Here is a 144,179-nt window from a genome sequence, read left to right as displayed (position 1 = left end):
TGGAATTAATCAAGATGTAGTAAACAGGTCAGCTTCCAAGAATGTCTTCGTTGCAGAGGGAGACAGTGTGCAGGACAAGGAATGGCAGGATACTGAACTAGCCTACAAGGAAAAAAAGATACCTCTCTCCGAGCAGGTGTAATAAACACCTGGAGGACATGTACCTGAAGCTGGAGAGATGGTCCTGCCCTTAAGAGAGCAGCAGACTGATTTTACAAAAAAACAGAATTCAGCACCAGCACCCAAGTCAGGTGGCTCACAACTGGTTGTAACTCTTGTTCCGGGAGATCCGATGCCCTCTTCAGGCCTCCATGAGCATTGCACTCATGTGCACAAACCTACACTCAGACACATAAATATACACATAATTAAAAGTAAAAAAAAAATCTTTTAAAAATGATGTACACCTGAATTAAAGGGAGGAACTGTTATCATTTATAAACATGGGGGACACCAATGATATCGTTTATAAACAGATGGTGGAGGACTGGTCCCACGAGGGTCAGGAGACCACAGTGGGTGAGAGACAGACAGATACATCATGCAGAGAGAGAAAGTTTGGGTATAGAGTTTATTTAGTGGGTTATGGAGGGAAAAGGGAAGGGGAGAAGGAAAAGAGGCAGAAGCTGCCTCTCCAGAAGAAGGAGAGAGAGAGGGGGAGAGAGAGAGAAGGGGGGAGGTTGGGAGTAAGCGGGGCTTGTCTCTTAAAGGGACAGGGTACCCAGGTGGCAGACCAGGCCAGAAGATTATAACAATAACTGTGCAGGAAAATGAAATCCTTATATTTATTTTTCCAGAAAAAAAAATAAGCACCAGAGAAAAGGTTTCATGAAGTATGGACAAAGAACATGAGATTCTACCTGTGCGAAGTGGAAAAGGGTGGTAATGACAGAACTTGAGATACAAACTGACAACAGCGAGCCAAAGAGGTGATTAGAGATCCATCCTGGTTGGTCATCCAGATCACTCCTTCCTTGGGTACTTGATGACTCAGAAGTTACATCAACATTTGTGAATGACTCTCTTGGAATCTCTCTTTCTTTTACTTTGTTTATTTTATATCCAACCAGTTTCCCTTTCCTCCTCTCCTCCCATTCCCTCCTTCCACCTCCCCTCTGCCCCACCTCCCTCAAAAAAACTCCTCCTCCGTTTCTGTTCAGAAGGGGGCAGGCCTTCCATGGGTATCGGCAAAGCATGGCCTATCAAGTCGCAGTAAGACTGAACACATTGCCTTGTATTAAGGTTGGGCAAGGCAATCCACTATTAGGAATAGGTTCTCAAGAGCCAACCAAAGTGTTAGGAACAGCCCTTGCTCCCATGTTAGAAGTCCCACAAATAGACTATACTATACAACTGTCATATATATGTAGAGGGCTTAGGTCAGTCCCATGCAGGTTCCTGGATGAAGGCTCACTGATTGCATTTGGAGTAGTCACCATTCCGATCAAAGGAGATGGCCAGTTCAGGCTATGTATCCACTTGTAATAAGAGTCTTAGCTGGGGGGTCATCCTTGGTATCACCATCCCTGATCTCAAGCTCTATTATATAGCTATAGTTATAAAGACAGCTTGGTATTTGCATAAAAACAGACAAGTGAATCAATGGAGTTGAATCAAAGACCCAGACATAAATCTGCACACCTGTGGAAACCTGATTTTTGACAAAGAAATCCAAATTATACAATGGAAAAAAGAAAGCACCTTCAACAAATGAAGCTGGCATAAATGGATATCAGCATGTAGAAGAATACAAACAGATTCAAGACCTCATCATAAATCTAAATTGCATTGACTCTGATAGAAGAAAAACTAGGAAATAGTCTCAAATTCACTGACACAGGAGACAGCTTCCTGAATAGAACCCCAGTAGCATAGACACTAAGATTGACAATTAATAAATGGGATTTCATGAAACTGAAATGCTTCTGTAAAGCAAGGAACAATGTGAATAGGACAAAGCAGCAGCCTGCAAAATGGGAAAAGATCTTCACCAGCCTCATAACTGACAGAGTGCTGATCTCCAAAATATATTAAGAACTCAAGAAACTGGACGTCAAAAAAAAAAAAAAAAAAAAAAACAAATAATCAATTAAGAAATGGAGGTGCAGACCTAAAAAGAAAATTCTCAACAGAGGAATATCAAGTGGCAGAGAAACACTTAAAGAAATGTTCGACATTCTTAGCCATCAGGGAAATGTAAATCAAAACAACTCTGAGATTCCGTCTTATACCTGTCAGAATAGCTAAGATCAAAAGCACAAATGACAGCTTGTGCTGGAGAGGATGTGGAGCAAGGGGAACACTCCTCCATTGCTGGTGAGAGTGCAAACTCGTCCAGCCACTTTGGAATCTGTTTTTAAAAGTTATAGGTGAGAAGAAAAGCAGCCACTGCCTCCCGTGGGCATCAGTCCACATCAGTACACAGCTGTGTCAGGCCATGCTGCAAACCCGAGTCCAAACTGCTTTTCTTGTTAGTCTTTTCCTCGAGACCTACTCAGCAAAAATATCCCAAGAGCTGTACTTAAATTATAGTTAAGTATTTTCACAGATGTCATTTGATGTGAATCACTGGCAGGAAAAGAATTTGTCCTAAAGAATTCCTTCAACCCCCAGTACTCAATGTGAGGTTGCTTTTGCAGGCATAAAAGGTTCTGGCCACGTTTGATGGCAGAAGGTAAGAAGGAAGGGAGGATGAAAAGACAAAGGTACATGAGCCAAGGCAGAAGCCAGGAAAACACAAAGTCTGCTCTGAAAAGAGCGGTCTGCTGAGAACAGGTATGGGTCACTGAGAAGGACAGGTGAGGAACATGTCTGTAGTGTGGCGGAGGACTTTGAGTGCCGGGAATAGAAGTGTTGGGATGCAATGGGAAGTCAGCGAACACATCTCTGCAAGACAATTGCCCATGGGCAGGAGAGATGGCCCAACAGTTAAGAACACTTACTACTCTTGCAGAGGACCCAGGCTCAGCTCCCAGAAGCACACACATCAAGTGACTCATAACCACCCAACTCCAGTTTCAAGGGGATCTGATGGTCTCTCCTGGCCTCTATGGGTACCTGCCTGCATGAGATACCTATGAAACCTGTGCAGGTACAGACACATACACATAAATGAATAATTTTAAGATAATTACAGACCTTCAGAACTGGCTTTATGATTCATGGAAACTAGTGTGATTGCAGTGTCTACAGTCTATCTGAAAATGGAGAAGGTCGTCTAAGGATGATGCTTTGGGGGAAAGTTTATGAAGTGATAAATTCCATATTCTGTGTGTGTGTGTCTGTCTGTCTGTCTGTCTCCCTCTCTACCCCCCTCTCTCTCACACACACACACATCATCTCTATATCCAAAGCTATTTTTGAAAACTACGTGTCCTCCCCTTCTGGATTTGAATCATGTCAGCCTCTGCCCTGCATGGCTGCCTATGCAAAACCTGACTATTTGAGCAAACCATGTACAGAACACTTAAGGGACCCACGTCCTTCTACAGCAGCTGCCCAGTATCCCCACAAAACAAATAAGTGTGGCTGTTGACAGAAAGCAATAACCCTCCCTACAGCTGTTGAATAAATTGCCCATTAGCAGTTCCCAAACCATAATTCATGTCAGATCGTGTCGATTCAACCCTTATGAGTAACGAGGGAAAAAATCTTATCATTAAATGCAGTTCTACACCATTTTCTTGTTATTTTCTAAAGCTGTTCCTCCCGCAAGCCTCTTCAGGAACTTTGTGAGAGCTGGCAGAATCAAAGATAAGCAGAAAGTTCCTCCTCTCTGTGCACCGCTCCTCTGAGGCAGGGCCCTCTGGGCCCTTCAGATCTATATTTTAGCATCACAATTTCAGTGCAGATTCTTAACTCCCATGTTGAGCAGTCAGGAGGGAGTTTCTGACTTGATTAAAATACTGATACACACATTTTGTACTTAACATTTCTCTTCGATAGCATGGAGCCAGTTGAGTGAGAAGGGAGAGAAGAGATGTTTTTAATGAACTTTCAAGCCATGCATGAAGTCTCAACTTTTATTTTATAGAATAAGTGTTGAAATCTTAAAAGAACTGAGTCTTGTCACTTTTATGTAGCATTTAAACTGCGTTACTGATGTAGACCTCCAGGCTGATGGGACATATGACTGCTTGTTCTTACACGGTGAAAAAGGCGGAGCAGTGGGGAGGCAGGAAATGAAATGTGGGTTTTACAATCCAGCCACTGGCTGTCCTGAACTCAGGGCTGTGGGAAGATCCTAAACATTTTGAGCCTTTATCTCATGGTCTCAAACAGTGAGACTGAGCGCCATGATGAAATGAACCATAACTGTATGATCTGAAACACAGACAGAGCAGGCCCTAGGGCCTTACCCTCGCCCAGTCATGTGGAAGTGAGACCGGCTTCATAGAATCCAGATTAAATCATCTCATCCAGGACCCTTCTTGCCTTCAAAACAAATCATCCCTGGTCCCTTCTCCATGAGCCACTCCTAATAACCACGGTGAGTTCAGACACTATCCGTGCTGGCAGACAGCCACAGCAATGGATAGCTAAGTACAGAAGCGGTCTGAGAGGTTAAATACAATGCTCAGAGCAGGGAGGAGACAAGCAGAAGTGGGCATTCCTTCTAGTTGTACATAGACTCCGATTTAAGGGGAAAAAACAATAAGACACAATTGGGAGCAGATGGATATAGAGAGTAGGGAAGGTCAGTGGGGAATTAAAGCAGGATTTGCCCTATATGCAGCTTAAACACTCTCTAAGCTTTGGCATTGCATAAAACAACATACCCAAAGCACCATGTTAAAGCATCATCCTCCTATTAGCCACCTACAAAGGGCAACATCTTTTCCTCCCTTTCTCAATTCAAGCTCTCATAGACATGAATGCATCCTTTGGGTCTGAGCATAAGCAACTGAACACACACAGACTAAACTCCATTTGAGTTGGTTCACTATGACGAGGCCATCTTAAGTGGCAAAGAGGGTGGATGACATCTGGCCCCATCAGAGGCCAGGAGGAGATCTGAAAGGACTTGAAACTGGTGAAGACCACCCACTCCGACTCCTAGGCAAGTCGGAGGCCAGTCCTTGAGTCTTAGAAGTTCAACAAGAGGGAACATTAACCACAGGTAGCAGCCAGCAAGGCCCAAGGCGAGTGGTGTTCTAGAAAGTTCACCAAAGAGATTCTGAGAAATTCTAAGTTTTCACATCAGTGTTTGGGATTCAAATGACAAGACAGATTCCTGAATTTTTTCACTTCTCCAATTAGACTTTTGGGCTTAAGAGTTTCTTTTATTTACAGTTTATATATACTATGCATTGGTCATTTGCAAAGTGATGAATTGCCAATAAAATCTAATTTGTAGGAAAAAATATATTCTTGGCATGTTATCACTGTTACAGGCTGGGAGAAAATGAATGTGTGAGTTATATTATGAAATGAGGTAAGACAGTCAGAGCACATTCTCGACACACTTCAACTTTTTCCTGGTTGGCTTTAAAACAAGTAACTTTTTCTTCCAGTGATTGCTTGAAGTGTGTTGAGATTGTGCTCTGATGTTTTAAGTCACAAAGATACATGATTTGGTTCTTAAAATTGTCCCTAAAACATGTATTTCTAATGATGTCATAGATATACATATAATGTCTCCTTCTTAGAGCTTTGGGCAACTTACCAAACGCCACACTCTCGGAGAAGAATGATTCTTCCTCCCCAGGCAGCTACAGACTGCTAACAGCTCTTCACTAAGGGGTGAGATGAGGCCTTCCTCCATCCATGCCAGAATTCAGGGTGGCTTGACCTTGTGAGGTTCTTGTTCAGGCAACCACAGCAGCTATGAGTTCACAGATACAATATTCATGTTATGTTCAGAAAACATTATACGGTATTCCTCACAATTCTCTATTAAAAAAAAAAACTCTGTAGGTTCAAATACTGAGTAATGAGTTTTATCACAGCATCTTCATACGCATAGGTCATTATATATTGTTCCCATTCATTCTCCTCTTCCACCCCGCTTCCTCCTCAGGCTGATTCCCTCTCTTTAGCGACTCTCCTCTCCAGCTTTCCAATTATGTCCACTCCATCTCCTTCTCTCACCTCCCTGGAGGTCCGTTCATTTCCTCTCATTAGCCTTTTTCAAGTTCACGACCTACAAGCACACATACACATAAATACAATTTAAGCCTGGACTCAACTTATGAGAAAAAAATCCGTCGTCACTTTTCTGGATCTTTCTATTTCACTGGGCATAACAACCTCTAGTTGCATCCATTTTCTTGCAAATGCTGTGAGTCTGTGCCACACTTTCTTTGCCCAGTCCTCTGCTAATGGACATCTAGGCTTGCTCCATTTCCTGGTTATTGTGATGGTGACGGCAATAATTGTGGTTGTGCACGTATCTCTGTAGTAATGTCTCCTTAGAACCCTTCAGAGACATAACCAGTTCTGCTATTGCTGAATCACATGGTAGCTCCATTTCCAGTATTTCCAGAATGTCCCTGCTGGGCTCCATAGCAGTTGCACACGCTTACATTCCACTTCCCTATATGCAACTATATGTCACTGCACTTTCCTAATGGCTTTGTCAACAGCTGTGCACTGTTCTAATTTCATGTATCATATGTTTGTAGTCTATGGGTTCTGTTTCATTTGTCTGTGTTTAGATTTAAATTCTCTATAGTGAAACTCAAACTTGCAGCCCTGCCCACCATGATAGACTGAACCCTCTGGAACTGTGAGTCAAAAGAAACCCTTCCTTCCTTAAATTGCTTTGATCAGCTATTTTTAATATCAACAAGACAAGATCAATAACTAATACAAACTATAAGTGTTTTTGAACAATTGCTTAGCCAGGCAATGGTGGCACACACCTTTAATCCAAGCACTCATGACATGGAAGCAGAGAGAACTTTTTGAGTTCAAGCCTAGCCTGGTCTATGGAATTCCAGTGCAGCCAAGGCTACACCGAAAGAGTCTTGAAAAAGCAATAACAACAACAACAACAATGCATCTCTTGGAGGCTTTAAAAAAAATTTCTTAAAGTGTAAGAATTCTGAGGGTGGGTCTATGGCTCAGCAATAGGCTTTTACCAAGTGCATGTGAGGTCCTGGGTAAGACCAACAACACAATGAAAGGAAGGGAGGAAGAAAAGAGGGGAGAGAGAAAGATGGAGATAAGGAGGGGGAAAGGGAGAAAAAAGGAAAGAAAGGGGAAAGGAGGAAAGGGGAAGAAGAGGATGGGAGGGGAAGAAACCAGAGCAGAGATCCTACATCAAAAAGCCTGAGAACTGCTGCCAAGATGGCTTAAAATCCAGGTCTACAGTCTCAAAAGATTTTCTGATCTCCATCTGCCTCAGTTTCCTTTATAAATATACCATCTCTGTGACAAGCTAATAATCTACACTGCTTAACTAAGTCCTCATCTCTCTCTCTCTCTCTCTCTCTCTCTCTCTCTCTCTCTCTCTCTCTCTCTCTCTCTCTCTCTCTCTGCCTCTGACTGTCTTTGTCTGTCTTTCTCTGTGTGTCTGTCTGTCTCTCTCTCTGCCTCTTTCTTTCTCTCTGTGTATGTTGTGTCTGTCTGTCTCTCTCTGCCTCTGTCTTTCTCTCTTTGGCTGTCTCTCCCCTCTCCTTCTCCTCTCCCCTGATCACTAAGAGTTCATTAGATGACATGGTGAAGCCACTTCATCAGAAGTGCTTTTTTAACATCATTTTTACAAGTTTTTTTTTAACATCATTTCTATTTTAATTTATTTTAGACCATTTCTGTCCTGTTTGTGAGAACAAAATTAAATTTAGAAATAATTAAAGCTCAATATTTTATGCCTTTGTTCAATTTAAGTTATTATAATTTGCACAGACAATTTTGTATGAATGTTTTTTTAATTTAAGATGCTATTAACTTTGTCAAGCAATCAAAGCAAGCATAATAGCCTAGAAATTAATGTGATACTTTTAAAAGAAAGACAGTTTTAAACCGTTTGTGTTTTGTTTCAGTTGTTAGAATGAATTTTGTCTTCTCTTATAAGAAAAACAAATGACCAATTAAGAAACAATTTAAAAGCATAGAAAAACTAAATTTTGAAATATATGTATAATAAAATAATCCTATTGTACTTATAGTTATAAAATATATATAGCACATGTAATAAAATGATTTCAAGAATAATCTTTTACTAATTTTTTAGTATCTCCCTTTAATAGGCTCTAAGTGCACAAATGTACGACTTCTATATCATAGCATGCAAACCTTTTTAAAACATCTTATTATAGGTGATTTGCATGTGGATGTGTGTCAGGGCATGTGGATGTGTGTCAGGGCATGTGGATGTGTGTCAGGGCATGTGGATATGTGTCAGGACTCTTTTACTGCCATGCTCCATCTTACTTAAGACAGAGTCTCTCACTGACCTGGAGACCACTGATCCAACTAAACGATCTGACCAGTGAGTCCCCGGGATCCTCCTGTCTCTACCTTCCCTGTGCTGAGATTAGACTGTGCACCACCGTGACCAGCTGCTCTTACATGGATGCTAGGAACCCAAACTCAAGTCTTGATTCTTGAGCACTGAGCACTTTACCCACTGAGCCATCTGCCCAGCACCCTGAATGCCTCTACAACATAATCTCATTCTGTTAATGTATTACCTAGAGTCCAACCATGCTTTTGTGTTTACTCTGGGTCCAGTTTTTCTGTTTTGGAACCTTTACAATCATTTGTTACTGCTGTCAGGATAAACCTTCCTCAGCTTTTTCATGTAACTGGTCCTTTTCATCCTGTGGTTCTTGACCAAAAGACAATTTTCCCAGAGATCCCTTCCCTGACCACCCACTACTCAATCTAAAATAATGCTTCCCCTAGCCCTCTCCTAAAAACTCATCACCTTCCACTCATTCTTTTTTCTTTTGTTATTTATTTCCTATTTCTTCGTTTCTTTATCTACCTATTTGCCTATCTACCACCATTGGTAACATAATAAGAAGGTTCTTGTTTACTGCTGTTTCTAGATCCACAGTTGTGTCTGGTCCTCACCAAATGTTTGTAGGTAAGTAGTAGATGGACAGGTGGGTGGATTCATTATTTCATATTAATCCTTTCAATAAAAACCATTTTATTGTTCCATCACAAAGGTATAATATGACTGTCTGAAATCCCATATTAACAGATCAGAAAAGAAACGGGGTTCATATAAAACTATAAAACATAGAAATTGTGCCACTGTGGAACTCCAAGAGGCTTAAATTATTCTGGGGTTTGTAAAGTCCCCAAGTGTATATTTTTGAGGTTATACTCACTGATCAAACCCACCTTGATACCCTGTGGATTCCCCAAACCCACCCATAAACACAGTCAGGTAAGCACATGGGCTTGAATCTGCAGGCTACAGGAATCATGATCTTAGATAGGGCTGGAAACTCCACCACAAGGTTGGTGGTTCTCAGCATGCAGCCAGCTGAGCAGTACTTCCCTTAGAATACTATCTGTAAAACTCATACTTAATAAACAATATTAAACTGCTCACCAGTCCTGCCCCAGGGGTTCCAAGTCCTTAAATGTGCCCTAAACAGCCCTTGCCAGCTCCTACTTTATCTCCTGGAACATTTTAATTAACCTTTCTCTTAAGTGCCACTGAAGCAGAACTCTAAAGCATGACCAAGCACCTCCAAAATGCAGCTTCATACCTGCACATACCACTGCCCCCAGAACCTTCTCCTACAGAGGATGTGTGCTTGCCTTCAACCCAGAGTTCTGTCTTTGTTTGGATTTCAAATAAGCTTCTCCAGAAGGGCTGAAAAGACCTCTTGCCTCTCTATTAATAATTTCTTTTTTTTTTAAATATTTTATTTATTTATTATGTATACAATATTCTGTCTGTGTGTCTACCTGCAGGCCAGAAGAGGGCATCAGATCTCATTTCAGATGGTTGTGAGCCACCATGTGGTTGCTGGGAATTGAACTCAGGACCTTTGGAAGAGCAGTCAATGCTCTTAACCACTGAGCCATCTCTCCAGCCCTATTAATAATTTCTTGAAACTAGTATTTTTTCCATTTTACTCTTGCTGCTAAACTAAAGCATAAAAACAACATCATTTTTTATTCATTTTTTTACCTCGTTTGACCTGCAATTAAGGTGTCTCCTGGCTAGTTCCACTTTTCTCAGTAACGCACGACCAGCCAATGCTGTTCTGATAGGAACTGAGAGAGGACTGTGGTGGGCTTTGACATTTTTTATTAATTTTCTTCTTTGACAATTTCAAGCATGGATATGGTGCGTTCTGGTTCTCACTCTCTCATATCTCCCTTCTACCTCCTCAACACCCCCTTCCAATCCTATTTTTCACATTTATGTCATTTTGTTTTGTCTAGTTAACCACAGAAAATTGTGTGAACATGAGTTGTGAACTATGCATTGGATCCTGGTGAGGAAAAGATGTTGACTCCATTTCCCCTAGAATTCACCAGTACCCAGTGTCTCATCAGGATGGGGTACGGCCCTGTGAGCAGCTCCCTGAGCTGTAACTAACTAATGCCAAGCCCAGTCTTGCACAGTCCAGTGCAGGTAACTATAGCTGCTATGAGATCATGATGGCATCATGATAGCATTTCACAGCCCTTCTGCCTATCCTATGGTTCTTACATTCTTTCTACATTCTCTTCCTCAATGTTCTCTGATCCTCAGAGGAGGAGATATAAGTGTCCTTTTAGGACTGAGCACTCGACTGCCAATTCTTCTCACACCTAGAGTAGCCACGAGTCTCTGTGTTTACTGCAGTTCATTGCAAAGAGAAACTTCTCTGGATGGGACTAAGTGTAGCATTCATCTATAGGTATAAATATAAATATTTAGAAGGCAGTTTGGTGCCATGTGTGTTTAACTAAATAAATATAGTAAGTTCCCCTCTAGGGACAAAGACATTCAAAGACATTCTCAGCTATGGAGCTTTTTTTATTGGGTTTACAGTACCAAGCACTGAATTCCCAAAACAGGTTTCAAAGACAATCAGAGAATGACTGGTTACGAGAATAACAGTCGTGCCACTATTGTACAAGTGGTAACATCTTTCTAATCAGGTCATTATTGTGGTTCAGAGGCTTCACTACTGGGTAAAATTGGTGATGTCTTTTCTTACCTAGTAGCCTGCATAGTATCTTTGTGTATACAAAAAAAAAAAAAAAAAAAAAAAAAAAAAAAGCCCACATAACCACATAAAGAAAGTTTCCAGCTCAGCGTGTGATGTCTTCAGCAAAAGGGTTTTAACTAGTTCTGGTGGGCAAACATGAGGAGTAGCAAGTGCCTGTATCAGTTAGGGGTTTGGGGGAATCCTTGACCGACAACTATGCTTTGATAGTATCGCCATCCTTCCCCTGGGCCAAGTTTGAATGATAGGCAACTCCATGTGCGTCACAGAATCCCAGAAGAGACTCTCCCTGGAGGAGTTCTCACCCACACACTACATTCCTGCTGCTTTTAAATCTTTCTAGTTTTTAACTTGCAGACTCATTTAAATTTCTAGGGAAACGGGTAACGATATTTAATTTTAATTCTATGGCTACAACGGATTCTGCTGATTAGAAACAGGGGCTTCTTGATGCAGTGCCTTAATCCTCTTTAAAAACAGCTCCTAGGGCTCTCTGCAGCTGTAAATTTGAAAAACTAAAGCAGGATTAAAAAATACACATGTGCTGTGCATAATTATTTGAGTTTTTAGACAGGAATACGAATGCATCCTTGGGATAACTGAGGCAGCTTTAGCGTAAGTCTTGATTGTTGTTTACTCTGTGTTGATTGTATCACGTGCTAACAATACAAATCACTCCGTGGAGAAAAAACAAATGCCCCTACCTCTCTCTTCTTGAACCTAGAGATAGACAAATAATAAACACCATGGCTGCCCCTCCCCCCCCTCCCCGCTCTCCTGTTACTTGTCAAAGAAACTTCTTTTTCCTTTCGTATTTACTTACACTTGTATCACCCAGGCAACGAATTGCTACTACCTGGGGCTTCCAACCTCTTGACACAGAAATATGATGGTGTTTTCTACAAATGTGTTGAATCTCATTCCTAGCTTTGTTGAGACACAACCTGCCCATGGGCTTCGGATTGCACACAACTTTTTGACCAACCCATAAGTTCTATAAGGAAAAGCCCATGTTTACTTTTATTGCAGTCCAACTCACAGCACAGGGCAGCAAATGGCCTCACTTGCTTGAGAATGCCTTGGTTTAGACATGTCAAATGTCTGCATCCATATAAAACTCTCCAGGCACAGGGAAACTGAGATGATTATCCTCCCCCCACCCAAGGTCCTAGTTCCGTGAAGAAAACTTTTTGAATGAAAAGGCAGCCAAAGGAGTAGCACACGTAGAATTATATTGTGAAGATAGAAGGGCACAATGAGTAAGCACAGAAGCAGCCCAAGTTGGAATCTGAGCCCTTCACTTACCAGTCATGTGACCTTGGATTACTTAACCTAAGTCTGTCACTTGATCTATAAGATGGGAAGAACAGCCTACCACCTATAAAGGTTTTGTGGCAGTTTGAATGTGAATGGTTCTATAAGCTCACATGATTGAAAACTTGGTTCCAAATTGGTGAACCATTTAGAAAGGATTGGAGATGTGGTCTTTTTTTTTTTTAACAAAAACAAAATGCTTTTTATTTGAATACAATTTTTTAAACTGGTCATAAATTTTAATGGTATATTAAACAGTATATATCTAAGACAAAAGCAACTGCCTTTGCTGATTAATCAATCCGACTTCCTCCATTTATCCTTCCCACCAACCCCCAGCTTCTTTAATCTCCATTCTACCCTCAGTTTCTATGAAACAAATATTTTCATAATCCATGTCTAAGTGAAATCATACAGTAGTTGTACTTCTTTGTTAAACATTACATCCTCCAGGTTCATGAATATTATTAATGATATTGGAGGAAGTATCACTGGGGGTGGGCTTTGAGGTTTCAAAACCTCACTCTGTCTCTCTCTGTCTCTGTCTCTCTTTGTCTCTCTGTCTCTCTGTCTGTCTCTCTCTTTCTATCTCTCTCTGTCTCCTGCTTGTGAATCAGATGTAAGCTTTTAGCTACTGCCCCAGTGCCACTGACGCCTGCCTTCTCCCATGATGGTCATGGACTCATCCTCTGAAACTATAAGCAAGCTCCCAATTAAATGTTTTTTTTTTTTTGAGTCACCCTGGTCCTAGTTCTCTTCATATCAATAAAACAATAGCTAAGATAGGAAAATGTTTAAAAATCAAGTCAATTAATATTTGTAAAATATTGTACAAGTGCCCAATAAACAGAAGCTTTAAAAATCATGACATGTGACATACTACCTGGCACGTAGTAGATGTCAACTTTTATTTAAATTATTATGAATAGGACCAGCTCTATTCCAAATCCTAAAGTGTAGGAAATTGTTCTCCAATTTCTCTTACCTCCTTTTTTCCACGTTCACAAGCCAGACCATGTTCTTCCTCCTCCTGCACCAACTCTCACTAATTCAGCCACTATGGTTTTGTATTCTGTATGTCCTCCCTAAAAACCAACCTTCATCTTCAACCATCTCTCTTGACATCTTGTCCTCTTACACAAAGTTACCCTATTGAATAGGTGGTGGTACAATAGCAACCATTCTTTCCAAAGTAACCTTTTGAACTTGCTTTCCTTGCACGTCTACCCAAGGATGCGAAACAAGTTCTTTGGATGCCTCCCATTCTTGCTCATTAATAGTCACTTTGCATCCACAACTGACTTTGTCCTGTTCGGAACTAAGTTGTTGATACAGATAGATTCATTTGTGCTGGAATGTCTCCCCCTCTTCGTATTTCACTTCCCATGCCCCGGGATTTAATTTTCAAAGGGAACCCTCTGAAACTTTGTGTCTTTTAATCTAGGGAAACTAATCTTTAATGATTGGGACTTAAGGCTATGTGGGAGGGAGCGGAGAATTTGGGAGCAGGGTCGTTTCAATGGCATCTCACAAATTATTAGGCAGATGCCTTTCCAGTATATCGAAAGTTCATTTTGCTGAATGTTCTGTTCACAAATGCTTGCTTTGAGATACAAATTCATCAGTGATTATTTTATGTGTTCTGATGCCGATTGTATTGGAAAGCTGCTAACAAATGGAGACTTACTTCTCATCCTCGAGTGAAGTGCAAGGGAAGCAAGTTCAAGAAGACACTTTGGAAAGAATGGATGCCATTCCTCATCATGGCATGATGAGAAATTTCTCATGGGGAAACGTTATATAAGAGGACAACGTCTCCAGAGAAATGATTGAAAGTGAAATTTCCGATTGAAGGAAGATATTTCTATTCCTTGAACTTCACCTTTACCTGAAAGAGAATGAAATGCTCAGCCAAGTGGAAAATGCAAAATGACCAGAGATTAATTCATCTTTTGCCTTTTATGGCTAATCTTCCTCAGACCACAGCAGTCTGGACTTGGGCACTCAATTCTAACTAAGCCCACTTTCATGACCTTTTTAAAAATGTATTTATTTTATATGTATGTGCCTGTGTTTGTGTGTGTATGTGTGTGTGTATGTGTGTGTACACATGTATGTACCACATGCAGGCAGATACCTGAAGAGGACAGAAGAGAGTAACAGCTTCCCTTAAAACTGCAGTACCATGAGGTTGTCAGCTTCCTGACATGGGTGCTAGGAACCAAACCTACAAGAACAGCAGGTGTTCTTAGCCATTGAGCTATATCTCCAGGCCTTCTCATATCTTCTTAAGTCTGCCTTTCTATATAACAGCCCATATTTTCAACTCTCCCCTCTCATTAAAACTTACATGTCCAGTGTCTGACTCCTTCAGAACCTTATTTTAAGGTAAAACTAATACAAAAAAAAAAAAAACCCTAGTAAGTTGTGATAACAGGTGATGGACATTAGATAGCATGTGCCCATCTCATTTGCTTTGTTAGAACCTTAACCCAAAGGCAGATTTTGAGCCCAGTAAGAACATAGAGAGGGAATTTTTAACAAAGAGTGCATATGTTATACCACATCCCCAGAAAAAAATTCTAGAGCTTCCCACTGGTAATCAAACAAGGTAGAAATTAATGCTAACAGTTACTCAACCTTTCCACGGCAAGATCTTTATAAAATACTATTTTATTTTTCACTTGATTACTTCTTAAGGATTAACTATATTTAGTTTGGGATTTTAATTTTATTATAAAAGAAGAATAATTTTTAAGATCAAGGCTGGTCAGGTGTTGTAACACAGCCTCTAATGTCATCCCTCAGGAGGTAAAGGCAAGTTTGAGGCTAGCCTAGTCTATGAGTGATTTCCAGCCTACTATACTGAGGACCAGCCTAATCTGGTTATGTAATGAGACTCTCTTTCTTTCAATTAAAAGAATAAACAAACAAAACATCTCAAGGTTACAGTTGCATCAGCCCTTGCTTCAAAACCCAAACAATAATGGACCCATAAGACCACCCTCTCCTCTTAATAAATTTGAACAAACTTTCACCCACAGCCTTGACTACAGACAACTCTAGAAAGTTCAAGCTCCAAAGCTCAACGTTAGTACTATGAACCTCAACAATACTATTGGTAAGAACCAATCAATAATCTATGAACTTTATTTATAGTATGTCTCTGGTATACAACCCAGCTCCTTGGATCAAAAGGCAAGTCGTTTTTATTCACCTTTTAGAGACATGGAAAACCAAGATGGTACTCAGACCATGCAGGCAATTCTTCCCAGAAGAAGTCATCTGGGAGCTTTGAATTATTCCTTCAGCAAAGCATCTTCTGTCCCCAACCATCAGAGAAGCTGACAGGCCTACCTGGTCATCTCAGTTGAGGCTGGCATTCTCCCTGAAAGGCTAGAATTCATTAGAAGTTTCTCAGAAACAAAACATTAACCCAATACCTGTCATTAACACTGTTTTTCACTCTAGAGGATGGAAAAGAGAGAGCATAGTACACACACACATGGAGTATCTTTTACATAAATACATACGTGGAATAGTATGTTCTCAAACAGATATATGTCATTCTTTCAAAGTAGAATATATATAACATTTATGAGGGAATTGTGCCCCCAAATCCTTATATTCTGAATTGCTGATAACACAATAAAGTTATATTTAGAATCTTACTGTGTATTCTCAGGTGCCCCAGAACCTGAGAAGTAGACCAGGCTGACCTAAAATTCATAGAGATGTACATGTCTCTGCCTTTCAAGAGCTGGGACTAAAGACATACACAACCACACCTGTCTTAAGGATTATTAAATTTAGCTGATGCTAATGAGGTAGAGAGGACACAAATCCATTATAACTGGTGTTCCTCTGGAGACAGCAGTGATGTGCAGACATAGAAGAAAGTTTTTGCAAAAATAAAGCCAAAAAGAGAGACTCCAAAGAAGTCAAACATACCAATTCCTCAGGCTTGGACTTCTTGCATCTGAGATTCTGAAAGACTAAGTTTCTGTTGTTTAAACCATCTAAGTAATAGGATTTTATTATGTGAGCCCTAGCAAACCAACACTTACATTCAGAGATGACAATTGAATTTACTTTACTTCTAAATAATCCTAACCCTATGGATATCAGGATAATGTTTCGATACCCAGAAGTACCTGTTATGGGATATTTGCACACCATGTGACAATGTATTGCTGTGATTAGTGCAATAAAAAGATGAATGGTCAGTAGCTAGGCAGAAGGTATAGGTGAGATTTCTAGGGAGAGAAAGGAAGAAGAGGAGGAATCTAGGTGCCCAGAAGATGCCAGCCAGGGGCAGAACAAGTAGGGCACACAGAATGGGATAGAGGTAAAAGCCATGTGGCAGAATGCAGATTAATAAAAAATATGGGCTAATTTAAGTCATTATTTGGAGCTGGCTAGTGGAATAAAGAAAGATTCACTGTAAGTACCCTCTCCAAATGCTTGTAAGCCTAAGTGAAATGGTGGAGAGACAACTAAGAAGATGAACTAATGACATTAAGTATATTTCAAACATTGCCAGACTGAAAGATAAGTAGTAGAAAACAGGAAGTGCAAGCCCTTTTTCTGATTGGTTGTTACTCTCATTATTAAAATTGCAATGGGTAGCAAGCTTATCCTTATTTTCTTTGTCTCTTCTGGGGTTGGGGATTTGTGTACCATCTTACTCTTTTTCTCCGTTTCTCCTGCCCCCTTCTCTTTCCCCTCCTCTCCTCCTTCACCATCATCATCATTGTTACCATTATTATTATCACTATTACTATTAATCTTCCCTCTCCCAATGGATCCTCCTTCCCTTTCTGTGTTTATATTAATAGCAGAATAATTACACAGCAATGAAGGCATAGTAACAAACAATAAAAACAAAATCTCATGATCATGAGGCCGAGATAAGATGCTCAAATTGACCCGTTCATAAGCTTTGAATCAACCACTTTAACAAACTTGAAGAAAATCAGCTATCAACCGCTCACAGATCAAATGATATTTTATTACTTGAGAAACTACAGAGGGCTGGATAATTAATCCCACATCACCATCCTCAAGCTGTCTCCAACCAATAGCCAGCAGAAGCTGTATAAACACCCCATTTCCCTGGCCCTTAGATGAAACAACTTTACAAAGCAGATTATAGACCAAGTAGCTTGCTGAATGTGTTCTGTTTCCTTCTGTCTCAGTATCTCCATCTCATCTCAACTAAATTACTTTCAATGAGTTCTTGTCTTAACTGAGGTCTTATTCCAGGAAAAGCCAAATTCAACAGGATGAGGCAGGTCTGGCTTAGAATCCTAGTTCTAGATAACTTAGTTCCATCGAACACAAGTTCTCATTATTAAATGGAAATAGTTAACACGTCTGTGGATTAAACAAAATAACATATCTGAAGCATTGAGTACCATATCTGGCCAAGCACATACCTGTCAAGTTGGGAGCATAGGCCCCAGCCCCTCGCATTTCTCCCAGCCCCCAGGCCTGGCCTGGACTCCAAATCCCAGCAGGCCAGGTCCTAACCCCTCCCTGGGGGTGGGGTCAGGACCACGCCCCCCCCGGTATTTAAATATGTTCCCAAAAGAGGAACACATGGTCTCCCTTTCTTCCTCCTGGTGGTCACTTTTGCAGGGCTTCCTGGTTCCCCCTCGGGGCTATCCTATAGCGAGCAAAACTCCCATTAAACCTGGATATTTCTTAATTCTACTTGTTTTGATTTGGCTTGATTGGGAATTTCGTGTTGGCAGGGAGCTCGCATTAGAAAATATTCCTAACAATACCTAACCTCTGTCAATTAGATGATCTTTATAACAAACCACTCCCAACATAGTAGCCCACAACAGCAATGTTTAACTCTCCATTCTAAGAGTCAACAGGTAAAGCTGGATTAATTTGGATGGCCTTTTTGCTGGCCTGAGTGGACTCACCTGTGTAGAAAACAGCATCCCAGGGATGGTACACACCTTGGAAGTTAAATACTTGCTGGGATGGCCAGGAGCATTGATCTGTACGTCTCTATAAGCTAACATAGGCTCCACATGGCAGCTCAGGGTCCCAAGAGCAATGTGAGGACACTGATGTTTGAGGATTTGCTTATGTCATTTCCGTTATTCTCTCTATGGCCAAAGCAAATTCTATGGCCAGGCTTAGTCACAAAAAAACAGTAAAATACTGTAGTTTCTTTTTGGAAAAAATAATACAAAGGTGTTCTCAGATGAAGAGCCGAAACTTGTGGCCATGTTTGTAATATACCACAGAGAGTATGAGAGAGAGAGAGAAAGACTAAAATGATACGGGGCTTCCATGTGGTGTGTAGGGACCACCCAGTATTAATAGTGTCATCTCCCAGTGCTTTGCATGTTGTTAAATATTTGAAAGACAGGTTGGCTCTCATTGGCAAAAAAAAAGTGATCCTTAAATTGCATTTTCTAAGTTTAGGAAGCAAAATGTAAGAGTCATATTTTGTCTTTGGTCAGAATTTTTTATTGGAAAATGATAAAGAGTTTTTAGATACAAAAATCAAGTTGTTATGTAAAACTTGTCCAGCCATCTTGCCATTGCTTCTGATTTTTTATTTTGCTGAAGCATGCATGATACAGAGATTCTGCTGAACTTTTTCCATATTGGGTTTCATGGTCTAAGTTTATGAGGATGACTGACCAGGTCTCTTCCTCAAAAGGGTACCAGATCTCATTACAGATGGTTGTGAGCTGCCACATGGTTGCTGGGAATTGAACTCAGGACATTTGGAAGAGCTGATACTTGAAAAGTTTTTGCATCCCAACAAACCTAGGCCAACGGAATCAGCCCAAATCAAACCAAATTAGAAAAAGCCCATGTTTAATGAATGCTAGTGCACCCCGGTGGCCTTCCAGGCCCTCATAGAAGAAATGGGGAAGGAAGACTAGAAAACCACACATTTGTTCTCTGGTGGTCAGTTTCAATACCCTGTGGGAGTGGTCTTGAGCATCTCTGAGGAGGGATCACCATTTGGCAGGTTTGGAGTCCAGGTGGAGTCTGGACTCAGGCAACTCCCAGGAGAGGAGACTTGGGATGGAACTTTCTGCTCAAACATTCTAGACTCTTTGGGTACATGGATGTCAGCGGCTGGGGTGAGACTTCCAACCAAACAATACTGTTGTGATAATCTCTGAAGCTGAGGGCTGTGCCTCCAAGGCAGAGATTGAATACATCCTCTAAGAGTCCGTCTCAGGATGGAACCAGCACCATCAAGATGTAAATGTTAAATATCTTAGACTAGACAGCCCTTCCTTTCACCAAAGACCAATTACTTCTAAGCCCAAAGGCTACACGAGGAAACCAGTAAGAACCCAAGCTTCCTCATGAAAGCAAATCACTTTTCTAAGTTAATTCAGGGCCGGAATTGCTCATCTTAATTTCAGCAATAATTATCTTTCTAAAATGTTTCATAAGACCTCTGTACAAAACTCTTCTTTATGGAAACTTTTCTAATAGAAGATGAAAATATTATAAGTAACCCCGGGGGGGGGGAGCACAATGGATTTGGTGAATTGCAAACAGCATTCCTGGATGCTGAACAAAACCTGGTCTGTTCAATAAAGCCCAGAGAGACTTGAGGCATAGCCATGAGTTTGAACGAAACATCATGTTGCCGTAATTGCATTATTCCTATTAGACGGCTACCTATGCCTGATACTGTATTGGACACTGTGTATAATCAGGATAAAAGAATTAAGGCTGGGATTGTGCCTCCTAGGAAGTCACTATCCAGAGGTTACTTATAATATTTTCTTCTTCTATTAGAAAAGGGCTGGAGTGGTGGGAACAACTCGCGCTCTTTCCTAGCCTTCATCTAGGAATATACGCTGAAAACATAAACAAAACTCATAAAGCATTTCCTAAAATAATGTAAAAGGACCAGACTCAGAGTAATGGGCAAGCTATTCTAACTCTCAAGCACGTATACAAAGAGCAAGCCAGTCGACTACCAGGAACACCCCAGCTCGTTTGGAGAGGACCTAAGGGATCCTTGGGTCCAGCTATCCCACATCTAGAGACAACCGACTGCATCATGAGATGAAACAGTCCTAAAAGACAAGACCCTAGGATTTATCATCCAAACCAGGACACTCTTAACAACACTAGGACAATCAGCACGAATCAGAGCTGTCCCCAGTTCAGGTGACCTCTGTATGGGAGATTGAGTTATTAACTGATTATTTAAGAAAGGGCTTTTGTTTTTGTTTTTTTCTGATGTTATAATCAGACCAAGCTACGACAGAGCAGCAGGCGTCTCTAACATAGTACAGAGCTGGCTTAGCATCCAGCAGGATCTCAAAAGCTACATACTCTCCTATGACTTGTCACATGGAATGTATGAGTGTGGCTCAGGGTCACTCAAGCACAGCTCCTCAAATCTGGAAAACCATTGGTAGCTGTTTCACTTGCAGCCTTGTCCCCCCCTCTCGGCTTCACACGAGTGAAAGAGAAGAATTTGCATTGACATCTAACATGGTCACTCAGTGAGCCACCATTCACGGTTTGGTGGAGGCACCAAACATTCAAACATCCTCCAAGACCTCCATAACTCTGCCCCCTGACCGGTCTACGCAGGTGTTGTGTAGCAAGGAATGCGTTCTGAGAAATGCAGCCATCTTGTCATTGAGCAAACATGAACTAGCACAGCTATGACATCACTTGGTGATCCAATTTGATGGTGGTGTGAAGCAACCGTCCTAATACAGAACGTGACTGCCTTATTCCGCTGTGCCCCTCAACTCATTTCACCGTCCTTTAAAAGGATCTAACAGCACTCATTTGCATCTTCTAGGGCTCAGAGCTTAACAGCACAGGCATATAAATAGCTCCATCAATTATTCCCGGAGCCTACCTTCCACCCTGGAGCACTGACCCTGGGAGGCGCTGTTTTATGCTTCCTTCACTTAACAGACAAGGGAAGGATTAGAATTTTAGTTTGCCTTTGATTATTAGAGAATTTCTTTTCATCTAGACACTTGGTGAAAAAGAAAAAACACCCTCTCCTGCCCTGTGTGAATGCTTATACCGCAGATGACAGTCGGAAGATCTTACTGGGTAAGTATCAAAGTATTAGAGTTTATCTTGTTTGAAAGAGCTGACTCACACCGTCAGCCTGATGAGTTTCTTTTATATTACGAACTGGTCAGACATGATTGTAAAAAGCCAGGTCTTCTACGTGATGCAAATTGCTATGAAATCTTTACAGCTTACACTCTTTTCAGCACTGCCAAGCACCGACTCTTCTGGTCACACCACTGATATTAACGGCAATCACGGGGGACAGTGCTTTCTGTAGTCTTTTTCTCCTTCTTACCTTAAAGTCCTAGTGATCAGCCCTACTCCTCCTCTGTTTACCACCCTTGGTCCTGTACCAGAACTATAGCCACAGGCTTCTCTCTGGGCCCCCAGTCTCCAGCCTCACTGGACTCCAGCCAGTCCCAACTATACATCACATTTATCCTTGAGCAAGCTCCATAGAATGTGTCATCACCCCGGGGTAAATTGTTAGTGGGGGGTCTCTGGCCTTTCAGAGAATGCCCAAGTTGTTCAGCTCTACCAAAACTTGCTGTCAGTCCAGCTTCGCCACTGTTGTCTCTTGTTCCCAGGCTAGACCCCTTGGCTGCCCCATTTTGCCACTCCACTTCACCATGGAGCTAAATACTCGCGTTCAGGGCTCAGACCAGCCACTTCCCACTAGAGATGCTACCCAACCTTCCTTCTACACCCCTTCCATTGCCAAGGTCAGAGGCCAAACTCATGGCTGTGTAGATGAAGGGGGAGCCAGCCAAGGAATGCAGGTAACCTCAGGAAGCTGGGAAGCACCAGGAAACAGAATCTTTCATACAACCTCAAGGAAAACCACAGCCTTTCGAGCACTGGTTTCAGACCAGGGCCATTCACTTCCTGTGTCTGACCTTCGGGGCTACGAGGCAATGCTGTGTTCTTCCTTCCAAATCAAATTGAAGTCCAACATGCCTCTCTCACGCTGTGCTCCCTAACAGCTCACCTATCCCGTAGGGAACGCGTTTTCTCTCCTGGAGCAGCATTTGTCACATCTCCTGATGGTCTGTCACGTGCATGCTCTCTCCAGAGTCATTACCACTGCTTTAGTGCGGGCGTTCTACCCCTCACCAGGACTGAAAGCCTCTGAACCGAGGCTGTGTGTACACCTTACGGCACTTTCCCATCACAGCACCTGTCAAGCGACTCCCAATAGTTTTCTGCCCAGAAGCTTTAATGGCTTTCTTTCACATGCTGTCAAATGAAGTGGAGACATTCCAGGAGCACGGCCTGGGCCTTCCGTGGTTTGCCCCAAACCTTTAGCTTTCTTTCTCACCTCTTCCTGCCATGTCCCCAAACCCATCCTGAGCTTGCCATCCTCCTCTTCTACCAATGATGCTTTCTGTTTTCTTCTGTTTTGCTCAGCACAGCACAGCTAGCCCCATGCCACCACTCAGCTCCTGAAACGTGGCCAGTTCCCACTGAGACGCGCTGTGCTGTGCGCTCAAAGTCAAAGGATTTTGAAGACTTAATTTGAATGGGGGAAGTGTAAAGTAATTCAACCGTCTTGTTATATTGTAATATTTTGATTATCTGGGTTAAATAAAATAGATTGTTAGAATTAATTTTATCTATGCCTCTTTTGTTTTCTTGATAGGGCTACTGAAAAACTGAATTATACTTGGCTAATGTTAATATTTCTACTGAATATGACATCGGGAGCTTCTCTCTCCATCATCTCTCTTGGGCCCAACCTGCTCTCCTCTCCAGTTCTGATCTAACCCACAAAAGCCTAACTACCATCCTAATTGCATTGAAGCTTTCCTGACTCATGAGCCTCGTGACCAAGTGTGAGTCTCCCTTGTGAGCCACTCCCACATCACTTATGTCATCCATCAAGCCCTGTGCTGCCTAGTGTCAACAGACATCAGTGTATTTTTTTTTCCTCGGATCATTTTCATCAGCTAGGAACAAGCTCAGTCACAGCTGTCTGTATTAAACTCCATGGAGGGCAGTTTAATGGTTCCCCAAGATGCCTACATCACAATCCCCAGACCTGTGCTCCGTCTCCTTCCAGACAAGGAAGGATTAAAGTTGCCAATCAACAGGCCTTTGAATAAAAAGATTATCCTGGATCATCCAGGTGGGACCAAAGTAATCCAAAGGGAATTTCCTGTTTTGAATGTCCGTTCCCTTTACAATTCGTGTGAAACTTTATCTTCAAGGTGATTGTAGTTAGAGGCAGGAAGGTGATTCAGCTTTGGGCCCCTCCCCTTATGGAGGGGATCCATAACTTATAAAAGGTCTGGAGAGACACTTCCTTCTACCGGAGGATACAGTGTTAGTCCCTTCTAGAGGTGAAGCAACGGCTGCCTTTTTGGCAGTGACAGAGTCATCCTTGATAGACACAAAACTTAACTAGTGTCCTGACTGTGGGCTTCTCAGCCTCCAGAAATATATGACACCACGTTCGATGGTTGCTTAATTCTCCAATCGTTGTACATAGTAGAAGGTTCTTGTTGTGGAGGAGAAAGGCAGAAAAATGAGACAAGAAGATATGCGGCAGAAGGAGAAGCCAGAGTGGCACTGTTGCTGGCTTTGAAAATGAAAGGACCACCACACGATGAATGAGGTGGTCTCCAGAAGCTGCAAGGGGCAGGACATGCCTCTTAGCACTTCCAGAGGCAGCCTCAGCCCTGCTGCCAGCTCGACCCTATAGACCAGTGGAACCTTTTGGAGTTTTCTGACCTTCAAAAGTGTACAGTAACAATTCAGTGTTGTGCTGAGCTGCAGAACTTCCCACATTTTGTTCTAGCACAACGTCCCACAATAGCTTAGCATCCATCAGTTGACGTGGTCCACAAACAGCCGTACAGGGCAGTTACGACTTTTGCTCTATTTCATGGGTGAGCAAATTGAGCCTCGGGGAAGTGACTCGAGGTCCCACCACACACAATGGGTAACTGGTAAAGCCAAACATCAGACTGGAGATGCTCTGATGCCAGCGCCTACAGGAGTAATCATTTTAAACCTGCCTCAGTGTGAGTGAAGAAAGGCTCACGAGAGATTAGAGCTAAAGAAGTGAAAGAAACAGCATCGGTTATCTCTTGGTTAGTCAACTCATGGGGGAAAAAGATGGGTTTTTTTAGCTGAACTTGTAAAGTACAGAAAGTACAGGGCTGTGTTCTGCCATCCCAATCTAGAGCAAATGAACTTGGCAGCATGTGGGAGCCTCAGAGTTGTCTCTCTGGTGCCCACATGGTTTTTTTTTTTTTTTTTTTTTATCTCTTTGTAGGTCATGAGAACTAGGAAAGGAGGGGAGGAGTGAGGCTTCTCTCTGCACACACCAACTCTTTCTTTTGCTTAGGGAGCTTCCCTGAATAAGACAGCAGATCAACTGAAGGAAACAGGGCATCAGCTGCTCCTGCACATCACTTTAGCTAAAACAAGCCTGCCCTTATGCCCTTCAGCCAGGCAGTCTCGTGCAGCCGTGCAAATCTTCCCCTTGAAATACCACTGCGATACAATATATTCCCAGTTTATTTGTGGGTGTTGTTTAATTAAAATTTGTTTCCCTGATCCCTATGATAATGTTGGTTCACCTTTGTCCCCAGTGAATCATCATTGATTATTTTCTCTCTGAAATACCCCATCCTACACACATGCAGTAATGAGGAGGGGAGAGGGAAGGAAAAATTGGAGAGAAGAGAATGAATGAGTGGTGAATGTGAATATATGAATATCTTACTGCCAAACCAATCAGCTCTGCCTGCAAGTTTGTGTTCTGAGTTGAGTCCTGCTCTTCCTTCTTGCTGTCACCAGTGTCCTTTCACTGGGGTTACACGTGTGGCGTCCTGCTCCTTTCTGTTATCTGTAAATTTGTCTAATACGTGGAGAGAATATGTGCAGGGTCTGTGAGTAAAGCTGAGTGCAGAAACACATGCTTGGCATTCGGGAGTCCCTGGGTTGGATATCCATCCATTACTACTAAAAGAATAAAATATATATGCAAATTCTTCCCATGTCATTTACTCCTCCCTCTACTTCAGGGGGAAACTGAATTATGTAAATTGAATTTGGGCTAAGTAGAATCTCTTTGTCCTGGTCTCTGCCACCCTCTTCTGTTTATTCTTCCTGTACAATGTCACTGCATGTCTAAAGGAGCCCATCTTAGCTGTGACTACTCTATCTCCTGTTCCTCATGAGAAATAAAGGCTGATCCACGCAGATATGAGATAGACGAGGAAAGCAACCTTTGGGAGGGTTCACCTTCCAAAATCTAAAGGCTATTCCTTGTATTTTCCCTAGCTGTGGAAGTTAATCAGAATACGTAATGTTCTGGCACCCAGTGAAGCAATAAACAATATGTTGTCTATAAGAAGATTTTTAATAAGAAATAAAATTTCCATTCCATCCTGTAAAGCATGATTTTAAAAAAAAAAAAACAGCTTTGTAAAGCTTACATACGAAAAAATGTAACCCTAAAAAAAAAACCGGTTCCATTTATTATTATTATCAATGAGATCATTTATGAGTTCCGCGTGTGTGTGATACGCATGAGTGTGCATGTGTGTGCACCAGTATGCACACATGTCGACACCAGAACAGGACTTCACATGTCTTCTTCTGTTGCTCTCCACTATTGCTTTGAGTTGGGGTCTGAAACTGAACTGTAAGCTCACCAGCTAGGAAAACTGGTCAGCAAGCTCTTGGGACCATCCTGTCTCCCCACACCCCAATACTGGAGTTATAGGTCCGTGCAGCCATGCCCGGTTTTTATGTGACTACTTGGGATTCAGATTTGGGTCCTCTCGTTTGCAGAGTCAATGCTTTTAGTCACTGAGTCATCTCCCCAGACCTTGAATTCTAAAAGTGGATTGAGAATAACAGTACATTTGGAAACAAAGTAGATTGCAGCTCTCAATGCAAAAACTGAAATGGTATTTTACTTGACTTTCATTTTTTAACGCATCATAGCTGAAACCACATCTCCCTAGTGGTGGCGATCACTGACATTATTTTGCTGTTTAAAATATGAAGGGTCTCCAAGCAGCGTATGTCACTGACACAAGTACATCTATTTTTAGCCTGCGGGCATCCTTGGACACCTCCTAATTCCTACCCCGCCATTTTACAAACTAATGCCGTGCATACAGGGGAAAACACTATCCAAAGAAAGAAATGCAACCTGTCTCATGGAAGATTTAAGGAGAAAAGCAACAAGCCTGGTAAGAACCAAGGCATGCAGATGACAATGAGCAGAATCTGCAGAGCACACTCGTCCTCTTCCTCTCAGATCCTAAGAAATGATCTTGAAAGAAATTATCTAGTAGAATTTGAGAGTGGAATGATGGTTACCAGTCTGGGAAGCGCAAGCACAGAGATGGATGAACAGAGGTTTGCTTGGCTGTAAAAATACAGCCAAGAAAGATAAGTTCTAGTGTTCTATAGCAAAGTAGGGAGGTTGCAGTTAATAATTCATTATGTATCTCAGGGTAGCTAGCTACATTTCATTTGAACATGCCCAGCACAAAGAAATGTTAACTGTTTGCGCTGATGGATATGGTGATTGCTCCCTCTGGATCAGTGCACTGCGCATTGTGTGCACGCGCTGATGTTTCACAGGGCACCCCACCAATACATATCGTTACTATGTGCCAATTAAAGGTAAAAAGAAATTGTATAAAAGAGGTGAGTAGACAGCAGAATGAGCCTTAGAGATGGGGTTCACCAAAGGGTCACTCCTCTCGGTTCTCTCTTTTTATTGTGTAAGCAAGAAAGTGATCTTGCAAACAGGAGCAAAGAAACTCAGAGACCAAGCAATTTGAGTCCTGTTAGCTGCCAGGCATTCAGGGCAAGAGCTGAGAGAAACAGAGCCTGGGACACTGCAGGTCCTGCTTGGAGAGGGAAAAGACATTGCCTCGTGAAAAGTTGGGTTCAGGAACTTTCTCTGTTTACCTCTGTCTTCCATTGCCATAGAACGCCCTCTCCGTTTCACTCCCAGAAACAAACTGGGATGGCCATTTGGACTGGGTATTTTAGAGAGAAATTTTCAAAGATCAGGGGATCACACACATCCCTCAGAGAACAAACTCAAGAACAGATTCAACTGAAGGCTACCTATCACAACCAGCGCAGCTTGAGTATAGAAACCCACCTGGAGCGGAGAAAAGAATTAAGAAAGAACAGACACATGTACAGAAAAGCTGGGGTTGGGCCAACTGTGCACACTCTGATGGAGTGGCACTAATGACCACAAGAACCAGGGACCTGTACAGCACAGGGCAGAGGAGTTAGTCTTAGTAGGAGGTGTCTATGGGCAAAGAGTCCCCGGATGTAAGCATCCAGGAGGAGGACGCAGCAATTGCTAGGTTTTATGTACACTGGTCACTTGTACTTGGACCAGAGGAGGACTTTGCCTTTCCTAACTGACCTGGAATAAAGACTTTACCAACTTCCAATGGGTCCAAGACCTTGGTCTTTGACAAGGCTGTGCCCAAGTCAAAAACATCCATTCTTTCCCTTAAGATCTCATTCACTCAAAACTGCCTCAGCTCCCACAGCAACCCAAGCCCAAAAATTCAAAACCTGACATGCTCTAAAATGTAAAATGTTCTGAATTGTGAAACAATGGCATAGCACACTCAATTGTAGATTTCAGTATTAAGTATGACCAACTGGTAAAGACCATACAAATGTCTAAAATCCAAAACCCTCCCAAATCTGAAACACTTCTGGTCTCGAGCACTCTGGGTGATGCCCGATCTGTATTTATACTTGCCTTAAATTTTAGGCAATGCAAACATAGGGAATATCTTTTAGATGTTTCTGCAACTGCTATACCTACCTGCATGTCAACCATAAGATAGATTTTTAATACACACTTATTGGTCAAGTGATTTAGTAAAAAGGCTTCTTTGCGTGTTTCCTAAAACATGCGTATGTGATTCTGTCAAGTCCAACAGCCTCCCAAGAGGTAAAAAGAAATAGAGACCAAAACCAAGGAAATGTTAGCTTTCATATTAGATTCCATCACCTGATACTGCTTCTTTTGTTCTAAATTGCAAATTAGTATACTGTTGGAGAGGAATGGAGACAGAACATTATCTGTCTTTTGCTTCTCAAGCTGAATCTCTTTGTCCTCAAGGACAGTTCGTGTCTCAATTAATCACATTTTTGCTCCGTGCATGAGGCACGCTCTGTGTTCCATGACTGGTTGGAATGAGAAGAGACTTTGAACGAATGTTCAAGTTTGTGCACTGAAATAAGCAGAACAAATGTTCAAGTTCATTTCCTGAAACAAACAGAACTTCACTGCAGGTTCTTTTGGCTGAGTCCTACATTCTCATGTTTTTGGTCAGACCTATCTTGTTAGGTTTTTTTTTATTTGTGCAGTATGCAGAACTTTAAAATTACTTTCAACACCGCTGAATCCATCTGCTTTGTTCTTTTTCAAATAACTGTTAAACAGTTTCCAGCTCATTTGGTTCCTTCAGCAACAAATCACATTCCTCTTTCAGACAGGGTTATGAATTGCATGTTGAGAAGTTTGCTACTATTCCTTGAAATGTTTGCATAACCTTCCCTTATGAACCCATAACTACACAGAATAAGACTTGGCACCTTCTGAGTGTTTATTCCCACCACTGGGGAAGATCCTGTTGTCTCCCTTGCTCTTCTCCAGTAGCACATGCCAGTCCCTTCTGCAGTGTTGCCAGGCCTTTGGTCGCCTGCCTTTTCTCTCTCAATAGGAAGTGTTCAGTCAGTCTCTTGCTCTGAATTTGCAGAGTTTGTCTGTATGGGAAGTCCTTCAGCATTATTGGTTAAATAGTCTTAATTGAACTCTCCCAATTGACTAGTTCCCAATTTTTAAGGCAAATATTTTTTGGTTATCAAAAACATTCTGGCCATTTCTGGACTTTGATTTACTTTAGGATATTCTAGAGTTGGACAAACTCCAATCTGATATCATATTCACTTCCTTCTTTTTGTTTTTCAGTTTGTGATAAAACTTTTCAAAGTTCAGAAAATTTCAAAGGAACAATACAATGAGCTTCACGTACTCTCTTCCCAGACTCAGTGTTTATCGACATGTTACTACATCTTGGCTATTTTTTCTGCATGTACACCTATACACACAAAACCGGGGCTAGAGATATAGCTTGAGTAGATCACTTGCCTACTATACACAAGGACCTGAGTTCAAAAGACAAAGTTATTTTTTTAATTAGACTCATGTATTTATCGGCAGAACACATGCCATGGCATAGTTGTAGTAGCTAGAGGGCGACTTGTGAGATTTGGTTCTCTCCTTCCACCGTGAGGATCAAACTCAAGTTCTCAGGTCTGGTGGTTTGGTGACAATCACCTTTATCTGCAGAGTCATCTCACTAACCCCATAAAAAATTAAAAACCTTGTAAAGGAAGGTAAAGGAGTAATGAATGATATTTTATCCAAAAATATTTCAGCATGCATCTCCTAAAAGATATTCTCTAGTCTCCTAATCACACTCAAGAAAGTAGCAAAATTCTACTATAATAATTTAACTTCCAGTCTGCCTTCAATTTCCCATACCTGCTTAGTCATTACAGACTTAACAATTTCCTTAATGTCTACAAGCTTCAACTTCAACTCCCTTACTGATAAAATGGGATCAATAAACCTACCATGACAAGTAGTTGTTAAATTATAAAATGTCATTCATTCATTCAACCAATATAGAGTACCTGCTGTTCAAGCCAGATGCTGATGTAGGTATGGAGAATCAAGTGAAAAAAAAAATAGGTGTTGTATACCTACTCTGCTCAGGGGGATGGATGACAAGCTTAGGATAACAGCATAAACCTTGTGACTCTCATAATTCAGGCCAGCAGCTGGATGGTAAGACAGAAAAGTCTGTCGGAAGATATATGAATTCCCCATACATTTAACCCAAAACATGTGTGTACATGTGTGTGTGTGTGTGTATGTGTGTGTGTGTGTTTCAGAACAAAGCCTCCTTTTGAGCATGAATCTGCAGAATGGATACTTAGCATACCCGCAGGACGGATCATCTCGGACTTCTGGTTTCCACCTAGAAATAATGTAAAGATTCTTGTAGTAATATTTACAGTGGCAGCATGATTACAAAAATGACACCAAGCTTGGGGTAGCACCATCTTCCACCCCAGCACACAAGAGGCTAAAACAGGAGGATTGTACATTCAATGCCAGCCTGAAATATTTCTATATCTGTATCTATAATTTATATGTATGTGTGTGTATGTCATACATATATTTAGACATCAAGATCAAACATATACGTATCGATATCAAATGAAAATTTTGTATTTCTTTTTTATATTTTAAAACAGCTCAAATTATAGTATTAGTATTAGTATTATTATTATTTAGAACTATTCCAGTAGAAATTTTGAAGAAGAGTGGAAGGAGTGGTGGTGAACCTCCTGTCAGTCACATTTGATCAGAGGTTACAAGCTGATACCAGCACAGAGGAGAGACTGGCAAGAATTGACATACTTATCTCCGCAACTGTGGGACTCCAAACATGGCAGTACTGGCTTGCCTGAAGAGTGAGCTCCAGCACAAAACGGGCTGCAGAGAGGAGCTACGCTGAACACAAGATAAAGCCAGAAAAAAAATTCACTAGACTGGTGAAACCAGCAGCAGCAGCATTCCTTACACCCCAAAGGAGGCTTCCTCAACCACCTTCGCCTCCCTTGGGGCAGAAGACTAACCCTTAGGGGAAAACCCATTTGAGAATCTACAGACCCCAGAAAAGCAATTAGTGCGCTCACTTGGAGAAGCTGCCTCTTGATAACGAGATCCAGGGTCAGCTGAGCAGTGTAGTGGACAGTCTTCCCTCTGCCAGCCCTCAGCCCTCAATCCAGAGCCTCACCTGAGTACTACAATTGGCGACTTTGTGTAATGTATGTCTGAAAAGAAAGACTTCAACATTAAAGGGTAACTTTTCGAAGCCTATAGCTCCTTCCCCTCAAAGCGTTTTTAGGAGAAACGTAGACGGTTGGATAACATTCAAAAAGAGAGAGAAAGCTTCCATGCCATATCTATAACGAAGGACACGGAGGTGTTTTAAAGAAGCAACAAGCAGGAGCCGGTAGAAACTAAAGTAGAATAATCTGGGCCAAAATTCAGAAAAGGAGGGGAAAATAAGGTCAGGGAAACCTCCTTACTAATAGGAAATAGAAGAGAAAAGAGAAAGATTGAAAAAAAAAAAAAAAAAACACAAAAACAGACAGACCAAAAAAGGGTTCTGAAACGGAAGCGAGACCCAGGTGACGGGAAGCTGTGCTCGACATAATATTAAAAGGTTTTTCCAGTTAAGTCTCAATGCCAATCAAAACCCAGTACGGTTTAGTAAATCCTCCAAAGCACATAATCTTGGAGTTGAGGGACAGCAGGTGTGAAGAGATGAACGAGATCTCACTTGTCAGAATAGCCTGAGACTTTACCCCAGTGCAGCCTCTGGACACAGAAGAGCACAGCAAAACCCTAGCTCTCCCAGGGTTGTTGGGGGTCTGTCTAAGTTGTTTGGTTGGCTGTTTTGTTGTTTTGTTGGTTGCTTGTTTGCTTAATTTGGTGGGTTGATTGGTTTATTGGTTTTGCACTGCTGGGGCTCAAACCCAGGACCGTTTATGTGTTAAACCAGTGCTCTACTTGTATGTTTACATCCAAGCCCCAGAAAACTATTTTCTACCTGAAATTCTCCCATACACTCAAAAATAATTTTGCATACTCAAATAAAAGATGATGATAACTCATATAACTATGTACAGAGTAAAAATTATTTCCTATAATAAATTTCTAAGGAAACTCCTAGACTTTGTAGGTTAATAAATTAAGGAAGAAGATCAAATGAAGGCTTTGAATCCAAAATGTACACATTATTATAAAATGTGCCTTTCTTCTCAAACCATCAGTAGGAAGAAGTCTCTGGACCACAGCAGTGAACCTGGTCTCCAGGACAGATAACCCATAGCAACTCAACACACAGTAACTATGGGAAGAGGGCATGGGGATGACAAAGAGTGACAAGATTTCTAAAACACGCCCCATGCTTTTCTGGATGGCTGACGGATACATTGACTCATTAGGGGGGAAAAAAAGCACATATATACAAATTCATACATAGAAAACTACAAAACCAAAAACTAACTCCCTATTGGTAATGAGGAAAATCAAAATTATGCAATTAAAATGCCTAATCTGAGAGCAGCATTTATAATAGGTTTAATTATAAATAAGGTTGATAAAGTCGTCATAATATCAACTGTAACTCTTGGTTTAGCCAAGTACTGTAAGGTAATCATAAAGAGGAAGAGTGGGGAGTGTGGTACGGGGTGGGGGATTCTCAGTCGCTGTAACAGGAAGTCAGTGACTGCTCACTAAAATCAGTCACAAAACCACAGCTGAGGCGTGTTGCTCAGATACACAGAGAAAAAAATATCAATAGCATCGAGGAAACCTTATTAAAAGTGGCTGTCTCTAGGAACCACGGACAACAGCGCGCAGCACACTGTGTATTAATCAGAATTAGTTCAGGTGCAAGTGACAGAAACTCAAAGGAGCGCAAGCAGAGAAATGAACGCTTTTGTTTATACGGGTTAACAAAACATGAATCACACTGGGTCGGACCCAGATTTTCAAACAGCGTCCAGCCAATGTCTACAAGAAACTGGCTCTGACTCTCCCACCTTCAGCCCCGCATTCTTTCCCTGGGACTTGGCTGCATTTTCAAAACACCTTTCCCATGTAGGGACAGATATGGCACTCGACAGCTCCAGGTTTATGGTGGGCCCTTGGCATCCAGGCTCTAAGCGGGAGACAAACCTTCAGCCCTGGCAGTTCCAGCCCCAGCGCCAGGCGAAGCTGATATTCATCTGCGCTTGGTCGCTGTACTAGCTACTTTTCCCATTGCTTTGGTAAATTAATAAAATACCTTACAAACGCAACGTGAAGGATGGGAAACTTAATTTTGCATTGGGGTTTCCAGAAGCAGTAGCGTCCATCCTGGCGGGAAGGCAGAGTCACAGGTCTAGCTCTGACCAAAGGGGAAGGAGTAGATATGGGCAGACAGAGAGGCAGAGAAATCAGGCCAAAACCAGAAGCAAACACAGCCTTCAAAGGCCTTCCCCTAGCCATCTACTTTCTCAAGATAAGCTCCACATCCAAAATAGCGCCGCCTGCTGGACAGACAGTGTATGAACACACCAGCCCATCTGGGACTCGGCACATTCAAACCTTAACAGTCATGTTTCTGTCCATAAAGCAGTCTCCTTGGCTAGGAGAATTTGAGGCTATGACTAGTTGGGGCTGGCTCACAAAAATCTGTAACTCCATTTTCAGGGGATCCAATGCTCTCTTCTGGCCTCCACTACAACCAACTATGCACAGGCATACATGCAGACAAAACACCCAGACACATAAAAGTAAAACAAAATATATATATAACTTTAAAATTTTTTATTAAATGAGACAGAAATTTAAAATCAGTAGATTTTGAATAAAATCTAGTATTCCCTGTAATGTAGGTAATTCTCATCAAATCATATAAAAACCACCTTGTCTCCAAGAAACAAGGATTTGGGTAGATAAAGGCACTTGCCATCAAGCCTTATGATCTGAGTTCGATACTGAAATCCACATGGAAAGAATCAAGTCTCTAAAGCTGTTCTCTGACCTCCACAAGGACACCTGAAACATGCACATGTGTGGATACGCATAAATACATATATACATGAATACACATATACATATCTGTAAAAAGAAAAAGAGGGAATGGGATTCATGGGCAGTTACTTGATATGGCGGCATGGGCCAACTGCTTCTGAGAGTTGGAGTGGTAAATGGACCTCTGTCAGGTTGGCAAGCCAAGCAGGGTAGAACCCACAGCCAAAATGGTCGCTCTGGTCCTAGTCATGCCTGCTTAACAGTTTATAACAGTGATCGAAAAAAATTCAGATATATAATAACACAAATTCAGACAGAAATAAACCTCTGAATGGGTCACAGTGTGTTTTTAAAAATATACACAGGCTTAAGAAAAGAAGAAAATGGGTCTAGGCATTTGTAGAAGATATAGTTTTAAAAAATAAAACAAAGTCTTTAAAGAGACAGTAAAAGTAATATAAAATACATAAAGATGGGAAATACACAGAGTCTAGATTATGTATATTACTGTGTTTTCTTTGAATGTTTTGACTGTGAATGAGCTAACTACAGACATTACATTGTTCAGGCTGCTAAGTTAAACCAACATATATCTTTTAAAGGTATCTTGTTTTTGAAATTTGAATCTAAGAATATATTACTTTGGAAAAGAAGTCCTGTTTTTGTTTCCACAGAAGATGAGAACCTGTGGATTCCACCCAGGCTAATGTGATTTGATGGAACAAGACCCACTGAAAGGTCTCCATGAACCCTAAAAGTATTTCATCCAACAAACAGCAGGAAGCATTTTGAAGAAAACAATGCCCAAATTCCTAAAATGATTGCTTGTAAATGTTTGCTTTCATTTAAAGGGTGTTGATTATAAAAGAGTAATGGTCATAGTCAATTTCTAAAAAAAATAATAAGGGGGATATGATATATATATGAATACTTTACATTGGTAAAGACTTTGGTTTATTGATACAAATTTAAGGTCAACTTTGTTATATATTTCTACTCTTGTTTAAGGTGTTATGTTTATACAGCTCATTTAAAAATGTAATGCATAACTAAAAATTACAGATTAATAGATAGTGATTTATAATAGTCAAACTTGTAGTCATGTTATGTTTTCTAGATATATTTCAGCTAGATAAATAGTCATCAATATTTCAAAGACCTATAGAATATGGAATTTTAAAGGTTTTAAGAACTTAGACATTTCTCAACAGTGAGACATGTCTGCTTCTGGCAGCACCAGCTATTTCAGAGAGGTTGATGGGCATTGAAAAAATTTGTTATGGAATTTGCCTTCCGTGTGACAAGCCTAGCCATTTGGGCAACAAATTGCTCTTGCCTGGACTACTTGATAGTATGCTGTATAAACTGGGCATGCAGGATCCGCCAAAAAAATGCCTAAAGAAGGTGAGAAAGTCCTTCAGGTTTCCTGCTTTATGAGTCTGCCAGACATTCTACAGTACACACACACACACACACACACACACACACACACAAAGGTGACTGACAAACTGCCAATATAGGCGAAACAATCTCTCAAATTTCCTGCTTCAAGATATTATGGGCCTATAGGCTGAAGAAGGATGTTGATGTGGGAGTGTCATATATCAATCTGTTTTTTTTTTTCTTTTTCAATCTGTTGATTTAATTGGTTAATCAATAAAGAAACTGCTTGGCCTGATAGGTTAGAACATAGGTGTGTGGAGTAAACAGAACAGAATACTGGGAAGAAGGGAAGTAAGCCCCTCTCCAGGGCAGATGCAATGAAGGAAGCCGCCAGATCAGACATGCTGAATCTTTCCCGGTAAGACTAGTGCTACACAGATTACTAAAGATGTGAGAATTAGCCATTAAGAGGCTAGAACTAATGGGCCAGGCAGTGTTTAAAAGAATACAATTTGTGTGTTGTTATTTCGGGGCATAAGCTAGCCAGGCGGCCCGGAGCCAGGTGGCAGGAACTCAGTCCGCAGCTTCCTTCTACAGGATGGCCCAGCAGAAGAACTTTGGGTGAGTGTCCAGGCAGTGAGATGTCTCTGTCAATTCTAGAGTTTTGAAAGTTGCTTACAATGCACTTTCTGTTTACTTAGGTAATATTGTATCCTTCTGGGGTCTTTGATGGAGTTGAAGACAGTTGTGGTTATAATTTTCCTTAGTTATGATAAAAGATAAATTAGATATAAAATTTTAGACTCACAAAGAAATACTATAACTGAATTTTGCTTGATACCAATTTTGTTATATGTAATTTTACTATGTTAAAGTTAAAACCTTCCTTTTTATTTAGACAGCAAAGAAGAGATGATGTGGGGTTCCCCTCTGTATGCTATGAATATGTTTTATTACCATTGGTTAATAAAGAAGCTTTTTTGCCCTATGGCAGGGCAGAATATGGGTAGGTGGAAAAACTAAACTGAATGCAGGGAGAAAGAAAGCAGAGTCAGGAAGATGCCTTGTAGCTGCCAAAGGAGAAAGATGCCAGAACCTTATCAGTGAGCCACAGCCTCGTGACAGATACACAGATTAGAAATGGTTAATTTTAGATATAAAAGCTAGCTAGAAATATACCTGAGCAATTGGTATATAATTGTTGTAATTAATATAGTTTTGTGTGATTATTTGGGTCTGGGTGGCTGGAAAATGAAAGAACAGTCTCCACTTCCAGGGGCCATGTTATGGGGTTTCTGGGGGTATGGAAGAGGGGAGTTGGGTTTATTATGCTCAAGATGTGTCACATATATACATAAAATTCTCCAAAAATGAATAAAAGATTTTTACCAGCTGATCTTCATTACCTTAAGGGGACACAGAAGCTCAGAAATTCTCAGCAACAAATGCCTATTGGAAGGGTAAAGGCATGAATCATTCAAAGTGACTAAACAAGCATTTATCCGTGAAATGTAATCTTTTTCTCCAAACACAGATGATAAAGTCTGTTTACAGACTTCAGAAAGTGGACAGAAGTGAAGTAAAAGATGACTCACAATGACCAAAGGACTATAAATAGCAGGCAACAGCTGGCATTTTATAAAAGCTGATGTCACTGATGGGGTTCCCAGCCATGGCTGAGCACTAAATGGTGTTTCCTGAGAACACTCGCCTTCATTTCAGGAGTCTCACTCAGTGAACAATGACATTGTCTTCGGCAAATTTTCACCTGTTCTCATTTTCCGATGACCTAAAACATAGTCACTGTCGGGACTTCCTTTGCTTAGAAAAGAAGATTCTTTCAGTAAACCTTGCTCAGCATCCCTGCAAGTGAAACAGGTATCAGTGTTTTGGGTACCACAGAGATAGACTTTTTTTTTCAGGCCCTTCAGCAGTACCTAGTCTAGTCTAAGTAAAATCCTTAAAACTTAACTCAGGATATGAGAGTTGGCTCAGTAACGAGCACTTATTGCTCTTGCAGAGGACTGGGGTTTGATGTGAGCTACCGTGTGTGCAGCCAAGAAGACAGTCAACCTTCCTTATTGCCCATAGATACCAGTAATAATTTAATACTATACACAGACTGCTTTTTAATATAGCAAAGAGTTTTCAGTAAGAAGGGTTATTTCTGAGATTTTACACTATTGGCTCACAGGTCACATCCCTCCGTAACCCCAGACTATATTGAAAAGTGTTGACAGACCAGTGACATGCCACCATCACCTCAACAGAGCGAATTTATCACAAAGCTTTCTGAGGGAAGCAGACAGTGAACAGTGTGGATTTCAAACAACCCTGAAGTGAAATCTGTTTCTTACTAAGAAAGTACAAGTCAGAAGTTGAGACAACTGTAAAGTATATCCCAAAAACAAGTGCAGTCAAACCATTGGAACCAAAAGTCATTTTCCTATGCTAAACAAGACTGCAAACGCTTCACTCTAAATTCAATTTTATTGCTTACAAAACATCACAACTATGAAATGACCAAATCAGATACAAAAAAAATTATATATATATATATATATATATATATATATATCTTAAAAAGTAAACAGAATGATTCTGTGGTATAAAATGAAACATGATTAAATGGAACATAAACAAAGGATAAGTTAGGAATCTCAAAAAATGATGAAAATAGATAATATTAAGTGAAAGAATATTATAAGGGAATAGCATGAAAATAAGGCCTTATGAAATATGATAAATCCAAGTGTGAAAAAAATGAGGCAGTTCTGTAGTTAAAAAAAATAAAAGTCAAATTATAAGAATACAGGGAAGAAAAAATACAGTTAGAAGTAGTTTGAGAAATTCAAAAGCCCTGTGATTCATATCCCATTAAAATGTAAATAAAGTCCTTGAAGCACAATGACTAATGATTGTTCCCTCCAAACTGAGAGTTCCCGTTGCAATTTTATTGGGCTTATTATCCCTGACAATTATCCCTCTTTATTGACATTTCCCTTTCTATAACCTAAATTGCCTGCAGTCAAACATGGTATAACTTAAACGATAATGGTTCCGATAGGCCCAAACTTAGTCCCAGTTGGTGGAACTGCTTTGGAAGGATTTGGAATTGTTGCCTTCCTGGAGAAGGTGTGTAACTGTAGACAGGCTTTAAGGTTTCAAAAGCCCACACCAGGCCCAGTCTCTCTACCTTCTGGCTACTTGTGGACCAGATATAAACTTTCAGGTACTGCTCCAGTGCCATGCCTGCCTGCCTGCTCCTCAACATGATGGTTGTAGACTCTACTCTTTTGAAATAGTGAGCCCCAATAAACTCTTTCTTCCATAGTTGCCTTGGTCATGATGTCTCACCATAGCAACAGAAAGGTAGCTAAGATACATTGTCAGAAAATATTAAGCGGAAAAATCCCAGGAACAAACAATTCATGAGTTCGAACAGCATGTCAGACTGAATGGCATGAGGTGATGCCACTACTTGGCCTCTGGGATGGAAGTTATCCTTCTTCCCAGTATGTACATTGTGCATACACTGCCTGACTGTTACTGACCTGGGAGCTGTCTCAGTGATCGGATTGCAATGCTTATGCTTGCTTCTCCTTAAGAATGACCTGCAAAGCTTTAGTGTAGAGACACTGACTGGCAATTGGGGTGTGCCAAAGAGAAAGCTCCGGGAGTTTAAGTGCACAGGTGGAAGTTGTTGGCTCTCTAAGGAAAGGAGAAAAAAAATGCCAAGATGTCTGGGATCTCTGGACAAAATGCACTTATGCACAACTTCAACATCATTCTCAATTTCTATCATCTTCCTACCTCCCCCAGGTCTTGAGGCATGGTTCTTGAGAATAACTGGGGCTCAACATTACCACATCAATAAACATTTGAAGATGGCTCTCAGCATGACTTAGAGTAAGGTTTTTCACACTATACTCATAACTACTGATCAGTAAATACCCAAAGATTCACATTGTTAACAGTACATAACACTAAGCCACTCAGCTTCTTGGTAGACTGAAGCTTCCAGAGCAAGCTGCCTAAAACTCCCCTCTCCTTGAGGTCTGGTTCCCAGCATGAGACACAGAGCCTGCGAGTAATTAGCCACTGAACAAGAGAGAAATCTCCGGTCTTACGGAAAGTGCATGCTAACAGTGTCATTGGGCTGTCCCTTTCATCTCAAAACACTCTGCCAATTTAATCATTTCTCGACGCACATCCCAGGATATGCCTTATCTTGGGCTATAGACTGCATGGTGCTTCAAGCTTTCAAGACCCACAAGAGAGTGATGGGGACAGAATGGAAATGGGTCAAAGTCAAACACTGCAGTAACCATAAGCCAGGCATCGTAGCAACACAGTTGTCAGTGTTTTTCACAGCAGGGTCCATGAACTTCTCTTCTCACTCTCTGGGAGTTCTAGGTCAATCAGATCTCTGGACCAGCTCTCAAGCCTAATAAGGCAGAAGACTGAGGTGTGACCCCAGAGTCTGCAAAACTCCTTACCCTCACCCCCCCCAATTTGTTGGTATGCTCACTAACAGTGGAGATGCAGTAACATAGAAGCAAAGGAAATGGGGGAAAGTTGAGCTTAACCAGCCAAAAAGGTCTAGTCCAAGCAGGTGCCAAGAATGTAAAGTAAAGACAAAGGGCAAATCCAGCAGTCGTGGTGGGTGCATGAGGCTGTAGGCATGAACATATTTCCTGAACTCAGAGCTTCCTGGAAGAGCTAGTCCCCTCTCTTCTACAGGCATTTCTCTGTGGCTGTTAAAGGCATGGTAGTCTAACAGGCCATGGATTCTTGCTAATTAAACTGTAAATCTTCTTTCAATTGTTAAAAAAAAATCAAGGACATTAAATTGCAGGCATCTTAAAGACTAGATTAACACTGTTAATCTTGAAAACACACAGTAACGCAACAGATTCTGCATCAGAGGGAAGTAGAGATGGGAGTCACCAGCCTCACAGAGTACAGTTGTGCGTTACCACAACAGTGTGTGCTGAGTGGGCTTAAAGCTTCAACAACAACGAGAACCTTCTTCTCTCACAGAGAGCCCACTTAAAAGATCACAGGGCCACCCATGCCTCGGAACCATTCCCCCATGTCTGTGCCTGCTTATGGAGAACTCTGGTTGGTCTCTGGAGGGAAGTTAAGGGCGACCAGGCCAAGAGAAGGCAGCCAGGAGTCTACAAGGTTCTGTCCGAGGTCCTGATTGTGCCTAGCCAGGGAGGGGCTGCCTAGCCAGGGAGGGGCGACCTCGCAATGTCAGTGGATGGGAATGGCTCAGTGCTGGGAGGGTAGATAAGGTTTCCCCTCTGCTAGATAAAGGAATCTGCTGTATCCCTTTCACTGGACTCCCGGCTCTGTGTCTGTTGATGGTGTGCCTTCTCACCCCCTCCCCCGAGGAAAATGCAATGGCCCAGCTATAAGTCTCCATCTCATCAGGGAAGTGGAGAGGCCATTGTTTTTCTCACCCTGTCTATAACAAGATAGGTAAGAACTCTAATTGTGGGGAAGGAGCCAGGAAGTTCATACTGCCAGGTGCATGACCTAAGCAGCATTCTCACAGCCATTATTGTTGTTGTTGTTGTTGATGATGATGATGATGATGATGATGATGATGATGATGATGATGTTGTGAGAAGATACTTGGGATTTGGCCAGTCTTATTCTTCATCACTGCTTAACTTACATGGTCCAGAGCTATGGAGAGGAAATTGGAGCATCACAGTCTCTGCTGAAATGACACCATTTCGTTTCCATGTCCAGTTTAAGAAAAAGACAGCAAGAATCTCTCTGGTCATAGAGATCAGGAGCTCTTCATAACCCCTGATTAAGACAGAGAGAGAGAGAAGAACTTCCCATCAGGGCTGTCTCGGTCCATTTCAGAGTGGCTGCTGCTAGGAAACCACAAGCCAAACAAAAAGGTATACCAACCAACTTTGTGGGCCTCTGTAGGTCACTGGTCACAACACTGGTCCTCCCACTTTCGGTGCTTGGATGTCCCGACCTTCAGAGCTTTGCACAAACCCCTGCCAGGGGTCCCTCTCTGTTCATCTAAACGAAACTTTCATGATTTGAATCTGTTTCAGCATCCTGATCTTTTCGGACACAGATAAATACTCACTTCTCTTTCGTAAGTGTTTTTAAATTTTTTAAATTACGTTGTGTGGTGTTAAGTGCATAGCCGCAGGAGTGCAGTGCTCATGGAGGCCGGGAGAAAGTGCAGGATTCCCTGGAGCTGAAGTTCCAGGAGGCTGTAAGCCTCTTGACAGAGCTGCTGGGCACCAAACTCCAGTCCTCTTAGAAGAACAGCACATGTTCTAATGAACCTTGCAAGAGCTCCAGCCCCAACAGTTAAATACTTCTTTAGGCAGCCTGAGCTCATAACTGTTTTCTTCCCTCAATTCCTATGCTTGCTTTCCCCCATGTCTTTTACTTTCTCTCCCGCCCTCCCCCATTGGACTAGAAACTCTGGACAATGTACGGAACGACTTCATCATCTTCGTAACCCCCATCCCTTAGCTCAGTGCCAGACATACAGTGATGCATAAAATGTGGGGAGACTGGCAGATGGAGGAACAAAACAGACAGAATGGTACAGAGACATGGATACAGACAGCCAGATATGAGGCAGAAAGAGAAACACTAGACAAAAACATACAAAGGCAGACCAGGGAAGAAAAGAGGCCTGGAGGACCAAGGAAAACAAGAAAATGAAAGTGTTGGGGATCTCCAGCTCCGGGGCCCACACCGGGGGAATTTTCTACTTATCAAAAAGGACAGACCAGTTAAGGTGTTACTGAATCCCAATCTTTAGTATTTCTAGACGGCAAGCAATGGCAGGACAAAGGACAGCACAATCAGGGACAAGGGCAAACGGAAACGATAGAGAAGCGCAAGTGCTGGCTCTGGAAAACTCTGGAATTATCCAGAACCTGCATTCTCAGACTACAGCAGGGAGAGAGAGGCAAGCCTCCCCTGAGCCCTTCCCTTTGTGGAAGCCTTCAGCCTCAACTGTGTCGTGAGCAAACGGCTTACCCATTATTAATAGCGTTTCCCAATCCTTCTTGTCTTGGTGTTTAAATAAAGGAGAGATGAGTTTAAACAGATTCATTTTTAATTGTGATCTCTAAATCACGCTGTTTACTTGCCTGTTGTGGGGCTTTTAGGAGATAATTTAAGCCTTAAAGCTTGCATCAGGAGGCGCTTTTTCTGTAGGCATGCCATAAATCTGCGAGATGAGCTGTGATTCATTCCTGTAGGTGTTAGTATGTGATTATGTAAGCACTGCCAATAATGAAGAAATTTACTAGAAATGTGGCAAAGAATAAATAAAAGCAGAAATAGCTGTGGAAGTGGTGCTTCTCTGGTGTTGTAATAAAAGACGGGTTGTGTGTGGAGAATTTATACCAGTAATTTATAGCATTTTTCAAACGATCATCATCTAATAATTGTGGACCAAATAGGAAAGCAATAAAACAAAAACACAGCCTTCTAAACAAAAATAACTCATCAGGGGTTCTCCTTTTCACACTGTTTCCTCACGACGAGTTGGGTTATGCCCCCACAAAGACACAACTCCGTGAGGACGGAGGCGCACGCCCCACGCAGGCATCTCAGCGGCTGCCAGCACTTCCCCCTATTATGCAGGAAAGTCGCCGTGGCGGTGGTGTAAGTGATCCTTTGTTCGGCTTTTAGCAGGGCAGCACATGCAAATGGGCTTCGGACGCCTTTGCAGGTCTTTGCTGAAATTCTCTGCGAGGCCCGGTAGAGTTCCCGGCACTCAGCAACTGCTCCAGCCATGGTGAATTTTATGTAACTGAGGAAGAATTAATCTCAAAATGAAAGGAGACCGATTTTTACTTTGAGAGTCGGAGGGATTGAGCCTCCTCCTCGCTGATGCTAACCGTGTCCTAGGCGCTGGAAACTCTTGTTTGTTCGTTAGTTACTTTTGCCATATCTGACATGAAGCAGCTTAGATGAGAAGGGTTTCTCTTGGTTCGTGGTTCGCCCGGAGAGTCTGGCCCAACTGAAGCCGAGTTCCTGGGGGAGGGAGGGCGTAGCTGTGACATCAGAGTCCCAAGAAACCAGAGGACTAGGGCTGAAAGCAAAGCGAGCTGTAACTCTCAGGACACACCTCTCTACCCTTACAGCCCTACTTCCTCTTGCTAGACCCCGCCTCCTAAAGATTTCACAGTCACCCCAAACAATGTCACTAGCTATGGGCCAAGTTTTCAAGTAGATGAGCCTGAGAGGGACATTTTACACAAAAGGCTTAACGCTGGATAGAATTAATGAGAAAAGAAAGCCCAGAGGGTCTTTTTCTCAGCTTAGCATTAAGAAGCCTAAACACGTGTGCAGGCATGTTTGTATCTTACAGATAGAAATTTTAATACTTGGACTTGATATTCAAATCTGTGGCCCCACCCAAATGAAACTAGGAAACCCCTGCTATAGAACAACCTTAGCCCAAGTGATACTTTTCCCTAAAATATCACAGAAGAAATGTTTCTTATATGACTAAAGTATGTAGGAAGAGTTTTGCACCTGAGGCAAGTATCGTCTTTCATAAAAACCCAAGAACTAATTATAAAAATTAAAAAACAGAACTGAGGGGGGGGGGTAGAGACTTTATACCCAGAGGTACAAGGCAACAATGTGCCCAACGAGACAGACAAGTTCTGATGATTAAAATACAGCACACGCTTGCCATACCACCTGTGCTGAAAATATATTAGAAATAAATGTCATTGCAATTAATAACCTCCTCCCTCTTGCCTGTATTCATCGGGAGGAAAATAGCAGAAATTCAGCAGTAACTACAGAACTCAGAGGGCAGAGCGAGGCTAGTTCTGCAATCAATTCCACGCTGTTAATGAAACTACCAGCGGCCAAAAGATAACATAAAGGAATTTTTGTGACAGCACCTCCGGAAGTCTGACTTCAGCCATCTGGTGTCAGGGGCTGGTAAGAAAGCATGGCCCCAGAGCCACCCAGCCAGCTCCACTCACAGCTCCCCACCACTTCCTCTGCTTGCTAAATCATTTAACAAGTCCTAATACAGAAAAGGAAAGATTGCTGATGTTATAGGAACTAGCTCCTTCAAATGCCTTATTTATTCCTAAGGCAAATTAAGCCGGGTACCAAAATAGAAGGCAGAAGCAGAAAAGCACTGCCATAGATGTTCTTTCTGGCATCGGCAAACAAAGAGAGGTCTGTGTGAGGGAGGGAGTCAGGTAGGTCAAAGAGCTGACGTCATTGCTTATCATCGTGGGGTTTTCTGCTTTGTTTTGCGCTGTGTTGTTCTATGGCGATCCCATACCTGTACATAACACATCAGAGGCATTTTTACCCTCCTTTCACTTCTCTTATCAGCCTCCCATTTCTTTCTCCCAGGACCCACTCCTATTCTTATGTCTTTTGTTGTTTGCTTGTTTTAGTTTTCTGTCTTTTGTGACTCACAGAGTTTAATTAGGGCTGCACGCTCGAGTGTGGTTGTGGAGCTATTAGCTGGAGTGTGCACAAATGCACTGGCTACACCACTGAAGAAAGAGACTCCCCGTCTCCAGGCTATTGGCTCCCATAGCTCCTGGGGGCAGCTAGGTCCTATGAACCCTTCCCCCATCCATGATAGAATGTTGATTACACATTATGTTTAATACATTATAAAAAGAACAAGCCAGAAGTTCAAGTTTAAAATGACAGAAGCCCTTATGGTAGATAGTCAAAAATAGATCTTGAAGAAATATCACTAGAACTACTACTTTTGTGGGGGGGGAGGGGAGGTAATGGTTTTGATTTTTGTTTTTTAAAGAGCAATGATTGTACGTAGAATGAAAAAAAATTCGTAATTGAGAAAAGAGCATGCTCAAAGACTGTTAAGTTGTGAAAAACATGACATTATTAAAAAGGAAAGGGGAGAGTGGGTGAATTCTGTCTTTAAGAGGGGGAAGTCTCAACATTCAGTTAGAAAGAAGAGCACAGATTTTCAGATCCAGGAGTCCATGGGTAAGAGTTCGGACTGTGGGCTCAGTACAGCGGCAAATCACTGAAGGGTGTGCAGCAAGGACATCATCTGTGCAATTTCTATGTCAGGATAATCAACTTTGCCTGGAGCCAGAGCTCAGTGGCAAAAACATTTGCCTTACATGCACAAAGATCTGAATTAGATCCCCAGCTCCAAAGAAGAAAAGGGGATGAGGAGAGGAAGGACCAATCCCGTGTATAAATCTGCGTGTGAAGGGTTAGTGTGAAAAACCGGAATGATGCTGAGCGACAGGCAAGTGGTAGCACTGGGTTAGGAGAGAAAGCGATTGCAGTATATTTGAGAAATAAACACCATTTTCTGATGAGCCAGAAATGTGAAAGAATGGGAGGAATCAAGTACTCATCCTTGGATTCTTGGGCTAATCAATAGGATGGAGGGCCATTTGCTGAGATTGAGCTTAATATATAGGCGATGTTCCACATCCATTTTAAACTTGTACTTCTTGTCATGCCTGTGAGATGTTCAGTGGAGATATTAAGTAGAAAGTTAGAGTTATGCTGGAGAAGTAAATGGAGTAGGCATCCTTCAGCATTGCATTGCTATCAGAACCTAAGGAGCAGATGAGGTCCAACCAGAAATCGCCAGAGAAGGGAAATAAACCTTAGAGGACCTGCTGAGGGAAGGAAGCTACTGAAGGAGCATGGGAGCAAAGGAAGCAAAAAGCTCTGTCAGAGGAGTGTGCTCCAAGAAAGAAGAATAGCTGTGTGTACTAGAAAAGGGAAGTTGGGTTGGATTTGTACCTTAGCTTTCATGGAAATAATTTAAGAGAGATGACAGGTGTCCAATTATTTCAACTTAAGAATGAAGTGAAAATAAAGAAGCCAGAATCATGTCAATTGACTGCCCATATTGTGAGTAAGACCTCTAGTCAACTGTGGGTTCTTGATAGTTAAAGTTTTAGGGAATTATAACTTTTGTGACAGATTTTGGACTATGTGGGAGGTCACACCAACTTCTGCTGTTTAAAGATCCAGCTGAATATTTTAAGAATTAACAAAAGCTTTTGCCTATTCATAACCAGTTACATACCACTTTTTTCTCCATAGCAATACAACCACCAAAATTGTACAAATTGTCTTACAAAGAGTAACAGTAATTCTGTCTAAAGACAGCTCAGTGACGAAGTACCTGCCTAGCATAAAAAGTAAGGCCTTGAGTTTGATTCCAGCACCATAGAAAGTAAATCATCACCATGATAATTTGTGTCACTTTGGATCATAGTGACACTTGCTTTTTATTACCCATGCTTGTCATCTAATAGGCATGCCAATTTTAGGACTGATAATAAAAATTAACGGATCTTAAATTCATGAGCCTTGCTTCTTTAATTGCATTGCTTGATGTATGGTGGGCAGTCTTTGCATGCAATTAAAGACATCAAGGAATGCCAAGGTATATAAAACACATCACAGAAACTTCAAAGCTGTGAGAAAGAGGCGAGGTGAGAAGCAGTTTTGTAGAGGTCTACCTCTCTAGCTCAGAATACCAGATAAGAACGACTAGCTGGCTTTCCAAAATAAACAATTTGTTATTTTGCTCAAAAATCCTGTAAGTATAACCAAAGAAGCAATGTCCATGAGTTTAAGAGCGTGTTTAAAAACATTTTTATTGCCTCACAATTAATTGCATTAAATCCAATTAGATGGTAGGCCCATGTAGCACTACCAATGGCAATAACACCTACTTTCTATGCCTCGCAAGTTGACTCATGCACGGGCAAGCAATGTAAACATATCAGGTTTTCCAGCTGCCCTGTGGTGCTCTTGAAAGACTTTAAGACACAAGCTAGCTTCAGAAATGCCAATGCCTGGATCTTGTAATTAAGTAAATATACAGTATTCTTTTGCTGAGGTGAATTAAATAATGGACCTTCATTTAATGTTCATGATCATTTAAAACACATGGCTCAGGGCTTGATAGATGGTTTAGTAGTTAAGAGCACCAGCTGCTCTTCCAGAGAACCCAAGTTCAATTCCCAACACCCACACGGTGCTTTGCAACTGTCTATAAGTCCAGTTTCAGGAGTTCTGATCTCTTCTAGCCTCCTCAAGGCACTAAGCCTGTAAGTGGTACACAGACATACATACTGACAGAATATCTAAAAAGCATAAAATAAAATAAAATTTTAATAAATAAATAACACACAGCTCATTTATACATTTTATAAATGATGAAACTGAGATCTTAAGATTAAGTAGTTTCTCTGGTTATAGTAGACCTGAGCCAAGCCTAAATGGCAATAGTCATATGTACATAATCAGGATCTCCAAATGCTTCTCAATTAGTTTATTATAGTCAGCAATAATCACTCAGAAAGATTAATAAGATTATCTTACTTTACTAGTATTTCCTCCATTTACTTTTTTGTTACTATTAACTGAACTAGCTACTGCTGGTTTTCTAAGAAAAGCGGGCAAAGCTACTATCTTAGTCGCTGTTCTATTGCTGTGAAGAGATACCATGACCATGACAAAGAAAAGCATTTCATTGGGCCTGGCTTGCAGTTTCAGAGGTTTAGTCCATTATCCTCATGGTGGCAGGGGAAGCAGGGTGGCATGCTGGAAGGCATAGGGCCGGAGTGATATCTGACAGTTCTACAACTTGATCCAGACAGCAGAAAGACAGAGACTCTGGGTCTGTCTTCAGAATTTGGAACCAAAGGCCATCCCCAGTGACACATTTCCACCAACAAGACCACACCTCCTCATAGTGCTACTCCCTCATGACCAGGCATTCAAATCTAGGAACTTATGGGAGTCATTGTTACTCAAACCACCACAGCTACCCTAAAGTAACCATTGAACAAGTTGACAATGCTTCTGACACAGACAGACAGGACTGTCCCGATGTACCTAAAGTTTTGAGTCTCTAAGTGCACGTAATCATTTCAAAGAGTTATATTAATGGGAATAAAAACAAAAACAACCTGCAGTTGAGAACTTATGTAAGTCTCATCCCACCTCACAAGTCAAAATAAAGTCCTTCTTCCCTCACCCAGATGGCTCAGCAGAGAGCGGTTAAATAGTTGCTTGGTCCACACAGAATGCACCACAGTTCTTTGCCAGGAAGAGACAGGGAAAATAACATAAAAGGTACCCCAAAACCCAGGTGTCATCCAGTGTAGGATTCTGCCTCTGGAAGTGGCTCCAAGGAATGGCATTTGGGACACCAAGGAGTCCCTTTGTCAGAAAACAATGAAGCTTCCAGCTCCTAACTTGCCAGGGTTTGGTGACTGTGATGGTTATTCTTGGTTGTCAACTTGACTACATCTGGAATTAGATAAAATCCACAGGGCAGACCTGTGAAGGATTTTTGCTTAATTTGAAATAGGAAGATCCACTTTTACTCCAGATCTTTAAGGTAGGAAGACACGCCTTTACTCCAGACCTTGAGGCAGGAAGATCCATCTTCTGCTGAAAGCTTAGAAAAGGACATGGAAGAAGGAAACTTATGGTCTTTGTCTGCTTGCTTTCATCTTGCTAGCAAGTCCATTCTTTCCTTCACTGATCTTAGAGCCTACTTCTTTGGGATGCCAGCAGAAACTGAAAACCAGCTGAGACATCCAACCTCTTGGACTGAGCAACCACTGGAGTCTTGGGCTTCACCATCAGCCATTGTCATTCTAATAAACCCCCTTTCTATAGATAGATAGAGATTTATTCTATTAGTTCTGTTACTCTGGAGGACTCTGACTAGTACAGTGACAAACGTGAGACTATACCACCCTGAAATAAAGTCAATACATAAAGAGCTACAAGATCACACTGGTCTCCCTTATGTTTCTTAAAAGGTATCCTACTCTTAGCACTTAAGAGTAGGCCTGGAAGCTGAGGGAAAACTGCATCAACAAACCTTGTTAAACTAACCATGACTTCCTAGTTACTTCCCTAACCAGTCATCCAAAATAGGCAAGGCCTCTTGACCTTATCACATTTTCACACTTGACTACTCTTTGTCAACCTTAGCATGTAAGTAATTGGCTCTCCACTTCTCTGGGTCTTCATGTCTGTTGTAGGAGCTGCGGGCCTCTTCCCACAGCCCAGCTCCCAGCTGCTTGGCTAGCTTATGCCCCAAAATAACAACGCACAAACTATATTCTTTTAAACACTGCCTGGCCCATTAGTTTTAGCCTCTTAACCCATTTCTAATCATCTATATAGCACCACGAGGTGCGTTTATCAGGAAAGATTCAGCATGTCTGACCTGGTGGCTGGCTGCATTGTGTCTGCCCTGGAGAGAGCTGCATGGCGTCTGTCTGAGGCGTCTTACCTCACTTCCTCTTCTTCCCAGCATTCTGTTCTGTTTACTCCACCCACCTATGTTCTAACCTATGAGGGCCAAGCAGTTTCTTTATTTTTTAACTAATGACCTTCCTCCATCACATGTCTTTATGAGAAAAACACCAACTGAAGTTTGAACTAAATAAATTTGTATAATCCATCCTGGTAAGCTCTCCTATATTCATTTAATTCTTGGGTCCAGTGGGGACCCCTAAGAGGATGGAAGTGGGACTTTGCCATCCTACACTAGCTATCACTGTGGGCAGATAGAAGAAGGCACAGAGCCAGGCAGCACCAGCTACTCCCCACTGCAGTCCAGAGTTATCCCTTTGTATAGAGATCAAACTTCTTGCCTGTTGAGTAACAGTAAATTAATAAGGCTCCCAATTAATGTTCTGAACCCAGCAGGAAGACCATTTGGACTCTGGTGTGGCAATTCATCTAGGGCACCAGGAGGCTCATAACATTTGGTCCCTTGATGCTGGGGAATCCGTCCTAAAAGCTTCATTGACTTTCCAAAAACTGTGGTTGTGTTTTCTCTAATAGATTATTTAATGAACTGAAGAAGAAACCCATTATTATTGTTCAGAGAACTAAATAGTAGACATGAAAGCCTCTACGTGTGGGTTTAAATGTGTTTGCCTTGTTTCTCATTTCCTTCTATTACTTTCAGGCCCAAGATGGTTCTAATCTCCAATTTCCCCATCTTTATGGTTTCATCTGCATTGACTTAATTTTCTTTCCCTGGTGCTGGTCATGTTCCTCTGTGTGGCTTCTCGTAAAACTCAGATCTCTTTTGTTGATTTACCCTTCTCTTTCTTTCATTTGTGTTGTTGGTCCGTTTGTATCACAAACATTTATTGAGCCCTTAGTATATCCTAAGTACTGCTAAGTATATTTGTCTTTGTTATTAGCTCGCAGAGAACATTGGAATCACTTCAAACAGACAACATTTTTATTTAAGAACAAACATAAAATTCAGTTCTATTCTCAGAACTCCACTTGGTTGCTCAGTTCCCTTTGGGGTATCTTAGGGATGGAGTCTGGATCTGTTTCTCTGTCATCATCCCTGCTGTTCCTGGAGAATATCAACAGACTGTGAATTTGACATTGGTCAAATGTAGTCCAAATTCTCTACTGCCCATTAGGTATAAGTTTAAGACAAGTTTTGCAAATTCTCATATCTACATTTGGTCATTGACTAAATGAAACAATCATGCTTATCTCAGAGTTGTTCGAAGGATCAGATTGGTTACTGTAAGCAAAGTCACTTACAATGACAGTCAATAAATGCAGATCTCCAATGCATGTCATTTTGCATATATTTTATGTGTGGGAATGTTTTCTCTGTATGCATTGGTTCCTCTGGAACTAGAATTACTGACGATTGTAGGCTACAATGTGGGTGCTGAGGAATAAAACCCTGGACCTCTGGAAAAAACAAGTGTTCTTAACTTCTGAACCATCTCTCCAACCCATATCGTTTTTATTCATTTGTAGATATACAGAGATATATTTTAGTTAGATAGATAATCTTCAACACTTCAAAGACACAAGAAAGGAAATAATATTACCTGAGTAAACAGGAAGTGTGATCAAGCAACTTCCAAAAGGTGCAAGAAATGACAGAGACAGTCGACTACCTGGGCAGTCACCCAAAGTTCTTCTGTAACACTGGGGTATCCATCTTCAACCTACAGGTCCATAGTATCTGACAGACTTTTCCACTAAGCAGGAAATTTAAAAGACGGTTTCACCTGTATTGGCAGTTTGTCAGTCACTTTCTTCTGTGACCTGCAGAATGCCTGGGAGACTCTTTCATGAAGCAAGAACTCTAGAGGACTATCTCACCTTCTTTTGGCAAGCTCAGCAGTCATTTTTCTGTGGGCCCTGCATGTCCACTTTATACAATATACCATCAAGCAGTCCAGGCAAGAGTAGTTTGCTGCCCAAATAACTAGTCTTGTCACATTGTAGGTAAATTCCATAACAAGTTTTTTCAATATCCATTAATCTCTCTGAAGTAGTTGGTGCTGCCAGAAACAGAAATGCCTCACTGTTGAAAAAAGTCTAAGTTCTTAAACCCTTTTAAATGCCATATTCTGTAGGTCTTTAAAGTGTTGAAGATTATCTATCTAACCAAAATAGATCTCTATATATCTATAAAACCTAACTAACATAAGTAAAAGTTTGATTATTATAGATGACTATTTATTAATCCATATTTTTAATTATACATTATGTTTTGAAATGAATTATACAAACATAATACCTTAAACAAGAATAAAAATATACATATAACAAAATTGACCTTAAATTTGTATCAGTAAACCAAAGTCCATACCAATGTGAAATATTCATTTCTATATCATATTCCCTTTATTTTTTTCTTTTAGAAATTGATTGTGACCATTAACCATTTATAACCAACCCTTTTAAAAGGAAAATAAACATTTATAAACAATCATTTGGAAAATTTGGGTGTAGTTTTCTCCAAACTGCTTCCTGCTGTTTGTTGGGCAAAGTATTTTTAGGATTCATGGAGAACATTTCAGGAGCTCTTGTTCCATCAAACCACATTAGTCTGGAAGGATTCCATAGGTTTTTATCTTCTGTGGAAACAAAAACAGAACCTCTTTTCCACAGTAGCATATCCTTAAACTCAAATCTTGAAGTCAAGATACTTTTAAAATATATATGTTGGTTTATCTTAGCAGCTCCCAGAATCAAATATTTTTCAGCAGTTAAGTCATTCACAGTCAAAAAAATCCAGAGAAAACACAATAAAATACATAATCCAGACTCTCTGTGTATATTCCATTTTTACAGGGCTTGTTTTTCTACTCTATTACTTTTTTAATTTTTTATTTATTTATTCATTTATTAAAGATTTCTGTCTCTTCCCCACCACCGCCTCCCATTTCCCTCCCCCTCCCCCAATCAAGTCCCCCTCCCTCGTCAGCCCAAAGAGCAATCAGGGTTCCCTGCCCTGTGGGAAGTCCAAGGACCACCCACCTCCATCCAGGTCTAGTAAGGTGAGCATCCAAACTGCCTAGGCTCCCACAAAGCCAATACGTGCAGTAGGATCAAAAACCCATTGCCATTGTTCTTGAGTTCTCATCAGTCCTCCTTGTCCGCTATGTTCAGCGAGACCGGTTTTATCCCGGGCTTTTACTTTTTAATATTTATTTTATTATCTTTACTCCATTAATCTATGACTGTACTTTTTTATATTACTTTTGCTGCCTCTTCAAAGACATTGTTTCATTTTTTAAAACTATTTCTTTCTATAACTGCCTATACCCATTTTCCTTTATTCTTAAACCTATGTACATTTTTAAACACATTATGATTCATTTAGACGTTTATTTTTGTCTGGAGCTGTCATTATTGCATAACTGTAATCCTTTTTTGATCACTCTTTAAATGGTAAAGTAGTCATGGATAGGACCAGAGTGACCATTTTGGCTCTTGGTTCTACCTTGCTTGGCTTTCAAACATGGCAGATGTCCTTTTACCTCTTTATTACACACCAGCTCTGGGAGCCTTGTTTACTATCCCAACTCTGGGAAGCAGTTGGCATATGCCACCACCAAGCAACTTGTAGCACACTACCTACAAACCCCATTTGAGTGCTACATAGCAGTACCTCCTAAAAGCCAATGACATTTGTGCCATGATCATGAACCAGAAGCTGTCTCTTAAAAGAGCAGCACAGTTTTTGCTGCTAACAATGAGTCAGGAATCCTCTCTTAAAGGAGCTGTGCCTCTGCTTGCCCCCAGCAAACAGAGCATATCTTAAAATATGCAGCTGCCAAGAAGCTCCAAGTGACTCCTGTTTTTGTGGGTCTAGAAGCCCCTTTTTTTAAGCTTTCTTAGGCTTTATGTGGATGAATGTTGCTGAATGTTGTGCACTATTATGTTATCTGAGACTGCATTTCCATATACTGGCTGCCTAGACCAGAATAATTGTGCAGAAACTATATTAATTACAATACTGCTTGGCCTATTGGCTCAGGCTTCTTACTAACTAACTCTTACATCTTAAGTTAATCCATTTGTATTATTTTATATTTTACCACAAGGCTTATGGTTTGTTATCTCTTGCTTCTTGGTCAGCTACTTGGCATCTCCCTGACTCTGCCTTCTTTTCTCCTCTAGCTCTGCTTGGATTTCCTGCCTTGTTATATTCTGTCCTGCCATAGGCCAAAGCAGCTTCTTTATTAATCAATGACAATGAAAAATATTCACAGCATACAGAGGGAAATCTCCCATCATGTATTTCTTTTAATTATATCCCATTGCATACCAATTCCATGTATATTGACTCTATGCCAACTACATAGCAGACACTGTGCTAGATTCTAAGAACACATGGGAAACAAAAATAACAAGAAGCACATTCCCTTAAGCTTATAAACTCTTGACAAAAAAAAAATACAAAGAATATAAAATGTTTTCTTGTTTTTAAAATGGAACACATAGTGGTAGCTCGAAAATATGCAAGTAAGAAAAGGTTAGAAGTGATGCCAATTAATTAAGATTTGCATGAAGGCTATTTTTGCCAGACAAGGCAACCCTTGTCTGTAAACATATAGGATGGTTTCAGTGGGGTGTTGATAGAAGTATATCCTACACACAGAGAGAGCCATTTCTTCATTGGAGATCTGAATACCTTCTTTTGCTGACCTGAAGGGTACAAGTACTACACACCTTCCTCCTAAAATTGCTCCTGGGTCTTCTTCCAAACTAACTCACTGTAAAGTACCTAACTCCCTGTTAATGAAGCTCTTCTTTGTGGCTCTGGATGGCAATTGTGACTCCTAAAGTAGCTTCCTCCTAACACCACACTTTATTTTCTCTCTTCCTACTCATTGCTTCCTTATTAAACTATCTTGGTTTTTGTTTGATTGGTGTCAAATTTCCAGTCTGCAAGCATATTAATTAATGCCCTGGTATACAATACTTTTACTGTGTTTTCAAATACAAATACCCTTCATTCATGCTATCTCACTTAAAAATGACAACCATGAGATGTAACTATTACAACTCCTAATACTTTGAAGGCTAAAAAAAAAATCCTAGAAAGACTAATATACAGGGATTGTTTTCAACTGCAGGTGCTCTTCCTATCATCTAGAGATTGAAGAATTAGCGTATTCTGCAAAGAAACTCACAAATTTAATAGAATATAAAAACAACCTTTAGGACTGGAGAGATGGCTCCATAGTTAAGAACACTGGTTGTTTTCCAGAGGACCTGGGTTCAGTTTCTTGTACCTATGTGTCAGCTAACAATCAGCTGTAACTCCAGTTCCAGGAGATCTGATGCCCTCTTCTACCCTCCATGGGTATTACACACACACACATCACAGACAAACTTGCAGGCAAAATACTCATACACATAAAATAAAAATAAACCAATAATTTTTAAGTTAAAAATCAAAAAAACCTCTTCCATTGCCAGAATTATTATTATTATTAGATGTGTATTAGACTTGATTTATTTTTAGTCTTAAGTACTTGGATAATTTCTAATCTATAGGTAAAAGTTGAATTTAAAATTTGAAAGGCAACTTCTCAACTGATTTATTCATTTCAAGGGGTTATTTAGTTATCTACATTCTCAAATACAGATAGGCCAGATTGTTGGCTGAGGTTTCTGTCCCCCCTGGTCCCACAGCCATTCAGTCCCAAAGAAACACACAGAGGTCTATATTAATTATAAACTAATTGGCTTATTAGCTCAGGGTTCTTATTAACTCTTATATCTTACATCTTAACCCATAATTCTTGTCTGTGTTGCCCACGTGGTTTGGTACCTTTATCAATGAGGCATTTTCATTTTGCTTTCTCTGTATCTGTGTAACAGCTACAGACTGCAGCTTTTCTATTCCCAGCATTCTCCTGTTCTCATTGCCCCGCCTCTACTTCCTACTTGGTCGCCCCACCTATACTTCCTGCCTGGCTACTAGCCAATCAGCATTTTCTTAAAATACAAGTGACAGGGTACAGATCATTGTCCCACAGCACCCCCCCCTTTAAAAAAAAAAAGAACTCTGAATTGAAATCCCTTTGTTTAGCTTTTCTTCTGACCATTATCCGTAACAACTGTAACCAACATTCTAAACAAAGGCAAACATCCATAATCCATTTTTTGGGGGGAACATGAGTGAATAAATCAGTTGAGAAGTTGCCTTTCAAATTTTAAATTCAACTTTTACCTATAGATTAGAAATTATCCAAGTACTTAAGACTAAAAATAAATCAAGTCTAATACACATCTAATAATAATAATTCTGGCAATGGAAGAGGTGGTTTTCTAGGCTACTTCCTGCTGATTAGGAGCACTGATAATCTTATGGGAACCTAAAGAAAATTTTGAATTATGCTCAACTCCTGAATGGAATATTCTGTGAGGCTTGATCATCTCAGCTAGTAGTCTTGAAACTGTTCTGGATGCAGAACTGAGAGGAAACTCTAACAGAGGTCCTCTGAAATGTTGGATCATCTGGACCATTTGTTTCTATTGGAGATTCTTCAGGGGGTTTTTCTGATTAGACCTGATTTTTCTTAGCCCAGAACGAATCCACAGCCTCTCATTTCCTGTGGAAACAAAAGCAAAACTCTTCTCCAAAGTAACATACCTTTTGACTTAAATTTTGAAGTCAAGGAATTTTTAAAATATATATGGTGGATAATTCCAGCAACATTTATAATCAAATATCTTTTAGCAGCTTTTGCTCCTTCCTCAGCCATCAAACAATTTAAAGACAACACAATAACATACAGTATCTAGACTCACTGTATATTTTTTATCTTTATATGCCTTTATTTTAAACTCTATTTCTTTTATTTTTATTTTTAATTTTTGTTTTCTTGAAACTAGGTTTCTCAGTGTATCTTTGGTTGTCTGTCCTGGCACTCACTCTGTAGACCAGGTTTTTCTTGAACTCACAGAGATCTGCCTGCCTCTGCTTTCTAAGAGTCAGGAATAAAGGTGTGTGCCACCACACCCAACTACTCTCTTTCTTTATTATTTTAAGGACTTTATCCATTTTCTTTTCTCTCCCAAGCCTACACATATTTTAAACACACTGTAAATTGTTTAGAGGCTTTTTCACCTGAAACTCTCTTTACTGTATCTCTCTTTTCCTAAGCACATGAGTCTTCAATTTGCTAAGCAATATGGCTAGGATTATGGCCGTGGCTTTGACAGCTGAATCCAGCCCATTCCTTAGCTTTCTGAGAGTCTAGCCTTGTGGCAGAGATACCTGCTAGAGCCATGTTTATTGGCATAACTCTATAAAGTTTCAAGGTCCCTGCCACCACCAAGAAACATACTGTCGGCTACTCATAAACATCATTTAAGTGTTTTCTGGTGGGCCCTCTTAAAACAGCTGCAAGGTTTTTGCACTTAAAGCTGAGTCAGGAAGTCTCTCTTAAATGAGAAGCACTTGCCTCTAGCAAACAGAGTCCATCTGAGAAAATGCTACCAAGAAGCCATGCTTAACTCTGTTCTTTTTGTGTCTAGAATTCCTTCTCAAACATTCTCAGGATTTTTGTGGATGCAGTTGTCCACATTGGTGCCATTTGTTGTCTGAGATTTCTATGCCCCCCCCCCCCCGTCCCACAGCCATTTAGTCCCAAAGAAACACACAGAGGTCTACATTAATTATAAATTGCTTGGCCTATTAGCTCATGCTTCTTATTAACTCTTATATCTTAATCCATAATTCTCGTCTGTGTTAGCCACATAGCTTGGTACCTTTATCAGCAAGTCAGTCTCGTTTTGCTTCCTCTGCATCTAGGTGACAACTGCTGACTGTGTCTTTCCTCTTCCAAGAATTTTCCTGTTCTTGTAGCCCCACCTAAACTTCCTGCCTGGCTACTGGCTCATCAGCATTTTATTAAAATACAAGTGACAGTGTACAGACCATTGTTCCACAGTATCAGAAAACTTGTCAAAAGTAATAGAGTCCAGTTATTACTGTATCCATCAATTCTTTGTGTCTTTTTTAAAATTTACTTCCTGAGAAAGCCTTTTCTCTAGTGTCAGCAGTATGCATTTAATATATCTTTAGAAGAGAATTGTAGCCTGGTCTGACTCATATATTACTAGCAAAATTAAGAGCAAGATGCAATTCTCAGTTACAAGCACAAAAATGGTTCTACATTTTATCATATAGAAAGCCCATCCATTTCAACACGTATTCTCCCACACTTACATATTTCATCAGAATGAATGAAGCCACTAAAAAAAAACTCTAGAAATTTTCTCGCCAAAAATCATATTACATGGTGATATTTTTCTTGTATATTTCAACTTGTGCCTCACATCATAAAAGTAATGATAACCAATTATAAAGAAGCTTTACTCAAGTTTTATTTCTACTTATTTCATGCTGAATTTATTTCCATATAATAAGTCTGTTTCTCCAGTTTCCTCCAGGTTATCTTTTTTTCTATGTAAAACTTCCTCTTCTGATTTGGAAGTAATTTGTTTCTTTTCAATGAAGAGCATCTCAGCATTGCAGGGGCAGTTCCTGTATGAGTTCATCCAACCACAAGCTCTGTAAGTAGGCAATGTGTCTTGGGTGCCTGGCTCATCTGGATATGTCCAAAGACTAGAGAATCTACATCTTAACCTTCAAGTTCAGCATGCCTCTCCATTTTAAAGCATTTGGTATTAATTATTTCTTTCACTGCTATGACCAAATACCTAACAGAAATACCTTAAGGGAAGAAAACATTATTTGGGCTCCAAGTCTGTGAAAGATGTCAATCTATCGTTGTGTGGAGGTATGGTAGAGGGAGCAGCTTTGTTCAAGTTGTGAGACTATATATCCGCAGCCCCTCACATTGCAGTAGACCAGGAAGTAGAGAGAACTAGACAGAAACTAAGAGAGTAGAACCTTCAGAGGCCCATCTCTGGTGACCCACTTCCACAAACTAAACCCCCACCTCCTAAAGACTACACAGTCTTCAAAGCAGCACCACAAACTGGGGATTAAGCACTAAAAACAGATCCTGAAGGAACATTGCAGATCTGAACAAAATTTTTTGGCCACGAACCTTATGTCCAGTCTTTTTGGCCTAGAGATACCTAATGTTCCACTATTGTAAGGACACCATGGTACACATCTATTGGTGGGTTCTAGGTGCCTCCCAAGCCCAGGTTAGTAATTTTAAAATAAGCATGTTTTATTTGTTCATGATGATCACTATGAGGAAGCACACAGTGAACACAAATTTCTGCTGTGCAGCCCTGTTATCTGAATAGTGTTCTGAACTCTTGGGTCTGAGGAATTTCAGCATTGGAAACTGCACTTTGTGACTGCTCTCCCTCTGTGGTCGTGAGCAGAGAGAGTGACTTGCACTCAGTGAGTGCTCTTCACCAACTGATGAAATTGACAAGCTACTCACTCAAAGCAGACCTTTCCTTCGGTTCAAACTACGTGGACAAATTCTGATGTTATCAGCTTTACACATTCTCCTAGACATGAGAGAAAGGAACAGACATGGTGTGATCGATCCTTCGTCATCAGAAGCCTGGAAATGTTCCCTAACATCATCCCTGGAGGCCTGAAATGTTCCCTGACATCAATGGAGGCCTGAAAATATTCCTTGACATCATCACTGGAGACCTGAAATCTTTCCCTGACATCATCACTGGGGACCTGGAAGAACCAAGCAGTGTCATTTCCATCCTGGAATGCTCTCATTGAGTTCACCTAAGAAATACAGACCAATGAGAGTTACATAGGACAGTAGAACCACACCAGATAGAGGGTGGGTAGAATGTCTGAGCATCTTTGGTTTTCTCCATTGGAGTTTGATTATTAGTCTTCAGACACTAGTCTGGGTCCACTACTCCACTGGCCTCCGCTTGATAAGCATGTATTCCTTTAAACATGAAAGTATAACATCTACTTCTAGACAAGGAGAAGTAAGTTCTTCTTTCAATTATTTTTTATAAGCCATTTGAATTTGAGTGTACATTTTGCAGTGCTCAAAATTCATAAATTCAGTTGTTATTGAGGTTCTTGATATATTAATTCTGCTGTTTAATGAACTAGCTTGCTCTAAAGATATTAAAGCTTGCTATTGAGCCTTGCACGGCGTGCTGGGTTCACCCTGTCTCCTGCCTATATATGCATTCGCCCAGAGAATTAACTTATTAAGTCAGAGTCCCAGAAGAGGAAAACATTTAATCCAACTGCTTATAACTTGAAACAAAAGTAGTAATTGGTTTAGGCATAGAGCTGAAGCAGCCAGCTATAATATTAACATATAACTTGACAAAATGTATGTGAAATGCTGTTATAATATGCTGCTTATTGCTGCACTAAAATATTCAAATATTAGCAAATGTGCTCATGTTTGCATGCATTTTAAATCAAACATCTGTTTTGCACTCTTTTAGGGAAGGATTTGTATAATTGATTCCCTTCTTTGTTTTGAATTAGGCTAAACAGACAGCAGAAAGCTCACAGGAGCTGTCCAGACACCTGGGGTAAAAACAAGAAAGAACTATACTTTCTGATGTTCATTAAAAACCATTTCCCAGAAGGATTTTTGAGGGAACTGTTTGAGGAGCTGAGGCAGTTTGGTTGTTCTAATCTTGTTAAAATGGGAGAGAATGGGCAAAGCTAGGGAAGAAATGGAATTTAAAGAATTTTAGACTAAAATGCAATTTTATTCTGACACTCATGCGATCAAGCCCTATGTAAGTTTCCATAGTGACCGAAAATCTAATAGGCCATGCTCCCCCTCCCTGGCCCATCAAAAGCTCCATCTCTTCCACAATCAGGTTCACAGGGTCATGAGGGAGACTGTCTTCAAACCTCTTTAGGAATATATGCACACCAAGAAACACCCAGGAGCGTTTCTCAGTATTTTGGTTCCCTATACCTAACGGCCTTCATAAATAAAACCAATTTTATATTCAGAAAAGACAGAAAAACAAAGGCTTTACAGACAGGAAGGAGGAAGGAAGAAAAAATTCTAAATTTGTCTAGAAAGTATAGACATGCACAGCAGGTTAGGTCAGGGACAGAGCATGGTCTCACAGTGTTACATCTTTTATATTAACCACAGATAGGACCAACTGAGTGAATTGCGGAGATATATGTAAGGGCTTCCCCATGAAAACACAGAAATTCTGCCTTCTACTTAACTTGCCCACCAATTTATTTTAAAAATAGACTACATATTAAGTCACAAAGAAAATCTCAACCAATCTAAAAATTAGTAACTCTAAATCTAACAATCTCATCTCTCAGTAAAACAAAACTGGAAATAAATAACAATAATAAGCAAAAACCCATAATATTCAGAAGTAGTTAAATTCTCATGAAAAATTTGGTGAGCAAGAACAAGCATTTCAGTTGACTAATAAAAAAAAGCTTAACATAAATATTAAGTGATGAAAGCAGCATGCAGAGGAAACATCATAACTATAAATAATTATTAAACAAAAAAGGGGTCGGGAAAAATAGCTCAGTTGGCAATGTGCTTGCTATACAAGCATGAAGAACCAAGCTCAGATCTCCAGTAGAGATCGAACAAGAACAAATACACAGAGTTGTATGGTGGGAAAACAGTCACAAATAGCAAGAAAGTAAAAATAATCTCAGGATAATGATCTAGCATGCTTTCTGATGCTGTGATAATCACCATGGCCAAAAGGAACTCGGGAGGAAAGGGTTTGTTTGGCTTTCACATCTGAACACAGTCTTTGAGGAAAGTCAGGGTAGGAACCACAGAGGACTGCTGCTTCTCAGCTTGCTCTTCATGGCTTGCTCAGCCTGCTGGTTTTGCACAGCCAGCACAGAAAATAACCTCATAAAAGTAAAAGATTGAAAACTGTGCAATCATCATTTTATAGATCAAAAGTTAAACGTTTGTAATTTCATATGTTTTAACCCATCTGAAATTTTAGGTTAAATGGAGATATTCAAAACTATGATAAAGAATAATTATAACATGAGCTAAATGTTAACATATGAGGATTTTCACCTAAGACCATGATTTTTACTAAATTCCCTGCAAAGAATTTCCTGGAAACCCTGGTCAATACTATAAATAATCACAGTGATAGTTAATATTTGCTGAATCCTATTTCTGGGCACTATTATCAACCTGCTATACACGTTATCTCATTGGATGCCTCCAGAAGCCCCATGGAACAATATTCATACTTCCAGATTACAATGGAGATATTAAATCTCAGAGAGGTTAGGTGACTTCTGTAGCATCACAGAATCCAAACTGAACCCAGACACCTATTCCTTCCTAGTATGCTTATACTGTGAGAAAATAGGTAGACACATATTGAGGATTCAGAGATAAAACTGTGTAAAATCTTACATCTGAAAAACAAATAAACCAACCATATTTACCTGGCAGGGGTAAGTAATCATAAAAAAAAATCAACCAAAAGCATTCTAAACCATTAGAAAAAAAATCATAATTCAGTGACTGCCACAATAATATATCAAAGTCAATGGCATCCTCTGTACAAGTCATATAGATACCAGTACACACAAACACATGCACACACATACACACATATGCACACAAACACACACACACACACACATCCATTTTGACATCAGACATGGAGATGCAGAGTTTGGCATTTGCCCAGCTGCTTTCCAATCTTGGTTTGGTCCACTATTTCCTCACTCTGCTCCTTTCCCTACATTTTGGAACAATTATATGTATGCTGTGCAATTATATGATGAAAAGATGGGATCTGGTTTTTATTTTGATTTTATAGGGGATTACATGCATGTGCACGCACATGTTGATGCATACACACACTTGCAAACATGCTAGGTAGGAGGGAATGGAAGTGAGAAGATTTTTCATCAGGAAGGTTCTGCTCATTTCTGGTTTGATCTTTCTCTTCATAATCATTTAAATAAATACACATGCTCTATATTTTAAGATCATTTTATAAATAAATATATACATATTATGCAGTTACCACAACAGAAAGATATTTTTAATATCTAAGAATAAATTCAACAGAAAATCAGCAGTTGAGATGCATGAAAGAAGACTTTAATTAATTTATTACAAAATCTTATTCTTACGAGATAGTCACCTCCATGGGAGCAAGCCCGAGCCAGTAACCTTCTCAGGAGCAGTCCTGAATGACCTCTGGGATTGCAGAGCAACCTTTGGGATTGTGGAGTAACCTCTGGGAACACCAAGCAACCTTCAAGAATGCTGAGCAACCTCCAGAGTGACTGAAACCATGGTCCCAACTCCACCATGAGGAAAAACCATCTGAGCCTTGGATCCACTTGCATCTGGAAGAGTGATCACCAGAGACACATCCCCAACTACACCAATCAAAGTAAAGATGGATAGAAAAGATAAAGAGAACACTCAACATCACAAAGAACAACACGGTACCACCAAAAACTAGTGGCTCTCCAGCAGCAAGACTTGAACACCCCAATAAAGATGAAGCAGAAGAAAATGACCTAAAAATAACTTCAGGAGAATGTTTGAGGCCCTTAAAACAGAAATGAAAAATTCCCTCAAAGAAATGGAGGCAAAGACAAACAAAAAATTGGAAGAAATCAACAAATCACTTAAAAAAAAAAAAAAAACAAGAAAAACAATCAAACAGGTGAAACAATTCAAGATTTGAAAACTTATATAGACACAATAAAGACAACACAAACCAAGGGAATTCTGGAAATGAAAAATATGGGAAAGTAATCAGGAACCACGACTGCAATACAGGTGATAAAAGAGAATCCCAAACCTTAAAGATATCATCAAGGAAATAGACTCTTTGGTCAAAGAAAACATTAAATCCAACAAAAAACTTAACATAAAAAATCTAGGAAATATGGGACATCATGAAATGACCAAACCTAAGAATAATAAAGATAGAAGAAGGAAAAGAACTCCAAGTCAAGAGCACAGAAAATGTATTCAACAAAATCATAGAAGAAAACCTTCCCAACCTAAAGAAGGTTATCCATATGAAGATACAAAAAGAGGACACCAAACAGACTGGATCAAAAAAAAAAAATCCCCTCATCACATTAGAATCAAAACACTAAACATACAGAGTAAAGAAAGGATATTAAGAGCTGCAATTTAAAAGGTCAAGTAACATATAAAGGCAGACCTATCAGAATTACACCTGGCTTCTCTATGGAAACAATGAAAGCTAGAAGGTCCTGGTCAAGTGTGATGCAGACATTAAGAGACCATGGATACCAGCCCAGATTACTATACCCAAAACTTTCAATCACCATAGACAGACAAAAGAAAAAAAAATTCCAGCAAAGTTCCTGGAATCAACTGACCAGAATGCTGACTCCCAGCCCTGGCGATAGACTGGCATGGTATTGAATGTAATTGGCCCCCATAAGCTGATAGACAGTGACATTATTAGGAGGTGTGGCTTTGTTGAAGTACATAGGCCTTATTGGAGGAAGGTGTCACTGTAGAAGTGGACTTTGAGGTCTCATATATGCTCAAGTCATGCCCCATTGCCTCAGTCACTTCTATTGCCCGAAAGATGTAGAACTCTCGGCTACCTCTCCAGCAGCATGTCTGCCGGCATGCCACCATGTCCCACCGGTATGATAATGGACTGAACCTCTGAACTGTAAGCAAACCCAATTAAAGGCTTTCCTTTAGAAGAGTTGCCATGGCCCTGGTGTCTCTGCACAGCAATAGAAACCCTAACTAAGACAACTGGGAAGCTCTTAAGCAGCCTAACACCCATTCTAACCCTCAAATCAGATACACATGCAAATTTCTGAAAACAGACTCAACAGAGTTTGTTTGGGGTTCTGGGATTGACTCCAGAGCCTCCCACACACGGAACAAATGATCTACCACTAAACTACACTCTAAAGGCCAAGGTCATTTCAGTGATTCCTAGGAAATGGCACACTTGAGAACCTCTGGAGCATCACTTGGTGGTTGCTGAAGACCTCTTCCGGTGGTGGTATTATTTTTGAATGGGAAGGGATTTCCTCTACTGGGCTGACTTCTGCTTCCAGATCCTTTTCCACCCAGCACCGCTTCCTCCACTCTTTCTCTCCAAGCTCTTGTCTTAGGAACCAGACCAATGTCTCCAAGCTGCTGGGAGCCAGTGCATCATCTCAATGAGCCCCCTCCTTCTGGGAGACGTGAGTTGTTGCCAGACTGTGGCATAATGTCCAGTTGACCTGGCACCACAGGGATAGCAATCCACCTGCACTAGCCATGAAACCCCACTGGGTTACACCTGACCTGGCTCCGGAGTTTTCACACCGCCCCCAGGCCTTGGTGTTGCAAATACCTTTTGTTATCCTGTGTGAATCTTCACTGAGAGTTTCCCATGAATACAAAGCCTATGTAAAACTTGGTTTAGAGAAAACCCAGAGAACCATGGTCCCTCAAAAGTCAGGTATTTGCACCTGGTATTGTATTGTCCAGAAGCTTCTATCAGTTTGTTTTGAGATATGGAAATCTATTAGGTAAAGTGTAAATATAGGACAAAATAAAGATGCTGGGAGGTGAAGGCAAGGTGCTTCAGTTCACCGAGACTGAAGCCACAGAGGCTAAATTCGTTCTCAATGTGTCTCTGAGTCTTCATTTCTCGGACTCGTGTGAACCAACACATTCACGCTGAAATATTCATGACACTAGACCCTCTTCTGTCATCATCCCTGAAGTGTGGCTTTCCCCCTCCTTTAGCAGCCCTCCAGAAATCAACCAGGGCAATAGAAAGAAATGTACAAATATCGATAGCACACCTCTAGGTGGAAGTAAGGTCGTGGGGTGGAAGGGAGGGAGGTCTACAGAGAGCTATAAAAATTGAAGAGTTAAAACTGAGCACTGTTATGCCCAAATCCACAAGGTCCTCACAAAACCCAACAAGGAAACTGAGTCCCATGTGTAAAAGCAAACAGCCTATAATTTAATCAAGTTTGCAAACTCGGTCTCTCTGCATGTCCAACGTATTGGAATAACTGGAGTGCCCGAGCTCAATTAGAATTGGGTTTTTATAGTAGTAAAGGTGGGGGTGAAGGGTCTCTGAGGTTTAGGACCCCTGATTGACTGGCATTTGTCTAGGGGTGTCCTGGTGAGGTGTGCTGGCAGGTGATTCTATCTACAACGGTTGGAATGTTAGGCATTTCCTTTGAATGGACTGTTCTTGGGCGGTGGTTGGGTTAATGCAGCTTGCGGTTTCTCCTGCAACCAGGTATTGCCTCAGGGTAAACTACTGAGACTCAGACCACTTATTAAATTTACCAAGGACCAGAGTTCTACTCTGGCAGGTGATAAGGGTTGGAAATAAAGAAATTCCTTTGGGTGACCTGCCCATACTTAGCTTATCATGGCTGGCCCCCACAAGCACCTTAGTTCATACCTGTAATCCCAGCACTTGGGAGCCTGAGGCAAGAATATCTCTGTGAGATCAAGGACAGCCTAGACTTTTAACTACTACTCTGTCTAGAAAGAAAGAAGAAAGGGAGGCAAGCAGACAGGGAGGGGAGGAAAAGAGGGAGATAATTTTAAAGAGTTACAGGGTTAATTTCGAGCTGAGTAAGTATGTGTATGTGCTTGTATCAAACTGGGTGAGTGAATAATTTCATCATTAAGAACTAATTTAAAATACTAGCATTAAAAGGTAGTACCAAGTAAGTATTATGAGTCACTTATTTATGTATCAAAAAGATGATTATTCTACCACATGAATGTACATACACGTGCATCAGTAAATGTATCAAATTGATTCATAAATTGCATCTGATAGGGATTCTTATATTAGTCATATGAAATATTAGTAATTTAGTGTTAAAAATTATGGTCATCTATTAACATCTTAAGGAATCAATAGAGAGTAGTATTTAGTTAAACATATCTATAATGATTATGTTACATGTATCCAAATATCACTGATAATTTTTTATCTAAGATCCTCAAACCCATTGCTTGTCTATCATATATTTGTCTGCTGACAACTGAGTCCTGCTCTATCCGGCAATTCCTAGCAGTCTTTTAACCATACCTGACCAATAAGATGTGGCCTCATAAAGAGTCATAAGCTGAAAGTATTTTCAGGATGCAGCGTATTGCTATAGCACACTTAATATCCATTTTTCCAGCAGGGGGCTCTCTCACCATTAGAAGCACAGATAGGAAAAGTCTGAAATGATACAGCCTCGACAATTCATTTGCTCAAACAAAAATATTACTGAATTCCACCTAACTGCTACACTGTTATTTTCTGGAGAGGCAATACAAAGGCCTTTGTCCCCATGGAAATCAATTCTCGCGGTGTCTGAGTCTTGGCCACCTCCACCACAAATCATCATTGTTTCCAAAGTAAAAGCTGTTATAATGAGAACATCCATTTGGGGAGAGGGTGATTTGGACTGCTGGGAAAGTAAGGGCTTTGGAAATAGCTTTGGGCACACATTACGTTTGGCCCTGTGCTCTGTGCTCTGTGCTCTGTGCTCTGAAAAGTGTTGATTCATGAAACTAGAAGTAAGATCGCCTCGGTTCCTCCGGTGCCCTCTCCCGAGAATCAGCCGGTATTAGATTCTGAAAGGAAACTGATCTAGAGGTCGAAGATTCCTGGGCTAATGACGTCAGGATTCTATGCTCAGGATCTACAGTCCTGGGCGTGATAAGTGGCCCTGGAACTGTGTTTCGGCTGCAAAGTCTAGTGAAACTGCAGTGCAACAAGAAATTCTAGACAATTTGAAAACTTTCAGATTTTAATTTTTTTCTTCCAAATGAAAAATTAGCCCTGTGTGCCTTGTGGTTACCTCCGTCTTACAGTGTAGATCATCTGCTTTTATAATAAAATGTCAGTGAGATTGGTGATGTTGTATACGTCACTAAAACATGGTGGCAAACCAATCTTTCTTCTTAACCTTTCAGGCCAGGCCATTCAAATGCCAAGGAATATGCATAATTGATCTAGGATACAGCATTTCATTCCACAAATTTGATATTTAGAGCCCAGGAAGAATTCAGGGTTTGCCCTTATGTCATGCAGTGCATACTTAAGACATTGTCTCCGGTTCAGTTCTTAAAGATACAAAACAAAAGCATCTTGGGATTAAAACTGAATCTTGGAAAGTCACCAATCCAAACTCCTGGCCAAAGTGAAGGCCACTTGAGTACCACCTTTGGAGGACTGCCATCTAAGTGGTGCCAGAGCTGATTGCTCTCAACCCTGAAAGGTGCCTGCTCCTTCCCCAAGATGTTCTCATCATTATAGAAGCCTCTTAGGGGCCTAGAGAGAGAGTGTTTCTCACTGCTTCCTGTTTAGTCATCTGAGGCCATAAAGAACTGTGCCACAATTATTTAAGATTGATCATTATAAATCCCAGTTCTCAACTCATCACCCAGTCTCCAAATGTTATACAGAGTTTCTCTTGACATCTCCCATTGAATTCTACCCTAAGCTTAAATTTGTGCCAAATGTGTGGAATTATCACAGCTTAATCTAGCACGTATGGAGTACAATGGGATGTACAGAGACCCAACAACAAGTATATCCATTCCTGTCCCTCTCTTTCTCTCAATCCCTCCTCCCACCTCCAGCTAGTACCTTTTGTTTTGTTTGATACTTTTGTCTTCTGAGAACGGGTCTTATGCTGTAGACCCAGATGTCCTGAATTCAATTCACTGTGTATACAAGGGTGTCCTGGATTGTGGCACTCCTCCTGTCTCAGGCTCCTAAAATGCTAGGATTACAGGAATGAGCTGCTACTTCTGTTCCCATTTATCAAGAAATCAAACCTTACCTATGGATCAGAATGGACATTATTCTACAGCTGGGTAATTTAAAGCAAAACCACCTTTCATGCCATTTCAGTCTTGTAAAGACTTTTCACTATAGCCACTTCCATAAACTAGAGGATACCAACTGCACTGGAGAGATGGCTCAGCAGGTAGAATTATTAGCCATGGAAGTCTGATGACCCGAGTTCAATCCTAGGATTGACACTGAATGCAGGAGCCTACATTTGTATCCTCAGGACCCCTAGAGAGATGGGAGGTAGATACAGGAGAATCACCCAGAAGCTCCCAGGTCAACTAGGCTGTTGGTATACAGTGCAGCAGCGGGAAAAAAAAAAAAGAGAGACTAAAGTTAATGTGGTGGAGGGGGACAAGTACTCCCAAAAGTTATCCTCTGACGTCCACATGGGCACTGTGGCACAAGGACAAACACACACACACACATACACACATGCACACATACAATAGGACACAAACCTAAGAAGGTAAAGAAAAGTCATTTGTTTATATCACAGCAACAGAAATCAACTCGGTAGTTTCAAATGTCAGCATCTCCCAAAGGAAAACGGGGCTCAAGTTAATTGGGTTCAAGTAGATCAATGTACACTAAGCAGTTTGGGGCTTTCTTGGAGATTAATCATTACCAGAAGGGAAATACACTCCAAGGTTGAAAGATATAACTAAAAAGGATCTTTGAACTCAAACAATAAACATACCAAGAAAACAACCAAGAAGTCTTCATTCAAATCACTTTGATTGATAAACACAATGTGAATGCATTTATGCGAATAATATTTTTAAGAGACCCCCGGCAACAATTACCAAATAATGTTCAGTTCCTAAAACTAATTTTAGCTAATTAACCATTCTCAATCTATCTAGCCGACCAGATAGGACTGTGTCTTTTAAGACACGCTAAGCTGCTCAGCAAGCACTCAAAATAGCCCTGGGTGGAAAGCCACAAAGTCAAGATTGGCAGATGTTCAGAATTCAGCACCAACCCCCAGCAGCACACATGTGATGGTCTCCTGTATCTTCTCAGCAGAAACCAGCTGCGTGCTCACCTACCATCTGAGCATCAGAGGATGACTTCAGAGTCCAAAATAATTGATGGGTTTTGGTATCTTCAGAAAATTTTTGTCTAATTAGCAACACTCAGGCCAGCTTCACCCTGGGCATATTCAATTTGATGAGATCCCAATCTTTCATTCTCACTCCACTTCCTTTGAAGGCATGAGACACTAAGGTAATTGCTAATAATATACCTACTTGACTGGAATGGCTTCTCTTTATCCCCATCCTCCAACCATTTCCCAATGGGCATCTTATTCATCTCTGCTCTGCAGATGAGGCAACTGAGTGCCGGAGAAGGGAATTCACTTATTCAAGGTCACTAAGCTAGGAGATGACAGAACTGGAATTTGAACCCAGATCTGTCATCAATGTTTAAATGAGGTAGTTATACAGAGTATGTTAATCATGAGGAAGAAAGTATCTCCATAATGCTGGGCTGGAAGAAGAGTACTCAGCCTGGAAGCAACTCCTTCTCTTTTGGAAAATTTCCTTGAACCCCAATCAATTATGAATATCTAATTTACTAAAGTAATTGGTTTAAATGAGAATGGACCCCATGGAATCACATATTTGAATAGTTGGTCCCCAGTTAGTGAAACTGTTTGAGAAGAATTAGGGAGTGTGGCCTTTTTGCAGCTGGTATATCTCTGGTGGTGGGCTTTTAGGTTTCAAAAGACTCACACAGTTCCCATTACTTCCTCTGTCTCTCTGCCTCAGGGTTGTGTCTCAAGACCTGAGCTCTCAGCTACTGCTCCAGCACCGTGTCTGCTTGCCTGCTGCACTGTTCCCACTATGATGGAGTCTAACCCTTTGAAACGGTAAGCCTCAATTAAATGCTTCCTTTTAGAAATTCCTCTGCTTATGCTGTCCCGTCACAGCAATAGAAAAGAACTAAGACACACTTGTTTCCAAAGTCCTAAAATCTCTTTACACTCAATGTTGAGATCCAGATCCATTATCTTTCCTGTACGAAGGTAGCATTATGGATATGATGATAAGTCAGAAAATCGGGCCCTGTATTAGTTTCACTGGTTTCATTGTGGTTGCTACTCTCTCTAACTCCACACCATCAATGCTAAAATAAAAAAATAATAATAATGCTTTTAACTTCATGAAGTTGTCCTACGTTATAAATGAGAATAAAATACATTTTAATCTTTGCAAAATATTATGCAAACCCTATGTATTCTATGTATATTCCATTGTGATTGAGTGGTGAGTAGTCGCTGAGCAGAGGATCTTGGTAGTCCATCCTTTCATGACTAAACAATAATCGGATGCAAACAGAGCAAGGGAATTTTCCAATGTAAATTTTCATGGTTTGGCACACACACACTGTAAACGCTTAGACTATATTGCTCCTACCACTTTATTTTATTTGTTCTAACAAGTACAGCAAACAATGACTTAGCTAAGACTGATTCCCTATTAACCCCGCTAGCACAAAGCACTCCATTTTCAAAGTGTGTGTGGAGCAGGTAATAAGCATGGATATATGTAATTGTTTGTTAAGAAATGTTTGTTTTCAATTTAGTCTTCAAAATAAGGTGGAGAGCTAAACTATGTTATTTTAAATGGCCTTAGTCATGTAAAATTCTCAGTGTGGTAATGTATTAGGTAATGGAAGCATAGTTATAGCAAAAAGAAAATGAGCTTTTAGAAGCATTGGACCTGAATTGCTATCATTTCTCTATAATCTACAATGAGGACAAACAAAGACGAATATGGAGATAAGAGATTGTCACTCATATTGCACAGCATTTTATCTGCAGTTAGATGCACTTTGTTATTCCATTATTTTTAATATAGGATTTAATTTTATCTTCTTTTTTATAACCAAGAAATAAGATGCGTGAGTCCAAAAAGATACAAACTTAAAATTTAAATTCTTTCACCTCTGAGTCTTTTTCTCTTCATATTGTTTTGAGATTCCATGTTTATGAAATACTGTTTAAGGATATGTTTGAGGCTCTTGACTCCACACAGGATGCACATATGGGGTGTCCCACTCCATCTCCTTTTCCTTTTATCCTAGAACTGAACTACAATTTTGGAATTTCCTTCACTCCCAAATCTGCAGCTATCTCCTGTTGCTCCCTTGTCCGACCAAATCTACCCTAGCTGCATCCCAACTGTTTGCCTTGTACATTCAATTATCTGCAGATCAAATCACTTCTGTCACTCAGGAAGAGGCCAGGCAGAAAGAATATCAGCCATCTTCATCCTCAAAGGAAAAATATGGCCATGGAAACAGGCTTAGCAGAGATGCCAAGTGGTCATAAGCAGCCATCTATGTGTATGTTCATTCATTTAGAGGTTTATTCATTCATCCATACTCCATTCCCACTCTGTGTCTCACTGACTTTGTTGCCTTCTGTTGAAATTAGGAGCGGCAGGGCTGTGTCCCCGGCACCCGGCCGCCCGCATGGCTAGTTTATACCCAGAAATAATTACACGGAAACTGTATTCTTTCAAACTCTGCCTGGCCCGGCTAGTTCCAGCTTCTTATTGGCTAGCTCTTACATATTGTTCTAACCCATTTCTAATATTCTGTGTAGCCCATGAGCTGGCTTACCAGAGAGGATCTTAACCTGCATCTGTCTGGAGTGGGAGCATCATGGCGACTCCTCCTCTAACCTTCTTTCTCCCAGAATTCTCTTCTGTATACTCCGCCTACCTAATTTTCTATCCAATAAAATGGGCCAAGGCAGTTTCTTTATTAGTAAGAAATCATTCCCACATCATTTCCCCTTTTTCCGTTTAAACAAAAAAGAAAGGCTTTAACTTTAGCATAGTAAAATTACATATAACAAAACAGTTATCAAGTAAGAATTACAGTTACAATATTTATATCTATTTTATCTCTTATCATAACTAAGGAAAACTATAACTATTTATTCTTCAACTCCATCAAAGACTCCAGAAGGATATAATATTATCTAAGTAAACAAGAAATAAGAAAACTCTAGAAATGACAGAGACATCTCGCTGCCTGGACAGTCACCCAAAGTTCCTCTGTACCGTTGGGGCATCCATCTTCGGCCTACAGGCCCATGGTATCCAGATACATTTCCATGAAGCAGGAAATTTTAAAGACAGTTCAGTCACTTTCTGCTGTGTTCTGTAGAATGTCTTGTAGACTCTTTCATGAATCAGGAACCCCGAAAGACCATCTCACCTTTAGGCAAGTTCAGCAGTCCTCTCTCTGAGGGTTCTCTGTGTCCAGTTTATGCAACAGTCCAGGCAAGAGCAGTTTCTTGCCCAAATGACTATCCAACTCCATAAGGATCCTCTTCGATGCCCATCTTCCTCTTGAAGTAGCTGGTGCTGCCAGGAGCAGACGTGTCTCCTTGTCATGAAAAGTCCTAAGTTATTAAAATATTTTAAATGCCATATTCTGCAGTCTTTGAAAGATATGAAGAATGCCTATCTAATTGAAATATATCTCTATATATCTAGAAAATCTAACTAACATGACTACAAGCTTAACTATTAGCAATGATTATCCATTAACAACCTATATTTCCTAATTATACATTACATTTTAAGTGAACTACATAATCACAATACCTTAATCAAGTTCAAAAATACATATACATATAACAAAATTGACCTTAAAATCCATACCAATGCAAATTATTCATATCTATATCATATCCCCCTTTAAATGTAAAAGAACATTTATAAACAATATTTGGGAACATGGGCGTAGTTTTTTCTCTCCAAACTGCTTCCTGCTGAATGGGGGCACTGTTAATCAGATCATTTAGGGTGTAACCTGTGTGTCAGGTTCATCTCGGTTGGCAGTTGAGTGAAGTAATTTTTTGAGGGTGTTCACAGCAACCTTTCAGGAGGGCGTGGTCTATCATACCATACCGGGATAGATGCAATCCATAGGGTCACATCCTCTGTGGAAACAAAAGAAGACCCTCTCCAAAGCATCATATCCTTAGATCCAAATTTTGAAGTCAAGATACCTTTAGAACATATGTGCAGGTTCAGCTTAGCAGCCCATATAATAAAATGTCTCTTTGTACTTAGCTCCTTCACAGTCAAAAATTTTAAAGAAAACACAATGTACATAATCCAGACTCTCTGTGAATTTTTCATTTTTACGTGGCTTATTTTTCTTTATTTCTCTTAATCTATAACTATCTGTACTTCTGTACTCTGTCTCTTTAAAGACTTTACCCTTTTTCTTTTTAAGACATTAACTTTATTCTTTATATTCTCTTTTTTTCCCCAAGCCTACGTACATTCATCCAACGGTGTCTGAATCTGTTTTACTGTGAATCTGTATTTTTTTTTTTATTATCCAGGAGCATTTCTTAAAATGTTAAGCATTTCTTAAAAACTTAAGTTGCACCATGTATAGGTAATACGGTACTGCCTGTGTCCTGCCCAGTCTAAACCTTAACTGCACGGTTTTAAGGTAATTACGGTAGTTCCTGCCTGAGATCAGCACAGTTCAGCAAGGAGCAGCCGCTCCTGCCTCAGAGTCATTTGGTGCTTTTGAGCTGAGCACAGTTACAGGCAAACAGCAGTTTACATTGGAGCCGCAATCAGCAATTTAATTTTGAGACTGAGTGTGCAGCACAGAAACTCTTTTTATCCAAGTTACAGCCAAATCTGACACGCAGAGCACTGCGCAGTCTGAAAACGCGTCTCTGTATGGCAGCAGGAATCCGCCATGCTCTTCCGCCTGCCTAAGCCTGATTCCGCCATCTGCCCAGGTGTAGGCAGGGAACGCTGAGCCATCGGCAGGTCTCAGAGCAATCTCCTCCGATCCCAAGTGGGAACAGAAACATCCAGTCCCATAAAAGCCTTGAAATGCTTTAAAGCCAGAGTTCACGCTGGCAGCATAGCACCAGGAAGCCGCGCTTTAAAATGACGCAGCTTTTTTTCTCTGCTGCTGTTGCTGAATCAGGAATCTCTCTACAGCATGTCACCAACAAAACAGCAAAAATCTGTGTTAAACTCTGTTTCCCTTATTTTTAAGGCTTCTCAGGTTTTTAAGTGGATTTAGCCCCACGTTGGGCGCCATCTGTTGAAATAGGAGCGGCGGGGCTGCGTCCCCGGCACCCGGCCGCCCGCATGGCTAGTTTATACCCAGAAATAATTACACGGAAACTGTATTCTTTCAAACTCTGCCTGGCCCAGCTAGGTCCAGCTTCTTATTGGCTAGCTCTTACATATTGTTCTAACCCATTTCTAATATTCTGTGTAGCCCATGAGCTGGCTTACCAGGGAGGATCTTAACCTGCATCTGTCTGGCGTGGGAGCATCATGGCGACTCACTCACTCAGCTTCTTTTTCCCAGAAATCTCCTCTGTTTTCTCCACCCACCTAAGGGTGGGCCTTATCAAGGGGCCTGGGCAGTTTCTTTATTAATAAGAAATCACTCCCACATCAGCCTTCCGCAACTTAACCTCTCTGTGCATTTTTTAGAACTGTAAAATATACAAAATCATTGTATCTGTTCTAGAGGATCATTGGAAGAAGTTATTGTATTAATGTGTATGATGTTACATACATGTCTATATAAGTATGCTTCTTGTTATTATTTCTGCTGTCGTTGGTGTATTATTCATTAAACATGTACTGATCTCTACCAGTATTGTGATGCCAGGCATTAAAGAACAGCATTGATAAAAGGAACACAGAAAGTCCTCATGGAATCTACAGAATCTACATAAAGTAGATCATTTCACGGATGTATTAAGATAGAGAAGCACGTCCAAGTATGATATAAACACCTAAAAGATGACTATCCTCACAAAAAAAACATCTTGGACCTACCCATCAGGTTTCTGAATGTCTGCAGTGCTGTTTCTCCCAGGTCAAAGGAAGGCACTGGCTCTGTGACCAATCAGTAACCGAATCCTGACTTGCTCACCTGAGGCCTCTATGTCCTAGTCCCAGTGACCTGGTTCCTGCCCTCTGCAGTCTTGCTTCTGAATACCCTGTTGAACAACCTCCAAAACAGCATCATAACACTGCTCCTGGGAAACCACATCTCTGCCCTGATTGCTCCAAACCAACAGTCTGTCCCCTGTGCTCCTTGTCACCTGTGCTTTGAAGCCCCTCTCGCCTGTATGCCCTCCATATATTCTTTTAGACACCCATGTCTGGCTTTTGATGTTTCCAGTACCCCTCTGTTACTTGCAGCTGTATCCACTTGACAGGCTCACTCCACCTCTCTCAATCTTTGCCATCTCACCAGTAAAATAGAAACCAAATGTACCATAGCATTGAGGGGCTTAAATGAGATTAAGGCTTTCAAACAACTTACAGAATCTTAGGACTCAATAAATAGACTCATTCATTCAGTAATATTTATTTCCAGGCACTAAAGATATTTATGCAGGAGATAAAGAAGACAAATTATTTCTTCATTTGTAAGGTTTATACCTTATAGTGTATTAGCTACTTTTCTTTTGCTGTGATAAAATCCCACAACCAAGGAAACTTATACAGAAAAAAAATAATTTATTTGGGCTACAGTTCCAGGGAGTTCATAATGGCAGGGGAGGCATGACAGCAGGTGGCTGGAGCAGAAAGCTGAGAACTTACATGTTTCAACCACAAATATAAAACAGAGGCAGCAAACTGGAAGTGGGATAAGTATTACAGCTCAGAAGCAAAGGTATCCTGGCTGCCAGGAGCCAAGGAATACCACATGGTCACACCACACAACAAACTTCACACAGGAGGTTTATTGGGAGGGAAAAAACAGGAGGGTGGCCGTCTCTGCTCTGGTGACAAACAGCAATGAACTGAACAGGATACAGGGTTTATATAGAGTTTCTTGGGGAAAGGGGTAGAATTTTGGTGGGATTCTACGTTCAGAGATTGGGCTTTTTAGGGTAGGGGCAGGGTCCAGTAGTTAGGGAAGTTAGAGTAGCCTGTGGGTGGAAACTGGCAGTTTGGGGTCCTCAGAAGAGGGCCCTGACCACTTGTGTGATTCGAGGGGCTTACAAGTAGAACAAGACTATGATCTCTCAGTACCTACCCAAGTTGCATACTTCCTCCAACAAGGCTACATCACCTCCCCAAACAGTGCCACCCTCTGGGGACCTAGTGTTCAAATACCTGAGCCCGTGGGGAACATTTCTCATTCAAGCCACCAAAAACAGAGAAAACCAGCTATCAAGCTAATTACTAATTGTAATGAGAACTATACAAGAAACAATACAAACTGATGAGATAAGGTTTTTTTAAATTGTAGATAGAGTGGTCAAGAAAGAAAATAAGAGGTAACTAATGTTTGCAGAGGTGCTTACTAGGTGTTTACAGAGATCCTGACATGGGACATGCCTGACAAACTTCACTGCAGCTAGAGCATGGAGAGATAAGAACTAAGACACACGTGTGGTTGTAGAGAACCCTCTAGGCTTCCACAGTAAGTGATTCAGATATTTGCTTTAATCGGATCTCTCCCTCCTATCGCTACCTCCAGACCTTAGTTTTGTTTTTTGAATGCCAGAGAACTGTAACTGCACAAAATCTCAGGGCTCTCTGCTTTAGGAATTAGTCTTAACTATTTTGTTATGCAATAATAGAAGGGCAAAGGTTAAACATGTTGATCAATTTTCTTCCTTCCCTTGCAGCATGGGTAACGCTGAGGTTCAGCCCCATCTCTGTACTTTTTCCTAGAGATGACCTCCAGTACCATGGCTCTATGTTGTATTTATATGCCAGTGACTCCCAGTTCTGTCCCCAACTCTGACTTCCATGAGATCTAGCCCACTGTTCTGGCTATTTAATTGTCTGAAACATAGTTTCTACAAGTTGGATATAACCCTGGTAGTCTTGAAGCAGACGGGTTGTGGTGAGCAAGCAGCAGGAGCTCCTGACAATGTCTTGCCTATCAACACTCCCTTGTGGAATGAAAAGCAAGGTTCACAAGACTCACAAGGATCATGAGACCCTCCCCCCCAGCAAGCACATCATGAGACCCTTCTTCTCCACGAGATTTCAATCATTATATAAGAGGCAAACAGTTGACTGGGTTGAGACTTTCTAGAGGTGTAGCTCCCCGTGAGTCATCCATAAAGTGGCGTGGGTAACTCACATCACAAGGGTTGCCACCTTCCACTTCATGCGTCTGTAACCTCAGCTGAGCACACCCCATTCCTAGGTCTTCAGAGATCAGATATTCACTCCTCTCCTTTCAGTCCTGCTTTCAAATACTTCCCTGTTAGAAACATCTCCCCTAGTTCCTCATTTTAAAGAAACCCCTTCTGTTAGTTAGAATTTCTATTGCTGTGATAAAACATCAGGACCAACAACTTCGGAGGCTGCTTCTAGATAGCAGTCTGTTACTGAGGGAAGTCACAACTGGAATTGTAGCAGGACAGGAACCTGGAGGCGGAAACTGGTACAAAGGCCATGGAGGGATGCTGCTTACTGGCATGTTTCATTAATGCAGAAACAATCCCCCACCAGTTTGGACTTATTCAAAGGGTTATTTATTTGAGGGAAAAAAAACTTACAAAACACCATCCTACACGACCAGGAAAGGACTCTAATCATCGGAACCAGAATCCAAAGCAAGAGAGAGAAAGGAGGGCTGCTGCTATGCTTTAGAGAGAGAGAGAGAGAGAGAGAGAGAGAGAGAGAGAGAGAGAGAGACCATGCCCCAGTGGGCTGGTATCTCAAAGGCTATTGGCTGAAGGAGCCGAAGGAGCTCCCACAGCATTTCATCATGACTTGCTCAACCTGCTTTCTTATAGCACGCAGGACCACCAACCCAGGGCTGGCACATCAATCCTCAATCAATAAAATACACCACAGGGCTTCCCATAGACTGATCTGGTAGTGCCATCTTCTTAATAGAGGTTCTGTCTTCCCAATGACACTAGATTGTAGCAAGGCGACATAAAACTGGCATTGAAACTCCTCAATTTTTCCACCATCCTCACCAATAGCCCACTATTACTTTCTGTGATGACAGGCGTGAACCAGAATCAGCACTGTTCTACACAGTGGCCATAAGTCAAGCCACTAGTGGCTTCAGAGCTCTCAAAATGCATATACCCTAGCTAAAAAACTGAAGTCTTATCTTAGTTTATTCAGCTTAATTTTTAATTTTAAATAAGCATGTGCACATGGTACAAGAACAGCTATAAAACATCACACGTTTAGTCTCCCCAGAACAACAAATACTACCTGAAGTTATCATGTTACTTCATATTACCATGTTATCACTTCTGGCATCAGTCCCATAAATATAAAGACCTGGTCTCCTTAGGAAAATGGAAGACACACTGAAGGTTTTATATGGATTATCCATTTTCTCATAACAATCTACAACAAATTCAGAAGCTTAAAACAGCACACTTGTTACCTTGCAGTTTCTGTGGGCCAAGAATCCTAGGTATGGCTTAGCAGGTGGCATTTCAGTGTGGCTCACAAGTCTCAAAGTGTTGAGGAGATCTTGGGTTCCATCTGAAGGCTTGACTGAGGGAGGACCTGCTTCATTCTCACATCATTGGTGACAGAGTCCGGATCTTCACTACTGTCCCATTGAGGTCCTCTAGTTTTGGGGGTAGCTGGGAGCAGTCCTTGGCTCCTTGCTCCTCCAACATGGAAGCTCGTTTCATGATAGCTTGCTTTGCCAACATGTGCAAGAGAAGAAGGAAATGGCTTGTTAACAGGACAGAGGCTACAGTCTCACAAAAACTAGTTATGGAAGTGTATCTCGTCATTTTCACTGCATTGTTGGTTACTAACAAGTAATTGGGCCAGCTCCATTTTGAACGAGATAACTACTCAAAGGAAGGACTACCTAGAGGGCAGGCTCATGAGGGTCCGCCTTGCGAATCTGCTTAGCAAGGCTATTCTAAAACACACGTGCTAAACGAATAAATAGATGGATTAATTAGTGAATACCCTAATCTATCCTGCATGAATAATGGTGCCCATATAACACTTTATTCCTCCATGCATTCAGAATAGCTAAGACAGAGGACCTTCCCTAGTGAAATCTGTCTTATTCAGGGTTGCTATTGCTGTGAAGAGACACCATGACCATAGCAACTCTTATAAAGGAAAACACTTAATTAGGGCTGGCTTACAGTCTCAGAGGTTTAGTCCATTTTTGTCATGGCAGGAAGCAAGGCAGCATGCCAGCAGATGTGGTACTGGAGAAGTGGCTAAGAGTTCTACCTGTTGATCTGCAAGCAACAGAAAGGAAACTGTCACCCACACTGGGTATAGTTTGAGCACATGAGACCGTAAAGGCGGCCCCCACAGTGACACACTTCTTTCAACAAGGCCACACCTACTCCTGCAAAGTCACACCTCCTGATAGTGCCACTCCCTGTGGGCCAAGCTTTTAAACACATGAATATATGGGGGGTCATACTTATTCAAACCACTGCAAAAATCTAAAGATTCCTAGCAAAATAGGCTGATCTTTACTTGGCAACTGTTAGGTGCATGGTCCCTGATGTCAGAATGCTTGTACTTAGCCATGTGTTTCTATACCAGCTGTGTACTTGGTGAGTTAATGAATGAGATGCATGCTTAGCAGGTATGGCACAAAGTAGGCCTTCACGGCGCATTAACTCTCATTAGTATTACTACGGCTATGGCGAAATTTAATTTTCTGATTCTGTTACTGTTAAAGTAACTTTCCCAAACACGATCTTGTCACCCTGGGTTCTTAGAAGCAATGCAACCTTTTGCTGATTGACTTAACTAAAAAAATGGAAAGTATTTTTAAAGGGGGGGTTGGTTAGAGAATTCCTGTGAGAGCTGGACAGAGGGGTAGAGACCCCCCACTGGTGTCACCACGGCCTAAGGCTTGTTCCACCAACACCCTGCTCCCACCTGCTGCACAGAGCCAGCTGCCACCCCCTCACACTGCAGTTCGCACAGTCCCCGTATCACCGGCTCCATCAGACAGGCACATCAGACAGAAGCTGGAATAGGATGGAGTTGTCATTTTAGTCTTCTGTGGCTGGAGACAAGCTTGCTTTCCTCCCTTTCAAATTTTCCAAACATAAAAGAGCAAATGTCCACTACAGTGGCCAGTAATGATTTCTCCTTGATGAACACTTTTTTTTTCAGTAGAAGATTAAAAATTCATTAAGTTCCTGTGGCGTTCTCTCAGAGATTCACATCCATCATTATATTCCTTTTCTAGGTTTAAATGGCAATTGCGGATCTGAAATAAAAGAATGGTCAAAATACCAGTTGTTTGACAGATTTACTCTGTGCTTTCATTTTTTTTTTAATGGCTTGTCTTTCACCAGAAAACCACTGTGATAATATATTTCTCCTTCAAGCCATCTGCCTTCTCATCACCCACAGACTCTCCTAAGCTGTACATAATTATACATATTTGTGGGACACCAAGTGATGCTTTAATGCATGCATACATTGTGTAATGATATAATCAGAGGATTTAGTGCATCATTAACCTCAAATGTTTATTATTTCCTTACAATAAAAGCATTCGAATCCCCTGTTCTAGTGACTTTGAAATAGACAAGTCGCCTCCCTTTCAGGAGAGGTTCAAAATCCCATCATCTGGATGCTTGGACTTGTCTCACTTTCTGAGAGACATTTTTCATCAGACGTTTCTGAATGGGTGGCCCCGGCTGTCGTGATGAATTAGCTAAAGAAGTGACTTCAGATGCCATAGGCAAAGACAAATGCCCTTGCAAAACTATAGCGCCATTGTACATGCCATGGGGCCTTGCTTATAAAAGGGAGGGACTTGAGACGTTTCTGCTTCAATTACTACTCTACCGGTAGTATTTTAACGATCTGGGGTGTTTCTTCAAAGTCTCTTTTCTTGAGATCATGATTTCCCTCATATTTTTTTCCTGATGCTCCTCACCTGTAGAAGAGCATAAGTTTGGCAGTTTGATCTCATTGCTTTAAAAACAAACATACACTCACCTCCATATCTAAGGGTTCTACATCCACAGATTCAACCAAGCCTTGATCAAAAATAGAATTTTAAAAAATAGCCAGCTGGTGGTGGGACATGCCTTTAATCCTAGCACTTGGGAGTCAGAGGCAGGCAGATCTCTGAGTCCAAGGTCAACCTAGTCTACAGAGCAATTTCCAGGACAGTCAGGACTACATGGGGAAACCCTGTCTCAGGGGGAAAAAAAAAAAAAAAAGACTGGCCAAGGAAATCACTGAGTATGTAAAACACTTGCTATGAAAATGTAAGGAGCAGAGTTGTGATCTCCAGGACCACGTGAAAGCCAGCTAGGCATGGTGGCCAGCCTTGAATTCCAGCACACAGGGTGGAGTCAGAGCAAGCTAGCTAAATAGACTAGCAGAACAGTGAGTCCAAGCTCAATGAGAGACACTGACTCAATATATAAAGTAGAGAGCAATGAAGGCAGACACCCAAAGTCAACCCCGGGTCTCCACAATGTGCATGCATACACACCTGCCCACACACATGAGGACACATACACATGAGGCATACCACACACATACATACACACATGTAAAAAACATGCACAAATTTTTTTCACTGTTCCCTTAGTAATTATTTAGACCACATTTTTATTATCTAGTATAACAGGCATGTGAAACCTGTGGACAACAGCTGCCTGAAGCGGAGGATAACTATTAATGTGGTTCAACACACAAACTGTAAAATTAGCTAAAACATTATGAGGGTGGCTTGTGCACTTTTTTGTAGCTCATTTGTGCATTGTTCTCAAGCATGAACTTCATAGATGATGATCTCATGGTTCAATGTCTGAAGCTTGGGCATGCCTGAAAAATCAACCGTGGGAGGATATGCCTGGGGGAATGTGACTACTGTGACATTTTACATAAGGGACTGGAGCATGCATGTATTTTGTTATCTGCGGGAGGTTTTGAAACCAATAGCCCACAGTTACAGAATTACTATACTTTAATCGTTGAGGGGGATGTTGAGGTACAGTCTGTATCAGCAGATAAACTCAAGGCATAGTATCTTGGCTACTTAATTTAATTAGGTTAGTTTTAAATAATGGTTCTGCCTCTTTAAGAACAACAGCTCATGTCTGGAGATGGGACACTGAGGATGAGAGGCAATGCCCCTGACAGCTAGTAGGTAGAGCTAGCAATGTCTTTAAACACCATACAGTGTATATGACAGCTCCTCGAAACAAGCAATTATCTCCCCCTAAGAAGCTGATGATGCTTCTAGATTCCCTTCTTCAGTCCACAGTTCAGTTCTTCCCTTCTTGGCTGAAAGACCTGTCTTCTAACTCCCAGGTCTGTAAAGATCCGTCTGCCTTTGCCTCCCAAGTGCTAGGATTAAAGGTGTGTGCCACCTCCGCCAGGCTTAACAAGTAAGACTGATCCCGACTGTTCACCCTCATCCTCCTGCCTGGGACTGAAAGAGATGAAAGCATCCTCTGATCTCTCGTGAACATTCTAAAGCATTTGTATTTGTTATGTGCTCTAGAACCTGGGATTTTAACAAACTCAAACCCTGCTCCCACTCCTCCATACTTGCCCTACTACAGTACGGAAACCAAGGCGAACATCCTCTTCCACCGCCTGGAGCTTGGCAACGTGAAGGATCTCTCGTTGCTTCACTTCCACACCTACAAGATGACACAACAACACAGGCTACTTCAGGAACTGCAAGCCTGGTGTTCAGGTAAAATACTGTAAGAACATTTGACAATCTATAAAGCAATAGAATATATTTGTCGTTATCCTTTTCCTTCCCAACTCCTTTCCACGCTTTCCTCTCATGTAGCTAATATATCTAAGCCTCTGAAACAAAGGCACTAGACAAAGTATCAGTCAGGTATTTGTTCACAACACCATAACGTCCTACTATAACATGCATCATTTATTTCTCCTGGCCCACCTCTATGGACAGTAAATCTCTGCAGGCATGTTTAGAAAAGTAGAGAACTAGTTATTATACAATTGGACCATCTTCAAATTTATCAGGAAAAAAAGTACATATTTTGTTTAAAATTTTTCTATGTGGTCCCTAGGAATAGAAAATAAAATGAATCATCATAAAATAAATTTCTCAGAAGAACAATATTATGGTTTGTGGCTGAGCAAAATTTTATATCAAATTGATCAAAGAAATAACAAATAAAAAGAACAAACTCATAATATTTAAAACACAAATATGTTCCTTATAAATATATTATACACACTGATGCATTTTTCCTAACTTTAATATTTATGAGACATTTTTATTGGTGACTTGGACAGTTTGCTTCATAAAAACAAAATTCATGGAAATTTGAATTGCTATCTTGTTTTTCCATTAATAAATCTCTCTAAAGCTTCCAGAATCATCCAAACTCTTCCCTGGAACACTGGAGCTCAAAATCCTTCAGTTAGAATTCAGTGCAGAATCTAAACACTTGAAGATTTCCCAAGGAACTTCATTATTCTCCATGTCCTATAGCAGTGACTAGGAAAAGAAATCACTGAGGAAATGTGTTATGATCATGAAAGAGGGAGCAATCAGAGTTCTCTGCTGTTGAACACGGGAGGGCGTTGATGAGTTGACAGTAAAACATGAAGCCTCGTGGACACCCACTCTTCTCTCCACCTCCTACCGTTCCCCTGGGTTACCTCTCAGAACAAGAAGCAAGAAACACCACTTCAGAGGCTATGGAATGGATCAATCTACTCAGAACCGGGCGAGTTACAGTATTGATTACCCAGCTACACACATTAGTGTCTATTTGCCCACATTTCCTAGTAGCCTACCTATCGCTTTTATGAATTATGCTTCCCCTGCCACATGTGTGTTCTTTAGTAAGTAAATAAAAGAGCAAGACATTGCAGAACTCTTATGTTTAAGAAAGTCATAGATGTATATATGGTTTGCTGGTATGAGTTGAAAGTCCACTTCATAGAAAGTCCACTTCCCTCCAGCTACAGACTTGTTTGGGGGAAGCTATTCCTGGTTTGTCAGAGCAGCTTTCCCTTGTCTCTCTACTGCTACTGTGGTTATGGACTCATGAGAGGAGATGGCTGTTTAATAACACTCATATGATAGTCTGGTTTCCTCAAAGAGACCTTTAGTTGTGCCAGAGACTCAATTCAATAAGACAAACCTTGCCAGCTACATTTCCACTAACTGGGGAGCAAGCATTCAAACATGTGAGCCTAGTGGGGGAAGGTGGAGCTGTACTGGCTGGTTTTATGTCACTAGTTTCTCAATGGAGAAAATGGCTCCATAAGATTGGGCTGTAGTGAAGCCTAGAGGACTTTTTCTTAATTAGTGATTGAAGGAGGATTACTGTGTTAGCCCATTGTCCTGGGGTCACCCCCCTGAGATGGCAATTCTTGGCTCTACAAAAAACAAAAAAACAGGCTGAGCAAACCAGGAGGAACAAGTCAGTAAGCAGCACTCCTCCATGGCCTTTGCATCATTTCCGGCCTCCAGGTCCCTGCCCATCTCTCTTCAATAGTCATTGAAGGTGATGAGGACACGTAAGCCAAATAAATTCTTTTTCTATAGAGAAAAATTATTTATTTATTATTTATTATACCCTGACCACAGGCCAAATAAGTTCTTTTCTCCCCAAGTTGCTTTGGTCATGGCGTTTCATCAAGCAGTGATAAGCCTGGCTAAGATGCGGTCATCCTCATTCAAATCTTCACACAGTGCTTATTCTCAATCCTACTTTCTTCCTGATTCCTGACACAGTGCAGGGCACTGAATAAAAGTTTGTCCATCATTTGTTCTAAATCTGTAAAAGGACATTATGTAGAAGGACAAACAGAATGAGGCCTGTTTCATTGCTTCTTTCTATTCAATCTTTATAGACATAATATAATGATCATGGCTCTTCAACTAAACTGAGCATATTCTAATATATATACATATATCTTATTTATATATTTTATATATATAATAAATATATGTTACATATATTTATATATATTATTTATAAAATTTAGGAAGTTTATACAAGTATAAAGAAGAAATCACCTACAAGCCCACAATTCAGGGATGGAATATCATAGTTAATATAATATTAACTCTCTCTTTCCCCTCCAATGGGGAGAAACCGAAAAAATGACCCCCACTCAACCATGCTCTCATCTTGGGCTTCTTAGCCTTCAAAACTATGAGAAGGAAATACATTTTTAATCCTGTAGTATATTACACTGTAATTTAAGAGATAGACAAGAAATAGTTGTATTATTGAAGATGGACTGTATTATTTCACTATGGCATGCAATGCCCGAAATTTTAGTGACATTCAGTATAAAACATTCCTCAATGATATTACGTGTCTATTATGGGTAGCCAGGAAGTCTTCTTGACATGTTTACTCCAGAACTTGGGTTGATGACTGCCACTATATCTGGAAAAGAGTACTAGAAAAATGCACAACGGCTATCACATGCTTAGCTGTTTTCTTCAATGTTAAATGTTCACAGCTCACTTGCCAGAACTAGTCACAAGGCCACACTTAAGCTCTAGAGACCAAAAAGTGACCTCCCCAAAGGAGGAAGCAAGAGCAAAAACTAGTGATAATCAGTTTGCCCTTCTGGTCCTTAGATATTGAGGTTACTATGTTTTTTTTTTTCCCACATGCAAAATAAATGTAAAATGTCTTCTGAGGAAAATAACCCCAGAAGTTTTATGCTATTAGAACATCAAGTTTTCTGGGTAACATAGCTCAGTGATAGAGGGCTTTCCTAGCACGTGAAAGGCCCTAGATTCAAATCCTCAAAACGACAAAAACAAAACAAACAAACCATACAGGGCAGTGGCATATCAAGCTCAACATCCAGGGTCTCACGGGAGGGATTTTATGCCTCTTGTTGATCTGGAGACATAGGAACTGAGCAGCAGAGAATCCTTCCCTTGAACCTAGTATGCAGATGTCTGTGGGAACATGATAACCACAATAGCCACTCCTATTCAGAAAGAGGAAGAATGGGAAAGAGACGCCGATCATAGTCTATGGCTATTTTGCAACTTTGCACAGCCGTTGCAAGGAGCCCCCTTGGGGGAGGGGATGGCTTTTGATTAGGTCCCAGTTCCAATCCATAGCATCTTCCTCCTCCAGTTCATGGCTTGGGCAGTTCTTACCTGTACCATCCTGAAGGGTTCTTTCATGCTCTCACCTGTCATCTTGAGTAAGTGCTAGAGTTTAAGCAGCAACTTTCTCAAACTACTTTCTATAGACAGAGGAAGAGGCCCTGGCTCATTTCGAGACTATCCACAGTTTCCTATAAATGTGACCGATAGGTATTTTGGCCTCAGTCTCAGAACTTCAGTCAGCTATTTCTACAGTTGATCCAAGTAAGCTCTATGTATCCCAGCCATTGTCATTCCTTGCTTATTTCTTTCTTGTTTCTTCCAGCCTATAGGCTAACAATACATGCATTATTGTGTACTACTGAAAAGTTTCACGGAAATACTACTTTAATCTAGAATGCGGTCCTGTCCTCAAGTCTACATTCTAACCAGCCCATGCTGCGCTCTCTCTGTCTCTCTCTGTCTCTGTCTCTCCTCACTCTCTCTCCCCTCCAGTCTCTTCTCACTATCTCCTTTCATTTTTGCTTATTTTTAATAACTAAAAGTAAAAATCACTTGTTTCTTCTAGTTGTTCATATTTCCACATTTTTGACTCCCTATAATAAACTTTGTTTTTCAAATATTCTATTTTTAACTATGTATGTACCTGTATCTATGTGTGGGAACGTATGCATGAGGGCCGGCGACAATGAAGAACAGAAGACGCAAGATCACTGAAGTTACAGGCAGTTGCTTACAAGCTGCCCAAACTTGGATGCTGGGACCTGAACTCCCTTCTCCAAGAGCAGCGCACACCCTTAACTGCTGAGGCATCTCATGGGCTCCCTTGCATTTTTATTTGCAAAGTGGACAATTATTTTTATGCTGAACATTTTCTGTACTGTTTTAGGTAATCACTATTTCCAACACAGAGAACTGAGCCTCCAGATCCAGCCTCCTCCACTACAGCTACAAGTTTATGGGTTACATTATCTGCTCCCAAGATGCACCATGTTCCCATAATAGTCTTTCCCAACCTTTTGCTCCTGCGACTATGAGTCACCATCTTCATGACTTCTATCACTTCTGTTTCTGTGTACTAGCTGGTACTTAAGACGGAGTCATTTATTCATTGGTTTTGTTCCAGCCACTTCTTCAAACTGGAAATTGGTTCTGTATTCATCAAGATTGGCTCAGTGCTGTTCCAGGAATCCAATACAAGTCTCATTGATTTAAACCAAAGAATTATTTCATTCGTATTACATATTCATCATAGGATGGGATACACTCTGTGGTTATGTTTCTTCAGTACTCCTGGCTGCCTATGTAGTCACTGCCTTGAATGTTGTCTATTGCTACAGCAGAAAGGAAAACTGGGTGCTAAAGAGTCATGAACCAGCCAGCCTAAAAGTGGCCTTTATTACATGTACTCATAGTAATAGTCCAAAATTAGTTACATGACATTACTCAACTACGAAGAATGCAGGAAGAGCAATTGTCTCTTGCACCCAGAATGGTATTGGCATACAAAAGGAAGCATTTATTGAATACCATAAAGATCTTCCAAAATAGGTAAGTAAAAAAAAAAATAATGAAAATCTTTAGAATAATCATTGTGAATTGGCAAAAGGGGGGGCTATATGACTGAAGTAAGTAGTTTTAGAAATCTCACTTCAAGGTAACATCTGCAAGCAAATCCCAATGATTGAAAAGAGGCAGTAAGAATTAGACAGGAAACAACACACATGAAGGCCACAGGCTGGAGTGTGCCTGGCTTTTTCTGAAAATGACAGAAGGCGAGATACGTGGAAACTCAAGCAGCAAAGGTGGCGGGGAGGGGCTGTCATGGGATTGAACTATCCAGGGGAGATCACAGAAGGCCCTGATCTGAGGGGCAGAGCACACAAGACGTACAGTAGGAAGCTGCTCAGCACTTACAACAAGGAATGCTTTCCTTGGGCTTAAAACGGTGACTCTGAATGAAAACAAATGGCCTGCAACAGGGTGAAAGTAAAACTGAGATCTGCTATAGCGAACTCTTTTGCATACAGCGATAACAGCTTGGGCAAAAGTTGGGGTCAGTACTGAAATCTACAAGAAGTCAACCAATTTCAAAGTATTTTGTGGGGCTTTAAAGGTTGGGGTAGGGGAAAGTTGGGACTAGCCAGAGCTATCGTGACTTTAATGTTTCTGGTTTTAGTGGCCAGGTGATCGGTAGGATTTATAGAACAGGAAGACTAGAGAGTTATTGAAGTTCAGAATCTATGTCACAAGATCTATTTTAAACATGCCAAGCTTGGGACAATCAAGTGAAACACTGAATGTAAAAGTAGATCACACAGAAGTCTCGTGCCGAACCAAGAGCTGCCCTGACCTGTCACTTAGAGATCTCTCAGGAAAGTTTCTGAGGAATCAAAATTGCTTCATCATTTTTTTTTAAATGAAGTTGTTGTTGGTCATATAGATTTATATTCTCAGCCATCAGAGTTAGAATGAACAAGCCTGTAAGCATCTGTTAACAATTCACAAGTTTTCTTTGTGATGAGAAGTCTTTTCTCAATTGTTACTAAACGATAGCAAATGCACACGTACTCACCAAACAGCACTGTTTTGCAGTGGATTTTGAAGCAAAGTGGGTTAAATAACTTGGAGAGGACACAAAATCTATCAGAGTGCATCGTGTACTTAAAATCCTATGGCTATCCTTCTACTCTGGGCTTTCAACCTCTGGACTTTGTAGAACAGAAGTAAACTAGTTTGGTTTAATTATTTACTGGATAATAATATTCTATATGCATAATAGTTTTAGTAAGATTTTTTTTCTCAGTGTTCCTGGGTATATACACATGTTTGACTCATTAAGATTATAAAATAGTAACCACCAGGTGATTGTATTGTAAGATATTTCAGTCCAATCCTAAGAATACAACTAACTCCAGAAAAAAAATGGTTCCGTAGTTACAAATCAATTAAAAAATAAGTGGTTTTTAAACCACACACATTTTTAACACGAATTATACTGAACATGTTGGTTAGATTTCACTTGTTAGCTAGGAAATCACACACTGAGTTTTAATCCCCAACACACACTCAGTGTCCCCACACGGAACACAATGCTTAGTACCAATGCGCTAAATTCACATTGTTGAGATGGCAAGACACCTCAAACAGTAGAGATCCATGCAACGAAGTCTGATAATGACCTAAGGTCAGTCCTCAGGACCCACAAGTTGTCCTCTGACTCCCACGTGGCGATAGTAGCACACCCACACCCACATACATAGATCTGTACTTTACGCACCGAAGTATACAATTTAAAAAGAAACAAACTGGCATCGCTGTCTCAACTGTGTGTTGAAAGATTTCCTTCTGGGCAAAACTTGCTTTATTCTTTCGTTTTTAATTTCCTTCTGGTGGGTGGTGGGTTCTCGAGTCCCAAACAGTACTGCATAGTTGAGGGGAAAAAAAGGAGAAAAGCCAGGAGTGGTAATGGGAATGCAGGAGAGAAAGGAGGATAGAGCCCTATCCAAACAAAGATTTCTAAGAATAGAAATCCAGTATGAGGTCTCAAGGGGAAGCACAGCAGGTCCTACACGCATGCACACACAGGAAGCACCAAGTGGCCTCGGTGGGCTCAAAATGAAAAGAAGTGTTGGAGAGATGACTCAGAGGCTAAGAGCACTTACTGCTCTTTCAGAGGACCCAGGTTTGATTTCCACAAGGTCTAGATGCAGGCTCACACTGTGGCTTTAGTTCCCTGAGATCTGATACCTCTCCTTGTCTCCTCAGACACCTGCACACATGTAGTGCACATAAGTACATACATTGAGGCAAAACATTCATACACATAAATAAAAATAAAGTGTTTGGTTGTTTTGGGGGTGGGGTTATTTGGGGGTTTGTTTTTGTATTTTTAGGAGAGGAAGCATAAAATTGGGAAGGAAAAGTGGTGGTGGGGATGGGGAGGAAAAGGACAGAATCTGGGGTAGATTTGATCAAAACACATTGTGCATATAGATGAAATTCTCAAAAATTTTTTTGAGAGTGGGTTGTTCTGTTTGTTTTGCTTTGTTAATGATTTAAAGTGGGAGACAGACGGAGACGACCTAAAGTAAACACTTCTTGGAGTTATTAGAAAGTGAGCCCTCGAAAACTAACATTTTCCCTTCTGTAGTGGACTGGGAGCATCCTAATCTTACCCAAAACTTTGAACTCTCCCAGGTTTGGTCCCTTACATTCGGAACCTCCAGGATCTCTGTCACTCAGCCTTCAGGCCCCGCCCACTGGACCACGCCCCTCCCCTTCTCCGCGTTGGCAAGCCGGGACACTGAGCCTGCGCACAAGTGGCCCTCGGAGATAGGCAGCCGGGGCGGGGTCCGGAGCGGGGCGTTCCGGCGAGAGGAAGAGGAAGAGGAAGTTGGAGGCGGGTCCTAGCGGGGCGTGAACCGGAAGTGCAAACGTCCTGCTTCAACCCCCCCCAGCCAGGCGGAACCTGTTCGGCTGGGCCCAGCGGCTGCAAAAGAACTTTCTCCCGCCCCAACGGTCGTCGCGGCCCACAGCCTCGCCCACGCGGCGGCCCGAGGCGCGTCGTTTCCTCGTGTCCCCTTGTTGGGCGTACCCGCCACTTGTGCCCGGCCTGCCGGCCCAGCCCGCTGCAGTGATGTGCGACAAGGAGTTCATGTGGGCCCTGAAGAACGGAGACTTGGACGAGGTGAAGGACTATGTGGCCAAGGTGAGCGGGGATGCGCGGAGGTGGCGGGGCCGGGAAGCCCGGAGCGCGCGCCGGCAGCCAGGCAGGCGGGGGAGACGCTGCCGCTCGGTGCCAGGTAACCGCTGCGTCGCTACGGCGGCCCGTGGCTTTGCTGGCCCCCTCGGGTACCTGGCGCCTTGGTAGCCTCTCTCGATCGTTAAGAGACCCATTACTGCAATCTTTCCTTTGAATGAGACAGTTCTCCATCTTGGACTTGCGGGGTACTAAGATGTAACCTTAGCAGTTCGAATCCGGAACGATTTCTTGAACTTGGAGCCTGGTGGGAATAGAAAGAAGCCGGAGACGTTCGTTAACCGTGAAATGAAGTGCTCAAAATAGCCAGAGTTGAATCTCTGAAACTTGGTGTCACTTCACTGTGAAGTCCTAACTTTGGGTGTGGCCTTTTTCCTCCCCTCCAATACACTGTGTGTGTGTGTGTGTGTGTGTGTGTGTGTGTGTGTGTGTGTGTGTGTGTTTATTCTCTTCCAGTGATAAGGTTGTCATTTGGCATCTGTAGTGATTAGGAAATCTGAGGAGTTTTTCAAAGGCATTTTAACTTTGGGTACACCATTGATTTTATCTGGAGCCCGTGTGCTTGTAGTTAATGGTACTGCGGTCTACTCATGCTGTATTTGCGGGTAAGAAAATATGATTAAGAAAGCCAAATTCAGAGCGAAACCCAAATTAATAGAAACAAGTTCACTTTGTGAGGGACTTGAAAAGTTCTAAGCTAACCTGCCTTTGGATCTGCCTTTGGATCTTAAAAAACTGCACCTTTTTTAATGGTAAGGAGAACTTAGTAGTTTTTAAAATGATTTTCTGGAAGTATAAGTTTATGACAGCTGTGAGCATCTTGGTCGTCTTCCAAAACTGTGAGCCTGTGGCCAGGATTTCAATTCTTCAAAGGTGTGAGCAGTGGCATCCTGCTTCATAGGACTGTGGTAGAAAAGCAAGCAGAAGCAGGGTTATGGGGGGGGGGGGGTGTTTGTGTTTTGGTTTCAAAACAACCACATGATTATACAAGGCTGATAGTCTTTTCTCCCCTTAATGTCATTACAGTTTAGACTTTTCCCATGTATTTGATCTGCTTAGTTGGTATAGTGGATGTTTAAGACAGGCTACCTTCTGAACCGCCTTAGCAGTAGACTGAAACCTGAATCACCACCTCTTTCAATGCTGGGTGAAAGAAAACATAACCAGTAGTGGATCACAACACTGCTCTCTCTAAATGAGTTGGTTCTTCCTGGCCTGCTCAAACTTGTGATTTGAAATACAAAATATTAATAAGACTAACTGAACTTGGTTACAAAATAACATGCTTGAAATTGTTTCTATCCTCTCCATGTTAACTTCCTGACCAAAGCATTCAGCCCAGGTGGAAACTGGGGAATTCTCCTGTAGAGCTGAGGGTTGTCACTTTCCAGTCTCAGCGCCACTTCAGGTTCGCTGCTGCAGTTCTCCAGCCCACACTGGTTTCTTGACTTAGTTTGCCCAACCCCATCCTGGTCATCTTAGATAGATAGCTGAAGGGATCTAGATTTATTTAAGCATGTTATTTTTCTCAGTGAACTTCCTTCTCTAACTTGATGGTGGATTCTGCATCTTAGCCTCTGTTTCACTTGCAGCTCCCGTCTTTTTGTTTACTGGACCATTATGATGTGTTGAGGGCCTGTTTTCCTTGTGTGTCTGGAGGCTCTGCTCCAGACCCTGATGTGTATTTCTTGCAGTAGATTTGTTCATGTGCACTTACATCCCTGTTCAGCCAAGTCAGCTTCACAAGTTAGCCTCCAAGCTAACTTCGTATTTGTCCTCTTAGCCTCTGTATCACCACTTTCAGAAAAAAAAATTTTTTTTCAACTTGAAAGAGGACTCAGCTTCTTAATGTTGTTTCATTTGCAGGTCACTGTGATGTTGCTTTGTGTTTGTCCTGCGTTAGGCCCTGAGCCTCTGGACTATAGATGCTATGTTCTTTTTCATCTTCGTATCTCCAGTGTAACCCCAAGGAGTTTCACACATTAAAAGTTTATCTTCCTAGCAGGAAATTCTTCCTTAGCTATGGCTCTAATAAACTTCACTAGCTATGTGGTAGTAGTCACCATCACTGAGTAGTTTATGTTGGTAGTGGTCACCATCACTGGGTAGTTTATGTTGGTAGTGGTTACCATCACTGAGTAGTTTATGTTGGTAGTGGTTACCATCACTGAGTAGTTTATGTTGGTAGTGGTCACCATCACTGGGTAGTTTATGTTGGTAGTGGTCACCATCACTGAGTAGTTTATGTTGGTAGTGGTTACCATCACTGGGTAGTTTATGTTGGTAGTGGTTACCATCACTGAGTAGTTTATGTTGCACAGTGCTAGAAAGCACTCAGAGTTTTTACTCATTTTTTAATGTACTTTTTACCCCTTCCTTCCTTCCTTCCTTCCTTCCTTCCTTCCTTCCTTCCTTCCTTCCTTCCTTCCTTCCTTCCTTCCTTCCTTTCGAGACAGGGTTTCTCTGGATCTTTGGAGCCTATCCTGGAACTAGCTCTTGTAGACCAGGTTGGCCTTGAACTCACAGAGAGCCTCCTACTCCTGCTTCCCAAGTGCTGGGATTAAAGATGTGTGCCACCACTGCCTGGCCTACCATCCTGTTTCTATATTCCCATTTTAAGAATGGGAAAAGTAAGTTTTGGAGAAGTTCATCTGACAAGGTTGCAGACTAACCCAACTTGGATTTAAACCAAAGGCTGTCTATAATCTAAAGAATACACTTTTTTCAAGCTGTATCAGTCTGCTTTGAAGTAGTTGTGGTGTTTTTTTTTTTTTTTTTTTTTTTTTTTTTTTTTTTTTTCCATTTTCTTAGCTTACTAAGGCTTAGAGTCAACCCATTAAGAAAATAAGAGGCTTGGTAGAAGAACTTAGTCTTGACTGCATGAAGACAGAGAGGGCTTTTTTATTACACGCAACAGTTTAGAAATAATTAGCATAAAGACAAGTATCTGGTGAATTTAAATTCTCATCAGACTGTCTTTTACAGTGTATGTCTGTAAGATGATATGGTCACTTGTGGAACATTTTTTTATAATCATAAACTTATTATGTTTGTAGTTGTGATTATCCAGCAAAAGGTAATGGTGTATGTTAACTTTAGGAAGAAATGGATAACTAAGTTACTGAAATGTCTATTCATAATTGCTTAAACACTTTGAAAAAAGAATGTGTTCTTAACATTTTCTATATTTGAACTTTGTGGTGTAGTATGTAGATATTATTATCACATCAACCCATGAGTGTAGTTTTAGACATTTAGAGGTAAAAATAAGTAATTTGCCCAAGATCTTGAAGTTCTTGAACGGGTAGTAGGAGTGAGATTTGAACTCACTTTTACAGGCTCTGAAGGGCTTTCAGAATTCCTTGATTAACCACTTCATATACTCTTCTTCTAAACAATCTTCACTTCTAAACAATCTCAGATGACTAAGGAGATGTGTTGCTGCTGTGTATATAAAAATTTAAAGATTGGGCAGGATGATAATGGTCCCTTGAGGCTATTTAGAGATAGACTCTACCATAGCCTTTGAGGATCCAAGGTTCCTTCAGTGGAGTGCTGGTGAGTTGTGCTGGTGAGTAGCCTGTAGATTCTCCAACAGCTCTAATATGTACACTCTCTGGTTGATGTGTACTTCTGTTTCTCTGGCTGTGAAACACTATACATTAGGTCTCTAACTTCCTTTCTCTGTGGTTTCTCTCCAACCCCCATTCTAATTACATCTGCCTTTGACACTCTAATAGGCTTGGCAAGCAACAGGAGCTCACCATGTGAAGGATTGGATCCCTTGAGTCAAAAGAGATATATCAAATCTAATCTTTCGAAATTGCAAGATTTACTGGGATCTTTTTCCACTTTTCTAAAAAGAGAGAAAGAGGCCAATTTTAAAGTGGTCTAGAGTCTGTCACCTTCCATTTATTGCTTTATGTCAACTTGTTTCCTTTTTAAAACATTTTTAAACTAGCAGGGTATTTTTCTTACATTTTATCACTTGCCTGTGAAAAAGCTTTTATCAGCTTTTGGGAAATAAAGGTTCTATCAGTGAAATTTAATGCAGTTTAAATATTTATCTTTCTGTTATACTTTGTCCTTTTTCTCAGATGAAATATCAACAGAATCTTTCAAAAATACAGAAAACAAAAATTAGATCATAATCCTACTATCCTAGTAATCTTAAGAAGTAAAATGAGGTGCTTAGGGAGATGGCCCAGCAGATAAAGTACTGCTTGTCCAAGCCTGAGGACTGGAGTTGAACTCTTCGGCCCCCAGGATGCAGAAAGAGGATCTCTAGAAAAGCTGGCTAGCTAGATGAGCTGAATCAGCAAATTCTGGGTTTAAGACCCTGCTTTAGTGAATAGGTGGACAATGATCAAGGAAGACACCCATCAACTCCTGGCCTTCACACACACACATACACACACACACACACACACACACACACACACACACACACACACACGGGGATGGGGGCATCAAAGTCAGATTACTTCAGACACAGATTTGAAAATGCAGCAGTTGGGACAAAAAGTTGAAGACCTCTCATCCCAGCCTCTGAGCTGTGAGCAAAGTTAAGCATTCTAAAGTGGTGTGTATAGTTAATCTCAGAAAAACTTTGGAAATTCACTTATTCGTCCATTTTCTCCACTTAAAAGTTCTTTAAACACTCTGCACTTGCTCTTAGTTCCTTAATTTATCTAAACATGCTGTATATTGAAATTATTTACTCTGAAATGGTGTGTGATATTTCCTTGTACGGGTATGATATAATGAATTATTTATGATAAGCCTTTTATTTCCAGTTTATTTTTGCATTGAACAATATTAGGGTGATCGTGTTTGTATTTTAACAACTTTTGAGAATAGATCCACATTTTGAGTCTAAAAAGTTTGATGTCTTTAGGTACACTTGGACAGTGCACTGTGAACAGCCCTAAATATCACTAAACTTTTTGATTTCTCCATTGGATAGGTAAAAAAATGGTATGTTGCTTTAATTTGTATTTCGATAAAGGGTGAACATTTTAGGACATTATTGGCCATTTGTATTGTTTCCCTACTTGTTTTTCTTTTCCTCTCAAATGTCTGTAGCCTGTGTCAAGTTGACATAAAACTAGCCAGCACGCATGGTAATTTTCAATGCTTATTAGCTGTTGTTAATATTTGTATGTTTATAAGCAAAGCCACTTAAAAGACACCTAATTGACTCGAACATCAACAGATGAATGGATTAAGGAAATGTGTATTTTCTTTCTTTCTTTCTTTCTTTTTTTTTTTTTTTTTTTTTGGTTTTTCGAGACAGGTTTTATCTGTAGCTTTGGTGCCTGTCCCGGAACTAGCTCTTGTGGACCAGGTTGGCCTCGAACTCCCAGAGATCTGCCTGCTTCTGTCTCCCAAGTGCTGGGATTAAAGGCGTGCGCCACCACCGCCCGGCGGAAATGTGTATTTTCAGAATAAAATTTATACACATGTAAAGAAAGTAAAATTATAACATTTGCAGAGAAGTGGATGGAACTGTAAAAGACAAGTACTATTTTCTCTCATATGTAAACCATTTAAAAATGTGTGTAGGCCCTGAAACCAAAAGGGAGATCTTGAGAAGAAAGGAATCTGAAGGGAATGGGGGCAAAGATAGGGTAATAGGATCCATATGACGTGAATGCAAAGGACGTGAGTAAAGGAAGAGAACCTGTGATGGGATGCAGGGGAAAAGGATCAGTTAGAACAGAGTATATCGAGAGATGTGTGAACATCCATGATTCAGATTATTACTTTGTATGCTAAGTTTTAAAATTGTTTTAGAATAAGAACAACAAAAAATAACATCTAGTCCAACACTTACATAAGGAATACTTGTATGTTAAAAGCCTTAACTAGGACCTTGCTACTAGAATTGGGACTTCAGTTTTTCTAAATCTAAAATGAACATACTTTTTCAAAATCAACTACTGTGTTTTCGATTGGAGTACTTTATACTTGCTACTCCTTCTGTGGGAATATTGAGGGTTTTGTCCTGCTCCATCTGCTTGGTAAATTTCTGCTTTTGTCGGTCAAGTTTTTAACATGCTAGAATGAACTATCTAAAGTATCCAACTTAGTATTAGGAGAAGTGGCTTAATTAATTCACTGTTGAAATAGGAGCAGCGGCGGGGCTGCGTCCCCGGCACCCGGCCGCCCGCATGGCTAGCTTATGCCCCGAAATAATTACACGGAAATTGTATTCTATTAAACACTGCCTGGCCCGGCTAGTTCCAGCTTCTTATTGGCTAGCTCTTACATATTGTTCTAACCCATTTCTAATATTCTGTGTAGCCCACGAGCTGGCTTACCAGGGAGGATCTTAACCTGCGTCTGTCTGGAGCAGGAGAATCATGGCGACTCTCTGACTCAGCTTCTTTTTCCCAGCATTCTCTTCTGTCTACTCCGCCTATCTAATTTTCTGTCCTATGAGGGCCAAGGCAGTTTCTTTATTATAATTAACCAATGTCCTTCCTCCATCAATTCACGGCTCTGCAAGTTCAGGAGCATGCAGCTGACACCGCCTCAGTTCTGGTGAGGTTCCTGTTGGCAGTGTCACATCATAGTGATGGCAAGATTCAGAGGTGGGAGTGTGGGAACCAGCCACAGGACAGTGAAGCTAGGCTAGGAAGCTGAGAGCTCAGATTCAGGCTTTGATAGTTGGCCTCTCCAAGAACTACCTAAATCCCTTCCCAGGGGCAGCATAGATAATAAAGTAGCAACCACACACACACCCAAAATTTCACCAGCTTTCACGCCACCACCCTGAGAACCAAGCTTTCAGCACATGAACCCTTAGGGAACAAACTACTTCCAGTTCCTGTCACTGTGTATATTCGAGTTTTTGTTCATGTCTTTTGTAAAACAAAACTCCCGGCTTGGGCAGTTAGACCAGAATTGCATCTCAGCATCTCTTACAGAGCTTTCTTGCTGAGTTTGTTCTGTAGAGTTTTTTTGAACTTTGGGGAGCCAGAGTTAACTGACATATTCTGACTTTGCAGAATAAATCCTAGTAGACAGAGAAAGGAGAGTGGGAAGTAGGAGAGAAAAATGAGAATTCAAATTTCGCCTTAATGGCTGCTTTAAAAAATAAAAAAGAAAACCCAAAAGGTGCATTTATAGATGTCGAGTAGTTAGTACTACATATATATACATACATACATATATATATATATTAGTATATAGCATATAGTTTGTGTGTGTGTGTGTTTAAATAGTGCTTCTGAGAACTAGGCAACTCTCTTTCCCCAGAAGCATTTAGCTAATCTTGTGAGATACCATGGCTAGTGGAGCATTTGTCTCATGAGGGGAGACTTGCAAGCAACTGAAGCCCCTTTCTGATTTGGTGGAGTTAGTTCCCTGCAGTACAGTATGAATCTTGATGGAATATGAAGCCTGGCCCACACCACAACAAAATCCAAGAAATAAATGCTTTCTCCTGCCCACACAGGAAATGGCGCAAAACCCAAATATGACTAATTGGATGCTTCTGACTAGAGCTGAATATAAAAGCTTAAGCATAGTGACGGGCAGTAAAGGATGTAGTGCACAAGAAGACACTCGGTTTAGAAAAACCACAGTAGTGCATCTCTTGTCCATGCTCTTCTTATGGCCGGTTTTAATTTTTATTTCTTGACTGAAAGCCTTATTTCTTATGCATTTCTTCAATCTGCTCAGCAATTCTGAGAGCTACATTGGTGCCTTGTTAGTGTGTTACACTTGTTAGTCACTAGAACTAGTTAGAAGGATCCAAATGGGCTTCTATTGCTCATTTTTAGTTGCCAACTCTTCCTGGGTTTTTGTCTTTTTAAAAGACAGAAATCATCTTTATTTAAAAGAAAACAAAGAAATTATCTTTGTATTCCTGATTATTGTCACAATTATCTACCATACAGTTTAAATTTTAATTGAATTGGATTGATATTTGAAGAAGCTAGCCGTTCCTTGTTTTCAAAGTTGGTTTGCCATACATACCTCTAGTTGGTGTAAGTGATATTCTTTTTTTCTTCTTAGAAATAGCCCTTTGTCTTCAAACTCTTGGTTGTTGTAAACTTGGTGAACTTTATGCAGTTCCCCATGATTTTAGTGACAATAGTTGTTTACGTATCTTGCCAATTTTGACTTTTGTCTTGTGACCATCATTTTGGAATTGTAGTTAAGTGTTTTCAAAATTTGATGCTTTATGAAAAGTAAGAATCATCAATAGGTTTTTCTTACTAGAAACCTAAAAGAACTTGTTGATGCCTCAGCCTTCTCATCTGAAACAGGATCGTGATGCTGCCAACTCGTATTTTACACAGTTTTTAAAGAGACAGCAAATGTGTCTAAAAAGAGCAACATCTCCACTGCATGTTGCAGCTGTGCAATAATATTTGCTATTTATGTTGTCTGTGCAGATTGTTTACTAAGTGAAGGCTTAGAGAGAAGGCTAAGGCAAGAAGCTGGCAAACTTGGCTTTGTTTTCATAAATGACCAGTTAGTACATATTTTAGATCTTGTCAGCCATATGGTCTCTATCTCTGCTGTTGTGTAGAAGCAGGCATAGATAGTATGTAAACAACTGAAGAGTTGAATGTGCTATTTGTGTTCCAGGAAAACTTTATTTACCAAAATTAGGCAACAGGCTTGATTTGACCCATTAGCCATAGATTATTCATCTTTACATAAGACTGAAGTTGAAAAAAATGAATTCATCCAGTAGACTAAATTTTCTTCTTTATCAAGATTTTGACATCTAAAATAAGTAAGATATATGATAAAATAGAAGTTTTATTTTGAGGGTGTTTCTGAAAATCCACTTCAGAAATCCTTATGGTTTAAAGATATTGAACTGTAATGAAAACCAAAGCATGCAAAGCCATATGTGAGACATTAAACTAAAATTCTCTAAGCAAAAAAGTATAGTCTCCAGTGAATTTAAAACTTGGGCAAGAGATGTGGGATCATTCTATAAACTGAGCATTAGAAATCTTTATTCACAAATGTGCAAACAAATTAAGTTCTTAAACTGAAGGAATTTCTAGAGAATCTTTTCAGCTGTCGAAAGTGTTCAGCAAAATATTCTAGAATTCTCTCCCCAGCTCTGGTACAAGTCCCATGACCTGGTTTGAGTTTTATTCCAGCAGTGAAAGAGAAGGCTGGTTAGCACAGTTTTCACTGGTTCATTCATAATTCAGCAAGTACCAGTTGAGCACCTACAGTATTAGATAAGCGTGAACACAGCAAAAGTTAATGCTTCTAAGGATATGTGTTCAGTGGGGGTTCATTTGAGCGTCCAAGAAAACAGCAAATACAATCATTGTGTGGGTCCTAAAGTTGTTTTTTTTTAAATACATGAAATATGGGTAAAACTCAGTAGCTTTACATTTTATTAGTAAAATACAACTCTAAAAAAATAGATGCTATAAGATTTTTGATAAATTTATATTTGCTTCCAATAGAAAGAAAAATCAACACTAAAATATCAGGTTTAAATCAGAATTCTAGTAATGAGAAAAGAATGTTCTTTCTTTGAGTACTGTGTTGTATGTATATAGTCAACACAGAAATATATACATATCGATACATGTGTCATTTAACTAGGCAGGGAAATCTGTGAAGTGAGAACTGAGTAACTTTCCTTAGCTCTCACAGCTAAGTCACAGGAGGACAGGATTTCAGCTTTGATCTGAGTCATTCCAAAAGAACATTCCTGTTCCTTTCCCATCATTATGCTTTGAATGTGTCAGGACTACCAATGATGGGGGTGGGGGAAATAAAACCTTCCTCCTCACTGCTTCCTTCTCTTGTCACTGGTTTATTTACAAATATAACCTTTATATCTGTAATCCGTTGAATAAAATAGCAGATACTTTCCAGAGTGCAATTGTTTTCAGAAGGAATTCCAATTATGAGTCACTGAGTTTGTATCTTGTAAATGAAGCTACATTTTTGTCTTTTTTTTTTCAAACTGAGATAAAACCGTAGTATTTTGCATGTGTTTCTTAATTTGCTAAGCATTTCTTCATATTATATACACACCTTAGCTACTAAATTTCTAGTTTTATACCACAAATAAAACTTTTCTTTAAAACAACTTAACTATTCTAGTTGCAAAATCTATGTTTGACTAACGACTTTCAGACCTTAGGAGAAAAATTAAGGGTCATTTAGCAGACAAACTACCTGTATAAAATTTAAGGATTTTCTGTAATTTGAATCACTTAACTGGTTATTTTGAACAAAAAAAATTTGCTAAGTTGAAGTAAATGCTTGAGTAGGGGAATACCATTAGGGGCTAACTTCATAGGTTCTTCTTCAAACCCTTCTTATTATAGGTCAGAAAGGTAGATAGCTAAAACTGTGTTGCCTTAAAATACTTGACAACAGCTAAGCATTGCATTTCTTTAGGCTTAAAATTTTTTGTAGCACATTGTATTTTTCACTTCATTAGTACTAGTATATAAATAAGAAAAGCCTATTGTATATACACATATACGGATACATATATATACGGATCCAGAAGTACTTGCTCACCAAATTTTGTAACCTTTATTCTTAAATGTGTGGGTTTTTTTTTTTTTATTACTGTGAATAGTAACATTTTTTTCTGTCTTTCCTGTAAGATCATTTGTAGAAGATCTACAGCCATCACTGCCCACTACGGAAGTGTTCCTTAAGTAGTCTGTCAGTGAACTACCTCTCAATTAGGAAGCTGTCTGAGATGAGTGCCCTGTTCAGCTGTAGAAAGTGATCACTGTGGTCTTGATTTTAACTAGTAATAAGTAGTTTAAGAGGCTACATTATTATATATTAATTGAGCATGTACCTATTAAATATAGTTGTGGGAATTACTATTCATTACTTTCAATGAACTTTATGTTACTAAATAATATTAATAACATTGAAGATTTATAGCTTATTTATATACTAATTAACTTTTTAGAAGGCAGGGGAAAGGTCGGAGATATATATCATACCTTTTTACTTTCTGTTGTCAGTTTTTCAGTATTAGAAAGTTCCAGATAAAGTATCAAAGCTTTTCTCACCTTTTGACTGCATTGCCTTCACAGGTAGATTTGAACCCACTGCTCTGCTGTAATTTGTAATTCTGGAACTGCTCTACACTCTTAATGTCACGGGTACAGTGATGTAATTCTCTGCAAAATCACATCCTGAGGTGAAAGTTTTAACTAGTGAGGTGGGTGGGGTGAGAAAATAGGGTACATGTGGGAGAAGAAAGGAAGTGGGGGCCAGAATAGTCATCTCAGAAGGGTCTTACTATCTTAAAAATTCTAAAGAGACAGGGAACACTTAATGCTGACTGAACATTGGCTCAACTGTAGAATTTAATACATTTGCTGTTTGCTTTCTACTCAGTCAGGTGTCTAGTGTTAATTTACATGCTGTCCTACAAAATTGTCACACATAGCCTGCTTTTTAGTAGCTTTAGAGGACATTAGTCTCTTGTGACAGTACAATATGAACTCATGCCTTAGATCTTGGTTTCACAAACTGCTCATTTGAAAATCAAAGGAAGAGAAATACTTGTTTCTTTTCATTTAAAGAAAGTTATCAGCAGGAGTCAGGTGGCCATTTAATATCAAACGTTTTTATGTCTTTATTTCTGTTGTTCACATGAACCTAACCTAGTGTAGTTTAAGATCCATAGAAAAGATCTGGAGTTAAAGGGGAAAACTGTGCCTCTAAATGTATGCCACACAGTATCTGAGTGGTGGTCGTAAACAAACCGTACAGTGTTCCATTTGTATTACGTAGTTTTTACACATACGCATGCATGCCTGTGCGCGCACACACACAACACACACACTCCACAGATATGTATGCATGTTTCTATTCCATGTTAAGACCAGCTAAGAAAATAGACAAAGATTGAAGAAGACAGGGAGAATAAACCTGGTAAATGTTGCTGTTTTTTACTCATGGCTGCTGTGCCTTAGATGCAGAGAACTGGGGGGCATGCTTCTTGTCAGTGCTGTTTTCATCCGTTTTCTTGCTGTTGTCCACGTAAAGACACACAACTAACTTAAGCATGTTTAAGTACAAAATTATTATCTCTGCTTTTTGTTTTGCATTCTCCCTTATCATTTGTTAATATTCTTAGTTTTGTGGTGAAACATGCCTAGAATATGTGCAGTCATAAGCAGAGTCACAGTAAATTCTGGTTGAGGTCTGAAAGTAATACCAGTCGTGGTGATGGAAGTAAAGTTGCAGTCTCTGGCCCTATCTGTGGGCCTTCAGAATCTAACAAGAAGGGACGCAGATACCTGAAAGTTAATTCACAGTAAAAGGGAAGCTGCCAGGGAGGGAAGTTTTTGATCATTCTCTTGGTTGAATTCCTATAATTTTGCTGTTCTTAGGACACAAAACTTAATGGCACTCATATTTGCTTTCCCCAAAAGGCAGCTAATTCTTTTATTCAGTCAGGACTTCCTGTTTCTTTTCAAGCAAGTAAAAACTGTCTAATTTAAACACTATTTGTTGAGTTAAATCAAGTTAGGTAGTAGGTCTTTTTCTGGTACCAGGTTTTATCTTTTTTAATCTTTGTCTACTTTTATAATAAGTACAATTCATAATAACAGTGCATTTTAAACAACATTTTTACTTTGAAAATATCTTTTTCTATTTTATTTGGTGTTGTGTTAAATCTGTTTTGTTGAACCTGTTTATGTCAGATATTAAGTATACTTGTAGCACTTTGTCTTTTTGAGAACTGTTTTTACAGCCATGTGTGCATAAAAGTCTTTCCTGGTCTAGGAGGTGAGCAGAGAAGTTGTAGACTAACGTAATATCTGAGGACCTTTACCTGGGAGAGAGAAAAGGGAGCTATAGACAATTTGGATGCAGCCACCACCTAAGGTCCACAGCGTATTGCTACCCATATGCTAGGTAGCAGCACTTGCCTGAAGCCTAATGCTTCTGCACAGAGCTCTTTTTGCATGGTTAAATACCCATCTCTTCACAGAAAATAGGAAGTAAGCAGATAATGAAAGTTTAAGATTTAAATAACCAGGGAGGGTTCCTAACATCTCAGAGGGTGTGATTTTTGGTTTTTTCGAGACAGGGTTTCTCTGTGGCTTTGGAACCTGTCCTGGTACTAGCTTTGTAGACCGGCTGGTCTCGAACTCACAGAGATCTGCCTGCCTCTGCCTCCCAAGTGCTGGGATTAAAGAGAGGGTGTGATTCTTAAAGCAAGCTTTTGGTAATGTCTTCATCTTCCTTAGAAGACTAATGCCAACCTCAGAATTAGTTGATAAATCTTCCTATCCCTTCTGTTTTCTGAAGTATGTAGAACAGGTCCAAAGACCTGTTTGTAAGTTTCCTTGTGAGGTATCTGTAGAGTCTGGTGCTGGCATTTAATATGCTTTACCCTTCTCTCCTGTTCATGTTTCAGAATAGCTTAGCAGCTGCATTGATCTTCCTGAGTCACCTTTTTATTGCTCTCCATGTTGTCCTATTTTCAGTTTACTTGATTTTTACTCTGACCTTCTATTCTTTTGTCCTTTTTGCTTTGCTTTAAGTTACTTTTTCTAATTTTATTTTGGTGAATGTAGAAAAGACATTATCTTAAAGCCTTTCACTTGTCTAGTACATTTAATGCTGTAACTTCTCAGTGCTGCTTTGCAGAGAGAATCCTGTATTTTTGGTCACTCACAGTCTTTGCAGTGTTGTCTCTTGTCAGCTAAAATAAGAATTGTAATGCAAGTGTGAAGGGATAAAGGAGAAAGTGTAAACATGACTGTTTCATATGTATTTTGCAGCCTTGTATTAAGAATCCAACATGATTTAGAGCATTGTCATTGTAACAAAAGTAACCTCCTCGGTACTTATTAAGGGTATTTCAATATAATGGTCCTTACAGATAATACTGATATGAAAAGAAAATAATAATAATAATGGGAGGAAAACTTAACTTCATCAGTGATCTCATCAATACCCCTTGTCGACTTGTGTTTCATTTGACTAGAATGTAAGATGGTACAGCAAATCACCTTTATTATTTAAATTTGTTTCTAAACTATATAATGTTAAGCCATATGTTCATATTTCAACCATTCTGCAGAAACTTGCTTTAACTCGGCTTTGGATAGTCTTTTAGTTCATGTATAAATTAATATCAGGACTATTTAGTGGACTTCTTGCTCAGCATACTAGGTTCTGTCTTCCAATTCCACATAAAACCAGGTATGTGTATGCCTATGGTCCCTTCATTCAGACCTCCAGTCTGAGCTACATGAGACCCTGACTCATTCATTAATGGATAGGATGGATGGATAGATGGATTAAACCAACACCAATGCTTCATAAAAATGATAGTCAACTTTTATTAAACATTTTGCTCTGTATTAAGCATTATACCTCATACTCTTTATTTATCTCCACAGTTGAACTTTAACCGTTGCGGAGCGTACAGACATTTTCACTCTAGCTTACTGTTAAGGATCTAAGGTTTAGGAAGTGAGTAGTCTCTGGTCCTGGAACTACATGGACTAGTTGGAACACTGTCCATTCTCCTCCAGGGGTCTTAAGATACCATGTGCCTGTCTTTATATGTATATATTTTAAGTCGCTGTTGGAACAGATGTTACCATCAAGTGTCACATGTTCCATTCAAAAACAGCTCATATGTACATGGTGGTTCTGTAACAAAACACCATTGAGTGGCAGCTGTCAGAGGTTTTTAAGTACTCTTTATTTTTAAAAATCTATTCTATAATGTGTGCACAACAGCAAAATCATCCAACTACAAAACAACTCAGAAAATCAGGGAATGTCCTCACAGTAAACTATGTTTGGCTGAATTGGCTTAAATAAACAGCCTGTTGGAAGTCACTGCTTTCAATTGCCATAGTAATCTTAACTTACAGAAAGGTTGTTTTATCATCCATTAACTCGGAAGAGGAAATTAATTTCTGGTGAAACTCACTCTTCTAAAGAGACAGTGTATGTGCTCTATATGTTTGGGGTTAAGTGCTTTGCTTGGCTCATCCAGTTTAATCTCCACAATAGTTCTGTGAAAGCCAAGTACTTCACTCTCTCTCCATCTTAAATTATGAAAGCACATACACACAGAACATAAATAACTTGCCTAGTGTCTAGTGGTGATGAAGTGTGTATTCCTAGCCCATACATCATACTGTAGGAAGAGGTAAAGAAGAAAAATATGATTTCTGTTCCTGGAATTTGCATCCCATTGAGAAAGAAAGAATATACATGTGAAATGTGGCAAAACACTTTATAAAAATGATGTGGATAAGAGAAATCTTGAATTTGCATGGACTTAGGGAATCTATCATACTTGCATTAATGAGAAGGAAGGAAAGCACTGATCTAAGTGAAAAGATGGGAAATTGAGGCACTTGAAAGCACGGCTGTTAATGGCTATGGAATGTTAAGGCTTTGACGTCTTTATCCAGGGTTTGGTGAATTGACTAATCTAAGCTAAGTGAATAGTATTGTTATTGAGAAAATAAACTTTTAGGCATTTTGCTACTCTGTAAAATCTGAACTCTCCTTTAAAATGAAGCAAATTTGAATTAGAAGTATCATGGCACTGTAGAAAGAATAACTATTCTTTTTTAGCTTTACATTTGATGTATAAAAAGGCCCTTATCCAAGGGTAGTTTGAAGATTAGAAATTATGTATATAGCACGGTACCGAAAATACAGAAGTTGGTCACTAGAAAAGTTAATGTCTTAACACTGCATCCCTGTTATCAAGATTAAGTCATGATCTTCTGGTAACCATGCAATGATGAGTTACTGTTTTTGGTTATAGAACACTAATATTTTCAAATTAGGTCATCTCCACACACTAAGTAGTAAGTTGCATTCATTGGAAACCATGCCTACTTTTGTTCACCTTTGTCTTCCTAATGCCTGGCGGTGTGCTTGCTTTACTGCACCACTTTAGTAAATACCGAAAGAATTAAATGATTATAAGTTTAATTTCTGATAATCATATAGTCATAGGAAATACAAAATCTTAGTACTTGAACTTAGCAGTCTTCTGTGGTTGCATATCGACAGTATGCTGACTGAACGTTTGAGGTAACGAAACACAATGATACATCTCATTGCGTTTAGCATTATTACTTAAATTGTTTCCAGCTTGCCTAATCATGAGTTGAGTACCATATGTTATTATGCAGACTGTGACTTCTTTACATTTTCATTTTACTTTGCAAAAAATAGAATTTTCGTAAAACTCAAGTTTTTATAGAAACTTTAAAAAAAAATCAGATGCCTCGTTTTGTTCCCCTCTTCAGTCTCTTACCCATATAAATGTTGTTTTTATTTGGCTGCTCTGACAAGGGAGAAGATGTTAACCGGACACTAGAAGGTGGAAGGAAGCCTCTTCATTACGCAGCAGATTGTGGACAGCTGGAAATCCTGGAATTTCTGCTGCTGAAAGGAGCAGATATTAATGTATGTATTACACATACATTAGTACTTAATGGTATATGTATAATAGATGTCATTCTAGAAAAGTCTGTCATGTTTCAAGGAATTCTTTGCTGTAGGTTTATGAGTTACTTTAAATAATACAGTCCTACACAAACCATTCTTTTTTATTGATGAACTGTTTATTGTCTCCCCACTTGGCTGTTGCTTTTCACGTTCTAAAGCTTGGCAAGTTACCACTGTAGGTAGTAGATGCTTTCTGTCATGTAATGGAGCCTAGGACCTGGGAGTGATAGGCTACACTAGCCTAGACCATGAGATAAATGTGACAAAGTCATTAGGCAGGAGTTGTAATTTCAGGATTTTAGAAAATTGTTTAGATGATAATAATAGTGAAAGAGATAACTTTTTAATATGTCAGTTGACCCAACTTGGCTGTCTAGTCTTGTCTCCTTATTGGTATTTTTACCTCCTCCTTCCCTTCTGAACCACAGTGTTGTTTCTACAATAGTGGAGAAGCTAAGTGTGGAGAAACTAGTCACATAAGGGGCAGATAAAAGATTCGAGTGTAGGTCAGACTTCCTCTCCATGCTGATTGCCAAGAGAAGACACTATGTGTGTACTTTTGCTTCTTGATAACTTTTAAAATGACTGGAAACTTGTATTTTTTTATAGAAGGAAAAATGGTATTAATTTTGAGAATTCATTTAAGAATTCCCTAGTTAAATATAGAAAGAAGATTTAAAAATAAGAAAAGTACATAAAATTATCTCTTTGATGTCTATAGGCTCCAGATAAACATCATATTACCCCTCTTCTGTCTGCTGTCTATGAGGGTCATGTTTCCTGTGTGAAATTGCTTCTGTCAAAGGTAAGGTCAATATTCATTTTATCGCTTATTTTAACTAAACTAAGTGTGATACAGAAACAGAAATCTTACTAGACCTGGATGGAGGTGGGTGGTCCTTGGACTTCCCACAGGGCAGGGAACCCTGGTTGCTCTTTGGGCTGGCGAGGGAGGGGAACTTGACTGGGGGAGGGGGAGGGAAATGGGAGGCGGCGGTGGGGAAGAGACAGAAATCTTTAATAAATAAATAAATAAAAATAAATAAAAAGAAAGAAATTGAGATCTAGAATAGTGTTAGTTATAATTGCTGGCTATAGACTGTTTGCTTCCAGTTAGTGCTTGACCTAGTTTCCTTCTTTAAAAAATCTTGTTAAGTAAAAGAAGTCAGCTAAAGTAAGGAAGCATTAATGGCATAAAAATGTTATCATGAATGAGTAAATTTGCATCCTGATACAAGGTGATAGAGCACACTTTAACAAAGGTTAGGAATTTTACACTTTATTTTCTGTAGTCTATACTGAGGAAGATCAGAAGTGCTTAAGAGCTCTCTAGTTTGTTGATATCATTGAGGCAGTGATGAGTCTGGGAGTTTTCTGATGTTCCTGTCTTTGTTAATAATACACAGTAAGAGTACAGGATCCAGCCTTGGGAATAGCTAATTACTAACAACCATTCTAGCTGTGTTGTATTCTATAAGGAAAGAAATCTCTATAGAGTAAGTCACCAAGTTTGCATTTTATGACCATACACTGACTCATTTCCACTTTGGATCTTAGATTATAGTCTGCTAAAAGAAAGCAGTAAGGAAAAAGAAAAAGAAATTAAAATTAGTAAGTGTGTATATATAAAGATTTGTCAAGTCCTGATGCAAAATATTTATGTAATCCATAGAGAATAGTTTTTATTGTAACTAAGACTGAAGGTGGGCTTTGCACATGCTGCCTGAGTTTCAATATAATAGAACTGGGGAAGATAAACACTTGTCTTAACACTTATTCACTATCTCCTCAGAGCTCTACAGTGCATCCTTAACACTGGTGTTGAGTTCTACTCTTAGATCCATATCAAAAAAAATAACTAGGTAAATGTGTGGTTAAGAGCATTGCCTGCTCTTCCAAAGGTCATGAGTTCAATTCCCGGCAACCACATGGTGGCTCACAACCATCTGTAATGACGTCTGGTGCCCTCTTCTGGCCTGCAGACATACAGACAGAATATTGTATACATAATAAATAAATAAATAAATAAATAAATAAATAAATAAATAAATATTTTTTTAAAAATGCCTTTGGAATTAATCAGAGCAGTTTGTGAGGCATGGAACGTACTTATATCTATAGATAGAAAGAGATGCAGACTTACGTTTAATTGCTGAGCTGATAAATTAGAAAAATGCAGAGATCCACAGATATCATCAGACTTCTGTTTCAAGACTGAGATCTAACCACATGTACTTGCTTCCCAGTTTTTTTTTGGGGGGGGTTATTTGTTGGTTTGGGGGTTTGTTTATTATGTGTGTGGGGGGTGTTTCTCCCAACTGACAAAACGACTTTTTTAATTAATGAGCCAATGCCTTATAGTGGATCATACAAAGGGGATTCATTAAACATTAGATAAGAAATGGTAGTGAACCCTTAAAACAGAAAGCAAAGAAAGTAGATTCAAAGAAAACATTTTCAACTGTATTCTAGGTAGGATTTTTACCAAAGGTAAGAGCTGATCCAAGGCTGCTCCACGCCCAGAGGTACAAAATGTTCACTAAGACCAGAGAATTGGTAAAGTGAGTGTCTGATATTGACACCCATGAGAGAAGAGTAGTGACTAATAACACAGCATCGAGTGATATAAGGGCCATGCTCACTGTGGTTCAGCCTGTTTTTATCAAAGCAAAAGTAGACTCTGTAATCATGTGTCCTTTGGAATTATAATTAGCTCAGTTGAATGAAGTTCTCCTTTTTGCCCCAGGAAATTCTTTGGACTGTAAGCACTGAATATCAATGATATAAAAATATAGGCCAGTTTCCTATAATCTCAGCACTTGGGTAGTAGAGGCAGGCTAAAGAGTTCAGGACCAGCCTGGGCTACATGAGACCCTAACAAGCATACCATGGATTAGGGCTAGGGTACCAGTGTTCTGTGCCTTTGCAAACCATGTGGTCTTAGTCATAATTTTGTGATAACAGCTCCATATATTCCATCGAGTAGGAAGTAAAATATCATTTACAAAAACAAGTATTTAGACTTTAGTTTGCCGTCCAGCCCCCACTGTAGCTCACAAGTACTTTGGATTTTATAGTAAGCATCATTCCAAAGCCTTAACTTTAGTGGCAAGGTGGTTTTTCCAAACTTGAATGTGCATGAGCTTGGACTTGTTAACACTTAACTGTTGAAAACAAATGTAGCCAAACAAGAGTTCACAAAACACTAATCTGGGTCTACATGGTTCATTACTAAACTCTTATAATTCATATTTCAAGTGTCAGAGCATGAGTACATTATTTGAAGAGGATCGATGGTAAAACCATATATTTTTTTACCTCTACTATTTTTAGCATATGGGCTTTTTATAAGCCCCAAACTCAGTTTTTTTCAAGTTACATATGTTACTTTTAAGGTTAAAAAAAAAAATGCACCAAGAGAAATATTACTAGTTTGCCGGTAGCAGCTTTACAATGTTGCGTTCAACATTTCTTACATCATTTACCAGGTACTAAATTTTCTACATTATTACTTGTTAAAAATCCCTTATAATTTATATAATTTCTTATAGTTTATAGAAGTGATAATAAAGGATTTTTAAGTAGTTCAGTATCCTTGTTCTTTAATCCTAAGGGAAGAAAATCATTTCTAAATCTGTTAGTATAGGGTGTTATAGAAAAATACCCTTAATATACCTTTAAGTACCCTTAAAAATACCCTACTTCTGTTACTGGCCACTATTAAATGTTACTTTTTTGTGATAAACTGATAGTCAGCAGACTACATTGCTTATGTGGTATGCACTGCTGTTAAAATAATAGGAGCTAGGCAAGGTGAGTTATTCCTGTAATCCCAAAACTCAGAATGCAAACAGGAAGATCTGAGGCCAGCCTGGGCTATAGATCAGGACTGTCTCAAGCAGCCAAAACAAACAAATAAGGTAGGAATCGAAGCCCTTTAAATAAACATGTTACATTCCAATAACGTAAGTTTCAAAGCACTATATTTTTACTGTATCTTAGATTATAAAAACAGACATCATATTTAATTTGTTTTCATATTCTGTTACTAATTATATTTAACATTTTGGGAGCTTTATCTTCCAGGAAGACGTCCAAAAGAAACTTATTTTCCTTTCTTTCTTTGCTTCGTACTGTGGCAAAGAATTTAACCTTAAGAAGTCTACTTGTAAATGGGGTGGGGTAGTGGGGGGAATCATAACACTCCATTATTGTCCAGCTCTAATTTTAATGATTCATGATTATTTGGATCACTCTGTAATCTATTTCTCTCATCTGTTAAGATTTAAACAAAATAGTCTGCTAAGAAAATAGAACCATCTTCTCTGTTAACATGAACTTTTATTGTTTTTATTAAGCTATACATTTTTCTCCACTCCCCTTCCTTCTACCCTCTCCTGTGACCCCCCATGCTCCCAATTTACTCAGGAGATCTTGTCTTTTTCTCTTTTGTAGATTCATGTATGTCTCTCTTAGGGTCCTTTTTGTTGTCCAGGTTGTCTGGGGTTGTGGACCTAGGTTGGTTTTTTTTTCCTTTACTTTATGTCTAGAAACCACTTGTGAGTGAGTACATATTATATTTGTCTCTCTGAATCTGAGTTACCTCACTCAATATAGTTTTTTCTAGATCCATCTCATTTGCCTGAAGATTTTGAGATGCCATTATTTTTTACTGCTGTGTAGTGCTCCATTTTAAATGTCCCACATTTTCTTTATCTGTTCTTCAATTGAGGGGCATCAAGGTTGTTTCCAGGTTCTGGCTGTTATGAATAATGCTGCTATGAACATAGCTGAGCACGTGTCCTGTGGTAAGATTGCGCGTCTTTTGGATGGATACCCGACAGCAGTATTGCCGGTAGATGGTTTTCCTGATTTCTAAAGCAGCTGTACAACTTTGCACTCCCACCAGCAATGCAGGAGTGTTCCCTTTACCCCACATCCTCTCCAGCATAAGCTGTCATCAGTTTAACAAGAATTTTTTATTATTGTTGTTGTTTAAACTAGCTTATAAATGTAGTGGGTCTACATATGTACTCCATACTTTGATATGTACTTGTTGTAGTTGATGCTCTCCCCTACCCTCTTCTCTTCCTCTCCATGTTCCTTGTCTTCACTTAATCCCTTCCCCCACAGTGTTCTCTGCTTCCACTGTCATCACCTGTCTTCCTTCTACTACTCTTCTCGGCCTTTCTCTTTTAAATTCTTTTTGTTCTATCTTGTGTCCCTTTGTAGTTTCTGGGCCTCTGTACATATTCATTCTCACAACAACAAAAACTTGTGAGCCAGGAGCCACATTAGAGAAAGAACATTTCCTGTTCATCTTTTTGAGTCTTGGTTCTATCCCTGGACTTTGCAGTTCCTGTTACTGATGTTTTTAACAATGTGGTTTTTGCTTTTTTTTTTTTTTTTTTTTTACAAGCAGCCTCTTGGGCATGAAACTTAGGTCCATTTCAAGTCCCTCACAATGTTGTCACCAGTAAAGCAGCAGGTGTATTTTGTGACTTGAGCTGAGAATTAGATATATAAGATTAAGGGAGGACTGGGAATCCCTTTGCAGCATAAGCAAATAGGTGAGCCAAAATTATTCACTAACTTAAGCCACAGTTAATGATTATTTGAAACCTAAAAATTTCTGTAGAAGTGTTAAGTTTGGCTTCAAATAATATTTAGGGCCTCTGACTCTCAAAGAATCCAACATTCCCTTCGCAGTTGCTTTATTTTAAGAGGAGATTGCATCATAAAGAGACTACCAAAAAATTGACCTAGTAATAACTAAAGAACTGTTACGATAGGTTTATTAATGTCTTAAGCAAATGTACCATTTAAGTTCAATATTTTCATCCAGACAGCTCTTTGAAGCTGGAGCACATTATTATTTCAGATGGTTTCTGCTAGTGACAGGTGCTGTATGTTACAGCATCTCCTCAATCTTGCTTCCTAGGAGATCTAGTTTGAACACATTCTTTAACATCTCATAATAAGTTTACTCTATTGGAACATGGGCCAGTCCATCAGAGCATAAAATAACATCTAAGTAACACTTTCAAAGTGCAAGTACTGTTTTTAAAATTTAAAATATATCAGGCCACCTAATTTATCCCAACAATCCTGTGAAGTAGGAATGTGGAAAGGGTGGGTTTTATTGTTAGGAAACTGTACATAAGAGTGAGTAAACTCATCCCAGGTTCACACAGCTGGTTTAAACAAAATTACATGAGCTGTCTAATTGATAATGAGTAAGAATTTAGTTGACGCTTGACTTTAAAGGCTGAGAAGTATGAACATATGCTACACATAACTTTCAAGAGCTATTGTACTACATCATCTTTTGTCAAACTGACAAACAGGAGTGACTGCCACAAGGCCACACACTGAAGCCTATCGGGGTGTGGACATTGAAACTAGCCCAGCTCCAGTGGCCCTCTGTAACCACCACATTACAGCCAAGTAAGTGTGCTGTGTGTGTAAGCTATTTGCTGCACTGTCATTTGTCAGTAAATACTGACTACTCAGGATTTGATAGACTTAGCAGACTTGAGAAAACTTAACTGCTGCAAGAATGAGGGGTCCCTGAAACATGCTTCCTGAAAGAACTTTGTTTCAAGGATCAGCACCCTTTAAAACGTAGGATGTTCCAACTACTAGAAGAGCTCAGTACTGAATGTCCTTGGAGAAAACAGTTGAAAGATGCATTTGTACTTATTCCATCCTATTTGTGAAGCCTTCAAATGTTCTTTTTATTCTTCTTAACCAAAAGAAGGTTTACTTTAGAGACATTAACATCTAATTTCACAAGGAGTAACAGAACAAATACATATCATTATATCTGCAACTAGAAATGGATAGTAGTCACTTTGTTCAAATAAGAAATAAAATCAAATGTAAGGTTGTACAACATTGCACTTACGTGTTTGTGGATGGGGGAGGGTCCTCCAGGCGTGAGTTGAGGCAGCTGCTTGGAACGCTTTTGAAATACTTGGCTCTTGAAAGCTGAGTGAGGTTGAAGCTAGAGGGAATCATCAGTAAAGTACTTGCTGTGCAAACATAAGGCCCTGAGTTCAGATTCTCAGTACCTACATAAAAGCTGGATATAGCAGTACTCAATTGTAGTCTCAGTTGCTGGGGAGATGGACGTAGAGAATCCCTAGAGCTCAGTAGCCAGCCAGACTAGCCCTTTGGTGAGCTCCAGAGTTAGTGAGAGCTCTGTCTCCATAAAATAAAGTAGAGCACAGTTAAGGAAGACACACAACATTGACCTCTGGTATCTGAGCATACGTATACATACATAAAACACACACACACACCAAATTTTAAAAGTTAAGAGTTTGTTGGAGTTGATTAGGTAGGAAGAAAAAAAAAGAACAGCTGAGACAATAGCAACAACACTTCGCCCAGGTAAATCAAAACTTTGAGCTAGTACTGTAGTTAATGTATGTCATTCTCCATTGTACAGTGAGTATACTGTTTCAGGAAGAGTAGTGCAGATGGAGACTATTAGCCCGAAAATTCAGAGACATACATTGAAGTTCTGGATCCATAGTTTAAAAACCAGTAAATCAGCCAGGAAGTGACACTTGGAGGCAGAGGCAGGCAGATCTCTGTGAGTTCGAGGCCAGCCTGGTTTATAAGAGCTAGTTCCAGGACATCCAGGGCTGTTACACACAGAGAAACCCTGTCTTGAAACAAAACAAAACAGTCAATCAGTGAACAGATAAACACAGTGGGTACAGAGTCTTCATGCTCTGGAATACTCTTAAGGGTCAGAGAAAGCAGTGATCATTCTGTTTTTAGTATAGTACTTGCTCCCTGATAGATGTGTGCATTGATCCTTTCCTGTGCCAACTAGATTGTGAAGTAGAAGAAACTTTCCCTCTCCTCAGTGTCCTACAACATAATAAACAATTTCAATGAAGGGCCAGATAGTAACATATAGTCCCTGTCAGGAACCACTCACTCATCTCTGCCACCGTAGCACCAAAGCAGCCATAAACTACTTCTAAACAAGTGAGTGGCTGGAAGTTTTAATTAGCAAAACTACATCTGACACTTAATAGAAGCTCTGTCAATGTTTGTTGAATTAACAAATTGTCTTTAAATTTTTTCCTGAGCACTGATGATGTAGTTCAGTAGTATAGCACTTGCCTTAAGTAAGCAGGTCTTTGAGCTTGATTATGCACACACACACACACACACACACACACACACACACACACACAGGGGGGGAGGGGGGTTCCCAGGCTTCAACAGATGAGATGATACATCCTGTCTCTGCATTTTACAAGGTTCTGTACTGCCTTATAAGACACACAATTAAGCTGTAAATATCTCAAGGGAACTATGTCTCATCCTAACATTTTTGCAAAAAAAGCCACGGGTAATTTTCTACTAAATATGGCACAGAATACAGGACTTACAATCGGAAGTTCTGACTGATCCTAAACAAGTTTCTTATCTCTCTGAACTTAAGAACCCCAATATATAAAATAGTTAACAGTGCCCTACTTCATAACACTAGTGAGAGAAAAAGTAACATTTGTCTATGATATATTAAAAACCCCAAGTTACCAAAATGTAAGGGTCATAATAATGTATTAAATTAAAATTCATGGAACTACTACTGTGTAAGCTGTCCTTACATCATGTATCTAGGATTAATATGCAACTTAAATGTGCTGTCAAGTCCTGTACCAATAAATATAATTTTACAATGTATGTAGTTTACATACTTGGATAGTTTAAAATTTCTTTTTTTCCTCTCATTTATTTATTTATTTATTTGTTTGTTTATTTATTATGTATGCAGTGCTCTGTCTGTATGTATGGTTGCTGGCCAGAAGAGGGCACCAGATCTCATTACAGATGGCTGTGAGCCACCATGTGGTTGCTGGGAATTGACCTCAGGACCTTTGGAAAAGCAGTCAGTGCTCTTAACCTGTGAGCCATCTCTCCAGCCCCTTTGGATAGTTTTTAATGTCACTAAATACCTCCAAAACGGAACAGTATCTCTAAGATCCTTGGCAATGGTAATATTTAAATACACATTCAAACAGTTAAAAGTTTCTCCGATTTGCAGTATTCTGATCCAGTAGGAAATGGTGGCACATACCTAGATTGAATGATAGGAAAGGGAAGTTGGATGCAGATATTTACTACAGTAAGAGACTGATGTGACTAAGAATATGTCCAGCAAGGGTACAGCGTTCCTAAGTATGCAGTTACACCATGCAACAGGCATGATTTTTTTCATTAAACCACTATGTAATAAGCATTAGTGACTATGAGTCACTGTCAGGTTCCAGAGATGACTACAATAAGGACCCTGTCATAATGGAATGCTGCCTAAGTCTGAAAAGTTGTCTGTTACTCCAGTGAGTAATAAGAGGAGTAGGCTCAGTTGCGAGTAGCAGAACCTCCTATTACAGGACTCTACGCAAGACTGTGTCTCAGCATGAGCTGTCTAACGGTTACAGTCCAAGGCCCAGCCACTGGCTCTACTTTCTATATATGAATGTCATCAGCCACCTTCTGTACCCTTCCAGCCCTGTGTAACCTGTTACGGTTACAGAATGAGTATTGCACCTGCAGGGATTATCTAAGTTTGGAAAGGAAGAAGGGAAAGAGGTGAGAATGTTCTTCTGGGCTTTTACTGAAAAAAAAAAAAGGAAGTGATGCATGAGCAAAGCTTTAATTATATCAGATGGTGACCTCTAGCTTGAAGGGAGCCTGAGAATTCCATTTCTTTTCAACTCTGTAAAGAAAAAACAGAAGTTTTACTGGCCTTCGAGAGAGCCAGGAGGTAGTGTTCAGCTCAGTATGATAGACATCATGGCATGGACAAACAGAAACAGGAGCCAACTGCCTGGGATATTTAGAAAGACTTCATAGAATGTAATAACTAAATAGGAGTTAATTATTGAGTAGAGAACAAACAAATTTTTTGTTCCTTTACGTTTTTCAGTTGGTGGGATATTTAATATCAAATAAAGGAAAATAAACGGTTTTCATTTAAGCACCAGAAGTATATAGAAGAACCAAGTGAGTGCATACTTAGACCTCACGGACCCCATGTTCTAAAGGCAGAGATTTTAATTTCAGATAAGTACAAGTACTTCAGAAAAGAAATAAAATGCCTCTGTAATGTTAAAAAAAATTGTGTTTGAGGGTATATGTTTCTCTTAGGTCAAGTAAACATAGCATGATTAAATATTTCTTTGAAGCTTTATCATCACCAACATCATCCTGTTTGGGGCCTTTCCAAGGCATTGAAAATGCAAAGACTAGTAGGATTGGCTCCTGCTATCAACATATTTACTGTGGTAAAGGAACTAGCGTGTAAGAAAAGATGTCAGATTGATTTTAGGATATGTTGAATTTGAGGTATTTGTGAGGCTTGATATAAATTTCAAAGCAGATAAATAGGGAGGGAAGGTGAGGCTTAAGTTCAAGGTAGATGTTCAGGGCAGAGATAAAGGAAAACAGATACATTAAACAGCAAGTGTTAGGAAAGTATTTTGATTGATTGCTTGGACAAGAGCTCATACGTAAGAGGGGGGAACTGAACAAAGAAGTCAGATATGCTTTTGAAGTCCAGGGAAGGGTAGAAAGGGTAGCGTTAAAATACAATGTAACACTAACAGCTCTTAGATCAGCCAGCAGGAGCTGGGAAGCTTAGAGAGTGTTGTAAGAATCTTTATAAGGGAACTGGGGTGTCATTCAAGCCAGAAACATGAATTAAAGAAGTCTCGGGTACATGATGGAGACACCAGGAATTGCAATAGGTTTTCTGGAAGCTACAGTGTGGGCTAGAAAGTATTTAGCAAGAAATGAGAGCTAGGTAATGTTGTAGTTTGCTTTCTATTACTTTGATAAACACCATGACCAGGAGCAACGTAGGGGAGGGAATGTTTATTCAGCTTACACTTCCAGGTCACTGTCCATCATCAAGATGTCAGAGCAGGCTCAAAAGCAGGAACTGAAGCAGAACCATGGAGGGAGGAACACTGCTTTCTAACTGTCTCTCGGGCTCATGTTCAACTAGCTTTTTCGTATGACTCAGCCCCATCAGCCTAGGGATGATATCACCCAAACCATGAAGATAATCTCTCCTAGACATCACCACAGGCAACCTGGTCCAGGCAGTTTGAGTTTCCTTTTCTCAGGTGACTCTAGGTATGTCAAGTTGACAAGATTAAGCAGATTGCTTGCGAGTTGTTGTTGTTGTTGTTGTTACTTCATTCTCATTTATGAGGATGCCACTAAAGACTCTTAGGAAGGTGAAGAGAATTGTCAGCATTGTGTTTGAGAAAGATCACCTACGTACTGCATGCTGCAAGATAAAGAAGTTAAACCAAATAAGAAACTATTGCATCTAAATGTTGAGAAGATGCTAAAAATAAGGGTAGCAATGGAGAAGGTAGTTGGGAAATACTCAGATAGTGCAGCCTTAACAACTGGTTAGGTGGAAAGTCTACAAGAAAGGCTTCATGGTGTGCTCACATTCCTGGTAAGTTCTTTACCATGAGAACATTGAAAAGGAGTGAGCGTCTAGGGAGAGATTACAGGCTTGTTTCAGGTGTTGTCCAGCGTGGGAATAAAGGTTGGATGTACCTGAGATAACTAATGAAAAGACCTGAGCAAGTGTTGCAGGTCTATAATAAATGGGGAATATATGCAGGACAACCAGAGAAGGTGGAAAGGAGTTGAGCAAAAGGAAGGAGGGGCAGGCCTAGCAGCAGAGAATATGAAGATCCTGTCTTGAGAGTGGTTGTATTGAGTTAGGAGTTTAACTGTCCTCACTGCTCGGATACATTAACACCCAGAGAACTCAGCATTTAGAGAACAATACTACCTTATTCCAAAGTATTTTTAGAACACTTTAGGTCAGTTGCCAGTTGTGTGCTATGTCTTATTTTTCCTCTTCCTTTTTGTCTTAGAATTTTGTCTTCTACTTTATTGTACCGGTTTACTCTAACAGTAACATAAAGGCTCAGAAGTTTGTTGTTTGAAAATGAACGAATGAGATTGAGAAGCCTCTGGCTGTTGGTGTAGCGCTTTCCTGCACTCGTTACAGCTCCTTGTTTGGAGGTCTGCACAGAGTTGGGTTGTGGAATAACAAGAAGATAGCAAAGGATAGTAGTTGCTGCATGCCACAGTAAGCAGTGCTTACCTCAAATAACTAAACATTGTTAGTACATTTTAACTTTGACCATCAACATACACACAGGTTTTACAGACCAAATTTGGCAAATGAAAAGATCCACAGGGAGAATGACAAAGTCAGGAGGTTATCTAATAATACTACTTTATGGGAAATGATACACTGTCAAAATGTATGAAGAAATCTAGATTCAAATAACTTTAAGTTTGCAAAGCAACAAAATGATACTATAAGAAAGTGGGAGTCTGAGGAAGGAAGAGGGTATGTGGTAAGTTAAGACTCCTCTGTCTCTGTAGCAGGAAATCAAAAGATAAATTTTAAAGCTGGTAACTCAAATAGGAACAGGAATATATTATGTAAAGCTATGGAAATTATCACATAACTAAAAATGAATGCACAAAAATGACTTGCTTCCTAAAGATATACCCAAATTCTCCAGTAACTTCATTAGTCTTAAAAAAAACTTAATATTCTCACCCATGTTGACAAATTGGTTTATTTTTATGTTATTTATTGGTACATACATGTTTTGTGTTATGTTATTATTTTAATTTTAATTTATTATTTTAAGTTCATTTAAAATACTAGCATTTAGTTGTATCTGGCCTATAGAATTATAAGTATTTTGTTGACTAAATGTTGGCATAATAGAAATTCACTATAATAGGAACTTTTTGAAAAGCTGTTGGGCTAGAAAGACAATTACTGAGAGCCTCAGAAGTGGAAGCTAGGTATCTTGGGGCTTTGAGGAGCAGGGATCTTTGAGATGTTTGATCTAGGTGAGGCCACAGTTAAGTGAGCTTCAATTCCTCTTGGTCACTGCCACCGTTCCCCCTAGCTCCTCTCGTGTGTGTGTGTGTGTGTGTGTGTGTGTGTGTGTGTGTGTGTCCGTCCATCTGTCCATCCCACAGAGTCTAATTGGTGCTGACTATATATTCTACATATGAGGCCATCCACTAGAAAGCAGCTGACCTACCAGGAGCCATGCCCTTTAAAAAAGACTGTCTCTCCCTCTCTCCCTTCTCCAGAAACCAAGAGATATTATTGTTTTGAAACTTAGTCAGTTGGATAAATATGATAAGTAAAAGCTGGTTCACTATTTTTAATGCTGATGCTGAGTTGTGGTGGTTTAAATGAAAATGAGAATGTTCCCCATAGGATCATATTTGAATACTTGGTCCCTTGTTGGGAGGATTAGGAGGTGTGGCCTTGTTGAAGGAGATGTGTCACTGGAGTTTGAGATTTCCAAAACTCACACCATCCCTAGTCTTTCACTCTCACTTTGGGCTTATGGAGCAGATGTAAGATCTCAGCTATTGCTCTCGTGGCATGCCTGCTTGTAGATAGAGCTGCGGGCCTGCTTTTTGTCCTGCCAGGCTCCCTCATGGCTAGCTTTATACCCGAAATAACAACACACAAACTGTATTCATATAGACAGTGCCTGGCCCATTATATCTAGCCTCTTAATGGCTAATTCTCACATCTTGGTTAACCCATTTCTCTTAATGTGTGTAGCACCACCAGGTGGTGGCTTACCGGGAAAGATTCAGCATGTCTTACCTGGTGGCTGGCTCCATGGCATCTGTCCCAGAGAGGAGAGGCATGGCGATTGCCTCACTTCCCTCTTCTTCCCTGCATTCTGTTCTGTCTACTCTACCCACCTAAGGGCTGGCCTATCAAATGGCCAAGGCAGTTTCTTTATTAACCAATGAAATCAACACAAAACAGAAGACCCTCCCATATCACCTGCTCTTATTGCTCCCCACCATGATGGTCATGGACTAACCCTCTAAGACTGTAATCAAGCCCCCAGTTAAATGTTTTCTTTTATAAGTTGCCTTGGTCGTGTGTTTCTTCACAGCAATAGAACAGTACCCAAGACAGTTGTTTTGTTTCTTAAAATGTCTAACTCCTGGAAAATAATAATGCATTTTAATTTTTTTATCTTACTGTGTATATATTAGTCTGAGCATGTACATGTCATAGCACACTGCGAAGGACAGAGGACAACTTTCCAGAATTGGTTCAATCCTTCCACCAAGGATTCCAAGGTGGCCACATAGCCGCCCACCTCTGGCACTCACTGTTCTCTAGTGTGAGTTCAATTGATGAAGGTTTCCTCCTCTCTTTTCCAGGGTGCTGATAAGACTGTGAAAGGCCCAGATGGACTGACTGCCCTTGAAGCCACTGACAACCAGGCAATCAAAGCTCTTCTCCAGTAATGGATGGATGGACTGATAACTTGGGAAGAATGACTCTCCTGTGGCCTCACACTGCTGCCTGTCTGTCTGTCACTTTCTATCTGCCAGCTTCTTCAGCTAAATACTTTAAGAAGGGTGAGAGGAGAGAGAAATTCATAACAAATCAGACTACCAAGGGGGGAAAACATGTTTTGGAAGAGCAGTGGGGAATGTGATCGGGCTTTTACTGGGATTCCTGATCAAACCAGCCTCTTTTCCATTTCTAGTAAAATATACAGCTTATATACCTAAGGGAGAGCAAAAATACAGTGTGGGGATCATTGGACCTTCTCAGCTCCCTAGCTAATTTATTAATTAGTGTGTTGAAGGTCTGACCATACAAGGCCAACTCTATTTATTGGGCAGCCCTAGCTGTGAACAGTAATGGCTGCTGTTATGTCAACTTAGGGTGCTGAGATAAGCAATTAGCTACAGCCTTCTGCCTTAAGAATGCACTCTCCTGGGGGTTTCTGGCTAGGTAAGAGCGCTGCTATGGTTAGTGACCAAAATCTTGAATGACCTAAATATTTTTGTGAAAGCTCAGATAAGTGGCGCACCCCTAAATTGCTGGATGACTAAACTTTGGATTTTCTCTCCCCTTTCACATCAATTTTATGTCTTGTTAGATAAAACTGACTAGTTTTATTTATAAAATGTTAAATTCTAGGAGCCTAAAGGAGGAATCATTCCAGTATGCTTATTTCTTTTTTTTTTTTTTCTCCTTTAGACTTAGACATTTATATAACATTGAAACACTTTAAGACTCCTGCTGGTAGTAAAAGGAGATTTAAAAATAAATCATAGCCATAAACGTGTTAGTATCTTATAAAGAGAGAACAGTTGTCTTAGTACTTACAGATTGTCTTCATTTGCTGTTTGAGTGAATCAGCCTTAGTTGTGTTTAGAGAATGAAGAATATTCTTTGGGATGCCTCTCTGAGACCTACCATGGATGCTGATTTTTTTTTTCAGTGCACCAAAGCTATCACTGGGGTGAGATGCACTATTTGAATAGATGGAACCTCATCCCTTCAAAAATGTGCTCATTACCAGGTCTCCCTGAGCTGTTGATTGACTCTTGCTGGGCCAACACTGCTTCACCTCTGTAGTGTTTTTGTTTCTCTAAACAATCATGCATTGCATACAAGTGACAACTTCACAATACAGTCTGTGTTCTTAGGACCTGCAGAAAATTTAGACTTATCTCTAAATTTTAATTCATGAACAATAAATGATTAAAATATACCTTAAATTTGATATCCTACATTTAAAGTATTAGGATTTCTTTGACTTGCCATTCATACAGGCTTACAAAAACTATTACAGTCTTTCCTTAGCCAAGTCATGCAATAATTGAATGTACCTCAAATTTTTAAAGGGTGGGTGGGATAGGGACTTATATTCAGATTAAGGAATAATTAAAAAACTAATAATGATTTTTTTAAGGCAGTGTAGCATTCTATTAATAGTTAAACTATTACCACGAACAGTTAGCCTGGCTAAATAACTTTTGATCAGTGGATGGATGGATGGATGGATGGATGGATGGATGGATGGATGGATGGATGGATGGTTGGGGTGTGTGTGTGTGTGTGTGTGTGTGTGTGTGTTCTCCCATGAACTCTTTTTTATCCTGTGGCTTTTTCACTTTCAACTAGCCTGACCCTGTAATTTTTCTATGTCCAAGAAAACAATCACGAAACAGTAGTTTAAATATTTTGGTGTATTTGGCTAACTCTGCTGTCTTAATGCAACCTACTAGAGTTGGACATCCTACACTTGATCTTAGCCAAAAGGCCACAAAGCTTAGAGTTGGACATCCTGATAGTAAGTGGAGGACACTCATCAGTCTGTAACTATCAATGTAATGGAACAGAGTGTTTTTGAGACCTTGGTTTTCACCTCCTGGCATACTGCTGTTTTAAAGGCTTGAATTTTAACCCTTTACACAATTTTCGGTTTTCCTTTCAGAGTGTTTTGTTAGAGTTGGCTATTGCAGAGAATATATTGTCTTATCATTCCTAACCTTGGGTCTGCTTTCTATGGTCATTATGGTACTGAAACCATAGGATTCTTTGTACAGTTTATCCTGGTGTTCCTTGTAATGCAGTAAGAGGCTGTTTTGCCTCCCACCCCCCCTTTGTTGGCCATTTTGTAAACCATAGCTATGAAGTGATTGCTTGAGAAAATAGCATATAAACATAGACTAGGATAGACTGACCAGGATGGTTTACAGTTTCTTTAAAAAATAAATAAAAAATAAAAAAACTAGGTTATTTATAATGTATTTCTGAACCACTTGGCAGAGAAATTCATGACACTTAATGTTAATATTTTTGAATAAAGGAAGCTAAAATGTCTGCTTTTGGTACTACATGCATTAATAAAAGGTTAAGTTTTGTTCTCCACTAAAGTACTATTTAACATCTAGAAAAAAATCTGCATGTTCTATAGTTTTATATCAAATCCATCATTTCATATGCACTGTATCAAATAAAAACAGATAATTTGCCTATTGGTGGTTAGCGTACTAACAAATCCCCCACAGCTTCATGCCGGCATCTATAGATTTGAGTTCTAATACAGCACTTGCATATCCCAGCTCACCTGTCTAGAAGCAGCTGCACACGAAGAAAGGCAGTTACTGCAGCATGTGGAAGCTCAAACAAGTAGCCTTCTAGTCATTTCTTCTTTTCCCCGATAACGGAGCTTCAGTTTGTGTGTACTTGATTTTTTTTTTAACTTCAGCTCAGCTGCTGTTTTCTTCATGTAATATTGTATACTTGGTTGTGTATAGAAGAAGCTGGTAAGAGTGCCCTCCTACATAAATAAGCAATTGCAGTGTTTTGCATGCAAAATTTAAAAATTTAAATTGTCCTGATTCTATTTTGTAAATGGAGAAACAATCAATCTTTCTAAGCAGTATGGAGGAAGACTAGTGCTCTGTGCATTTTTGGTATATCTGAGTTCATGGTTACACAATGTCATTCCTTTGACACAGTTGGGTTTCCTAGTTCATGTACATCCGAATGCTAACTAATACTGTGTTTAAGTTTCGTGTTGCAAGAACAAATGGAATAAACTTGAATTGTGCTACAGATAACATGTCAGAAGCATGTTAATCTCCCAGTCACTGTCGCCTGCATTCCCAGACTTCCTTCAGCTATCCAAAAAACGTGCCTGACTTGAGGTTTTAATCTGATTTTATCCCACTTCTAGAAGAAATAAGTGGGAAAAGAAGCCAAATATTAAAGACCTAATGGGAGTAGATTTTGCTCTCATGGAGAGATTACTTCAGTATTAGTCATCTGATTCCCAGTGTTGTTGTCCGGGAACCCTCCTTACTGACTGAGAACAAGACATTGCCAATAGAGCATCAGAGTTATTGACTGATGTTGAAGAAAGTAGGGTTATAGGGCTGTCTTTGCAATCCTTTCCATGGCTCTCTTAGGTTGCTGTTTGCTACTTGAAGACTTACATTTCCCAAATTAAATGACCACTTACACGTTTTAGAGTATACTTTTCTGGATGAGTGATCTCTTTGAATCTCAAAACTGAGCCACATTAAATATGAAATCAGTTTGTTTCTGTTGTAATCCTTGTTGATACCAGAAAACTTTTTAAAGAAATCCATTAATAAAAGCAAGGAAACAAAAAATTACCAGTGCTAAGATATAGCAAACCCTGTTATTGACTAGAATATAAACAGATACCTGATACGGCTTTAGGTGAATGTGTTCCCAGAAAAATTTTAAGATAATTCTCATTTTAAGGTGTTGGTGGCACACACCTTTAATCCTAACACTTAGGAGGCTTAGGCAGGTGAATCTCAGTGAGTTCAAGGCCAGCCTGGTCTACAAAGTGAGTTCCAGGACAGTCAGTGTCTCAAAAACCAAAGAAAAAAGAATCAAAGTCTGCAAGAAAAGGCTTCAATCTGATTAAATGCCAAAAAGGAATGGAGCCCCTCCAAATAACACTTGAAGGGCAAACTAGTAAATATGGGTGGAAGGCATACCTCAAAGGAGTGAACTTAATAATAGCCAACTTGTTTTGTCTTTAGAGAACAGCTGCACAGAACTTTCCCACTGCACAGTAGACCACATTGCTCTGACTTCATCTGTCTGCAAGATCAGTGCTCTCTGAATGTGGTCCCCTAGACCACATTGCCCTAACTTAGAAGTTGGTAGAAATGCAAATTTGTTAAATCCCAGCTGAGACCTAAGAGTCAAATTCTAGGCTGGGCCTTTGGAGTATTTTGTTGTTGTTTTGTTGTTGTTGTTGTTTGTTTTTTTTTAATTGCGCTTTTATTTATTTAAGATTTCTGCCTCCCATTTCCCTCCCCCTCCCCCAGTTAAGTCCCCCTCCCTCGTCAGCCCAAAGAGCAATCAGGGTTCCCTGCCCTGTGGGAAGTCCAAGGACCACCACCTCCATCCACTCACTCATATTTGGTTTCTAGCCATAAATAAAGGACATTGAGCCTATAATTAGTGATCCTAGAGAAGCTAAATAAGAAGGAGAACCCAAAGAAAAACATATAGGCATCCTCCTGAATATTAACCTTCATCAGGCGATGAAAGGAGACAGAGACCCACATTGGAGCACCAGACAGAAATCTCAAGGTCCAAATCAGGAGCAGAAGGAGAGAGAGCACGAGCAAGGAACTCAGGACCACGAGAGGTGCACCCACACACTGAGACAATGGGGATGTTCTATCGGAAGCTCACCAAGGCCAGCTGGCCTGGGTCTGAAAAAGCCTGGGATAAAACCGGACTCCCTGAACATAGCGGACAATGAGGACTACTGAGACCTCAAGAACAATGGCGATGGGTTTTTGATCCCACAGCACGTACTGGCTTTGTGGGAGCCTAGGCAGTTTGGATGCTCACCTTACTAGACCTTTGGAGTATTTTGATGCACAGGTTCTTTCAGGGAAAGAACCCTGAAAATAGCCATAGAGAAAGCATCCAATAGGAAACTCACCAGGCATGGTTTCCTAGAGATAAGAGAATAGATGTTCATTGTAAAATGAAGTTCTCAACACCCCCATAAAATCATCATATGAGCTTGAAGAGTGTGCTTTGGCTGAAAGAAGGTTCAACTATGAACCTAAGGATGCAATACTATTAAAATGATCCTTGGTTTGTTTTTGTTTTTAAAGAAAAATAAAAATGTATGTCATACCAGTTATTCTAGACAGTATTTCTGTAGTTCACCAGCCCAGAGTTATCTCCACGGCTAAATTCCTAGGACCTATGCTTTATCCAAGCCCCACCCCCTTTTTAGTCTCTGCAGTCCCCAAAAAGAGAGTATATGAGTGGTTGGGAAAGACCGTGAACCGGTGTCACACTTCCTACCTGCTCTCGCAGCAAACGTTTTATGGCCACCAGTCTGAAGAACACGAAGGTTGAGCTCTACCCTGCAGCGTGGAGAGTGGATGCGCATCCACTGCCCGGGATCTCCAGGATACCCACATTGCAGAATCGCCTTCTGCTCCTGACTTGATGATGTCATTCTCACCCAGTGATCTTGCTGAGGTGTAAGTCAGATCGACACACATAAGCCTTTTCAAGGCTGTTTCACTTCACTGAAATAGAGTTGTTGAAAAAAACAATTGTCAGAGCTTGAGTAGTGCTTGACCGTGGCAGACATTCCCCTGTCCTGAGCTGAAGCTATCAGACCATTGCACATTAACGTATGAGAGACGTTTTGATTCACTGCCTACAGCTGAAGACTGATTTTTTTTTTTTAAATTTTCGAGACAGGGTTTCTCTGAAGCTTTGGTTCCTGTCCTGGAACTAGCTCTTGTAGACCAGGCTAGCCTCAAACTCACAGAGATCCACCTGCCTCTGCGTCCTGAGTGCTGGGATTAAAGGTGTGCAAGACTGAATGTTTGAGCCACGACACTACCCGAGAGAGCCAGTGTCCCTGACCTTTGACCAAGAAGCCCCTGCATAAAGCTAGTGCAAACCCAGATGGAATTACACAGGTGACGGTCACATTATTTCATTGAGATGCTGACCACCAGGTCAAGTGCAGGTCACCCTGCCGCTGTGGGATACGCTGAAACAGCTGTAAAGGACAGAACGGAACAAAAGGTCTACCCAGCCACCCTAGCAACCTGTGTAGCTCAGCTGCTGCCACAGCAAAGACAGCCTTTATTTGTACAGTTCTGGATAGAACTCGAGGTCACATGTGGCAGTATTCATAGCAACAGCACCTTGTATAGAAGAAAATAGTAACTTCGAGCTAATGGACACTGATTTTGAGACTGCTACTAGGTAACTACATTTTTAAAGAATTTCCAAGTTTTTGAAGTGACAAATCTTAAGGAGTATTGTGTGCTTCCTGTCACCTTCCTGGTGTCTGATAACCATCACCATTCATCCCCGGAGCAAGCTACCAAGTCTGGGTTGCAGTGGCTTGTGACTTGCTGGTCAGGTTTCTCAGATCTGAATCTTGTGAGAGTGGAATATATTCCTAAGAAATCCTCTAAGGGAATGGCCTACTCACCACTGGCAGGCAGGCAGTGAGGGTAGGAACCCTGGGGAGTTGTGCTTTAGAGCTCTGATTGCCCTAATGGAACCAAGCAGATGCTCAGCACTCCTCTTCAGGGAACTTAAAATGCCTCTGGACTCGGGGACAGGACCATGCTTGCTTAGCAAAAAATGGTTTCCAAATATTTGCTCCGCAAAACACCGAGGGCATGGAGAATTGGTTTTCATCTTTTTCCTCCCTCTCATGACTGTACCCTTGTGTAAATCCTGTAGTTCACCTCATCTTCGGTAACTTTAAATGTCCCACGTTACTATAATTCTTGCAAGGGACAAAGTCCATAAAAACCCCAGTGGAAATGTGGACAGTCCCCACAGGCAACAGAAGAGCTCACCAGGCCACTGTTTAATAGGCCAGAGAGAAACAAGTAATTCCTCCCCAAGACAACTGTCCTAATGTGTTTTGGTTGCGCGACACAAGTAGATGATCTTAAACACTTAAATTCCTCCACCTCCAAAGGGTTAAAGGAAGAAAAATATATATAAGTAAATATGAAGCATCTTTAAAGATGAGTATTACCTTTAAATTTCAATGGACATGCCTTTAAGAGGAAGTCTAGCTGTTCAAACATCAGAGAATTTTTTAATCTAATCTTTCTCATCCAGGACAATTTTTTTCATTTATTGGAGTATATTTTCTCTTTCAAGATGCTCACTATTTTTTTTTTTTTTTTTTTTTTTTTTTTTTTGCTGAGTCAAAGGTATGTCTCAACAGGCCTGCTCTTAGTACTGAGCCAAAGGAAGGTGGCTGTGGTTATGAGTTTCTCTTGCCGGAGTTATCAGGGTTGAATTTGCCTGGTGCTTCCTGACGTGCTATGTTTAGAGTTTTGTCATTCTGACAAATAACCCTTGTGATTCTTTTCTAAAACTTACATTCAGGTTTTGGCTCCAGTCTTGTCTTTGAAATTGCCTGTTCATGAGAGAGGATATGTGTTTTCTTCCTAAGTCTCTGGGCTAATTATGTCAGAGGGGGAAGGTGTGGAAACATTCCAAATAAAGGATTCTGGACCGCACACCTTCAAATTCAGCCCACAGCTATGGAGCTGCACTTCCTGTTAGCAAACCCAGAGGAAATCCTGGCACCAGTGACCAAGTCCTTGTATCCACAAACACCCATCCGATGAAAACTAACAGGTTCTCTTGGCTCAGCTCTGCTCCTCTCCCTCCCATAATGAGTCACAGTGGGTCTGAGAGAGTAAAATTAGGTCTTCCAAATCTCCATGAGATAATACAGCAACTCAAGAGATAACATATACCAGTGGCCCCAACTCCAACCATATTTATTAAGGGGATCAAAAATGCTAAGAGCACCTGTCCTTGAACCCGAAGGAAGCTCTGTAAACTGATCCAGGTTGGGCACACAAAACAGAAAGTGATTTTAAGGCTGTTTCCGGTGATGGATTTTGAGAAGGCAGTTGTGCTGAGTTTTCAGAGATCTAAAGGCGCTTTGCTTTCCAGCCTAAGGGAGGCTTCTTAAAGTGTGGAAACAGGAACTGTTGGAAAAACAAGGATGTCGGACCATCTGGCTGACTCCTCAGGTACTTTTTCCAGAGAAAGCCCTCCAGATCACATCTCACCCAAGTTCTGGGCTCTTACCCCCAACTGCCTTATATGTCTGGGGGAAATCACCACCCAGCCACCTACACTAAACATTGCTTGTTTTCCTAATAAAGTGCTTAATACACTTTAGTTTATATTCTTGTAACCACCTAAAATTAAAGCCTGTATTAAGTCTTGACTACAGTCATAGTTGCTTTTCAGTCATTTTCACAAAGGCCACCAGTGTCGAGCTGAATTAGTGTCCCATTCACACTGCCGCCCCTGGTGCAGGACTTGGTGCTGTCCCCGGTCCCAGCAGGAAGTCTTTCCCATTCAGCCTCCCCAACACCCTGCTTTTACTCGCTCATCCATTACAGTTTCACTTGGGTCCTCCATAAAAAGAAACTGAAGTCCCTGATTCCAAGACCTCAGACTGTGACCCCGTTTGTAAACAGCTGGGGTCCTTATTGTAAGAGGTAGGCATGGAGACATTATTACCAAGTGAATTTGGAGGCAGACAGCCACCACAAGAAGTGAGGAAGAAGCAGGGAAGGATTTTAGGCTGGAGTCAGAGGGAACCCAGCCCTGCCTACTTCCTGTCTCTGACTCTCACCCTTCGGCACCAGGAGGCAGATTCCTGTGGTGTTAACCCACCCAGGCTCAGATCTTTGTCTTCTGCCCTGTTTCTTTCTGCCTGCCCATAAACCCTTGCCAGTCAACATGGACACTTTGTCTCTGAGAAGCACACAATTTTTTAAAAACCTTTCCCTGGGCCTGGGAAGAATGAACTACTCCTAGGGACTACCACAGTCCTCATTTTTATGTCCCCCATGCCTAGACAGCGTCTGGCATCCCATGGGTGCTCAAATACTTCAGTTACTTTAAAAAGTACCAGCACCCAAGTGTATGTCCCAAGTCCATCCCGGGTAAACAACACCTCCACCTTCTCTGAAAGGATTTTCTAATGGAATACCTTTAGTTTCTCTAAACAAAAAGTAGCAAAAGAAAGAAAAAAAATTCAATTTTCCTCCCTAGTAGCCTCACTAATAAGTCATTAGAGCTGGCCTGGCTTGAAGCTCCAGGGAGCCCATTAGTCCTTGGTGATCCCTCTTGGAAGAGAACCTGCCTCCCATGATCAGCCTTCCTGTTTATTAATACATGACAGGCTCATTCTTCCGCCCATTGTTACCTGGGCTTCCAGAGTCCTTTGAAGGCATAAATAAATGATGGTCAGCTGGTCTGTTTACCCCAGGAGGTTGTCAGTGCTGAGAACTCCTTGACAGCTCTCCTAGACATGATTTGCCACTGCAAATGCCAATTGAGGGAGCCCTATCCCCCTTCACGGAGATGCTCGGTGATTCAGAGAACCAACAGAATCAGACAGGACAAGTCTTCAAGGATGACAGCTGTGCCAGCTGCTTTTCAAATCATTTCTACCTGAGCAGGGCAGAGGACCTTAGTTCATCAGGTAAATAGATTCTCCATGATGCTAGCACCCAGAGGTCTGTGGGAACCACAGTGTATCAAAGTCGGGCAAGGGGCCCGGAAGATGATTGCTCTCCTGTCTGCCAAAGCCTCTTTGTGTCCCCGCCCATGTCCACTGCCTTTCTCCAACACTGGGGTATTTCTTTAGCCGTAAATAACACTAAAGAGACGACTCTTACTACCCACTGAATAAAGGAGATAGAGGGAAAGAGATATAGTATAGGAAAGTCTAACCTTGAAGGGAAATTAAAAGCCAAAGAAGGGCTGGCAAGATGGCTCAGTAGGTGGCAACATACCACCAAGGCTGAAGACCTGAGTTCTATTCCCACGACCCAAATGATGGAAAGAGAGAAGCAGCTCCCCCTAGGTATTCCCAACCCTCCGCACATTCTCACACATGCATATGTTTGATGTATAAATACACACACATACACGAACACAATGCACAATAAAACAAATTTTTAGAGCAAAAGAAATATGTATTATCAGAAGAGACTCTAGTCGATAAGGGCCAGCAAGAGGCTTTGCTGTAAATGCACATGCCAGGGCTGGAGAGATGGCTCAGAGGTTAAAGGCACTGCCTGCTCTTCCAAAGTTCCTGAGTTCAATTCCCAGCAACCACATGGTGGCTCACAACCATCTGTAATGGAGTCTGGCACCCTCTTCTGGCCTGCAGGCACGCACACAGACAGAATGTTGTATACATAATAAATATTTTTTTAAAAAAAAAAGAAAAAGAAAAAAAGTAAATGCACATGCCACCAAGCCTGCTGCCCTGAGTTTAATCCCCTGGACCCAATGGAAGGAGAGAACTGAATTCTGCAAGGTATCCTCTGACTACACGTGTGCTGTGGAAGACACACACACACACACACACACACACACACCCCTCTTTGGGGGAATAGGGAAATAAATGATTTAAATGAAGGAGAAGAGTAGAGGAGAGATCACATAATGGCACAAATCACAGTCTTAAGTCAAATCTGGGATGGAGTTATACAAAGAAACATTTTTATAAAGTTAGGTTTTTATTGCTGTGAAGAGACACCATGACCACAGCAACTCTTACAAAGGAAAACATTGAATTGGGGCTGGCTTACAGTTCAGATGTTTAGTCCATTGTCATGGTGGGAAGCATGGCAGTGTGCAGGAAGACATGATGATGCTGGAGAAGGAGCTGAGCGCTCTACATACATGTGGATCAGCAGGCAGCAGGAATTGAACTGTCAGCCATTGAGCTTCTGAGACCCGAAAGCCCACGCCCTAGTGACACACTTCCTTCCAACAAAGCCACACAACCCTAATAGCGCCACTCTCTATGGTTCTATGAGGGCCATTTTTATCAAACCACTACACCATTCTTCCTGATTTTTCACAAGAACAAGATGCTAAAAACCTGTTGCCTGAGACAGGATAGACTGGTTCTGAGTTGGAAGCTTCCACTCTCCTAGTAGGTTTTCCAGTAGGTGCTATTAAAGATCCTGAGAGAGATAAGGAGTCGGTGATCTTAGTTACCCAGTGAACTATAACAGCAACCTGACAGATTAGATGTGCCTAATGGTACAATAATCACACAAATGTTATGAGAGTAACCAACCACTCCGCTTGGATTTAAAACCCACTTCCACAGGAGGGAATGCACACTTGATACTGTAAATGTAGCCAATGCCCATAGCTGGGTAAGCTGCAGACCATAAGAGGCCATTGCTGTTGTTGATGAGCTAAATTGGCATGCACCAAACTGCTCTCTATTTATGTTTCAATCCATAGACAATTCTCAGCCTTAATCAGAGAAGTCTCTCTTTTCAGTGCAAGGGAATGAATACAGGAATTCATGTTCAAGATGCTGAGAATGGCAGATGAATGCTGAGTACTAGAGGGGACATTTACACCGCCCCTTTTAAGGCTCAGAGAATCCTGTAGAAGATGAAGCAGAAAGAATGTAAGAGCTAGGGACAGGGAGAAGAGCTGCGAAATGCTATCTTCAGCCATTGTTAACACAATCTCACAGCAGCTGGACCTGCTTAAGACTGAACCCATCAACCACCAACCATAGCTCATGGGAGTCTACCTCTCCCTGATCAACTAGCGAAAGATTCTGGGGAAAGAACGGTCATTGTCTTCAGATGTGTATCAAACAATGAGCCCACCAGACTCTAATAAATAGTTTCAAACCCATGGTCATACAGATAGACCCAGTTAAGATCTGTGGGTCCCACAACAAAACAAGAAGGCATGAACATGGAAAATGGACGTATAGGGAGTGAGGAGGAAGAATATTATTATATTCTATTATTATTATAGGTGTGGGAGGGAGATAGTAAGGGACAGTTAGACTAAACAGAATTTACTATATACATGTATGAAGTTGTCAAAGGACAAGTTGAATCAAGAAAAAAATGTGTGTATACTTTATATTATCTGATTATGTAAACTTTAGACCGGAGGAGCCAGCCCTAAGGACTCTCAGTAACAAGATTCTGCAGCCTGGGTTCCTTCTGCAAACGGTGTAAACAGAACTTACAGTTGCTAAAGCCATGCGCCAGCTCGGGGCTTCTCTGCTCATTCTGTTGTGTTTGTGTTGCCTTTCGTGGACATACAGCATAAAGTGTGCCACTTAAGCTTATGCTTCCCTGGCAGGAAAGACATTCGGAAAGTTGTGCAATCACGATTACCACTACCTGTTTCCACAGCTTTCCATCACTCTGAACAGAAACTCTGCAATCATTAAGCAATGCCCTGCCCCCGGCCTCAGTAACCCATATTCCGCTTTCCGTCTCCCCGACTCTTCCCACGCCAGATGCCTATCACAGGTGGGACAGTGCAACCCTTGTCCTTCGTGTCTGGCTTATTTCACTTAGCGCATTCTCTGATCCATCCAGGTTGTAGCATGTGTCAGAATTCCATTCCTTTTATGACTGCCAAGGACTTTATGTAGATACTATATTTTTATTGTATCTTCATCAGCTCACAGACTTACTTCTATTTCTGGCCATTGTGGGAGCTTTCTCACTGCTACGACAAAATGCACGTCAAAAAGGAGGCATTAGTCACTCGTGATTGAAGGGGATAAAATCCACCCTGAGAGGGAAGTAAATGGCCGCATGGCAGCTGGAGGCTGAGGCGCCTCGCATCTCAGAGGTACAGGAAGCAGAGAAGGGAAGACAGACACTCATCAGGCTTTCTCCTTCTCCCTCTACTAACCTGAGCCCGCAAGCCTAGGTGTTGAGCTACCTACGTCCAGGACAGACCTTCCTCCTACTCAATCCTCTCTGGAAATGCCCTTGCAGACACTCCCACAGGTATGTCTCTAGTGACTTAGACCTATTCAAGACGTCAAGTGAAGATTACCCATCATGGTACTGAAGTGTCTGCATCCCTCTACAAGTCTGTGGATATTCTAATCATGTTTTAATTCCTTACAATCCCCTAGTGAAAACCAGGGCTCAGTGGACACTTGAGGAAATGAAAGACAAACTACAATGGGGGGGGGGGGGGAATCCCATCAGAAACAAAGACCATTCAGAAAGAAGAAAGTATGACAAAGCCAAATATATATTTTTTAAAAAGTGTGGCCTAAGAAATATAAAATACTGCATCTATGAACTAAGAATTTGCCCTAAAACAAACATACCTAGACAAAAAAAAAAAAAAAAAGGAAAAAAAGGCCTCTACAGAAAATAATCTTATGGAAACAAAAGTAAACAATGTAAGAGATACAAATGTTCAAAGTTGAAAAGGTCACCCAGGAAATATAAAGGAAGATCAAGGTGAGAAATAGGAAAGAAAAGAAAAGGAGAGATGAGGGAGAGGAGAACTGGTACCTGACATGAAGTGCCGCACATCGGAGAGCAACAGCAACAGCGTCAAGAGCACAGCAACTGCATCAAGAGAACAACAGCAGCATCAAGAGGATGTCCCAGCTGACCCCGGTGAGCAGGGGCTGCTGAGTGTCACGCTCAGAGAGCGCACACTCGGGCATTCTCCCAGACTGCAGAGCACTGGAGTCTGGCAGGAAACTCAGCTGACTTCCAGAGGGAGGAAAGGAGTCCGGGAGAGTCCTGACTTCTCCCTCCAGCTGCGGAGACTAAAGACAGGAGAGCAATCTCTAACCTAGAAAATGCATGTAGACCACATGGCCAAATGAAGCATTGTACTTTGCAGTGTTTCTAAAACATCCACCATGCACACACTACCATCAAGGAATATTCTTCCCACGAAATACTTGGAGTAATTTTCGCTTATTAAACTGTCATTTTTTTTTAATGACATGGAGGATTTACTGCTGATCTGCTTTATAGAACACTTAGACTGGAGATTCCTGATCTTATGTCGAGCTGAGCAAGTTAGACGCACAGACTCTTAATAAGAGAGTAACTGATGGTCACTCCCTGACATCATACTGAAATAGTCTGAATTTCTTGTAACTGTTAAACCAACACTTCACTAAAACTACAAGGAAAATGCTTCATCTCCCTAAAATTGTCTCACTCTTATTTCCATATTTAATATTTATTTGTCTTTCATACATATAGTAACTTTTAAGATGTGAAAATAGTCTTTGAATTTTCCTACAAAGGTATGGAGGAAAAAGAACTATAGCATTTACATTTATTAAATAATACATTACATGTAGTAAAAAATCATGCTAGATTTTTAAATTATAGATTTTTTCATACAGTATATTCTGATCACATTTCCCCTCCCCAAATCCTCCAAGATCCTCCCCACCTCCCCGCTCACCCCAATCTCCACCCCCTTTCATCAACTCTGTCATTAGAAAACAAGCAGGCAACCAAAGTGAAGAAGGAAAGAAAACCCAAGATAGGACTTAAAATAAAACAAGACCCTGTACATGCTACCACAGCCTCTGTGAGTTTCTAGATCTGTCAGCCCTGGTGTGTCTAGAGGGTCTTGTTTCTTTGGTGTCTTCCATCCCCATTGACTCTTAACAATCTTTCTACCTCCTCTTCCCCAGAGTTTCCTGAGCCCTGAGGGGAGAGATTAGATGAAAACATCCCCTTTAGGATTAAATGTTCCAAGGTCTCTTACTCTCTGCACACCGCCCAGCTAAGGGTCTTTGTAGTTGTTCCCATCTACAAAGCTTCTCTGATGATGGCAGATCAAGACACTGATCTAGGAGAAGAGCAGGATGTTATGAGGAGTCATTTTATTTCTATATTCCTTTATTTTGGCCACCCAAGCTGTGCCAGGCATGGGGTCCATCTTATACAGTGGACCTTAAATTTAATCAGATAGTGGTTGGTTACTCCCACAACTTCGGTACCACTACTGTATCAAGATATGAGGAAGGCAGGCCACCACTGTAGGCTGAAGGACTTGTAGATGGGTTGGTGTTTACTTTTCTCCTTTGGTAATATGAAGAGTACTGTCTTAGTTGGGGTTTCTGTTGCTATGAAAAGACATCATGACCATGGCAACCCTCATAAAGGAAAACATTTAATGGAGTAACTCACAGTTTCAGATGTTTTTCATCCTGGTGGGACATGGCAGCATGCAGGAAGACATGGTGCTGGAGGAGCTGAGAGTCCTACATGTTGATCCACAGGCAACAGGAAGTGAACTGACCTAGGCATAGCTTGAGCATAGGAGATCTCAAAGCCTGCCCCCACAGTGACATACTTTCTCCAACAAGGCCATACCTCCTAATAGTGCTACCTCCTATGAGCTTATGGGGGCCAGTTACATTCAAACTACCACATTTCACTCCCTGGCCCCCATAACCTTGTAACAATATCATAATGTAAAATGTATTTAGTACAACTTCAGAAGTCCTCATAGTCTATCACAGTCTCAACAATGTTTTAAAAATTCAAAGTCTCTTATGAGATTCATGCAATTTCTTAACTATAATTCCCTAAGAAATCAAAATCAAAAAAACAAATCACAGCTGGGTGGTGGTGGCACATGCCTTTAATCCCAGCACTTGGGAGGCAGAGGCAGGCGGATCTCTGTGAGTTTGAGACCAGCCTGGTCTACAAGAGCTAGTTCCAGGACAGTCTCCCAAAACCACAGAGAAACCCTGTCTCGAAAAAGAAAAAAAAAAAATCACATACTTCCAACATATAATGGCATAAGATAGGCATTATAATTCCAAAACATAAGGAAAGGATCATAGTGAGGAATACTGCACCAAAACAAGACCGAAAACCAGCTGGGCAAACTCCAAACTCTGCATCTCTGTGTTTGATGTCAAATGCTCTTCAGATCTCCAACTCTTTCTGCTTTGTTGATTGCAGCACACTTCTTTCTCTTGGGCTGGTTCCACTACCTGTTAGCAGATTTTCTCAGCAGGTATCACATGGCTGTGGCATCTCTAACATCTTGGGGTCTCCAAGGCAATCCAGGCTTCAGCTTCACACAAAGGCCCCTCTAGGCCTCCATGGAGGGACACCCCTGACACACGCCTGGCCTCGGTGACTTTTGTTAGTCACAGAGAAATATTACCTTCATTGCCTAAGCTTACCTAACCTGAAAATCAATCTGTAGACCAGGCTAGCCTCAAACTCAGAAATCCACCAGCCTATGCCTCTGGAGTGTTGAGATTAGAGCTGTGCATCACCACATCAGGCTCTAAACTTTTCTTTAGTTCCTTTTCACAAATTGTTAATTTAGCTGGGTGGGATCTTGCCCTGAGGTCACCACTCCCTTTATTCAAATTTTTAAGCTGTTTATCTCCTTGAACACAGGATTTAGCTCCATTCTACTCCTTGTTGCTTCTTTTCTCCTCAAACTGTACATTTTTTTTTCATTCATATTGCTCTTTTTCCACTATAAATCTTCATTAGCATTAACACTAATAACCAGATGACAGAGTCAATACTAGGTTGTTTTGGGATTTCTTCTGACAATTGAACTAATACAAAACTCTTCATTTTAGCCTCAGGTAGACTTTTTGGACAAGGACAAAAGCAGCCACATTCTTCACCAAAATGTCACAGGAATGATCTCTAGACAACACACAAAAATTCTCCTCTGACACCTCTTGAGCCAGGCCCCACACTTCATCAAGTCACACATGGCACTGCTGTCTTCCATGCTCCTACTAGTGTGGCCCATTAAGCAGCACTTAAACAATTTAACGACTTTTCTAATCCACAGTCCCACAGTGCATATTCCTTCAAACAAAAGCATGGTCACGCCTATCACAGCAATATTCTTGTCCCTGCTACCAACTTCTGTCTTAGTTAGGTTTCTATTGCTGTGAAGAGACACCATGACCTCAGCAACTCTTACAAAGGCAACATTTAGTGGGGTGGCTTTCAGAGGTTTAGTCTATTATCATCATGGTGGGACATGACAGCGTGCAGGTAGACATGGTGATGGAGAAGGAGCTGAAAGTCCTACATCTTAATCCATAGGAGACATAAAAATAAACTGACCTGACATAGAGCATAGGAGACCTCAAAGCCCCCCCCCCCCACACACACACACTTCCTCCAACAAGGCCACATTCCCTATGAGCTTATGGGGGTCAATTACATTCAAACTACCACAAATACCTCCCAGTACCATGAACACTAGTCAGTAGGGATAAAGGCTCTAAGTAGACACCAGCTTGACTTCTCCATGTTCAGTGAGTTTGATAGGTGTTGTCTTCAACATTACAGCCCTACTTTCAGTCTGTGGACTGAAACAAGTAGCTTTGGCAATATCTAGGTTATTTGGGAGTTTCCTTTGGGCCCCTTTGGTCAACAACTTAGTTAGATGTCACCCATTCCTGGCACTAAAGGTTTCATTTGGTGACAATAAATGTCTAATTGGGGCTTTGTCTCTTTTGTTATTTTGTGATTCCTTTTACATTTCTTTCATATATGTATATATTTTAAGAAGTTTCTACTATAGTGGATTTCCACATGACCCCTCAGACGGCCCTTAGTTTTAACTGTCCTTACCCATGTTATCTCCGTTTCCTGCTCTTCCTTCCCCCTTTTCATTTAATCCTCTCATTTCAATCCCCACAACCCCACTGCCCTGTCCGTCCATAACTATATATTATATTTTACCTTCTTCAGGAGATCCTTCCCTCCCTCCACTCCATTCCCTTGCTCTATACCTAACCTCTGTGGTTGTACAGATTGTAGCTCAATTTTTAAAGACTTGAAAGCTAATATCCACATAAAACTGAATCACTTTTTTACCCTTAAATTGCCAATAAAATTCTTTGTGGAAAATAAGCTATCACCTGGGATAAGCAGAATAAAATCAAATAAAGCAACGATAGCAAGTTTCACTAAATTCTACTGGTGTCCCAAAGCTTGCAGGCTAGGGCCTGTCTCTAGATCATAAAAGAAGATTCAGCTGGTTATTAAGGACCAGAAAGTCTGATATGTTTCTTTTATGTAATCAAAAAAGATTAGAAATGATTTGAAAGGACTAATTGTCTGTGTGAGTCAATGTTGCATAAGGCCACCCCAGCACACCACCTACACCTGGGGTCTCCATCCTCTACCAGCTCCTTGTCTGGGAAACTCTTCTATGAAAAGATACACTGAGCCCATGTCCCATGTTAGCAAGTCTTGGGAGTGAAGAAGTGCTCCAAGCCTTTGTGTAGAAAGCACTGGAACCTTTACACCTTGTCAGCCTCGATTACTAACATTAAACAGAAATCCTGTTTGGGTTTTTTAAAACCTCCTCTCTCTGGGTTTTCCTCCGAATTTCTATACCTTTATTGAATTTTATTTTCATATCCTCAATCACCTTCCTTATTTCAACTGTTTGTGGGTTTTGTTTTGTTTTTTGTTTGCTTAGTTATGTTTTGTTTGTTTGTTTTGTTGCTGTTTTGTTTTTTGTTTTGTTTTATTGTTTGTTCATGCACTCTGGATTCCTTGCATGTAATTATAGCTGCTATGCACAAGATCAAGCGAGCCAAAATTCCAGTATGAAAAGGAAGGAGCTATTGGCACTCCATGACTGCTAGGAAAGGGAGAATGAGTCTTCTTCAGGGATGAAGCTCCTGGATGGTGGCCCCAGTTCCAATGTTTGTCCCTAAGCTTCATTCAACCCTTCGCCTACATCTTCAAGCTGACTCAGATCATTCCAACTTGCTACCTCACTCAGGGGACTCAGCTTCTCTCTCCTTGCAGGGCTGGATTACATGTACATAGAAGTGCCATGGTCCTCTGCAGCCTGGTAGCATCATTTGGGTTTTTCCTGTGCTAACCCAGTCACCAGCCTGGGCTGTAGACTGATGACTTGTTAGTCCCTGGTTGAGATGTATAATTCCATAATTACTAATTATTTGCTTAGCATCCTCTGGGTGGTGTGAGGCCAATAGCCTTCAAGATGATATTCAGCTGCTCTGTGTGCCCACTGTGACCCACTCGAGCCATGAGTCTTATAGTCAGGGTATCAAAGATAACAGAAGTGGTTATGTTAACTCAACAAGAAATCACATCACTGTTTCTGGCCTTTCTAACAGGCTAAAGCTTGCAACTGGAGCCCTCAGTGAAGGTGATCCACCCCCTCCCCCAAACCCTTCCATTGGATATTTTTCTATAAATGTTCAAGTGGCATCATTAGATAATCTTTTATCTTTCCATTAACCCGTCTCCCTTGTCATGTCTGCCAGTCTTGATCCCTAGAGCTTCAGAATGTCACTGTATTTAGTGATAGCATCTATGAAGAGGTAATTAAGGTTAAAAATAGGATGCACTACATCCTGACATGGCTGGTGTCCTAATAAGAAGAGGAGATTAAAACACAAACAAGGAAAGAAGGAAGACTATGTGAAGACAGAAGACAAAATCTATGAACCTCCAAGGAGATCAACCCTGCAGGCACTTCAGTACCTAGAAGTGAGAGGAAATAAGTTTCTATGTTTTCACATACACAGCCTGTGGTGTTTTGTCACAGCAGCTGAGCTGACTAATACATCAACTCTTACATAGTTCAAATGCTGCCCCATGGCACTCAAATTATTTTCAATTATTTATTATTCTCTCTCTGGAGATGTATTACCTTAATAAATATACAATAAGCTTTTCTTAATTAAGTATGCCTACATTACTAGGATACAGTTAACTTAGGACAATAGACACTTTATCTGTCTTCTTCAGGCCTTTTAACATGGTAGGTACTATGTAACTGTTAGTTATAAATGAGTTGCTGCTCTGGTTTTCTGTAATGAGCTTGTGTTTGCTGTGCACATACACATGTGTCTAGACAGTACTGACTTTGGCCATACAAAGTTTGATGAACTTACTTTCTAGAAAACAGGCATTTTAATTGAACATTACAGTAAAAAAATAAACACAATTTAGTGAAGAAAAGGAAGCAGCCTACCCAATAGATAAAACTATTGATATAAATAGTATGCTCCCTAGATTTTGATGATGTATTCATTACTTTTTATGTTGCTGTGACAAAATGTGGGACAAGAAGTAACTTAGAGAAGAAGATTTTATTCTGGCTTACGGTTTAAGGTGACACAGTCCATCATGGTGGAGACTTTGTGATAGCAAGAGTGTGAGGTGCTGGTCACGTTGAGTCAACAGTAACATTGCAAAGGGATGCAGATGCTGGTGCTCAGTTGGCTTTATCCCTTTTTTATTCAGTATGTGGAATGGTGAAGCTGCTTGGGGTGGGTCTTTCTTCTTCAGTTTAAGCCTCTATGAAAATGTCCTCACCGACAAACTCTGAGGCATGTCGCCTAGGTGATGCTGAATCTCAGTGAAAATGCAATTAAGATTACTCATCATGGGTGGGAATAAATAACCCTGATTAAGGCACAGGCCTCCTAATCACTTACTGAGGTAAGCGTCACTACTGGTATTCTGTTGTGCACAGCAGGAACTGCGCTTAGCATGGAACCATAACTTCTCTTATCTGACGTCACACAGGTAAGAAATAGCGAAGTCAAGTGTTAAACTGGTGTATATATTGTATCAATGACTACCTAACCACTACTCTAGGAAGATGAAACTGACTCTTTGGGGGTCTCACCTTACTCTGGTGGTGGTTAGACCACTTCCCTGGGCTCTCCCTGAATAGTTGGCTCGGAGGAACTCATCCATCCTTCCCAGCCCCAGAGGATAATGGAGCTGACCTTCAGCTCTGGGAACAGTATTCTTCCATTCTCTCCCATGCACTAGACCTCAATCTCAGCTCCTCAGTCCAGGACAAGCAATGTCCATGTTAGCAGCCTTTGTCCACTAGCAGCTAGGACTGGTAAGCGTGGCCCTGACATGCAGAGCCACCATCTTGTCCCAAGCATGCACCATACACTCACAGCCAACATCCAGCCCTGTGAAAGAGGCAGAAGTGGATTTTGTAAGGACTCTGGGGAAAAAGGGGGCTCAAAAATTACTTTGAAACATTCATTAGTAATATCTATAGCTAAGCTGTCAGTCATGAGGGGTGCCAGTCTTCAAAGCGCTGTGGCTTTTGGGGGCCAATCAGGTCTGTTGCTTGAACACTCTGTGCACTACTCCACAGTGAGAATATGTGGTGGCTAGAAGTGGGAAGCAATTCAGGTCACGAAATGTCCATCTTCTCACTAATGTGTTCCAGTTCAGCAGGAAACTGAAGTTTAGTGAGGTGGCAGACCAGGAGCTTTCCAGTAGCCATCATCTCCCTAACGCTGTGATTGCAAACGAGAAAACAAGCTCAGGGACTCCCGAGTGTGGAGACTTCGCTCGACTTGAGCCTGCTTTCCTAAGTGCAGATGTGAACCCACCACTATTCGGATACGTGTTGTAAGAAGAGACCAGCCCCTCAAACCCCAGAGAAAGCTCTTACCTCGGGGAAGTTAAATGTCAAGTCAGGCGTGTCCATGGTGCAGTCTAAGTGGCTGAGGCAACAGTAATGCTATCTGGGAAAGGAGGGTTTAGGGTAAATGACACTCAACTGGGAGTGGAAGAATGGCTGGGTGGTGGGTCTAGGGGGTGCTGCCACCATGGGGTCAGCAAAACCCTTTCCCATTATCAGAAGCTGTTACTAATGTGTTCCCTGAACTAAGGAGGTAGTCCTTAGGCTGAGACTTATGACTGCAAAAGTCTCCTCAAGGTTCTCTGCTAGAGTGAGCTCTGGGAAGTGGTGGATGGATGTGGTGCCTAATTGCTGGGTCTTGCGGCATCATACAGCTACGGGCAGACTGTGGATTAGCTTCAAGGATGGAGAAATGAGCCCTGCAGAGACAGGAAGTATGGCCAGCTTCATAAACCTGTGTACTTCTGCCTCTGCTGGCCACACACCAGCCAT

General features: G+C 40.5%; 1 protein-coding gene and 1 long non-coding RNA gene across 2 annotated transcripts; one reads left to right on the top strand and one right to left on the bottom strand.

Moving 5' to 3' along the window:
• Window positions 1–42,587: 42,587 nt before the first annotated feature.
• On the bottom strand, window positions 42,588–83,314 carry LOC126505277 (uncharacterized). The gene is made up of 3 exons (XR_007592845.1): window positions 79,811–83,314; window positions 79,081–79,345; window positions 42,588–43,587 (listed from the first exon to the last, which is right to left on the bottom strand). It is a non-coding gene; the product is annotated as an uncharacterized lncRNA (long non-coding RNA).
• A 7,839-nt stretch (window positions 83,315–91,153) lies between these two features.
• Window positions 91,154–124,895, top strand: Mtpn (myotrophin). The gene is made up of 4 exons (XM_050148032.1): window positions 91,154–91,453; window positions 107,831–107,944; window positions 108,708–108,791; window positions 122,279–124,895. The coding sequence occupies exons 1-4, from the start codon at window positions 91,382–91,384 to the stop codon at window positions 122,363–122,365; spliced, it is 357 nt and encodes a 118-aa protein (XP_050003989.1). The 5' UTR covers window positions 91,154–91,381; the 3' UTR covers window positions 122,366–124,895.
• Window positions 124,896–144,179: the final 19,284 nt, after the last annotated feature.

This window comes from Alexandromys fortis, unplaced genomic scaffold (assembly GCF_014885135.2).
Source record: "Alexandromys fortis isolate MF-2015 unplaced genomic scaffold, M_Fortis_MF-2015_v1.1 scaffold_57, whole genome shotgun sequence".
NCBI lineage: Eukaryota > Metazoa > Chordata > Mammalia > Rodentia > Cricetidae > Alexandromys > Alexandromys fortis.
This window is presented reverse-complemented; position numbering and strand designations above follow the sequence as displayed.

What these genes read in the sequence shown, in the direction of transcription:
- Mtpn (XM_050148032.1), top strand. Translation starts at nt 91,382, where the DNA reads ATGTGCGACAAGGAGTTCATGTGGGCCCTGAAGAACGGAGACTTGGAC. An exon ending in TGAAAGGAGCAGATATTAAT is followed by an intron (nt 107,945 to 108,707) that starts GTATGTATTACA and finishes TGATGTCTATAG; the next exon opens with GCTCCAGATAAACATCATAT. An exon ending in TGAAATTGCTTCTGTCAAAG is followed by an intron (nt 108,792 to 122,278) that starts GTAAGGTCAATA and finishes TCTCTTTTCCAG; the next exon opens with GGTGCTGATAAGACTGTGAA.